Source organism: Nomascus leucogenys, chromosome 1a, assembly GCF_006542625.1.
Source record: "Nomascus leucogenys isolate Asia chromosome 1a, Asia_NLE_v1, whole genome shotgun sequence".
NCBI lineage: Eukaryota > Metazoa > Chordata > Mammalia > Primates > Hylobatidae > Nomascus > Nomascus leucogenys.
In genome coordinates, this window is record NC_044381.1 from 37,879,201 (window position 1) to 38,023,379 (window position 144,179).

The 144,179-nt window shown below is 43.3% G+C and overlaps 3 protein-coding genes and 1 pseudogene across 4 annotated transcripts in view; 3 read left to right on the forward strand and 1 right to left on the reverse strand.

Moving 5' to 3' along the window:
• The first annotated feature begins 363 nt into the window (after positions 1-363).
• On the forward strand, positions 364-32,228 carry ZNF367 (zinc finger protein 367). Its single transcript, XM_030799252.1, has 5 exons — positions 364-2,626; positions 19,931-20,081; positions 23,169-23,288; positions 25,570-25,708; positions 29,701-32,228. Exons 1-5 carry the CDS (start codon positions 2,216-2,218, stop codon positions 29,921-29,923), a joined length of 1,044 nt encoding a protein of 347 aa, XP_030655112.1. The 5' UTR covers positions 364-2,215; the 3' UTR covers positions 29,924-32,228.
• On the reverse strand, positions 10,340-10,993 carry LOC100599437 (annotated as a pseudogene).
• Positions 32,229-34,427: 2,199 nt separating the features above from the next.
• On the forward strand, positions 34,428-96,932 carry SLC35D2 (solute carrier family 35 member D2). Its single transcript, XM_003260527.3, has 12 exons — positions 34,428-34,655; positions 49,482-49,515; positions 53,270-53,356; positions 57,602-57,669; positions 65,853-65,924; positions 66,795-66,863; positions 72,551-72,653; positions 73,921-74,013; positions 81,381-81,448; positions 93,986-94,064; positions 96,057-96,139; positions 96,798-96,932. Exons 1-12 carry the CDS (start codon positions 34,498-34,500, stop codon positions 96,895-96,897), a joined length of 1,014 nt encoding a protein of 337 aa, XP_003260575.1. The 5' UTR covers positions 34,428-34,497; the 3' UTR covers positions 96,898-96,932.
• Positions 96,933-113,637: 16,705 nt separating this feature from the next.
• Positions 113,638-144,179, forward strand: part of HSD17B3 (hydroxysteroid 17-beta dehydrogenase 3) — a 57,939-nt gene continuing 27,397 nt past the window's right edge. Inside the window, exons 1-2 of one of the 2 annotated variants that reach the window (XM_003260525.4) lie at positions 113,638-113,862; positions 117,288-117,334. In XM_003260525.4, the coding sequence (XP_003260573.1) occupies positions 113,709-113,862; positions 117,288-117,334 (201 nt within the window). In that variant the 5' untranslated portion in view covers positions 113,638-113,708. The remainder of the gene's footprint in view (positions 113,863-117,287; positions 117,335-144,179) is intronic. The other variant, XM_003260526.4, reaches the window with a different exon arrangement.

Genomic DNA, 144,179 nt, shown 5'->3' on the forward strand with positions numbered 1-144,179 from the left:
AACGGAACCGAGAAATGTGTGAGTCCCATTTTTCAGCCTTTTCCTCCTTTTGCTCAGCAGACACTGAGATATAATCCACAGGCAGTACAGACTTATTCTTCCAAAGGATTTATTATGTAATCTTGTACAAGCCTCAACTTTTCTCATTTATAAAATGGGAAAAATATCTTCTTTACCCAATTGTTGAGTGAACTGTGAAACATCCATATGTATTATTGTGTATCAGTACATATATGCTATTTTTGTAGTAGGTCTCCAGAAAATGGAGGCTATACACTGTTTCATTTCTTAAAAGGATACTCTCACTTGGTTCAAAGTTCAAAAGATACAAAGAGTTATATGTTGTATTTCTTGAAATCTTTTCACTTCTGTTCCCAGCCACATAATTTCCCTCCATGATCCATGTTTCTTTTCCATCTTGACAGATATTTTACGTACTTCTAAAAGTAAAAACGTACATTTTTCCCACTTTAACAATTTTACATAAAATCACACTATTGCTTGTTTTGCCTTTTAAAATAAAAATACATTTTTGAAATTGTTCATATCAGTACACAGAGTTTCCTTTGTTTTTAAACAATTGTGGCTTAATTTAGGCATAGCTGTGCATTTGTGTGTCTTTCACAGAGAGAAAAGCTATTCAGCTTAGTTATCTGTTATTATGCAGTCGTGTTCTAACTTAGCTACCAATTCTAACCCTTAACCAACGGATATTCATTCATCCATTCAACATTTATTGAGCCCCTACCGCGAGTCAGGCGGTGCCTGGGAATCTGTATTCCCAAGAACAAAAGGCAGCTCCCCAGGCCACATCTAGCGGGTAAGAAGCTGGGCACCCCCTCCGCCCGGTCCTTCCTCTGCGGCCTGCGAGCCCCACCCGGGCCGCGGTCGGCGCCCGCCAGGCGGGGCTGGGGAGAGGCGGGCAGAGGACGTTGGGCTCCGCGCGTCCCGGCGCGAGTACGAGGACGCGGCAGGTGGGGGCCGAGCAGAGTGGGGCGCTGCCCCGACCCCCGGAGCAGCCGCTCGGTAGAGCGGGGTCGTCGGGGTGCGGGGATCCCCGAGGCAATTTCGGGGCATCAGTCCACGGTGATAGTGGACACTCGCCCGGCGCTTGTAGCCTCCGCGCCGCGAGCGGCCCGCAGGGACTTCGGAGGCTACTTTCTGAACTCTCTCCCCTTTCCACAGATGGGGAACCGGAGACCCACAATCGGCCCAGGGGAGTCAGGGCGGTGCTGACAGGGCTGGTTCACAGCGCGTGCAACAGCTGAGCAGACGGAACTCGATTAAGTAACCAGGCACGCCAGGTGCCCACCAGGACCTCGGGCAGCAGAGACTTCAGCCGCCGGGCGGGTGGTGGTACCGAGGGCGGGGCGGGTGGCGGGGCCCCAGCCCTTTAAACTCCCTGCGCGCGGGAACCGCGGCCCAACAACCAACGGCGGGCGGGGCCGAGCGGGGCGCGCGCCTCCACCGCCCAACGATCACCCCCCCGACCCCGCCCCGCCGCTGTCCAATCAGCCGCCCTCTTGCCGCCCTCCCCGCCCTCCCCGTTTCCCTGGCCCGGACGAACCACGCGGAGGGACAGCGGGGCGGGGCGGCAGGCGGGTGTGTCCGGGCGAGTGCAGACGCCGCGCGCTCCACTGGAGTTTCGAACGCTGTTGGCCCTCCAGATAGAAAAAAATATAAGAGCGGCGGCCAATGGCGAGGTGGGAAGGACCCGCGCGCAGACCCGGCCCCGCCCCGGCCGGCTGGAAAGAAGGCCAGGCCTGGCCATTGGCTCGCGCCGCCTGTCACTCGCCGGTGCGGCCAGCGGGCAGCGGCCTCGCGGTGACTGGTTCCGCCCAGGCGCGAAATGTAACGCGGGAAAAGCCGGGGCAGGCACCGCGGCGGCAGGTTGTTATTTTTGGGGGCTCAGCGCCGCGCGTCCTGCTTTCCTGTCACCGCAAGGGCCGGGCCGCCCGCTGCTTCCCACCGCTGCAGCCTGCGCTGCGGAGTACAAAGAGCGGAGGGCGCGCTTGACCTGGGGCTGGGGTCCAGCCCTGCCGGCCGGTGCCGTCCGCTCAACTCGTTAGGTGGCTGCTGCGCAGGATTCCGGGAAACGTCCGTCTGCCATGAGCCGGCAGGACTGAGCCGGCGACTCGGAGCAGAGCGAGCGAGGGGCAGAGCGGTGCTCAAGAGTGCGGCCCGGGGCCGCCGGAGCTGCGGGTCGGGCCGGGCGATGATCCGGGGCGTCGAGGCACCCATGGCGGAGAACCCGCCGCCGCCCGTCATCTTCTGCCACGACTCCCCGAAGCGGGTGCTGGTGTCGGTCATCAGGACGACCCCGATCAAGCCAACGTGCGGCGGTGGAGGGGAGCCGGAGCCGCCGCCGCCGCTCATCCCCACCAGCCCCGGCTTCAGCGACTTCATGGTGTACCCGTGGCGCTGGGGCGAGAACGCACACAACGTGACGCTCAGCCCCGGGGCCGCGGGGGCCGCCGCCTCGGCCGCCCTGCCTGCCGCCGCAGCCGCCGAGCACTCGGGGCTTCGTGGCCGGGGCGCGCCCCCGCCCGCCGCCTCGGCCTCCGCCGCTGCCTCGGGAGGTGAGGACGAGGAGGAAGCGAGCAGCCCAGACAGCGGCCACCTCAAGGTGAGCGGCGCGGGCGGGCGGGACGCGGGGCAGCCGGGGCCCGTTAACGGCGCGGCGGGCGGGGCGGGGTTGAAAACGCGAGGTCGATCCGGCCAAGGCAGGGGCTGCGGCTGACAGGATGCTGACGTCACTGCCGCGCGCCAAAAACCGGCCCCAGTCGGGGGGGGGGGCTGTCACGTGACAGGCGGGAGCGGCGCGGGAGACAGTCCTTGCGGCAGGTGCAGTGGGCGGGAGCGCGGCCCGGGGTCGCCGGGGAGGCCGGGTCAACGGCCACTGCCATCCTCCCGGCGGGCTGCTGAGTCCTCAGTTCCGAGAGGAAAGGAGGGGGATGAGGGCCTTGAGTTGTTCCACCGAGTGCGAGAGGGAAGGGAGTGCACAGTGTCTGCTCCATTACTGCAGATCGCCCTGGCCCTGTTAAATGATGCCCTGCAGAGACAGCCGAAGAGCAAGAAAGGACTTCTGGGCCTGTTCTGCGGCTGAAGTTGTGCCTTCGCTGCCTTTCATTTATCCAGCATACTACTTTCTAGGTGTTGAGAGCACATAGTGGAATGGGACGCTAAAATTGCTTGCAGTCTCCGACTGCTTAAAGCTGGGAAGGTTGTTACCACTGGTTCAAACCTATTTTACAGATCAGGCAGCTGGGGCTTACAGTGATTAGTGAGGCGACCTCCCCACGATCGCACAGCTCAGTAGTGGAAGAGCGGGGACTAGGTCGAGGTTTTGTCCTGCATGTGTTTGGGGTGACTTTCTGCTGACTTATACTGAACTCTGTAGACTGTAAGCTCCAGGTGAGCCAGGAGTATTTCTATCTGGAAGACTATATGACTTTACTACCTTACATTCTGTAAATGCTCAATAAAGGTGCTCAAAAAATATTTGTGTAATGAATGAATGGTGCTAACAGAAGGGTAATATCCAGGTTCCATTTGTTAAGTGGCTATATAAGATAAGCAATTTGCAAGAGGTAACAAGTAAATCACATAGTGGATAACTGCATCTGTGCCAGCACATAATGTATAAGTTGAAACGAGTTTGATCGTTTTACATGCAGTCACAAGGATGTTGAAACTACACTGTTTGGGTTTTGAGGAAATTGATACATTTTATGTGGCGTTATTATTAAATAACGATAAAGTTATAAAACTATAGGTTTTTATACACTTCAGCTCTTGAAACTGTACCTCAGTAAACATTTAAAAGAATAGAACCTGGGCCGGGTGCGGTGGCTCACACCTGTAATCCCAGAACTTTGCGAGGCAGAGGCGGGCGGATCACGAGGTCAGGAGATCAAGACCATCCTGGCTAACACGGTGAAACCCTGTTTCTACTAAAAATACAAAAAATTAGCCGGTCTTGGTGGCGGGCGCCTGTAGTCCCAGCCACTCGGGAGGCTGAGGCAGGAGAATGGCGTGAACCCGGGAGGCGGAGCTTGCAGGGAGCTGAGATCAGGCCACTGCACTCCAGCCTGTGCAAAAGAGCGAGAATCCGTCTCAAAAAAAAAACCAAAAAACAAAAACATAACAGAGCCTGGTGAGGTGGCTCATGCCTATAATCCCTTCAGGAGGCTGAGGCTGGAGAATCACTTGAGACCAGGAGTTCAAGACCAGCCTGGGCAACATAGTGAGACCCCATCTGGCGGCCTGCACCTATATTCCCAGCTACATGGGAGGCTGAGGCAGGAGGATCACTTGAGACCAGGAGTTTGAGGCTACAGTGAGACATGATAGTACCACGGCACTTCAGCCTGGGTGACAAAGCAAGACCTCAACTCTAACAAAAATTGAAGAAACTTGCCGGATGCAGTGGCTCATGCCTGTAATCGTAGCACTTTGGGAGGCTGAGGCGGGTGTATCACCTGAGGTCCAGGAGTTCGAGACCAGCCTGACCAACATGGTGAAACCCTGTCTCTCCTAAAAATATAAAAATTAGCCGGACGTGGTGGCGGGCGCCCGTAATCCCAGGTACTCGGCAGGCTGAGGCAAGAGAATTGCTAGAACTCGGGAGGCGGCGGTTGCAGTGAGCCGAGATTGCACCATTGCACTCCAGCCTGGGGGACAGAGTGAGACTCCGTCTCGAAAAAAAAAAAAAAAAAATGAAGAAACTAACGATAGAAGCGTTGATAGTATTGCTGAGTATTACTAAAGGCTACAGTTGCTGTTGGGCTGCCTCTAGGTAGCCCCTAGTGAGATGTAAGATGGATGGGTATCCACCGGGCGCAGTGGCTCACGCCTGTAATCCAAGCACTTTGGGAGACCGAGGCAGGTGGATCACAAGGTCGGGAGACAGAGACCATCCTGGCTAACATAGTGAAACTCTGTTTCTACTAAAAATACAAAAAAAAAAAATTGACCAGGGGTGGTGGCTGGCGCCTGTAGTCCCAGCTACTCGGGAGGCTGAGGCAGGAGAATGGCGTGAACCTGGGAGGCGGAGCTTGCAGCGAGCTGAGTTCGTACCACTGCACTCCAGCCTGGGCAACAGAGCAAGACTCTGTCTCAGGGAAAAAAAAAAAAAAAATTTGGATGGGTATCCTAGATATTTTTGTGTTAACCATTTATAAGTTTTAGTCTTTTTAAAAAAACACTAAATTAGATTATGTAGTTGAACAATATAAAGGCATACATTCATAAGTTCTCGTGTAAGATTTTGCCTTTATGGTTTTATTCTTATAGATTAATCTATTTCTGGATCACCCAAGAAGATTGTTATATAGATGAAATCTATAGGTATGTTGTTTTTGGCCTAAAACAGACTTATCTTTACCCAGACATTTTATAAAAATTGCTAACTGTGGCCAGGCGCGGAGGCTCACGCCTGTAATCCCAGCACTTTGGGAGGCTGAGGCCAGGGCCGGCTGGTCACGAGGTCAAGAGATCGAGACCATCCTGGCCAACATGGTGAAACCCTGTCTCTACTAAAAATACAAAAATTAGCTGGGTGTGGTGGCACACGCCTGTAGTCCCAGCTACTCGGGAGGCTAAGGCAGGAGAATCACTTGAACCCTGGAGGTGGAGGTTGCAGTGAGCCGAGATCCCACCACTGCACTCGAGCCTGGCCACAGTGAGACTCCGTCTTAAAAAAAAAAAAAAAAAAAAAAAAAAATTGCTAACAAGATGCATGGGTTTGAATTGTATTTCCATGCTGTATACCTCTTTTCAGAGGTAAAGTATACCAGCAGTTGTAAAAAACATGTAAAAATGAAATGGCTGTTTTATATTTCTGCTTTTTTCCTTTCTCATGTAAGTTTTTCCTCTTGTAACTTTCATAAATTATTTAGTAAATTGATTTGAATATGTCTTTCTGTTGATGAAGCAATCCACATGCAGCTCCAAAAATTCATTTATTTAGCTTTCCCACCGTAAGACAGAAGGGTCTGGAATATACCTTTATTTAAGAAAGTTGCTAGACTAAGCTTTGTGGGGGCAAGAAAGAAAAAGAAAAAAATAAGGAAGTTGCTTAGTTTGATTTGTGGTCAATACACTGAACTACAAAGATAGAGAGTCCCAGCCCGTTTTACTGTTTTGCTTCTTTAAAGTACTTGTAGTTCTTTATCTCCATGTGCATCATCGGGGAATTGTGCTGAGTCTGCTCATTTTTGGGGAAGACAGGAGACAAGTTTGTAATATAGCCAGTGCCAATAACATGCTCCCAATATGCCACATAGAGGCACTAACAGCTGTGGGTTTGAGAACAACATTTGCGTTCATTTACTGTCTATTCTTTGTCACTGCTCCCAGGGGAGGTGTCAGCGTCTGAGTCCTGCACACCCTGTGTCAGCTTGCTGTTTTGTTTGTTCCTGCCCAACACTGCCTCCCTCGCCTGTGGGAACACCTACCAGCTTATTTTGGCTGCTCATCACACGATTGCTTAGCACTGTTGGCATATAATTATATATTATCTTCTTCTGGATTGTAGAATTCTGAGAGGGAAGAAAGCAGGTCTAACTGCCTTCTGCCACAGGTTGTTCCAAGGCTCCCCACCTTGTCCCTGTGCTCTCTACTCAGACTGCATTTGAAGTTACTTCTTCACTGGGGCTGGTGGGGTCTGACTTCTCAGATACTATTCACCCTGCAGGATGTACCGGCTGCCTATCCTGCTTCCCTTTTCTGTGTCACCTGAACACTTCAAAACCTAGACTGTACATACTGTTACGAATACCTGATTTTTAAATACTTTATACATAATACATAAATTCATACTATTTATGAATAGTAATGTTTGAGCACCATGTTAAACCTAACATCATGTTAACATAGTAGGCACTAATTATTGCCTGACACAGAGTAAGCATTTCATAATGTTAGCAGCAAACTGCTGGGCTCTGTGTTGAGCATTTTGAATTCTTTAATTCATTTTATCCTGTTTACCTGATGAGGAATGAGAAATTAGAGTCCCCAAGACAAAGTCTAGTTAAGATTGTATGGTAAGTGGCAGAACTGATTGGAACCTTCTAGAGTCCCTGTTCTTAGTCCCTATACTACACTGCTCCTGGGACTATCACATGTAAATGGACTTCAGGGGTTTATTTTTGTTTTTTAAATATTAAGCTGATATAAGTAGACATAAGAAATACATATTATTGGCCGGGCATGCTGGCTCATGCCTGTAATCCCAGCACTTTGAGAGGCCAGGGTGGATGGATCACTTGAGGCCAGGAGTTTGAGACCAGCCTGGCCAACATGGTGAAACCCTGTCTCTACTAAAAATACAAAAAAATTAGCCGGGCGTGGTGGTGCACACCTATAGTCTCGGCTACTTGGGAGGCTGAGGCATGAGAATCCCATGAACCCGGGAGGCGGAGGTTGCAATGAGCTGAGATTGCGCCACTGCACTCCAGCCTGGGCAACTAGGCGAGATTCTGTCTCAAAGAAAAAAACAGAAAAAAGAAATACATACTATGTATTGCTTATCTATGTCTCAATTGAGATGCTTTATAAGAGTGCACGCAATTCAGTAAACTGGAATTAAAACTTGAGAAGTTGTGAAGATAGGTCAGGATAGGAAGTAGGAAGTTACAAGTTAGGAAGCATGTATGCAAGTCATGGGAAGTTTGTATCTAAATCTGAATGTGAAAAGGTTCACACGCCTCCCTCTGAGACCTATTTTTGTTTTCCTTCTAGGTTGTGCTTGTGCCCTTTATTTGAATTCTACTTATAAAAATGTGTCAAGGACTTTTAGGTTTTTTAGTTATCACATGACTAAACACTTTCAAAATCACTAATCCAGCTTCTAGGGGTATGCAGATTGTTTTTAAAATTATAATTATTAAGGTATGCAAAAGTTTTTGGCAATTTAATACTTTTGTGTTGTGAATCGTCAACAGTGTTGACAAGATTTGTCCTTAGCCTCCAGGTGCACTTGGCTGCTGAGTGTAACACTCTATAATTGTCTGAAGATGCCTAGAAACATGGTTTTCTCATTGTTTCTCATTGGAATTACAGACACGCCACTACAGCCAGCTAATTTTTTGTATTTTTAGTAGAGACAGGGTTTCACCATGTTGGCCAGGATGGTCTCGATCTCCTGACCTCGTGATCTATTTGCCTCGACCTCCCAAAGTGCTGGGATTACAGGCATGAACCACCGTGCCTGGCCTGTGGTTTTTAATTGACCTGATTTCATGTTCTATTTCTTTCTTAACAGAATCAGCTGCTATTTTTATTGATCACAGATGCTATATTCTTTTATATTTATTTTGTACTTATTAAAACAATTATTCATGATATGACCATAACCAGCAATAATCCATGAAATTATTGTGGCTTAATAAATGATGGCAATAAAGATTTCATTCCTGTGTAGCTCCTTCTGACTCTGGGTTAATAATTTTAGCAAGCAAGACTTGAGCTATGTGTGGCTACTGAGGATCACAGCCAAGGAGTAAAGAAGATGAAAGAATTTGATGACCACCAATCATGGCCACAAGTTGATTTGTTAATTTGTACTTTAATAAGTCATGGTCCATTTAGGATCTTGCTAATTCCTGCTTCGTTATGCATGGGAATTTCTTGAGTAATTAAGTAAGGTTGATGAGCTTTTTGTTTCATCAACAGATATTTGTTACTAACCCACTGAGTCAGTTAGCTCAGGCTAAAAAGCAGGCTGCAGAATGCAACTTCAAGATGGCAATCTCAGCCTCAACATGGCTCATGTTATGTGTCCTGGGAGGGTTGACCACTGGTGTGCACCACATTCTGTTCATTCTAGGATCCTGAAGGAATCTCTCCAAGCTGGGACAGATGGGTCTCAAAGCAGAGAGAAAACAGAGATGGTAGAACCATACGTTGTATTAGTCCATTTTGCATTGCTATAAAAGAATACCTGAAGGTGGGTCATTTATGAGGAAAACAGGTTTATTTGGCTTGTAGTTCTGCAGGCTGTACCAGAAGCATGGCACTAGAATCTGCTTCTGGTGAGGGACCTCAGGGAGCTTCAAATCATGGCAGAAGGCAAAGGGGAGCAGGTTTCACATGGTGAGAGAGGGAACAAGAGGGAGGGGAGGAAGTGACAGGCTTTTTTTTACAGTCAGATCTCATGGTAACAATATGAGCGAGGACAGCATCTAGATGTTCATGAGGGATCTGTCTTTATGACCCAGACACGTTCCACTGGGCTCCGCCTCCAATACTGGGGATCAAATTTCAACATGAGATTTGGAGGGGACAAACATCCAAACTACACATGCTATTTTCACTCACATTTTATTGGCCAAAGCAAGTCATGTGGCTAAGTTGCACTCTGGACCCACAGCGAAAGGGGCAGTGAATGTTTTTGCAATAATATCTGCCACAGTGCCTTCTCACATTTTAAAAATTGTGGCAAAAACTCCATAATATTTACTACCCTAACCATTTTTAAGTATATAGTACAGTAGTGTTGACTATGTGTAAACGGTTGTGCAACAAGTTCCTAGAATTTATTCATCTTGTAAAACAAACTCTATACTCACTGAACTTGCCTTCCGCCCGCCGCCCCTCCAGTCCCTGGCAACCACCACTCTTCTAAGAGTTTGATGACCTCAGATACCTCGTATAGGTAAAATTATGCAGTATTTGCCTTTTTGTCACTGGTTTGTTTTACTTAGCATAATTTCCTAAAGGTTCATCCATGTTATGGCATATGGCAGGATTTCCATCTTTCTGAAGGCTGAGTAGTACTCTATTGTTACTAACACACTGAGTTTGCTTAGGCTAGACTGTATATAGCACTATTTATTCATTCATCAGTGAGTGGACATTTGAGTTGCTATCCATTGTGAATAATGCTGCAGTGAACACAGATGTGCAAATATCTCTTTGAGATTCTGTTTTCATTTCTTTTGGGTATATAGCCTTCCCACATTCTATTTTTTAAAAAATATTTATTATTTATTTATTTATTATACTTTAAGTTCTAGGGTACATGCGCACAACGTGCAGGTTTGTTACATATTTATACATGTGCCATGTTGGTGTGCTGCACCCATTAACTCATCATTTACATTAGGTATATCTCCTAATGCTATCCGTCCCCCTCCCCCTACCCCGCGACAGGCCCGGTGTGTGATGTTCCCCTTCCTGTGTCCAACATTTATTTATTTATTTATTTATTTATTTAATGTTCCATTAAAACTTTATTTACAGAAACAGGCCATTTGCCAATATTTTAATCTATTAAAAATTACTCACGTTGGCCGGGCGCGGTGGCTCATGCCTGTAATTCCAGCACTTTGGGAGGCTAAGGCGGGCGGATCACAGAGATCGAGACTATCCTGGCTAACACGGTGAAACCCCGTCTCATTGGCCCGATGAATCTTTCATATTTAGGTGGTTTTCTTGTAAAGCCATCTCCAACAAAGCACACTTTAGTAACCATCCTCTTCCATGCCTTCTTTCTCTTTCCTGTTCGAATAACTTTTAATACTTCTCTTTCTCCCTGGGCACCTACTTTAGGCAGAGGGACTTCCCATTTTCTCACCTTCTCTTTTCATTTCTGTTTAATCATATTGGAAAGTACTTTAGCTCGAGATTGTCCCTCTCTGTCCAGCAGATAGGCAGGTACTGCTCCCTGTGGAGTCTTTTCATTATTCTTTTGTTTGGTGTTTCTCTTTTCATGCATCTTTGATAGTCTTTTTCATTTGTATTTTCTCAGCACGTCGCTGTTTATGGTAAAGCTTAGCCTTCAGACCAATCATTTTCTTTGCCTTCTTTGAACGTTCATGAGCCTCTCGACTTTTCCTTCTCTTTTTCTCATGATAATCCAAATGGTATCCATAGCGTTTACGGTGTAATTCAATATATTCGTTCTGTGGCATGGTGACAGCCGCAGAGTTGCCAGGAGCAGCCCCTGGGGTGCGAAAACGCTCTCAATTTTTGGGTCTCAAAGACCCACAAGCCCACGCCATGCAGGCCGGACAGGAAAGCTATTTATTTATTTAATAATAGAGATGGGGTCTTGCTATGTTGCCCAGGTTGGTCTCTAACTTCCGGCCTCAAGCAACCCTATCACCTCAGACTCCCAAAGTGCTGGGATTACAGATGTGAGCCACTGTGCCTGACCCCCACGTTCTTTTTTTTTTTTTTTGAGATGGAGTCTAGCTCTGTCACCCAGGCTGGAGTGCAGTGGTGCGATCTCGGCTCACTGCAAGCTTCACCTCCCGGGTTCATGCCATTCTCCTGCCTCAGCCTCCCAAGTAGCTGGGACTACAGGTGCCCGCCACCACACCCGGCTAATTTTTTGTATTTTTTTAGTAGAGACGGGGTTTCACCATGTTAGCCAGGATGGTCTCGATCTCTTGACCTTGTGATCCGCCTGCCTCAGTCTCCCAAAGTGCTGGGATTACAGACATGAGCCACCGCGCCCGGCCCCGACTGTCTTAATCATTAAAAAAGTTAACTGTAATGGCTAATGAGAATTTACCAACAAAATATTTCTTCAGTTATTAATAATTTTTAGGTGTTCCTGTTTAGTACGCTGCCTGTATCTAAAGACTAAAGGAAAAATAGGTAAAGACTTCATTAAATCTTTTGAAAACTTTCTGTAGACTTTTAGAATAAAAGTAGTAAGTGTACAACTAATTTGAATATTCATGGTATAAGACTGAAATTAGGTCATTAAGTTGTGCTAAATATAGATTTTAATATCTAAGGATTTTCTTAAAACATGATTTATCCTAGAAGATAACTCATCCATGTAGGGATTGAACTTTCCTTTCAATGTGAAAATTTGATTGAAGGGAATTTTGCTGTAGCTTATTACTATCCTTCAAGGTTTCAGGCTGATGTTTAAGTTTTTGGAAGGCTTTGAGTTTTGATACTGAAAGCCCTAAAAGCATCTTCATTTTAGATGTAGTTGTATGTGATCCTTTTATGATTCTTTTTCATGTAACTTGTATGTGTGAAAGTTCACTTAACTGGGAAACAAAGTTTCTTTCAAGTAAATGTTTATTTTATATTAGTTTTAGCCGTATAGAAAAGCTGTGAAGGTAGTACAGAGAGTTCCCATAAACTGCACACCCAGCTTCCCTGTTAACATCTTACACTAGTGTGGTACATTTGTTAGAAACTGATGAACCAATATTGATGCACTAGTATTAACTGAAGACCATAGCATATTCAGATTTCCTTAGGTTTTTCATTAATGTAAAATTACATAACATTAAATTAATCATTTTAAAGTGTAATCTAGTGACATTTAGTACATTCATAATGTTGTACAAGTTCCAAAACATTTTTATCACCTCTAAAGAAAACTTGATCTATTAGGCCATGATTCCCTGTTCCCTACTACATGCAAACCTTGGAAACCAACAACCTACTTTCTGTCTCTATGGATTTACCTATTCTGGATATTTCATTAAATGAAATCACATAATATGTTGCCTTTTGTGTTTGGCTTCTTTTTTTAGCATACTGTTTTTTAGGTTCATCCACTTTGTAGCACATATTATTTTCATGGTTGAATAATTTCATTATATATGTATACATATTCCATTGTGTATGTATATGTATATATATGATATCGATACAAAACTATCAAACTTTTCCACAGTGGCTGAGCCATTTTACATTCTCATCAGTAGTATATGATGGTTCCAATTTCTCTACATTTTTTATAAAAAACTATTTCCTACTTATTTTCCTTTTTTTTTCCTCCCAGTGTAGTATAACCTGGTTGGTGCAAAGTAGTATCTTATTGTGGTTTCAATTAGCATTTTCCTAAATGATGAATAATTTTGAGTTTTTTTTTTTTTTTTTTTTTTTTGGAGACAATTTCACTCAGTTGGGCAGGTTGGAGTGCAGTGGTACGATCTCGGCTCACTGCAACCTCTGGGTTCAAGCGATTCTCCCGCCTCAGCTTCCTGAGTAGCTGGGATTACGGGCACTCGCCATCATGCCCGACTAATTTTTGTATTTTTAGTAGAAACGGGGTTTCACCATGTTGGCCAGGCTGGTCTTGAACTCCTGGCCTCAGGTGATCCACCCACCTTGGCCTCCCAAAGTGCTGGGATTACAGCCGTGAGCCACTGCGCGTGGCTGATTTTGAGCATCTTTTTATGTATTTGCTGGCCATATAACTGCATTTGTTGGCCATATAACTGCTTTGGAGAAATGTCTGTTCAAGTCATTTGCCTATTTTTTAATTGAGTTTTTTGTGTTTTTTGTTGTTGAGTTCTAAGAGGTCTTTTTATATCCTTGATACTAGGCCCTTATCAGATGTATGGTTTGCAAATAAATATCTCCCATTCTGTAGGTTGGCCTTTCGTTTTCTTCATAATGTCCTTTAATGTACAAAAGTTTTACATTTTGATTCAGTCCAATTTATTCTTTTGTTGCTTAGCTCTTGGTGCCATATCTAAGAATCCATTAAAAAAATACAAAGTCATGAAGATTCATCCCTATGTTTTCTTTTTAAGAGCATTACATTGCAGTGAGCCGAGACTGCGCCACTGCACTCCAGCCTGGGCGACAGAGCGAGACTCCGTCTCAAAAAAAAAAAAAAAAAAAAAAGAGCATTACAATCTTTTTTTTTTTTTTTTTTGAGACGGAGTCTCGCTCTGTCGCCCAGGCCTGGAGTACAGTGGCATGATCTCGGCTCACTGCAAGCTCCGCCTCCCGGGTTCACGCCATTCTCCTGCCTCAGCCTCCCGAGTAGCTGGGACTGCAGGCGCCCGCCACGACGCCCGGCTAATTTTTTGTATTTTTAGTAGAGACGGGGTTTCACCATGTTAGCCAGGATGGTCTCCATCTCCTGACCTCGTGATCCACCCGCTTCGGCCTCCCAAAGTGCTGGGATTACAGGCGTGAGCCACCGTGCCCGGCCAAGTTTTTGTATTTTTAGTAGAGACGGGGTTTCATCGTGTTAGCCGGGATGGTCTCGATCTCCTGACCTCGTTACCCGCCCGCCTCGGCCTCCCAAAGTGCTGGGATTACAGGCGTGAGCCACTGCGCCCGCCCTTGTTTTATTTTTTTGAGACAGGGTCTCACTCTGTTGCCCAGGCTGGAATGCAGTGACGTGATCTTGGCTCACTGCAACCTCTGCCTCCTGAGTAGCTGGGACTCCAGGCGCGTGCCACCCTGCTTGGCTAACTTTTTGTATTTTTGGTAGAGATGAGATTTCACCATGTTGCCCAGGCTGATCTCGAATTTTTGGGCTGAAACAATCCACCCACCTTGGTCTCCCAAAGTGCTGGGATTACAGGCATGGGCTACCGTGTCCAGCTAAGAGCTCTATAGTTTTAGTTCTTATATTTAGCTCTGTGGTACATTTTGAGTTAGCTTTTGTATATAGTGTAAGGTAGGGGTCTAACTTTATCCTTTTTGTATATGGAAATCCAGTTATTCCAGAACCATTTGTTAAAGAGACTATTCTTTCTCTGTTGAAGTTCTTGGGTCCCTTGTTGAAAATCAATTGGCCTTTCATGTATAGGTTGGTTTCTGTGCTCTAAATTTTATTTTATTGGTCTATATGTCTTTCCTTATGCCATTACCATACTGTCTTAATTGCCAGTGCTTAGTAGTAAGTTTTGAAATTGGGAAGTATGAGTCTTCCTGTTTTGTTCTCTTTTTCAAGATTGTTTTGGCTATTTGGAGCCTCCTATAATTCCATGTGAACTTAAGGATAGCCTTTTCCATTTCTGCCAAAAAAAAAAAAAAAAAAAAAAACCTTGGAATTTTAATAGAGATTGCATTGCGGCTGTAAGATTGCTTTGGATAGCATTGCTATGTTATCAATTTTAAGTCATTGAATTCCTGAATTATATCCTATAAGTTTGGTATGTTGTGTTTTTGGTATTATTTGTGTCAAGGTATTTTCTTTTTTCCCTTGTGATTTCTTCTTTGACCTTTTGGCTATTTAAGAGTGTGTTGGGCCAGGCAGGGAGGCTCACGCCTGTAATCCCAGGACTTTGGGAGGCCAAGGTGGGTGGATCACGAGGTCAGGAGTTCAAGACCAGCCTGGCCAATATGGTGAAACCCTGTCTCTACTAAAAATACAAAAATTATCTGAGTGTGGTGGCATGCACCTGTAGTCCCAGCTGCTCAGGAGGCTGAGGCAGGAGAATTGCTGGAACCCGGGAGTGGAGGTTGCAATGAGCTGAGATCATGCCACTGCACTCGGGCCTGGGCAACAGAACAAGACTCCGTTTCAAAAAAAAAAAAAGTGTGTTGTTTAATTTCTGTATATTTGTTCCTGTTTTCCTTCTGTAAAGTTTCATTCCATGTGGTCAGAGAAGATACTTGGAATGCTTTCAGTCTTTTAAAATTTATTGAGACTTTTTTGTGGTCTAACATATGGTCTATGTTGGAGAATATCTTTGTGGATCTTCTGCCTAGTTGTCTTATTCATTATTGAAAGTAGGGTATTAACTGGGCACAGGGGCTCACGCCTGTAATCCCAACACTCTGGGAGGCCGAGGTGGGCGGATCACTTGAGGCCAAGAGTTCAAGACCAGCCTGGCCAACAAGATGAAACCGTCTCTAACAAAAATACAAAAAAAAAAAAAAAAATTAGCCAGGCGTGGTGGTGGGCACTTGTAATCCCAGCTACTTAGGAGGCTGAGGCAGGAGAATCGCTTGAACCTGGGAGGTGGAGGTTGCAGTGAGCTGAGACTGTACCACTGCACTCCAGCCTGGGCAACAAGAGTGAGACCCTGTCTCAAAAAAAAAAAAAAAAAAAAAAAAGAAAGAAATAAAGGAAGTAGGATATCGAAGACTCCAGCTGCTTTTGAACTATTTCTCCTTTTAATTCTGTCACCTTTTGCAGGGGGCTCTGTTCTTAGGTGTATATGTATTTCTAAATGTTATTAAGTTTTTCTGTCCTTTCACTGTTCTTTCTTTCTTCTTTTCTTTCTTTCTTTTTTTTTGGAGATGGAGTCTAGCTCTGTCGCCAGGCTGGGGTGCAGTGGTGCGAACTCGGCTCACTGCAACCTCTGCCTTCTGGGTTCAAGCGATTCTCCTGCCTCAGCCTCCTGAGTAGCTGGGACTATAGGTGCGTGCCACCATGCCCAGCTAATTTTTGTATTTTTAGTAGAGTCGGGGTTTCACCATGTTGGCCAGGATGGTCTTGATCTCTTGACCTCGTGACCTGCCCACCTCAGCCTCCCAAAGTGCTGGAATTACAGCATGAGCCACTGTACCCGTCCTATTTTTTTTTTTTTTTTTTAAGAGATAGGGTCTTGCTCTGTTGCCCAGGCTGGAGTGCAGTGGTGTGATCATAGCTCACTATAGCCTTGAACTCCTGGGCTCAAGTGATCCTTCTGCCTCAGCCTCCTGAGTAGCTGGGACTATAGGCACACACCAATGCACCTTGCTGATTTTAAATTTTTTTTTTTTTTTTTTTTGAGATGGCATCTCACACTGTCTCCCAGGCTGCAGTGCAGAGGCGCAATCTCAGCTCACTGCAGCCTCCACCTCCCAGGTTCAAGCGATTCTCCTGCCTCAGCCTCCTGAGTAGCTGGGATTACAGGCGTGCGCCACCACACCTCGCTAATTTTTTTTTTTTTTTTGAGACAGATCTTTGCTCTTGTTGCACAGGCTGGAGTGCAATGGTGCGAATCTCGGCTCACCGCAACCTCCGCCTCCCAGGTTCAAGCAGTTCTCCTGCCTCAGCCTCCCGAGTAGCTGGGATTACAGGCATGCACCACCACGCCCAGCTAATTTTGTATTTTTAGTAGAGACAGGGTTTCTCCATGTTGAGGCTGGTCTCGAACGCTTGACCTCAGGTGATCCACCCACCTCCGCCTCCCAAAGCGCTGGGATTACAGGCTTGAGCCACTGTGCCCGGACTAATTTTTGTAGTTTTAGTAGAGGCGAGGTTTCGCCATGTTTGTCAGGCTGGTCTCGAGCTCCTGACATTGTGATCTGCCCACCTCGGCCTCCCAATCAGCTGTTAATCTTATCGAGGACCTCTTTTACATGATGAACCACTTTCTTTTCCTTTTGAGGCCTGGTCTTGTTTTGTCCCCAGGCTGAAGTCCAGTGGTGCGATCATGGCTCACTGCAGCCTTGACCTCCCAGACTCAGCTGATCCTCCTTCCTCAGCCTCCTGAGTAGCTGGGACCACAGGCGTGTACCACTACACTTGGATAATTTTTAAATTATTTGTAGAGATGGGGTCTCCTTATGTTTCCCAGGCTGGTCTCAAACTCCTGGATTCAAGTGATCCTCCTGCCTTGGCCTCCCAAAGTGTTGGGATTACAGTCTTGAGCCATGGTGCTTATCCAAGTCACTACTTTCTTGTTGCTTTCAAGATTCTTTTTGTCATTTGACAGTTTGATTACAACATGTCTTGGTGTGGATCTCTATTTTTCTTGAAGTGTATTGAGCTTCTTGGATGTTTAGATTTGTGTCTTATCAAATTTGGGAAGTTTTCCGTCATTATTTCTTCAAATATTCTTCCCTTTTCTCTCTTGCCTCTACGACTCCAGTTATATGTATGTTGGTATGCTTGATGGTGTTCCATAGGCGTCTTAGACTCTGTTGATTTCCCTTCCTTCTTTTTTCTTTCTGTTCTTCAGACTGGATAAATTCAACTGACATATCTTCAAGTTGGCTGATTGTTCTGTCAGTTCAAATCTACCATTGAAATCCTCTAGTGAAGTTTTTTTTGTTTGTTTGTTTTAGTTATTGTACTTTTCAACTCCAGAATATCTATTTGATTCTTTATAATTTCTGTCTCTTTGTTGGTTTTCTGTTTGTTGAGACATTGTTCTCCTGGTTTCTTGTCATTCTTTTTCCTTTTTCTTTTCCTTTTTTTTTTTTTTTGAGACAGGGTCTTGGCTCTATTGCCCAGGCTGGAGAGCAGTGGTGTAATCATGGCTCACTGCAGCCTTGACCTTGCAGGGTCAAGTAATTCGCACACCTCAGCCTCCCAAGTAGCTTGGGAGAAGTGCCACCATGCCTGGCTAATTTATTGAGGTTATTTCTTTTAGAGAGGGGGTCTTGCTATGTTACCCAGGCTTCTTGTTATTCTTTGTCCATCATTTCCATTAGCTCATTGAACATATTTAAGACAGTTCATTTAAAATCTTTGTCTAGTAAGTCCAATGTCTGTTCTTCTTCTCAGTCTCTTTGTGTTAATTTCTCCTGTATGTACCAAACTGTTTTTATTTCTTCACATGCTTTGTAACATTTTGTTGAAAACTGGATGTTTTGAATATTATAATGTGGTGACTCCGGAAATCAGACCCTTCCTTCTGAGTTTTTGTTGTTTGCTATGAGTTGTAGTTGTTTAGTGACTGTTCTAAACTCTTTCTAAATTCTGTGTTCTTTGTTGTGTTTGTTCTCTAAAGTCTCTTTCTTAGCCTGTGTTCAGCTGATGCTTTTTTTGTTTCTTTGTTTTTTGTTTTTTTGAGATAGATCTCGCTCTGTCACCCAGGCCGGGGTGCAGTGGCGTGATCTCAGCTCACTGCAACCTCCACCTCTTGGGTTCAAGCAATTCTCCTGCCTCGGCCTCCTGAGTAGCTGGGACTACAGGTGTGTGCCACTATGTCTGGCTAATTTTTATATTTTTAGTAGAGACGGGGTTTTGCCATGTTAGCCAGGCTGGTCTTGAACTCCTGACCTCAGGTGATCCACCAGCCTCAGCCTCTCAAAGTGCTTGGATTACAGGTGTAAGCCACCACGCCCGGCACTTTGTTTTTTGTTTTTTAGAGATGGGGTCTCACTCTGTCGCTCAGGCTACAGTGCAGGGGCATAATAACTCACTGTAGCCTTGAACTCCTTTGCTTAAGTGATCCTCCCACCTGAGTCACTGGGATTATAGGCTGAGACACCACTAGTGTTTTGCCAGACTTTTTTGAATACCTAGAGCCTCCCTCCACCATCCCCTAAAAAAGAGTAGAAAGAAAGGAGGACAACCACCTTCTCCCAGTCTTTGCAGAATGGGACACTGTCATTGCTTAGCCCTGCTGTTTACAACTCTACTCTAGCCTCATTTCCTGCTTGTGCTGAGCCTAAAGTTCAGCTAAAGGGTCTTTTCAGATCTTTTCTGAGCATGCTTCCTGCCCTGGGCATATATCCATGACTTTCTAAATTCCTAACTGTAGTGTAAGTAGACATTGTTGAATGCCCTAATTTCCAAAAGAAACTTTCTCCCAGCTTTTCCTCTCAGGCTGTTGGTGTGTCTGTTTGCCTCAACTGAAATCTTTTGCCCCAGGTGGCTGCAGATTATTTGCCTTACAAGGTTTTTGAGCAATACCCTCTGAAGAGACACCTCTCTGCCCTGTTCCAAGTTAGGGAAAGCAAAGACCAACGCCTTGTGTCAGTCCTTCAGGTAACCCGCAGGCTCAAAACAGGCAAACGCAATTCTTTCAGAATTTCTCCCTCTGGAAGCAGGGACTAAAGGAGTAGTTTCCCAGACTGAGAATGCAGGCTGCTGTCTTCAACACTGCCACTGGGGAAGGGAAAGAGAGAGGGCAAGTCAACATGCTGCAAAGCTTTTCTACTGTTTCAAGTTGCTTTTTTATTGATTCAGTTTGCTGAGTTGCTATAAATGTATTTTCTGGAGTTATGACAAAGCTGATCTGACAGTTTTTGCTTGATTTTTCAGTCATTTGTGGAGGGATAGGCCATTGGAGTTACCTGCCTCACCATTTTTACTGATGTCCCTTAAGAAAGACTTTTGCTTTGTTTTTAGAGACAAAACAAAAATGTTGCTTCGAACTCCTGGCCTCAAGCAATCCTCCTACCTCAGCCTCCTAAATAGCTGGGACTATAAGTGTGTGCCGCTGCGCCCAGCTCCCAAGAAAGATTTTTAAAAGTTATATTATGTTGCTTTAATGAGTAGAGTTAAATAAATTATATTAATGTTTATAAAAATTATCAGCAGGATGGAATCCGACGTGGTAGGCCCAGAGCAGATACTGTCCGCGATTTAATAAATGAAGGAGAGCATTCATCCAGCAGAATCCGTTGTAACATCTGTAATAGGGTGTTTCCACGGGAGAAATCGCTCCAGGCTCACAAAAGGACTCATACAGGTAAGTTGAACAAATTTTATAGAGACTGCCAGAAGTAACACTTTTTTTTTTTTTTTTTTTTTTTGAGACAGAGTCTTGCTCTGTTGCCCAGGCTGGAGTGCAGTGGCGCAATCTTGGCTTACTGCAAGCTCCGCCTCCTGGGTTCAAGCAATTCTCCTGCCTCAGCCTCCTGAGTAGCTGGGATTACAGGTATGTGCCACCATGCCCAGCTAATTTTTGTATTTTCAGTAGAGACAGGGTTTCACCATGTTGGTCAGGCTGGTCTCGAACTCCTGACCTTGTGATCCGCCTGCCTCGGCCTCCCAAAGTGCTGGGATTACAGGCATGAGCCACTGTGCCTGGCCAGAAGTCACACTTAACTGAAAGCTGATTTGATATTGAGTAATAAATTAACTTTTTAATTGCCTTATATTTTGTTATTACCACTATTAGTTGTGAAGTTTTTAAAAAAGGCAGTATAGTCAGTTTTTTGGTGGAGAGTGGTGGTTTTATGAATACTGGTTACATGTGATTTCTAAAGTTATCATGGTAATTAACCTAGATGTCATAGTCATGTTATTGGCAAATTTAGTTTTACCCCCTACCTGCCTGAATTGTACTTGATATACTTTTATCTATGTAATTGTTAAAGTTCATCTGTAGGCCAAAAACATTAATTGTCAAGTTTTTAATAGAATGTTTAGAGTCCTCACTGTGCTATCAGGACATTTGACCTAAGCATTAAATCTGTGGTGAACTATGGTAGGCAGCCATCCCAAGATTATGGTACATCTTTATTTGCATATGGAAATTATATTTGCATTTTAAATATCATTTAGAGAGCCAAAAAAAAAAAAAAAGTATAGAGGGCCCTTGTTCTTGCTATAAAGTTGGCCCCAAAGGAAGGAACCTTATAGTTCATCTAATAGTTTACAGGTGAGAAAACTGAGGTGCCAAAAATCCAACTACTGCTGGCTTACAATTAGTCTCTCATACCTTTAAAGCTAGAGCTACACCGCCCCATACAGTAGCCACTGTGACTCCTGAGCACTTGAAATGTGGGTAGTCTAAATTGAGATGGGCAGTAATATGAAACATACTTAATATGAAAAAAAGTAAGCAATTTTTACTGTTGATTATATATTGAAATGACACTTTTAGATAAATTGGATTAAATAAAATACATTATTAAAATTAATTTCACGGCTGGGTGCATTGGCTCACGCTTGTAATCCCCACACTTTGAGAGGCCGAGGTGGGTGGATCACCTGAGGTCAGGAGTTCAAGACCAGCCTGGCCAACATGGAGAAACCCCATCTCTACTGAAAATACAAATTAGCTAGGCGTGGTGGCACATGCCTGTAATCCCAGTTACTCGGGAACCTGAGGCAAGAGAATCGCTCGAACCCGGGAGGTGGAGGTTGCAGTGAGCCGAGACGTGACATTGCACTCCAGCCTGGCAACAAGCGCGAAACTCAATCTCAAAAAAATAAAAAATAAAAATTTATTTTACCTCTTTCTCTTTACTTTTTCTGATGTGCCTTCTAGAAGTGGTTCATATTATCTTTCATTGAGCAGTACTGGTTTAGAGCTTGAGCTTGTAACCCTCAGTCCCCTATTTTTTTCCACCATGTTTATGGTGCTCACCTGTTTCTCACTTTTTTTTAACTTGTGGTTTTTGAAAATATATATTTAAATGATATGATAGAATAGAGGTTTTTTTTAAGTTAAATCCCTGGAAAGGGGTAATGTTTGAATTTTAAATCATTATAAACTAAGGTGTCTAGAGGCCACAGAGTTGCCAGTGTGGGTAAGATTCAAGACTGTGGCAGAATGAAGAAAGGGCTGAGTGCCGTCCTGATCACCACTGCCTCACTGTGTCACCTGATACCCCAGGCATCAGCCTAGAGGTCTGTACATCAAGGAACTGAAAGGAGGATCCTTAAGGGATAGTTGAGCCCTATTGGCATATTTTGTAAAAAGCTTTTCCCTTACCATTTTAAACGATCCCCCTATATCTGTGTTTTATTTTAACTTGTATTCAACTATCACAACCATTTATTATGTCTCTAAATAATGGGAAATTTAGGGAGGACTTGTTACTGTTCTTTGAGTTATACTGGAAAATGCAAACTAATGTACAATTGTTGATTAAATGATTTTTTTCAATAAATAATGTTTAATTATCATTGAACAAATTTTTCAGCACTTGAGCCTGGCACTGTGTTTTCTATAGGAATTTAAGTGAAGTGTAAGGTACTAGGAATCTTTGCAGGAGACTACCATGACACATAAACAACACAGGACCCCAAGTTAATGAAGGTATACAAAGTTCAATTATTTGGAGGTAGATAGGAAGAATTCAGTTATCTGGGGAGATAGGAAGAACCTCACTGAGAGCCTACAGGATTGGGAAGATTTGAATGGGCAGAGAAAATAGTATTTTCAAGGATTAGAACAAGATGAAGAACTGCTTCCTGGCTGGAATGATTCTCCAGGAGGGAAGTAAGGATAAACTCTGCCCCTTAACCCCAGTAGCTAATGAGGTTGGTGAGATTGCCTAGAGTGCTGATCTTAGAGGACCATTTAAGTCAGCAGATAATTTTTAGTTGTCCAAGGTGTGTAATAGGATTTGGGGGTGGTTCAGGGGCTAGTTGGTATGACAAAAGCAGACTTCTGTGCCAGCTACTCTGGGAGTGCTGTGCAGGGTGAGAAACGAGAAGCCGGCCAGGAGGCTGTCGGAGGGTTCATCCTAGTGGGAGGGCTGCCTGTCTGACCAGGGGAAGCTGAGTGAGAAGGCAGGAGTGGGTGGAAGACATAGTGAAGAGCCAGCAAGATCTGGTGATTTGGAGTATGAGGGAGAAAAAGTATGGGATAAGCTCAAGATGATAACCTCAAGGCCTAAGAATAGATTGTGTTCCCCAGCAGATAGTCATTGATGCCACCCAAGTGCTGCCATTAGCATTTCCACCTGCAGCTCAGTAGGGGCCCTGACATGTTTTATTGTTATTGGGAGTCATGACCTATATAAAGCCTGATTCTCTCCCCATCCCCCTCCTCTTCTGGCCTTATTATCTCAGATATAATATCTAACATCTGTCTACTTAGGTGAGAGGCCCTATCTGTGTGACTATCCAGACTGTGGAAAAGCCTTTGTTCAAAGTGGACAGCTCAAAACACATCAGCGTCTTCACACCGGGGAGAAACCTTTTGTTTGTTCAGAAAATGGTATGGTGTTAGAAGTTAACGTTTATGGAATAACTAGTTGTGACTTAACAGTTAAAATATCTTTTCCTTGAATTTTTTTGAGGGGAAAGATTTTTTAATATAAATTTTATAAAACTTTATAAGCTTTCTTCTTTGATAACTGATACATGCTGAATTTCTCAGAAATGATTGATTTAAAAAATTTGTTGGTTTTGATTTTTGTGGGTACATAGTAGGTATACATATTTACGGGGTACATGAGATACTTGATACAGACATGCAATGCATAATAATCACATGGTAAATGGGCTATCCATCCCCTCAAGCATGGGTCCTTTGTGTTACAAATAATCCTGTTACACTCTTAAGTTATTTTAGAATGTACAGTTGAATTATTACTGACTATAGTCACCTTGTGCTATAAAATACTACGTCTTATTCATTCTTTCTATTTTTGGTACCTATTAACCATCCTTACCTGCCCCTCATCCCCCAGCTCCCCTTCCCAGCCTCTGGTAACCATTGTTCTACTCTCTATCTCCATGAGTTCAATTGTTTTGATATTTAGATCCCACAAATAAGTGAGAACAAGTGATGATTGTCTTTCTGTGCCTGGCTTAAGAAATGATTGATTTTTAAATAAAGTAATCCTTTTTGATGAAACCTTGAAGGACAATTAAACATACTATATCCAGTTGTAGGCAGTAGAAAAATCTGTAAAAGTAAATACAGCCTTTGGAGCAACATTTTAAACTTTTTAATTATTAAAGTGAAGTAAGCATATTATCCTAAGTGATTTTCTTAATCTTTTATCAGTTTCTAAAGATGCATATTTTTATGCAGTTACAGTATATTTGAAGTTCAGTGCAGTCTGTCCTGTTGCTCTGTAATTTTCTTGATTATTACAAATGTTGCAAAGGTCTGCAAACTTTTCATCTAGCAAGTTTGCTTAAGCCTATACACAATGGTTTCCTCTATGTTGAATAATGAATATTTGTTTATTTATTTTTTGAGACGGAGTTTTGCTCTTGTTGCCCAGGCTGGAGTGCAATGGCGCCATCTCAGCTCACCACAACCTCTGCCTCCCGGGTTCAAGCAATTCTCCTCCCTCAGCCTCCCGAGTAGCTGGGATTACAGGCATATGCCACCATACCTAGTTAATTTTGTATTTTCAGTAGAGACGGGGTTTCTCTACATTGGTCAGGCTGGTCTTAAACTCCCAACCTCAGGTGATCCGCCCACCTTGGCCTCCCAAAGCGCTGGGATTACAGGCGTGAGCCACTGCGCCCAACATTTATTTATTTATTTTTTATTGTTTTGAAACAGAGTCTCACTTTTCGCCCAGGCCAGAGTACAGTGGCACGATCTCGGCTCACTGCAACCTCCGCCTCCTGAGTTCAAGCAATTCTCCTGCCTCAGCATCCGGAGTAGCTGGAATTACAGGCTTGTGCCACCATGTCCGGCTAATTTTTGTGTTTTTAGTAGAGATGGGGGACCATGTTGGCCAGGCTGGTTTTGAACTGCTGACCTCAGGTGATCCACCCGCCTCGGCCTCCCAAAGTGTTGGGATTACAGGCATGAGCCACTGCGCCTGGTCTGAATATTTAATTTGTTTTTTAAATGTTCTTGTTACCAACAAAGCTGAGGGGAATGTTTTCACACTTGTAGCTTTGTTCTTCTTCTGGGATGCTTCCTTATGTTAGATTCCACAAATGGAATTCCCGGGTCTGAGGTTTTGAACTCCACCCCACCCCTGCGATGGAGTCTGGCTCTGTCGCTAGGCTGGAGTGCAATGGCGTGATCTTGGCTCACTGCAACCTCTGCCTCCCGGGTTCAAGCTATTCTCCTGTCTCAGCCTCCTGAGTAGCTGGGATTACAGGTAGGGGCCACCATGCCCAGCTAATTTTTGTATTTTTAGTAGAGATGGCATTTTGCCATGTTGGCCAGGTTGGTCTCTAACTCCTGATCTCAAGTGATTGGCCCGCCTCGGCCTTCCAAAGTGCTGGGATTACAGGCGTGAGCCACCACGCCCTGCCATTTTGAACATTTTGAACTCACGCAAATAAATCACTTTCCAATGGTGTTGGACACACATGGCCACGAACAAAATGTGACTGTCTTCCTGTCCCCACTCTAGCACTGATGAGACTGTGCTGGTTTGATTGTTTTCTCCTCCAAATTATAGATGCCAAATTTCACCGTATTAATTTACTTTACTGGATACCAGTGAAACTGAATGTTTTCCTCATTTCTGTGTGCTGGATGTCCAGATCCTGACAGGTGTTAACCTTGTGTTTTGAAGGCTGCCTGAGCAGATTCACCCATGCAAACCGCCACTGTCCGAAGCACCCCTATGCCAGGCTGAAGAGAGAGGAGCCCACGGACACACTCAGCAAACATCAGGCTGCCGACAACAAGGCCGCGGCCGAGTGGCTGGCGAGGTCAGGAATGCTGCTGTTAGTCCACCGTGAAGATGCACAGCGCGGGCTTGGGTTGTGTTAGGGACTTGGATACGCCTCTCATTTTAAATAAGCTGCATTTATACACATTTTATAACATAATTAGAAACGACCCCTGATTTTCTATAAAATTATTATGAGTGGTATTAGGATCTTAGGATCTGTGTATGATAGAAAATTACAATATAATTAGAGTGCCCAGACCACAGTTTATTTTCAAAGGAAGAGTTTTCCCATTTTGAAAAAATGTTTTATATGTATTGTATTTCATTTGCCATGAATGCAACCTTCTTCATTTTCTTTATGTTAGCCTTAGCTATGTGCCAATTAAAACAGGGATAGACAGCCAAGGCAGGTGGATCACCTGAGGTCAGGAGTTTGAGAACAGTCTGGTCAACTTAGTGAAACCCCATCTTTAATAAAAATACAAAAATTACCTGGGCAGTAGTGGCACATGCCTATAATCCCATACTCGGGAGACTGAGGCAGGAGAATCACTTGAGCCTGGGAGGCGGAGGTTGCAGTGAGCTGAGATGGCCCCACTGCACTCTTGTATTCCAGCCTGGGTGACAGAGTGAGACCCTGTCTCAAAACAAAACAAAACAAAACAAAAAAACAAACAAACAAAAAAACACCAGGGATAGATGTTAGTGGTTCTTCTTAGGTGAGGTTCCAAAAACACCAATTTAATTTTTTCCAATGGCAACAAGAGGGCCAGTATAAAAGAATTTCTCTAAGGATATTTCGGTTGAAGGACCTGTCTGCTATACACAAGCCAGCAGCAGCTGCTCGGGCCTCACCCAGGCTTCACTGGCTGCTTAGGGTAAAGTCCAGGATTCCTAGCTGTGCTGCCATAGCCCTGCCTCCCTCTGATAGGGCAACTGTCCCCTGCCATGCTGGGCTGTGGGTTTCTCAACACAGGTGCCTTTGTGTGAGGGCCTGTGTGCACCCTGCTTCCTCTGCCTGGAGCACTCACTCCCCACTTGGCTTAGCCTCTTGCTGACCTTCATCTCTTACTCAGGAAGGCGTCCCTGACCTGCTCAGCAACAAACGGGCTGGGACCCACTTAACAGATGCTTTCATTTTCCTTTTCAAAACATCCATCACACATTTATTTGTTTATTTTATACCTTCCCTGCCAGACTGAAAGCTTCCCCAGGAAGGGATATTTGTCTTGTTGATTACGGTAAGCCTAGGACCTAGCATAGCTTCTGGGCCTTGATAAATATTTGAAGGAATAAACTCTGTTTTGTTTGGATAAAAATACATAAGAATTAGATAATGGAATCTGGAAATACTATTTGATTATTCACGTCCAGGGAAATTTGTTAGCACTGTCACAGAAATTGTTTAGATGGGCTATTCTAGGGGTACCCTAAACTAAATATCTCCATCACCTCCTCCCCTCCTCTTTCTCCTGGTTGGCTCCTACTGCCCCATTATTTCTAATTTTGTCCCAGCCAGAAGCTTACTGGTCATCCTTGTCTTTTTTTTTTTTTTTTCTGAGACAGGGTCTTACTCCGTTGTCAAGACTGGACTGTAATAGCAGGATTATTAGCTCATTGAGCCTTGACCTCCTGGGCTCAAGTGATCCTCCCACTTCAGCCCCCTGAGTAGTTGGGACCACAGATGTGTGCCACCAAGCCCAGCTAATTTTTAATTTTTTTGTAGAGATGGGGTCTTGCCACATTGCCCACGCTGGTCTCAAACTCCTGGCCTCAAGTGATTCTCGCACCTTGGCCTCCCAAAGTGTTGGGATTACAGGCGTGAGCCACCACACCTCACCTCCCTGTCTTTCTCCTGTCTACTCAGTGACCAAGTTATGACATCTACCTCCTTACTAACTCAAATTCAGCCACTTGAATGCTCTCAATCCATTTTCCATGCTACTGCCAAAGGGATCTTTCTAAAATGTCAGTATGATCCTCAGTCTAAAGCCTAAACCCTTTATTATGGAATTCAAAGTCCTTCATTACCTGGTTCCTGCTGACTTGCTGAACTTATCTTTTGCCATTCTCCTTTTCTAGTCATTCTTCAAGTCATACTGAACAATTTGCACTTCTTTTTTTAGACCTCTGTGGGCATTGCCAAAACTTTTCCACTTTGAGTAGTCTGGATTTCCTGAAATTTGGTAGTTGTATTTTTTTTTTTTTGTATGTAATTTTAAAAACAGCTTTGTTGGGGCCAGGTGCAGTGGCTCACGCCTGTAATCCCAGCACTTTGGCCGAGGTGGGTGGATCACCTGAGGTCAGGAGTTCAAGATCAGCCTGGCTAAATGGCAGGACCCCATCTCTACTAAAAATACAGGCCTGGCATGGTGGCTCACTTCTGTAATCCCAGCACTTTGGGAGGCCTAGGCAGGCGAATCACCTGAGGTCAGGAGATCGAGACCAGCCTGGCCAACATGGTAAAACCCCATCATTGCACTCTAGCCTGGGCAAGAAGAATGAAACTCTGTCTCCAAAAAAAAAAAAAAGAAAAAAAAAATTAGCCAGGCATGGTGGTGGGCGCCTATAATTCCAGGAGGCTGAGGCATGAGAATAGTTTGAACCCAGGAGATGGAGGTTGCAGTGAGCCAAGATTGTGCCACTGCCCTCCAGCCTGGGTGACAAAGTGAGACTCTGTCTCAAAAAATAAAATAAAAAAAATAAATAAAAACAGCTTTGTTGGTATATAAGTAACATATAAGAAATTATGATACATTTAAAGTGTACAATTTGATACATTTTAAAGTATACAATTTGATACATTTTTGACATGTATATACTGTGACACCATCTCCACAGTCAAGATGGTGAACATATCCATCATTTCCAAGTTTCCTCGTGCCCCCTTTGTGAACCGAACCACACATTCCTCCCTGTCCGCCTTCCCCCCATACAACACTGATCTGCTGTCACTGTAAAATAGTAGTTTTATACAAATGTAGTTTGTTTATTCACTCTATGGGCATTTGGGTTATTTTTGGCTATTACATATAAAGCTACTATGAACATTAATATACAAGGCTTTGTATGGACAGTTTTGTATGATCTGTTACTGTCATTTAAAATGCATTTTTCTTTTTTTTTTTTTCTTGAGACGGAGTCTTGCTCTGTCACCCCGGATGGAGTGCAGCGGCCCAACTTTGGCTTGCTGCAACCTCCGCCTCCCAGGTTCAAGTCATCTTCTGCCTCAGCCTCTGGAGTAGCTGGGATTACAGGTGCCCGCCACCACACCCGGCTAATTTTTTTGTATTTTTAGTAGAGAGGGGTTTTCACCATGTTAGCCAGACCCGGCTAATTTTTTTGTATTTTTAGTAGAGAGGGGTTTTCACCATGTTAGCCAGGCTGGTTTTGAACTCTTGACCTCAAGTGATCTGCCTGCCTTGGCCTCCCAAAGTGCTAGGATTACAGGCGTGAGCCACTGCGCCCAGCCTAAATATGCATTTCTTTAGTTACTAAAGAGTTGAGCATTTGCATTTTCTCTTGTAAATTATCAATTGGCCATGTAATAGAATAAGGGTAGTGTTTTTAAGTTTTTGAATAAACTCTGTGTCACAGATGTTAATCACTTTGTCATAGTTTGTGGGTTTAATATTTACAGCGTTAACGCTGTCAGAAGTTACCATCCCTCTGTAGATAGGATAAATAAGTTTCTAAAGACTGTTTTTTCTACTATTTCTGTATTTTACTCAAGTCCATTTCACACAGGCTCTTTAAGGCGGCGATAGTTTAATGGCAAAAACGTGATTTGAGAGTGAGTAGAAGATCTAGAACTGCCAGGTTTATTATGGAAACCTGAGCATGTCTCTTAACCTCGTTGAACTTCAGTTTCTTTCCTCTATAAATAGGAAATGTATGTTAAATCACTTTATAACTTTATAAACTGAATCACATAAAAGTAACATTGTGGTACGGAACTTTTTAAAAGAAAAGTAAACATCTGGAAATTTCATGTCTGCAATATAACTAATGTGGCTGCATTTCACATAGGTATTGGGAAATGAGAGAGCAGCGCACCCCTACCTTGAAAGGCAAGCTGGTTCAGAAGGCTGATCAGGAGCAGCAGGACCCTCTGGAATACCTTCAGTCTGATGAGGAGGACGACGAGAAGAGAGGGGCCCAGCGCCGGCTGCAGGAGCAGCGGGAGCGCCTGCACGGAGCCCTCGCGCTCATAGAGCTTGCCAACCTGACTGGGGCGCCACTCCGACAGTAGCTTGGACACTGACTCTTCCACTGTACAAAAGTACTGCCCAGCGTACTTAAAAAGTAGATCCTTGGGCATAAGCTAAGCACCTTATTTGCTTATCATAGGCTGCTATTCTGTAGAAATTTATGAAGAATGTTATTGCCCCAGAATATGGGGTGAGAGAGAACTGCACTTTTTTTATATGGAAATGAATTCGTTGTAAAGTTTAAAATATTTTGTAAATATGGACTGCACAGTACAGGGTAGAAAACTACATATTGTGGGAAGCTAGATTTTGCAAGTTTAATGCATTCATTGGAAGCAGTTCTCACAGGAAGCACTTTCTGAATAAGACACTTGTTTGAAAAACAGAATGGTACAAATAGCCAAAGAAGGTTAAAACAGATTATTTATAAGATCATTTTTAACAATATATATTAGTATGTTTAACAATACTGTAAACACTGAAGCAAGCAAGAAAGTATAAAATATGTAAGATAGATAATTTTAATTGCAAAATACTGTGCCCACTAAGGCTACAGAAATGGGAGGCTGACTATTTTGGAAGATGTTCTAAGTAATGGACTTAGAAGAAAATAGATATTTGAGGCTCTTGGTAAGATGCACAATAGTTCAGAATTTTTGAAATTGGAGCAAAATCAGTCTTATTCTATCTTTCTGGGGCTTTACAACTCAGTATAATGTTTAAGTTTGAAAAGCACTTGTCATCCCTAGCATGTTAACTTGGGAACTTTTGCACATTTCATATTTCTCATTTGCTGAAATTGAGTGATTAATCTTGCAAAGTCTAGGTAACATAGTAATTGGTAATTTTAAAAATACATATTAAGGGCCCTGTAATGAGATTTGGCACTTGGATTTTTTCTAAAGGGACACCTACAGGGTTGTTTTGTAGTGAAATGTTTTAGATCTTTTGTTAGCAAACACTACATTTTAATTGTACTGCTTGTTTAGAATTATTAGCAAATGGAAGCCTCCATATTTATATTTTCAGTGCATAAAGCCACCTTCTTGCTTTACTTCAGAGTAACATGCCAAGCTATTTTGTGTTCACTAAATTTAGCTATCAGTTAAACACTGCAGAAAATATTAGCTACTCAAATAAGTAGGCTTCTGAAATAGTTTTAACTGCAAGTGTGTTAACTTGTGTGGTGGTTTTAAGCCATTTTTCCAAATAAAGTTATTAAACACCACTTTATGTACTGAAGCATGAACAGAAAAATCAAGAGCTGAGCAGACCACCTCCTTTATGTAGGCAAAACTTCCATCATTTTGGCTTTTGTTCTAAACAGAACTAAATGACATGCATAGCATGGTAATTTACAGATTGCTTAATTGGAGTAAAACTTAGAGTAATAGAGGGAAATATGGGCTCTTCAGTGCCTTTTTAGCTTTTTTGAGTTGAAGAGGTTCCTACAGATGTAGTTTAAACATTACAAAGTAGGCTTCTTTATCCAAAAATCCCAATATGTCATAGTACACAGATAGTTTAAAATATGTAGCCACGGGGAAGGGGAGGCATGTAAATGTCTTGAAGAGGAGAAAAAGTATGAAAGAAGATACGATAGTTACAAATAATGTGTATGACGAGGACATACTTTAAAAATGTAATTCCTCTGTACAGTAAATTACAAATCTTTAGGGATTTTTTTGTAATAAGAGAATTTATATTTGTAATGGTTTAAGAATTTTGTTTGTAATGTGGTATATAGAATTTTAATTTGGAGCACTTATAAGCTGGTAAGAGAGACTATAGCATCTGAATTATCTTGGTTTATGTTTCAGCATTTCCTCTAGAATTTTGGCTCTCAAATGTGTGATTTAATGAACTAAAAACAACACTCATCAGTTTTGGGAAATTTGAACTTCGATCAACTTAACTAAAGAAGGAAGGGTAGTAAGAATTTTTCAAATACAAATATTTGCCAATTCACAGATGATAACATTTAAGGCCTTCAAAAGTAAGGGTTTTTCCTTGTTTCTCCAGTCAGCTTTTGTCAACTCTAATATAGTTTTTTCATAAACATTTTTTATTTGTATAATTGCAACAGTTTAAGAAATTATCACAACTATTTAGAAACATTTAAAATGTTCTTTTTGATATAAGCTATATACTTGGAAAAATACATTGGTATCTAAAATTTGAGGTGTGTTAAGACTGCTTTTTGTTTTAAAAAATGTGGTTTACATTCAAATTTTTGAAGTGTTTTATGCTTCATATGGCTAAGTTGTAGTTTGGCAGAGTTAACAGCATAAGAATAAACATGCTGTAATTTTAAAAGATGCTTTGAATAAAAATTTATTTTAATTTAAAATTTAAAGTACACGGTCATTCTTAAAGCCTTTATCATTTGTTTTCCTATCAAAAATATAATAACCATGATATAAAAAATTTTAAAAGATAGAAACATCACTTATAGCCTTATGTTCAGCCATTAGTATTATTTCAGTACATGTTTGCATAGTTGTAAGTACAGTGTGGATTCCTTTTTCTTACTTTAATTATGGCCTTTAAGGTTATAGATATTTAACTTCCTCATCTGGTTCATTACTACAGTGTTAAAAATATAGTGCTGTGGATAAGTATTGAACTATTGCCACCCCATTCCCAGGCCTTAAATTAGGGTAATAAGGAAAAGGGATTTCATTTCACTTACATTTAAGATGGGTTGACTCTGGGGTCACCTCCTCAAGAATCCATTTAAAGCCTGTGTACTTTTCTAAGAGTCTAGCAAATTGGTTTTCTTTTTTCATCAGTTATTTTCGGTAGATCTTTAGTTGTGTATTTGCAATGGCAAGGGTCAGTCTGTCTTACCCTTGTGCAGAAGAATATCACAAGCAACTCCTTAGTATGAGTTGCTGTTTAAACAGGGTAAGGATGGAATTTTGGCAGTGAGGTAAGGTCCTGGAAGTATGTATATACAAGCAAACTAAATGCAATTATGATGAAAGTCATCATTAAAAGTGCCTTTAAAATATTCTTTCTGCAGTCAAAACATTTGGAGACTCACAAGAAAATTCAATGTTCTGAGGAAATTAACCAAAATGACCGGTTTCCTGTTTAACTTGAATATGGATTCATTTTCTCTTTTAAAACGGACTTAACATGTCTTTTCTTTCTTGTTTTGGGTAACTTGGGCACTTCTGGTCTTTTTAATGCTAGCTAATTTTCACGAGTTCTGCTTTAGTTCTTATCAGGGCTGAAAATGTTTCCCAGTTTTCATTCTCCTGGTTGTTTAGTGCCTAAGAGTAGAAAAACAATTATCTGGGCATCTATATAGTTAGGCCCCAACTTTTAACTTGAAATCTTCAGCTTTTCTAAGAAGCTAAAAGTTCATATATATATATATATATATATATAATACATTATATATTAAATATATAATATATAATATATATTTTTTGAGACGGAGTCTTGCTCTGTCCCCCAGGCTGGAGTGCAGTGGCGCGAATGGGTTCAGCCATTCTCCTGCCTCAGCCTCCCGAGTAGCTGGGACTACAGGCTCCCGCCACCACGCCCGGCTACTTTTTTTGTATTTTTAGTAGAGACGGGGTTTCACCGTGTTAGCCAGGATGGTCTCGATCTGACCTCGTGATCCGCCCGCCTCGGTCTCCCAAAGTGCTGGGATTACATGCGTGAGCCACCGCGCCTGGCCAAAAGTTCCTATTTTTTAAAGACTGACAAGACTAGGCGGTTCTGGGAAGCTGTCCTTCAACTGACCTGACCCGAAGGCAAAGGGCCCTCCGCGAGGAGTGGACCTGCCACAAAGCACCCAGAGGACACCCAAGTCCCAAGGCTTCACCAGCCTTACTCCTAGCCACTCCGCTCCTAGATATTTATTTAAGAGAAATGAAAACACAGGTCCCACAATGCTTCATGGAAGCATTTTTCGTAATGGTTCTAAACGGGAAACAACCAATGGATACACAATTTGTGATACTACTCAACGATTGAACAAATCACATGGTCGAGTCCAAAGCATGGAGTGAAAACCCCTGAGACCACATGCTCATTCATAAATTCTAGAAAGCACCCTGTTTATTTGAAATTCCGGAAAAGGCAAACTTAACCTACAGCAATAGTCATCGATGAGATGCGGGCGTTAACTTCAAAGGGGCAGCAAGGGGAATTTTTGGGGTGATGGAAATGTTCTGTTTTGAGTAGTTACTCGGGTGGATGCCTTTGTCGAAGCTCATCTCAAACTATGGACTGGCAAGATGTATACACTTCATTGTATGTAAATTATACACTAAACAAGAAAGTTGTAGGGAAAAAAAAAAAAGAACAAGCCCTGAGACTGAAGCGTTTCTCTCCAGGAAAGCCTGGAGGAAGGCAGCGCTTTTCAACTCCCCAACGCATTGCCGGCCCTGGAGACCGAAGGAGGTGCCTGGAACCAGGGTGAAGTCCAGCGCGCAGGGTCCTCCTGCGCCTGTCTCGGGGCGCTCGTAGGGGGCGGGCCGGGACCTGGGATTGCGCCGGGCTCTTCCTGTTCCTGCCGCGCCCTCTTCCCCGGCCCGGCCGGGCGGGACCAGTGCGCAGCCGGAGCTGGCGGGCGGCGGGGTCCGCGGGGCCGAGGGAGATGACGGCCGGTGGCCAGGCAGAGGCCGAGGGCGCTGGCGGGGAGCCCGGCGCGGCGCGGCTGCCCACGCGGGTGGCCCGGCTGCTGTCGGCGCTCTTCTACGGTACCTGCTCCTTCCTCATCGTGCTGGTTAACAAGGCGCTGCTGACCACCTACGGGTGAGGCTGGGTCCGGGGCCGGGGGGTCTGCGGGAGTGCGGGGCTGTCCCTGTCCTCCGTGCGCTTCAGCGGCGCCCGGGACAGGGCGGGTGGGGACAGGGACCCTCGAGTCTCAGCTGGGCACATTGGCCGAGTTGCCCAGGCGCCCTCCAGAACTCCCTCAGCTTTCTACACTCAGGCCACAACCTGAGAAAGTCGTTCTCCTCTTCCTGAGCGCGCCTGCCCTGCTGCGAGGCGCCCTGTCTTAGGTGGGCTGATGGACCTCAGACAGATGCTTTCACACACCCAGCGACCTGAAAACAGGGATTCAAATGCCTGCTTCAAAGGACGCAATTCCTTACACAGATCTCCATGTTCAACGGTGAGGTACTCCTGAGCCAATAAGTCTGTATTGATTGACTATTCATTCTCAGATGACCAGCGTGTTCATGGAAAATTCGGGAAAAAATTGGAAGTTCACATGAAGTACTTTTTGGATTAGTGTGAAGTAAACCAGCAAATTTGTGCTGCCTCGAACCTATTTGTAAGGACTAGAAAATCCTGCTTAATTCTGCTACCACTGTAGCGGCACTGACAAAATTGTGGATTTAGACCCAGCTCCACCGGTTAACAGCTGTCTCTTTGGACCAGTCTCATAGTCAGCAATTTTTTGCAGATGCAAAAAAACTGAATGATTACAATTGTGTTAATTACCTTCCAGGGCTCTGCACGAGCTGTTATGCGTGAAGGCTTTTTGTAAACTCTACTGTGTTACAAGAATGTGCCATCAACATTTTAGAGCCCAAAGAGACCTAGAGAGTGTCTTAGCTAGAGAGTATCTTAGAGTATCAGCTTTCTTATTATATATATATATATATATATATATATATATATATATACCGATTCAGCTTATGTGGGTCTCAGTTTTCTCGAATATAAAATACGAAAGCTGAGGCTGGATGAGGTGGTTTGCACCTGTAATCACAGCATTTGGGAGGCCAAGGCAGGCATATATATATTATATATAAAATATATATATATATAGTGTGTGTGTGTGTGTGTGTGTCTGTGTGTGTATAATTTTTTTTTGAGACAAGGTTTCACTCTGTTGCCCAGGCTGGAGTGTAGTGACACAATCATGGCTCACTGCAGCCTTGACCATCTGGGTTCAAGCAATCCTGCTGCAGCCTCCAGAGAAGCTGGGACCATAGGTGTGCACCACTGCACCGGCAATTTTTTTGATTTTTTGTAGAGGTGGGGTTTCAGTGTGTTTCCAAGGCTGGTCTAGGCCTGCTTTGGCCTCCCAAAGTGCTGTGATTACAGGTGCAAACTATCTCATCCAGCCTCACCTTTCTTATTTTATATTCGAGAAAACTGAGACCCACATAAGCTCGATTGGGTGTACCTCCAACAGATATTTATTAAGCACCTACTAAATACTGAGCCCATTGCAAGCACCAGGGAAGCCTCTGTGAACAGCACAAAGTCCCTGCTCTGGAGATTCTGCTTCGGTGGTGGAGACAGAAAATAAACAAGTAGGTTCATGAATAAACGAGACACTTTCAGATCTGATGTGAGAGTGCCTGGGCTGGAGTAGCTGTCACAGAGCATTCCAGGTAGAAGTGAGCAGCAAGTGTGCAATGTGCTGAAGTGGGCATGAGCTTGGCTGCTGGAGGAACAGAGAGAAGGTCACTGTGCCTGGGCGGGGAGGTAGGCAGGGAAGGCAGGAGTCAGCTCTTTCTCTCATTTTCGACAGCTTTCACTAAGCACTTGTGATGTACTAGCACTGTTCGAGGAGAACAGTGTTTTCCCACTGTTGGGAAAGAGAAGTGAAGAGAGCAGATCAGAATCCTTAACTTCACGGAGCTGCATCCTTGTGGACCAATAAATGAGCCAGTAACATTTACATTATGTCAGATGTGACCAAGGTGCTGGGGGGAAAATAAACCAGGAAAGGGAGTGAGGGAGAGAGGGAGGGGAGAGTATGCAGTGTGAGCGTGATCAGTGGAGCCTCAGGAGGAGGTGGCATTGGAGCCAAGATGGGAGTGAGGTGGGGACACAAGCCACACTGGGGGGTGGGGGAAGAGCATTCCAGGCCTGGAGGAGTGAAGAGTTTGAATGGGAATGGTACCAGATGGGGTCTGAGAGTAATGGATTGCTGGCCTGTGTGGGGCCTTGGGAGGCCACTGCCAGGGCCCTGGCATCAGCTCTGAATGAGATGGGAGCCACGCAAGGTGTCAGGCAGGGGAATTACATGATCTAAATCACTCTGGCTGCTGTGTTGAGAGCCGATATCTGGGGACCAGGGTAGAAGGATGAGACTGGATAAATAGCTGTAGTTTCATGCTAAGTGCAATTGGAAGTCCCTCGGAAGGTTTTGACATGGGAGTGACCTGACACAATTTGTGTGATTAAAAAGATCTCTCTGGCTGGCAGACGGGTGGAGAACTGACAGTACTGGCAGCAGGGAGAGGGGCTAGAAGCCACTGCAGGGCTGCAGGTAAAGACGGCATGGACTGGGCAGGGCATAGCAGCGGAGGTAAAAGGAAGGGATGGATTTGGGATATTTTTTGGTGATCCTGTGGCCATCAGTATCCTTGGCAAGGTCTCTCCAGTGTGTTGCAGCCTGCTGCTTGGTGTCCATGGGAAACATAGCCCTGCCTCAAGGAAATGAACATGGACATACTGTACCTAAACCTGGAGCATTTGACACGGAAGCTAATGAAGGAAAAAGAAAACTTAAACACTTACGATAAAAAAAAAGAAAAAAGGCTGGGCACGGTGGCTCACACCTGTAATCCCAGCACTTCGGGAGCCTGAGGCGGGCAGATCATGAGGTCAGGAGTTCGAGACCAACCTGGCCAGCATGGTGAAACCCTGTCTCTACTAAAAATACAAAAAAAAATTAGCTGGGCATGATGGTGCACGCCTATAATCCCAGCTACTTAGGAGGCTGAGTCAGGAGAATCACTTGAACCCAGGACGCAGCGGTTGCAGTGAGCTGAGATCACACCACTGCACTCCAGCCTGGGTGATAGAGCGAGACTCAGTCTTAAAAAAAAAAAAGAAAAAATACCAGAAAATGAGAATGCTATTGATGGGCTTGTTTGGGAGTGGCCAGTCATTATGTCAATGGTGGTTGAAGGTAAGTCTTCATTTTGTGCACTTGAGTGAGCAGGGTGCTGACTGGCCATGGCAGTCAACGCCTCCAAAACCCAAGTCCTCTTACTGGAAGCAGGCACCAGCAAACCATGGTCAATGCTTTGAAGATGAAGGGCAGTGTTCAACCAGGAAGAATTATGATATAAGACACCTCCTAAGAAAGGCTCTAAGGACCGGGCACGGTGGCTCACGCTTATAATCCCAGCACTTTGGGAGGCTGAGGTGGGTGGATCACCTGAGGTCAGAAGTTTGAGACCAGCCTGGCCAACATGGTGAAACACCATCTCTACTAAAAATACAAATATTAGCTGGGTGTGGTGGCGGGCGCCTGCAATACCAGCTACTCGGGAGGCTGAGGCAGAGAATCACTTGAAGCTGGGAGGCGGAGGTTGTGGTGAGCTGAGATCATGCCATTGCACTCCAGCCTGGGTGACAGAGTGAGACTGAAAAAAAAAAAAAAGGCTCTAGCCTTTCTATCTTTAAATTATTGAGTTTCATGATTGAAGGAGAAAATGGAGTTCTTGCCTTAGGAAGGCCAAAACCCTCATAATCCTTTTAAATAAACATTCCACATTTCTGTAATGTAATATACAGTTGGAGAACCCTGTTCACATAACATTGTTCATTCTTTCCTCTCAAAATGCTTTAAGCACACATTATTGAGGGGAGGAGGACTGGGGTGATGTGGTTACAACAATAAACCATAGAAATCGGATCCAAGCATGAGCTGTCTGAGGATAGAATGTTGTGTTGTAGGATAGAAGAAAGGACCTTTTGGTAGTTACCTGATTCGCAGGGTCATGGGAATGTAGCTCAGGGGATGCTTTTTCCTTTTTCATTTTGGGCAGATTGTTTCTGTCAGGGTACAAAATGAGTGGGTGATCTTAGTGATTTGTTAGTTTTATAATTCATTGTAATGCCAGATTTACCTGGTTGGACAGAGGGGCCTTTGAAGGCTGTGAACTGTGAGAACCTATTGGGGCAAGAGGGGGAAATAAGGGCATTTCAGAGTTTGTGGCCTGTTGGTTATGTCTTTTTTTTTTTTTTTTTTTTGAGACGGGGTCTCACTCTGTCACCCAGGCTGAAGTGCAGTGGCACCATCACAGCTCACTTCAGCCTCTACCTCCTGGGCTCAAGTGATCTTGCCACCTCAGCCTCCTGAGTAGCTGAGACTACAGGAGTGTACCACCACACCCTGCTAATTTTTGCAATTTTTTTTTTTTTTTTTTTTTTTGTAGAGAGGGGTTCATGTTGCCTGGGCTGGTCTCGACCTCCCGGGCTCAAGCAATCCATCCGCCTTGGCCCCTTGAAGGGCTGGGATTACAGGTGTGAGCCCCCGCGACTGGCTTGGTTATACTCTTGGTCCTTTGGGATCAAGTTCATAAGGGTCGTACAGTTTTTCTGGAGTTGTGCAGTTTTTTCTCTTCTTTCTTTTGAGACTGGGTCTTGTTCTGTTGCCCAGGCTGGAGTGCGGTGGCATGATCAAGGCTCACAGCAACCTCTACCTCCTGGGCTCAGGTGATCCTCTCGCCTCAGCCTCCTGAGTAGCTGAGACTACAGGTGTGCACCACCACTCCTGGATCATTTTTGAATTAAAATTTTTTTTTGAATTTTTAATTTTTGTAGAGACGAGGTTTTGTTCTATTGCCCAGGTTGATCTCAAATGACTGAATCAAGTGATCCTCCTGCCTCAGCCTCCCAAAGTGCTGAGATTACTAGTGTGAGCCACCACACCAAGCTGGTCTTTTCTGCTTTAACATTATATAATATTGTACTACTAGTCTATGACATGGAAGAATTTGCTAATGATGCTTAATAAAAATATCTAACTTTACTGTATTCATTTCAACAAATATTTGCTCAGTATTTGCTATATATGTTTAGTATGCATCCAAAGGCTTTGAGGTTTTGTTTGTTTGTTTGTTTTGTTTTGTTTTTTTGAGACAAGGTCTTACTCTGTCACCGAGGCTGGAGTGCAGTGGTGCAATCTCGGCTCACTGGAACCTCTGCTGGCTCAGACAATCCTCCAAAGTCAGCCTCCTGTGTAGCTGGGACTGCAGTGCACGCCACCATGCCCAGCTTTTTTTTTTTTTTTTTTTTAGAGATAGAGTCTCAGTATGTTGCTCAGGCTGGTCTCGAACTCCTGGGCTCAAGTGGTCCACCTGGCTTGGCCTCCTAAAGTGCTGGGATTACAGGCATGAGCCATTGCGCCTGGTCTAGACACAGTAATTTCCAAACCTGCCCAGTAGTCTCAATCACTTGGAGAGGTTTTTTCAATAAAAGGTACTGAATTGGAATCCTCAGTGGTGGGAACTGGAATTCTGTATCCCAAACCACAAGCAACTCCTAATGTGCTCTTACTTTAATGAAAACCTGACTCTCCTGAAGATGTTGCTTCCTTCACTCCCTTTGATGGAGCTGCATCTTTGCCTCACCCACCAGGCCTGGGCCAGGAGATGGGATTGGGTCCTCCTAGCTCCCAGCTGCTCATGCTCTGTTGAGACTCTGGATGTGCCATCCTTTCTGTCCCCTGTGGAATGCTGCCTGAGCTTCTGGTGACTGATTATCTAAGTCTTAGCCTTCCTGTCCACCTAGCTCAGGTCACTCTTCCTGTGGCTTCAGGGCCCACACGCTGAAGTGTCACAGTCTACTCTGGTCTCCAGCAAACTCTCCTGAACCTTGCTTCCCATGACTGCTGCCAGGACCCTCTCCTTACAAGTGTCAAAGTCAAAATAACAGTGTGGAGACAAGGCTGTAAATTTAATGTTTTATTTGGGAAGAATTGCCATGTGAGTCACACATACAATCTGGGTGGTCTTTGGTATGTCTGAAGAACAAAGAGAAGGTTCGAGGTTTTGCTGAAAAAGAAGAAATGTTACATACTGTGCTGGGAGAAAGTTTATTGGCACTGTCAGGGTTTGGGGAGCTGGCAAGCAATGACTGGTGAGCAAAGGTGGTGGGCAAAATTAGTCCTGGAGTTGCAGCAAGTGGTCTCAGAAGCTAGAGATAAAACTGGTTTCAGGTTACAACAAGCAGTTCCAGCAGTTGGGCCTGCAGAGAATTACATTCTCGGAGCCACATTTTGTACCCTAATGCTTTTCCTCCCTGGCTACTGTTTTAGTTTGCTATGACAAGAGTGGCCCATTTCGGATGATCAACAGCGAGTAACCGCACCTCTCTGAGATCTCCCCTGCAGGCTGTCCACACTTGGCCTTCCCAGGCCTCCTCCTCAGTCCCTTCTCACTGCTGTGGCTGTGCCTCCTGGCATTGTTTCCCTGCTTGGTCTGCTGAAAACCACTCTAGGAGGGACACGTGAGACTCCTTTCTTCTCACCTTGGCATGTACTTGTCTTCTGCTTGCTTCTTTCAGCACTTGAGCAGCTCTGAGTGTTGTGAGCCAAAAACCACATCTGGCTGGCTAGTTTACTTTTAAATTATTGACCCCATGGCCGGACGCAGTGGTTCACACCTATAATCCTAGCACTTTGGGAGGCCGAGGCAGGTGGATCACTTGAGGTCAGGATTTCGAGACCATCCTGGTCAGCCAACATGGTGAAACCCCGTTGCTACTAAAAATACAAAAATTAGCTGGGCCTGGTAATTCCAGCTACTCAGGAGTGCAGTGGCGTGATCTCGGCTCACTGCAACCTCTGCCTCCTGGGTCCAAGCGATTCTCCTGCCCCAGCCTCCTGAGTAGCTGGGATCATGGGCACCCACCAACACTCCTAGCTTGCTTGCTTGCTTGCTTGCTTGTTTATTTATTTATTTATTTATTTATTTTGAGTCAGAGTCTCTCTCTGCTGCCCAGGCTGGAGTGCAATGGCGCAATCTCGGCTCACTGCAATCTCCACCTCCTGTGTTCAAGAAATTCTCCTTCCTTAGCTTCCCGAGTAGCTGGGATTACATGCACCTGCCACCATGCCTGGCTAATTTTTATTTTTATATATTTTTTTAGTAGAGACGGGGTTTCACCATATTGGCCAGGCTGGTCTCTTGGCCAGGGTGGTCTCGAACTCCTGACCTCATGATCGACCCGCCTTGGCCTCCCAAAGTGCTGAGATTACCAGCGTGAGCCACTGTGCCCAGCCAATTTTTGTATTTATTTATTTATTTTTTTTTTTGAGACAGAGTCTCACTCTGTCACCTGGGCTGGAATGCAGTGGCTCGATCTCGGCTCGCTGCAACCTCCACCTCCTGGGTTCAAGCAGTTCTCCTGCCTTAGCCTCCCAAGTAGCTGGGATTACAGGCACCTGCCACTACGCCCAGCTAATTTTTTGTATTTTTAGTAGAGATGGGGTTTCACCATGTTGGTCAGGCTGATCTCGAACTCCTGACCTTGTGATTCGCCTGCCTCAGCCTCCCAAAGTGCTGGGATTACAGGCATGGGCCACTGTGCCTGGCCAATTTTTGCATTTTTAGTAGAGATGGGGTCTCACCATGTTGGCCAGGCTGGTTTTGAACTCCTGACCTCAAGTGATCCACCTGCCTCGGCCTCCCAAAGTGCTGGGATTTCAGGAGTGAGCCACCGCACCTGACTCCCCAGCTAATTTTTGTATTTTTAGTAGAGACGGGGTTTTGCCATGTTGGCCAGGCTGGTCACGAACTCCTGACCTCAAGTGATCCACCTGCCTCGGCCTCTCAAAGTGCTGCGATTACAGGCGTGAACCACCACACCCAGCCAGAATCAGAAGACTCTTGAAGGAGTTCTGTCCACATGATCTTCACTTCCTCATGTTCACATCTGCAAGAACTCAGTTAAAAGATTGGGGATACAGAAATGAGCAAAGAAGACAATAATAATTCCCACTACCTAGAATCAATACCTTTTTTTTTTTTTCTTTTTTTTCAGATGGAGCTTTGCTTTTGTTTCCCAGGCTGGAGTGCAATGGCATGATCTTGGCTCACAGCAACCTCCACCTCCTGTGTTCAAGTGATTCTCTTGCCTCAGCCTCCTGAGTAGCTGGGATTACAGGCATGAGCCACCATGCCCAGCTAATTTTTGTATTTTTAGTAGAGATGGGGTTTCATCATGTTGGCCAGTCTGGTTTCGAACTCCTGACATCAGGTGATCCACCCGCCTTGGCCTCCCAAAGTGCTAGGATTACAGGCGTGAGCCACTGCGCCCAGCTGTCAGTACCTTTTTTAAGAAAAGTTATTCTGTTGTGATTACTATAAAGAATTCAGGTGGGCAGATCACCTGAAGTCAAGAGTTCGAGACTAGCCTGGCCACCATGGCGAAACCCCATTGCTACTAAAAATACAAAAATAAGCTGGGCATGGTGGTGGGCCCCTGTAATCCCAGCTACTTGGGAGGCTGAGGCAGGAGAATTCCTTGAACCCGGGAGGCAGAGGTTGCAGTGAGCTGAGATTGAGCCACTGCACTCCAGCCTGGGCAACAGAGTGAGATTCCATCTCAAAAAAAAAAAAAAAGAGAAAAAGAATTCAAACAAAATAGAAATATTAGGGTGAAATTTAAAAAAAAATTACTATAATGAACATGAGGCAACAATTTCAGACATCTTTTTGGGGTGGATGGATATAAATAAATAGGTGGAGACATAGAAACATAAATGAATTACTTTTTTTTTTTTTTGAGACAGAGTGTTGCTCTGTCGCCCAGGCTGGAGTGCAGTGGCGCGATCTCGGCTCACTGCAAGCTCTGCCTCCTGGGTTCACACCATTCTCCTGCCTCAACCTCCCAAGTAGCTGGGACTACAGGCACCTGCCACCACGCCCGGCTAATTTTTTTGTATTTTTTTAGTAGAGACGAGGTTTCACCATGTTAGCCAGGATGGTCTCGATCTCCTGACCTCGTGATCCACCCGCCGCGGCCTTCCAAAGTGCTGGGATTACAGATGTGTGCCACCGCGCCCGGCCTACTTTTTTTTTGAGACGGAGTCTCGCTTTATGCCAGGCTGGAGTGCAGTGGCACGATTTTGACCCACTGCAACCTCTGCCTCCCAGGTTCAAGCGATTCTCCTGCCTCAGCCTCCCAAGTAGCTGGGACTACAGGCGCACGCCACTACGCCCAGCTAATTTTTGTGTTTTTAGTAGAGACGGGGTTTCACCATGTTGGCCAGGATGGTCTCTATCTCTTGACTTCGTGATCCGCCCGCCTCGGCCTCCCAAAGTACTGGGATTACAGGCGTGCGTGAGCCACCACGCCCGGCTAATGAATTATTTTTTATAAAAATGGATTCATATTACAGAAGCTATTCATTTATAAATTATTTTCTTTAATCCAAAAAGGAGATGGAAATGGGGCCTTTGATTTAATTATTTAATTTTATGAGGATTACTTAGATTCCTCCTCTCCCAAACTTTTTATTTTGAAAAGTTTCAAGCATACTGAAAACGGGAAAGCAAAGGAGGAGTGAACAGGGCAGGCACAGTGCTGGGATTCCCCTCCAGCCTTTGAAAGTAAGTTGCAAGCATCACAGCACTGCACTCCGAAATACTTCAGCTTGCCTCTCCTGAGATCTTAGGATATTCTCCTACATTGTATCATTTGACTTTTAACAAACTTAACAATAACTTCCTAAAATAATCTACTACCAAATCTATACTCATCCGGTCCCCCTAAAGCGAAGAAGCTGAGGGAAAATTAATACAGAGAGCTTATTTGGGCTGAGGTTGAAGATTGCAGCCTGGGACGCTTGAAACACTTCCGCATTTCCTTGGGGAGTGCTCAGGAGAACAAAACAGAGGCTCAAGTTTTTTTTTTTTTTTGAGAGTCTTGCTCTTGTCTGCCAGGCTAGAGTGCAATGGCATGATCTCGGCTCACTGCAACCTCCGCCTCCTGGGTTCAAGCAATTCTGCTGCCTCAGCCTCCCGAATAGCTGGGATTACAGGCACCTGCCACCACACCCAGCTAATTTTTGTATTTTCAGTAGAGATGGGGTTTTGCGATGTTGGCCAGGCTGGTCTCAAACTCCTGACCTTGTGATCTGCCCGACTTGGCCTCCCAAAGTGCTGGAATTACAGGTGTGAGCTACCACTCCCGGCTGAGAGGCTCAAGTTTTTAAAGAAAAAAAGGACATATCAGGGGAAGGGTGATTACAAAAGTGGTTTGTCAGGAATTCTCATTGGGTTAGTGATTGGTTACACATTGTTGAACCATAGGGTGTATGGCATTTTATGGCTACTTGGTATCGTTCTAGCTCCCACATAGCAAGTGGCTTTAAGAGGTAATTATTGGGCCGGGGGTGGTGGCTAATGCCTGTAATTTCAGCACTTGGGAGGTCGAGGCGGGTGGATCACCTGAGGTCAGAAGTTCAAGACCAGCTTGGTCAACATGGTGAAACCCCATCTCTACTAAATATACAAAAATTAGCCAGGCTTGGTGGTGGGTGCCTGTAATCCCAGCTATTTGGAAGACTGAGGCAGGAGAATCGCTTGAACCCAGGAGGCAGAGGTTGCAGTGAGCCGAGATCGTGCTATTGCATTCCAGCCTGGGCAAGAGCGAAACTCTGTCTCAAAAAAAAAAAAAAAAAAGCCCGGGCATGGTGGCTCACGCCTGTAATCCCAGCACTTTGGGAGGCGGAGGCGGGCGGATCACATGAGGTCAGGAGTTTGAGACCAGCCTGGCTAACATGGTGAAACCTCGTTTCTACTAAAAATACAAAAAAATAGCCAGGCGTGGTGGCGCGTGCCTGTAATCCCAGCTACTCTGGAGGCTGAGGCAGGAGAATTGCTTGAACCTGGGAGGCGAAGGTTGCAGTGAGTGGAGATCATGCCACTGCACTCTAGCCTGGGCAAAAGAGTGAGATTCCTTCTCAGAAAAAATAAAAATGATAATAATTATTTAGCTCAAAGAGGAGCGATATGACTGCTGTTACATTCCAGGGCCTCTCTGGGCCTGATAATTCCTTAGATAAAAAGTTTCTTTTCTTCTTTTCCCCCCCACAATCCCAATTGTCCCAAAGAGTTTTTTATGGTTTTATGATCCAATCAAGGCTCATGCAATACATACAGATTTGTCTTTTTAGTTTCTTTAATGTAGAAAAGTTCCTTATCCCACTTCCTCCCTGTGATATTGACTTGTTGTTTTGTAAAATGTCCCACATTTTGGATTGTCCAGTTCATCTTTTGAAGTCTGAATTAACTTATCTTCTTCTATTTTCTAACTGAAAGTTAGATCTAAAGACTTTATTTCATTTGGTTTAAACATTTTTGGCAAGAATACTTGATAGCTACCCTGGGAACGTCATCTTGCACCGTATCAGGAGTGGCCGCTGCACGGGTCATGCTGGCTGCACTTGAAGAGTTATTTAGGTGGGGATTGCCATAGCATGCGTGTATGAAATTTAGTTTTAACTGAACTGAATGGAGAAAAGAGAAGTAGAAGTTCAACTGAAAGAATTATTGACTTTCAAATATATATATTTCTTCGCTACAAGGATTAATATGTCTTAAAAGTCTTAAAAGATCCCTCTAAATATAAGAGGTCTAAGATCAATAAAAAATATTAAAAAGCTAAAGTTATTGAGTTTCTTTTAGACCCAGTGTTTCAATTTTTTTTTTTTTTTTTTTTTGAGACAGAGTCTTGCTCTGTCACCCAGGCTAGAGTACAGTGGCGTGATCTCAGCTCACTGCAACCTCTGCCTCCCAGGTTCAAGTGATTCTCCTGCCTCAGCCTCCCAAGTAGCTGGGATTACCTGTGTGTTCCACCATGCCTGGCTAATTTTTGTATTTTTTAGTAGAGATGGGGTTTCACTATGTTGGCCAGGCTGGTTTCGAACTCCTGACCTCAGGTGATCCACCCGCCTCGGCCTCCCAAAGTGCTGGGATTATAGGCGTTAGCCACTGCATCTGGCCTATTGAGTAGTTTAATAACTCAGTAAGGTGGTTTAACTTAAATTAGAATGGAATTCAATATAAAGTTATGGAATATAGTCTTCTAAATTCCAGGCCTAGTAACTAGCCCTGTATGATGGTGGTTTTCTGTCTTCCAGATCAATTTATCTTTTAGAGTTGTTTTCCTCTGCATGCACTCTATGATCACCTCAGGTGTTGGTCATTCCATTTTCAGCAGTCGCCATGTAGCTCCTGGGTGTTTCTAAAGATATTTCCTTATGTGGCAGTTAGGTTGTTTGGTCTTAGCTGGTTTCCTTAGGTCTGCATGCTTTCTTTTAATCTCCTCCGACTGTCATATCAACTCAATTTTGAGCTTTTGTTTTATTGGTTTTATTCCTTCTGAGGTGTTCTATGGCTTGAAGCAATTAGCAAGACTTCCTTCTCTTCCATGCATTAAATTTTCTTCTAGGCTGGGCTCTTTGACTTATCTTCTGTGAGCCTTTTTGTTATTTTACTGTTTGTTTATTTTTTAAAATTTATTTACTTTTTATTTTTTGGAGACAGAGTCTTGCTCTGTCGCCCAGGCTGGAGTGCAGTGGCATGATCTCGGCTCACTGCAACCTCTGCCTCCTGGGTTCAAGTGATTCTCATGCCTCAGCCTCCCAAGTAGCTGGGACTACAGGCGCCCACCACCACGCCTGGCTAATTTTTGTATTTTTAGTAGAGACGGGGTTTCACCATGTTGGACAGGCTGGTCTCGAACTCCTGACATCAGGTGATCTGCTCACCTTGGCCTCCCAAAGTGCTGAGATTATAGGCATGAGCCACCACTCCCAGCTGGGTGACCCTTTTTGTTGTTGTTTTACTGTTTGTTTATATTGTTGCCTTGTGATTTTGCTTCATGTTACAGGTTGTATTCTCAGAGGTGTAGGAAATATGTTGGGAAGTGATGCCAGGAAGCAGAATTAGGCAGAGGGAGAAGTTGGGCTCTGAGGCAGTCACAGCAAAGGCTTCATCCCAGGGGCTCTTGAGTTGTACCAGCTCTGCAGAGCTGTCCTGAATTGGGGCAGGGGTGTAGCCGTTATACCCCTGCAGAGACCAACAGTTAAAATGCAGGCCATGCTCAGGGAGTGGACATGCTATTATCAGGCAGCTTTCTGCACCAGAGGACCCAGCTGGGGAATGGTTGCTTCTGTGTGGAAGAGGGTATGGGTGGCATGACCCAGCACTCAGTAGAGTTAATTTTATTTGCATGGCGGTACTGTCCAGCCGTTCATTCTGTTTTCTCTGATAAGGTAGGGTTTTTCTTTATTCTCTTCTTAGCCTGTCTGAGACAGGTGCGTTTCCCTTCCGACATACAGATTGAGGGCTGAGTTTTGTGGGGTATTCCAGCTTTGTGAGTAGCCTGAGACATGACTGGGAGCCAGTGAAGGGTTGAGCCAGTGCAGGTACGGTCCTGCCTTGTAAAAATATGATGTGAGGTAGGGGTCAGGAGTCTGCATCCAAATCACCCAGTGCCGTTTGCTGAAAGATCATCTTTTCCCCACTGCTCTGCAGCATCATCTATGTCATATATCAGGTGTCCGTATATGTATGTCCCTGTCTTGACCTCTGTTCTTTTCCATTGTCCCATTGGATTATCTTTGTGCAAATACCACACAATCTCATTTATTATAATTTGAAAATGAATCCTGACATTCATTAGAGTCATTCCTCTGACTTTGTTTATCTTCAGGATTGTCTTGGGTGATATGTTTGTGCTCTTTGCCTTTCTTTTCATTCAGCTTTAGGATCAGATTGTCAGTTTCCACAAAATATCTGCTGATATTCTGCCGAGATTATACTGATTCTATAAATAAGTTCAGGGATAATGGACCTCACCACAGTATCGAGTTTCCAACCCATGACCTTTATTTAGATCTTTAATTTTGAGAATATTGATATATAATTTTTTATACAGATGCCTTTCTTGCAAATCTTTGATTAGATTTGTTCCTGGGTTATTATCTTTTAAAACTAGTATAATGAATCACTATGTAGCCATTACCCAGTGTGCACAACCTTGCTGCATTTGTGTCCATCTCCCACTCACTCCACCATCTCCCCCCAGAGTATTTTGAAGCAAATTAAAAATATATCATGTTTAGCTGGGCACAGTGGCTCCTGCCTATAATCCCAGCACTTTGGGAGGCCGAGGCAGGCAGATCATTTGAGGTCAAGAATTTGAGACCAGCCTGGCCAACATCATGAAACTCCGTTTCTACTAAAAATACAAAAATTAACCGGGCATGGTGGTGCGCACATATAGTCCCAGCTACTTGGGAGGCTGAGGCAGGAGAATCGCTTGAACCCGGGAGGCGGAGGTTGCAGTGAGCTGAGATCGTGCCACTGTACTCCAGCCTGGGTGATAGAGTGAGACTCCATCTCTCTCTCTCTCTCTCTATATATATATATATAGAGAGAGAGAGAGAAAGAGTATAATATATATAATATAAATATATATATGTATGTGTGTGTGTATATAATGTTTAGCTGGGTGTGGTGGCATGCCCCTGTGGTCCCAGCTACTAGGGAGTCGGAGGTGGAAAGATAGCTTGAGCCATCACACCACTGCACTCCAGCCTGAGTGGCAGGAAGCTGAGGTGGGAGCATCTTATGAGCCCAGAAGATTGAGACTCCAATGAGCCATGTTTACACCATTGCATTCCAGCCTGGGCAACACAGCAAGACACGGTCTTAAAAAGAAAAAAAAAAAGAATTAAATGAAAAGTGAACAATTTGATAAATTTTCATTTTCTCAGATTGTTTAATAACTTGTCATTATTTATTATGTACTATCTTCAGAGTTTTATATTTGCTCAACTGATTTGTTGTTCTGTGTTCTTTGTAGTTTCCCGTCACCAATTTTCCTTGGAATTGGACAGGTGAGTGAAAAAAAATAGAATTAACCTCTTATTTTGTCATCAGTGTTCATAATGACATTTTAAGTCCTTTTGTTTAAAGCTGTGGTCTGCAAATTTATTCAGCTGGCAGAGGATCAGAGGGTCATGGTACTCCTGGTGAGACAACAGGACATATTGACACTTATTTTATTTCAGTCTACAATTTAGGAACAATTATATTTATGGGAAAAACAGCTTCTTATTTTAAGTTCCTTAACTGAATTTAATTACTCTAAAGCAGGGGGCTACAAGACTCAAAGCCTCCAAGGCCTGGAGGGTAACACATGAGTTGACTGAGGACTGGGTGGGAGAGAGAATACTTGTCTCACTTAAAGTGTCAGCTTGATACTTAGTGTAAGCCATTGTGCCTGATGGGAAAAGGGTTGGGAGATGGGGTGGGACCCACCATGTTGCCCTTATTATTAGCATCAGAAGGTTTTCAAGAGAAAGAGAGTTTGAATTTTTTTTTTTTTTTTTTGAGATGGAGTTTTGTTCTTGTCGCCCAGGCTGGAGTGCAATGGCACGATGTCAACTCACTGCCATCTTTGCCTCCCAGGTTCAAGAAATTCTTCCATCTCAGCCTCCCAAGTAGCTAGGATTACAGGCACCTGCCACCATGGCCAGCTATTTTTGTATTTTTAGTAGAGAGGGTTTTGCCACGTTAGCTAGGCTGGTCTCGAATTCCTGACCTTGGGTGATCCGCCAGCCTTGGCCTCCCAAAGTGCTGGGATTACAAATACAAGGATGAGCTTGGGTAAGCTTTCAAACTATGCCCATTTGGCAGTTTCTGAAATTTCCCATTTATGTTAATTTGTGGCTTGTTTATTCTTGTGGTTGTATACTGGTGATTTCCAGATAAATAGTAACAGACACCAATGTCTTTTGTTTGTTTGTTTTGATTTTGATTTAATTCATAGAGGGAAAAGCTAAACATTATGAAAATAGTACCTGTTAACTAAATTTTTAATTGTGAATCTGGAAAAGCCTGTTGTTTATGTGAGTAAACATTATCCTTTTATTTTTTATTTTTTTATTTTGCGACTGAGTCTCAGCCTGTCGCCCAGGCTGGAGTGCAGTGGTATGATCTTGGCTCACTGCAACCTCTGCCTCCCCAGTTCAAGTGATTGTTCTGCCCCAGCCTCCCGAGTAGCTGGGATTATAAGTGCACGCCACCATGCCCAGCTAATTTTTTGTATCTTTAATAGAGACAGGGTTTCACCATGTTGGCCAGGTTGGTCTCCAGCTCCTGACCTCATGATCCACCCACCTCGGCCTCCCAAAGTGCTGGGATTACAGGCATGAGCCACCGTGCCTGGCCAAATAAACATTATTCTGATTAAATGTCTTGCTAATAAATACCTCTTTGCAACATCATTTTAGGGAGAAACAATTATAACAAGAATTTTCTTACAGTAAAAAAATTATCTTTATATTTCAATGTAAAAATATTAGAAAAAAGCATGTTAAAAAAAAAAAAGATCAGGCCGAGCACGGTGGCTCATGCCTATAATCCTAGCACTTTGGGAGGCCGAGGTGGGTGGATCACTTGAAGTCAGTAGTTTGAGACCAGCCTGGACAACATGGTGAAACTCAGTCTCTACTAAAAATACAAAAATTAGCCAGAAATTGTTTGAACATTCACTAGGAGGCAGAGGTTGCAGTGAGCCGAGATTGCACCACTGCACTCCAGCCTGGGTGACAAGCAAGACTCCCTCTCAAAAAAATCAGTGATAAGGTGCCCTTGGTAGTCTCTAAGTGAAATAAATTCATTACTCTTTAACCCAGTGGCTTATACTCAAAGGTAAAGCCTTTCTGATTTGCAATTTGTTGAGGGAAGAGGCCAGTTAGACCTAATTTTAAGTCTGAATTACATTTAAGTGTTACATTACATTAAGTAAGTGTTAGTATATTTATTTTATTTTATTTTATTTCCTTCCTTCCTCCCTCCCTCCCTCCCCCTCCCTCCCTCCCTCCCTTCCTTTTTTTTTTTTCAGTGTCTGGCTCTGTTGCCCAGGCTGGAGTGCAGTGGTGTGATCTTGGTTCACTGCATCCTTCACCTCCTGGGCTCAAGTGATCCTCCTGCCTCAGCCTTTCAAGTAGCTGGGACTACAGGCATGCACCACCACACTGGCTAATTTTTGTATTTTTTGTAGAGATAGGGTTTTGCCGTGATGCCCAGGCTGGTCTTAAACTTCTGGACTCAAGCGATCTGCCCACCTTGGCCTCCAAAGTGTTGGGATTATGGGCGTGAGCCACTGCGCCTGGCCAATGTTATTGTATTTCTTTAAGAATTATAAAGTGAGGCATAAGTACAAAGTACAGTTATAATTCAGGATGGGCTTAATTACATAAATATATTATAAGTTTTAAGTTTGTAAACTAGGAGCAAGGTATAGGATTATAATCATGTTGAAGGAGTCTTAAATTTTTGCATCGTAATATGGAGAGAATTGAGTAAGTTCTAAAACTTGCATTAAAGATGACGTTAAATTTTTATTTCATAATAATGATATGGAGTATTTCCAATATACCTAGGGTACTCCAGATTAAGAGGATTTGAATGAGACATTTTTGCTATACCAGCTAGATTGAAAAGCAAATCTTTAAAAGTAAAGTTTAAAGAACTTTTCTTCCTCTTTGTTGGTCTTCTGTTTTATGGAAATAATGGACTTTTTAAAAAATGTGCTTAGGTGTGGAGTTTCTTTTAAAAGAATGTTCCCGTGCCTTTATGGGGGAGGATGACCGTATGTTTAGTATATGGGAAATGTGGTCCAGGATCAATGTGTCACGTCACTGACAGTGATCACTTTTGCACATTTGTCACTCACTGTCAGGGAGACCATTCCCTTTCTCCCTCTGCCACAGTTCCATTCCTAGAGCCCTGTGAGATAATGTGTATGTGTGTCTATTGGATATTACACTTTTTTTTTTTTTTTTTGAGATAGAGTCTTGCTCTGTCTCCCAAGCTGGAGTGCTGTGGCATGATCATGGCTCACTGGGCTCCAGTCTCAGGTGATCCTCCTACCTCAGTATCCTGAATAGCTGGGACCACAGATCACCAAGACTGGCTAATTTTTTGTATTTTTTTGTAGAGATGGGTTAGGGTTAGGGTTGCTTAGGCTGGTCTTGAGTTCCTAGGCTCAAGTGATCTTCCCGCCTCAGCTTCCCAAAGTGCTGGGATTACAGGCATGAGCCATGGCACCCAGCCAGTATTACTTCTTTTTTTTTTTTTTTTTTTTTTTTTTGAGACAATGGTGTCTCACTCTGGAGGGCAGTGGCGTGATCTTGGCTCACTGCAACCTCGGCCTCTCAGGTTCAAGTGATTCTCCTGTCTCAGCCTCCTGAGTAGCTAGGATTCTGCGTCTGCCACCATGCCCAGCTAATTTTTGTTTTTTAGTAAAGACAGGATTTCACCATGTTGGCCTGGCTAGTCTTGAGCTCCTGACCTTAAGTAACCCACCCATCTTGGCTTCCCAAAGCGCTGTGATTATAGCTGTGAGCCACCGCGCCCTGCCCGACATTACGTTTTTTGCCTAGAGTTCTGATGGAATCTGTACTGTGGCAAGAAAGACAATTTTAATATTCTAAGAAATAGTTATTTTTTTCTGGAACCTAGAAAATGAATTTTTTGCTATATTTCTTTTTGATGAAATGTGTTTTCTTCTGATGATGTCATTGTACCTCAAGCAATCTTTGCAGATATTTTGCTGAAGTTTCTCTCTCCCCTTTTCTTCAGATGGCAGCCACCATAATGATACTATATGTGTCCAAGCTAAACAAAATAATTCACTTCCCTGATTTTGATAAGAAAATTCCTGTAAAGGTAAGTAATGAAAAGTATATATGACTGTGATAGAAGATGTGAAAATACACATTGATTTTAGAGTACAGGTCCATTTCTATACACACTGGACTTCCTGCCTGCACTGGATAGAAACTTTTTTTTTTTGTTTGAGATAGACTCTTGCTCTGTCACCCAGGCAGGAGTGCAATGGTGCGATCTTGGCTCACTGCAATGTCTGCCTCTTGGGTTCAAGTGATTCTCGTGCCTCAGCCTCCTGAGTAGCTGGGATTACAGGCGCCTGCCACCATGCCTGGCTAATTTTTTTTTTTTTTTTGTATTTTTAGTAGAGATGGGGTTTCACCATGTTGGTCAGGCTGGTCTCGAACTCCTGACCTCAAGTGATCCACCCACCTTGGCCTCCCAAAATGCTTGGATTACAGGTGTGAGCCACCATGCCTGGCCAAGAAACCTTTTAATAAAGACTGTATATCATTTAGTTGTCCATTTATGTAATGCAATAGTAGTAAAAGTATGTGCTTAACAACTGACATCAAATAAATGAATACTGTGTGTCTTGGGAAGTGAGAGAACTCTAAATTAGGCATTAGCAAACTTTTTTGGTAAAGGGTCAGACCATCTCTTGTAATTATTCACCTCTGCCACTGTACCATGAAAGTAGCCCTTGATGACATTTAAATGGGTTGATGTCCATGTGTTCCAATAAAACTTTATTTACATAAACAAGGGCTGGGCTGGATTTGGGCCCTAGTTTACTGATTTCTGTTTTCAGTTTTCATTTTTATCCTGGACTGACAAAAGCTGTGAGTGGAATGAAGAATGCAATTTGATATACATAGAAATACGCAGTTTTTTCCATCCTGGAACTAGAAACATAAAATCTGCCATTCCTTCCTGGACTGTGGAATGGAACTAACATTTGTTGAACAGTTGCTGGGTTCCAGACATTAGGGCAGGCATTTAATTCTTAGAACAGTCGCATACAACAGGTGGTATTTATGGATTATGACAGCATTTAGGTTTAAATTAGACTGTCAGTTCCCTGAGGGTGAGGGCCTCATGTGGCTGGTTTGCTGCCGTTTCTCTAGTGCTTGGAAAAATGCCAGTATCTAGCACTGGACTATTTATCAGACAGACCAAAGAAGCACATGCTTACAGCATCAGTAATCAGGGGAGCCCAGTGTGGTGGCTCACGCCTATAATCCCAGCGACTCGGGGAGATCAAGGCAGGAGGATCGCCTGAGGCCAGGAGTTGGAGGTCAGTGTGGGGAACATAGTAAGATGTTGTCTCAAAAAAAAAAAAAAAAAAAATCCAGGTGCGGTGGCTCACGCCTGTAATCCCAGCACTTTGGGAGGCCAAGGCAGGCAGATCATGAGGTCAAGAGATCGAGACCAGCCTGGCCAACATGGTGAAACCCCGTCTCTACTGAATATACAAAAAAATTAGCTGGGCGTGGTGGCACACACCTGTAGTCCCAGCTACTTGGGAGGCTGAGGCAGGAGAATTGCTTGAATCTGGGAGGCAGAGGTTGCAGTGAGCCGAGATCGTGCCACTGCACTCCAGCCTGGGCGACAGAGTGAGACCCCATCTCAAAAACAAACAAACAAACAAAAAACAGGGACATCCAGAAAAAGAGAAAAATAAAAGGTTGAAGTATATGAAAGCTGTCAATCTAATCATCATGAGAAAAACCAGAATATTACTGGGCTTACTTACTCTTACTTTATGGTATAGTATAATTTTAAAACATTTTAAAATGGTAAAATCTAATCTATACGTAGAGAAAAAGGCATCCTATTTGAATTGTAGTTGAATGAATAATTACCCTTGTAAACCATTACTTAGGTCATGAAATGGGATCACAAAGTCTTCCTTACCCACTATCCTAACTTTTCTAACAATAATTTTCTTGCTTTCTTTGTAATTATTCTAAATCTGGATGCATCCCTAAACTCTTTTTTTTTTTTTTTTGAGACAGAGTTTTGCTCTTGTTGCCCAGGCTGGAGTGCAATAGTGCCATCTCAGCTCACTGCAACCTCCATCTCCTGGGTTCAAGTGATTCTCCTGCCTCAGCCTCCTGAGTAGCTGGGATTACAGGCATGCGCCGCCATGCCTGGCTAATTTTTTATTTTTAGTAGAGACGGGGTTTCTCCATGTTGGTCAGGCTGGTCCCGAACTCCTGACCTCAGGTGATCCACCCGCCTTGGCCTCCCAAAGTGCTGGGATTGCAGGCTTGAGTCACCACACCCAGCCACATCCCTAAATTCTGTAGTCTCGTTTTACCTGCTCTTAAACTTGAGATAAAGGGAATCTAACTCTATCTTCTTATGTATCTTGCTTCTTTCACTTAATATTATGATGGTGAAATTCATCTGCGTTGTGTGTGGCTGTATTCTTTTATTTTCATTGTATGACTATACCACAATTTACTTACCTGTTCTATTGTTCATGGTAATTTGGGTGTTTCCGGTTTGGGGGCTAGAAAAATAAAAAGTACCACTCTGAACATGCTTATAGTTGGACCCTGGCGTACATGTGTTAGCTGGGGCTGCCGTAACAAAATACCCCTGGCCAGGTGGCTTCAACAACAGAAATGGATCTCCTCACAGTTCTGGAGGCGAGAAGTCCAGGACCAAGGTGCTGGCAGGGTTGACTTCTGGTGAGGCTTTGCGTCCTGGCTTACAGACAGCCACCTTCTCACTGTGTCCTCAATGGCCTTTCCTCTGTGTGTGCACTCCTGGTATCTCTTCCACTTCTTTTTTTTTTTTTTTTTCTGTTTTTGTTTTCATTTTTATTATTATTTTGAGACAGGTTCTAGCTCTGTCACCCAGGCTGGAGTGCAGTGGTACATCCACAGCTCACTGCAGCCTCGAACTCATGGGTCCAAGTGATCTGATCCTCCTGCCTCAGCCTCCCAAGTAGCTGGGACTACAAGCATTTGCTACCATGCCTTGCTAATTTAAAAAATTTTTGTAGGGACAGGGTCTCACTATGTTGCCAGGGCTGGTCTTGAACTCCTGGGCTTAAGCTATCTTCCTGTGTTGGCCTCCCAAAGTGTTACAATTTCAGGTGTGAGCCACCGTGCCTGGCCTCTTCTCTTCATGTAGGGACACCAGTCTTGTTGGGCTAGGGCTGTACCACTATGCCCTCATGTAACCTGAACTACCTTGGTTAAGACCTCATCTCCAAATACAGTCGTCACATTGGGGATTAGGGCTTCAACATATGAATGTGGGGAAAAACAAGATTCAGTTCATAACAGTGCATATCAGTGAGGAATGTGTCTATCAGAGAGTGGAACTGCTGGCCCCTGGGGCGTGCATATCTTCAGCTTCAATATGTATCATTGAACTGTTCTTCATGGTGGCTATACCAATTCACCTTCTGACAAACGTGCATGAAAGTCCCTGTTGCTTCATATTCTTGGTATGTGAGTCATTTTAAATTTGGCTAATCTGGGCCGGGCATGGTGGCTCACACCTGTAATCCCAGCACTTTGGGAGGCTGAGGCAGGCAGATCACCTGAGACCAGGAGTTCGAGACCAGCCTGGCCACCATGGCAAAACCCCATCTCTACTAAAAATACGAAAAAGTAGCTGAGCGTGGTGGCGGGTGCCTGTAATCCCAGCTACTCGGGAGACTGAGGCAGGAGAACTGCTTGAACCTGGGAGGTGGAGGTTGCAGTGAGCCAAGATCACACCATTGCACTCCAGCCTGAGCAATAAGAGCAAAACTCTGTCTCAAAAAATAAATAAATTTTGCTAATCTGGTGGGTGTGTCGTGACATCTTATGGGCTTTAGTTTGCATTTCCCTGATAACTAGTGAAGAGGAGCACCTTTTCTTTTTCTTTTTTTTTTTTGAGATGAAGTCTTGCTCTGTTGCCCAAGCTGGAGTGCAGTGGTGCAGTTTTGGCTCACTGCAACCTCTGCCCGCTGGGTTCAAGCGATTCTCCTGCCTCAGCCTCCCGAGTAGCTGGGACTATAGACGTGTGCCACCATGCCCAGTTAATTTTTGTATTTTTAGTAGAGATGGGGTTTCGCTGTGTTGGTCAGTCTGGTCTCGAACTCCTGACCTCATGATCCACCTACCTTGGCTTCCCAGAGTGCTGGGATTACAGGCGTGAGCCATCACGCCCCGTCAAAATCATTTTTTTAATGCCTGTTTGAAGATCCTCTCTGGTGAAGTGTCTGTCACCATTTTTATATGTGAAGGAAAATGCTTATTGGAGTTCTAACCAAATATTTCTTTTTTTTTTTAATTGAAGCTGTTTCCTCTGCCTCTCCTCTACGTTGGAAACCACATAAGTGGATTATCAAGCACAAGTAAATTAAGGTAGAGTACAGGGTAATGGCTGGTGGAAAGTTCCTCACCTCTGTGCTGCCAGTGGTACAAAGACCAAGATTGATTTTTGCCATTGATAGTGCTTGTGCTATATATAGAATACAATAATATTTAGTAATTTAAGAAAGTAAGGTGGAGTTTTGAGTTTAATTGGCCAATGATTTTAGGAATGTTAAAAAGCTTATATTTTTTATTATATTCAAGCCTGAACATAGAATATGAGGGCTGTAGACATTAAGGTAGAGAAGGTCTGATTTATCCAGGTAGGATTCTTGGTATGAATATGATTTTGTGTGACTTTTGGTTTCATCTCAGTTTTATAAGAGCAGGAACATCCCCTCAGCCTTGGCGTAGACCAGGTTTGGAGCAGGGAAAAATAATGACAGACATTTTCAAGTGCGTGCTATATACTTCTGAAATTTGCGTATGCATTTATTTCAGGGTCTTTTGTTTTTGAGATGGAGTCTCACTCTGTCTCCCAGGTTGGAGTGCAGTGGTATTATCTTGACTCACTGCAACCTCCACCTTCCGAGTTCAAGCGATTCTCCTGCCTCAGCCTCCCAAGTAGCTGGGATTATAGGCGCCTGCCACCACACCTGGCTAAGTTTTGTATTTTTAGTAGAGACGGGGTTTTACCATGTTGGCCAGTCTGGTCTTGAACTCCTGATCTCAGGTGATCCATCTGCCTCGGCTTCCCAAAGTGCTGGGATTACAGGTGTGAGCCACTGCACCCGGCCTATTTCAGGGTCTTTTGATTATGGGGCACGTAATACCTTATCCTTCTTGGAATGCTATTAAATGGATCAGTTTCACTGTTAATGATTTTTTTTTTTTTTTTTTTTTGAGACGGAGTCTCGCTCTGTCGCCCAGGCTAGAGTGCAGTGGCACAATCTTGGCTCACTGCAAGCTCCACCTCCTGGGTTCAAGCCATTCTCCAGCCTCAGCCTCCCCAGTAGCTGGGACTACAGGCGCCCGCCACTACGCCTGGCTAATTTTTTGTATTTTAACAGAGACGGGGTTTCACCGCATTAGCCAGGATGGTCTTGATCTCCTGACCTCGTGATCCGCCCGCCTCGGCCTCCCAAAGTGCTGGGATTACAGGCGTGAGCCACCGCGCCCGGCCACTGTTAATGATTTTAAGGGGTTGATATCTTATCTTTTTTTTGAGATGGAGTCTTGCTCAGTCACCCAGGCTGGAGTGTAGTGGTGCGATCTTGGCTCACTGCAACCTCCACCTCTTGGGTTCAAGCGATTCTCCTGCCTCAGCCTCCCAAGTAGCTGGGATTCTACACCTGCCACCATGCCCAGCTAATTTTTGTATTTTTAGTAAAGATGAGGTTTCACCATGTTGGCCAGGCTAGTCTTGAACTCCTGACCTCAAGTAATCCTCCTGTCTTGGCCTCCCAAAGTACTTGGATTACAGGCATGAGCCACCGCACCCAACCTAAACTTTTTTGATAAGGACAAATTTTCACCACTTCATATAGGAAAAGCAGGGTAAAAGCTTCCTTTATCAATGTTTGGACTAATAAATTAGTGTCCTGACACCTTCAGTAGTGACCAGGGAGGGTTGCTTTTTGTTTGTTTGTTGTTGTTTTTTCCTATCATGGATTCATGGTTTTTCATTTGCTTGATACAAGTCCTTTATCAAATATGTGTTTTGCAACTATTTTTTTCCTAGTTTGTGGCTTATCTTTTTATTTTCTTAACATGTCTTTCACTGAGCAGAAGTTTTTAATTTTAATGAAGTTCACAATCATTTTTTTTCTTTCATGGATTATACTTCTGGTTTTGAATTTGAAACTCATCATCAAACCAAGATTACTCAAATTTTCTATGCTATCTTCCAGAATTTTTATAGTTTACATTTTACATTTAGTTCTCTACAAATTTGCCTACTCTAGACATCTCATACAAGTAGAATCATACAATATGTTTGCCTTTTTTGTCTGGCTTATTCACTTACATAATATTTTCAAGGTTTATCCGTGTTATATTAGGTATCAGAATTTAATTCCTTTTTCAGGCTGATTAATATTCCATTGCAGGTATATATATATATATATATTACATTTTGTTTATCCATTTATACAAATATTATTTATTTATTTATTTTTGAGACAGGGTCTTGTTTTATTACCCAGGCTGCAGTGCAGTGGTGCGATCACAGCTCACTGCAGCCTCACCCTGCTGGGCTCAAGTGATTCTCCTGTCTCGGTCTCCTGAGTAGCTGTGGCTACAGGTGTGCACCACCACGCCTGGCTTATTTTTATATTTTTTATAGAGACTAGGTCTCACAATGTTGCCCAGGCTGATCTTGAACTCCTGAGCTCAAGCAATCTGCCTGCTCCGGCCTCCCAAAGTGTTGAGATTACAGGAATGAGCCACTGTGCCCAGCCTATAAAAGTTTTTAATTTTGATGAATTCCAGTTTTTCTATGTATTTCTTTTGTTGCTTGTGCTTTTGATGTTTTATCTAAGGCTTTGCCTAACCGAAGGGTCATAAAGATTTACTTCTATACTTTCTTCTAAGAATGTTATAGTTTTAGATCCTATGTCCAGGTCTTTAATACATTTCAGTTAATTAAAAATTTTTTTCTTTTAAGTGATGGGGTCTTTCTATGTTGCTGTGTTACCCAGACTCAAACGCAGTAGCTTTCACTGGTGCAATCATGGCTCACTGTGGCCTCAAACTCCTGGACTCAAATGATTCTCCACCTCAGCCTCTCGGGTACCTGGGACTGCAGGCACATGCGACAGTACCCAGCTCTTGGGTTAATTTTTTATATATGGTGTGAGATAGAAGTTCAAATTCATTTTTTTTTTTTTTTGCATGTGGATGTTCAGTTGTTCCAGCACCATTTGTTGAAAAGGCTGTTCTTTTTCCATTGTATTGTCTGGCACCCTGGTAGAAAATCAATTGATCATAATTTTAAGAATGTATTCTATTGATTGTATATCTATCTTTATTTTTTTTGAGACGGGGTTTCGCTCTTGTTGCCCAGGCTGGAGTGCAGTGGACGATCTTGGCTTACCACAACCTCCACCTCCCAGGTTCAAGCAATTCTCCTGCCTCAGCCTCCCGAGTAGCTGGGATTACAGGCATGCACCACCACGCCGAGCTAATTTTGTATTTTTAGTAGAGACGAGGTTTCACCATGTTGAGGCTGGTCTCGAACTCCTAACCTCAGGTGACCTACCCGCCTCGGCCTCCCAGAGTGCTGGGATTACAGGCATGAGCCACTGCGCCCAGCCTATCTATCTTTATTATTATTTTTCTGAGACAGGGTCTTGCTGTGTCACCCAGGCTGGAGTGTGGTGGCACAGTCACCACTCACTGCAGCCTTGGCCTCCCAGGCTCAAGCGATCCTCCCACCTCAGCCTCCCAAGTAGCTGGGACCACAGGTGTGCACCAGCACACCTGGCTAATAATTGTTTTAATTTTTTGTAGAGATAGCATTTCACCCTGTTGCCCAGGCTGGTCTCGAACTCCTGGGCCCAAGGGATCCGCCTGCCTCAGCCTCCTAAATTGTTGGGATTATTGGAGTGAGCCACCATGCCCAGCCAGCCAGCTAGCTTTCTTTCCTTTCCTTCCCTTCCTTCCTTCCCTTCCTTCCTTTCCTTCCCTTCCTTCCTTTCCCTTCCTTCCCTTCCCTTCCCTTCCCCTTCCCTTCCCCTTCCCTTCCCCTTCCCTTCCCCTTCCCTTCCCCTTCCCTTCCCCTTCCCTTCCCCTTCCCTTCCCCTTTCCTTCTTCCCCTTTCCTTTCCTTTCCTTTTCTTTCTTACCAGTACTAGGTAGTCTTGATTATTGTAACTTTGTATTAAGTTTTGAAATTGGAAAGTGTAAGTACACCAACTTTGTTCTTCTTTTTCAAGATAGTTTTGATTTTTTAATTCTCTTGCATTTCTGTATTAATTTTAAAATTAGCTTGTCAATTTCTGCAAAAAAAAAAAAAAAAAAAAAAAGAATAAATAAAGCCAGCTAAGATTTCATAGGGATTGTGTTGAATCTGTGATTTAGTTTGTTAGTGTTGCTGTAAAGGACTACCTGAGGCTGGGTAATTTATGAAGAAAAAAGGTTCGTGTGCTTCACAGTTCTGCAGGCTGTGCAAGAAGCATGGCGCCAGCATCTGCATCTGGTGAGGGCCTCAGGCCCTCCTGGCAGAAGGGGAAGGGGAGCCAGTGTGTGCAGAGATCCCGTGGCAAGAGAAGGGGTGCTATCAGGCTCCTTTAACAATCAACCTTCATGGGAATTAACAGAGTGAGAACTCACTCCCCCTACCCCTGTTGATTAATCTATCCATGAGGAATCAGCCCCCACCGCTGAAACACTGCCCACCAGGCTCTACCTCCAACATGGGGATCCAATTTTAACATGAGGCATAAAGGGTCAAATATCCAAACTGTAGCAATCTGTGTATCTATTTGAAGAGTATTTTTAATAACATAAGGTTTTAATAACATAAGGTCTTTTGATCTATGAACATGGAGTGTCTTTCCATTTATTTAGGTCTTCATTACTTTCTTTTTTTAATTTAAAAATTTTCTTAGAAGGCCAGGCACAGTGGCTCACACCTGTAATCCCAGCACTTTGGAAGCCGAGGCAGGTGGATCACCTGAGGTCAGGGGTTCGAGACCAGCCTGGCCAACATGGTGAAACACTGTCTCTACTAAAAATACAAACATTAGCTGGGTGTGGTGGTGGATACCTGTAATCCCAGCTACTTGGGAGGCTGAGGCAGGAGAATTGCTTGAACCCAGGAGGTGGAAGTTGCTGTGAGCCAAGATGATGCCATTGCACTCCAGCCTGGGCAATGAGCGAAACTCTGTTTCAAAAAAAAAAAAATTTTTTTTTTTTTCTTAGAGACAGTATCTCACTCTGTTGCCCAGGCTGGAGTACAAGTGGCATGATCATAGCTCACTGCAGTAGCCTCGACCTCCTGTGCTCAAGCCATCCTCTTGTCTCAGCCCCCTCTCCGAGTGGCTGAGACTACAGGCATTCACTACTGTGCCCGGTTAATTTAAAAAACATGTTTTTTTTTGGCTTGGTGTGGTGGCTTATGTCTGTAGTCCCAGCACTTTGGGAGGCCAAGGCAGGTGGATCACTTGAGGTCAGGAGTTCGAGACCCAGCCTGGTCAACATGGTGAAACCCCATCTATACTAAAAATACAAAAATTAGCCAGGCTTGGTAGTGCACGCCTATAATCCCAGCTACTCGGGTGGCTGAGGCACAAGAATTGCCTGAGCCAGGAGGCGGAGGTTGCAGTGCGCCAAGATCACGCCACTGCACTCCAGCCTCCTGGCCTCAAGCAATTCTTCCACTTCAGCCTCCCAAAGTGCTGGGATTGTAGGCCTGAACCACCGCACCTGGTTTCTTTAATTTTTTTTAACAATGTTTTGTAGTTTTCTGCACACAAGTCTTACACTTCTTTTGCTAAAATTGTGTCTAAGAATTTTATTCTTTTTGATGCTATTTTAGATGAAATTGCTTTGCTAACTTAATTTTTTTTTTTTGAGACGGAGTCTTGCTCTGTTGCCCAGGCTGGAGTGCAGTGGTGCGATCTTGGCTTACTGCAACCTCTGCTTCCTAGGTTCAAGCAATTCTCCTGCCTTAGCCTCCCAAGTAACTGGGATTATAGTCACGCACCACTACGTCCAGCTAATTTTTTTTATTTTTAGTATAGGTGGGGTTTCACCATGTTGGCCAGGCTGGTCTTGAACTCCTGACCTCTCAATTCATCCACCCACCTTGGCCTCCCAAAATGTTGGGATTACAGGCGTGAGCCACTGTGCCCAGCCTAATTACATTTTTGGATTGCTCATTGCTAGCATATATTCAGAGTTGACTTTTGTATATTCGTTTTGTTTCCTGCACATTTGCTTGATTCACTTACTGTAGTTCTAATAATTTTTAAGTGGATCCCTTAGGATTTTCTGTATAGAAGATGTTCTCTGCAAACAGAGATAGCTTTAGTTCTTCCTTTCCAAATGAGATGTTTGTTTTTTCTAACTGCACTGTCTAGAACCTCAAATACAGTGTTGAATAGATAAAGTAGTGAGAGTGAACATCCTGGTCTTGTTCCTAATCATAGGGGGAAAACATTCACCTTTTAACCATTAAGTATACCTTATTTGCTTTTAAAAGGCATAATCTAGAATACTTTTTGAATGTAATTATAAATATAAATGTTTTGTTGTTGTTGTTGCAGCTTTGAAAAATGTAGGTCCAGCCAGTCTCATAAGACATCTTTAGGTGTGAATATAAAGTTCCTGAACATTCTTTCTGCAGTTGCTCTCTGGATGCAGCGTGGTTGATGATGTGAAGCCTGTGCTGGGGTCTGGTTGGCTGAGCTGCCACTTTCCTCCTGTACTGCTGTTCCGGCTCTGACTTTCTTTCCCTAGTTCATCGGCCGCTCAGGGTCGCATCTAGAAGCAGGTGGAGATGGGCTGGCATTTGGCAGCCCTGGCAGTCTGTTGACTATGCATTGAGCTGCATCCTGGAATCTCTGGGTGTTAGGAGTGGGTAGAAGGTTATTAACTATATATTTTAAGGCAGTATAGCCTTATTACATAAAATTTGGGCAAGAAAATCACCCATAATTCTACGTTTTAACATACAATTTTAAATACTCATTTTCAGCCCAGCGCAGTGGCTCACACCTATAATCCCATCATTTTGGGAGGCTGAGGCAGATGGATCGCCTGAGATTAGGAGTTCAGGACCAGCCTGGCCAACATGGCGAAACCTCATTTCAACTAAATATACAAAAATTAGCCGGGCGTGGTGGTGTAATCCCAGCTACCCGAGAGGCTGAGGCAGGAGAATCGCTTGAACCCGGGAGCTGGGGATTGCAGTGAGCTGAGATCACGCCACTGCACTCCAGCCTGGGTGACAGAGTGATACTCTATCTCAAAATAAATAAATAAATAAATAATCCTTTGCAGCCCTTTTCTGTATGCAGAATGTATCTTGTTACAGTTGTAGATCCGACATGGTTTTGTATCCATTTGTTTTATTTAATATTCATTTTCTAATAGTATTTGTATTACAAAGTTATAGTATCATGTTCCCTCAACTGAATATATCATAATTTAACCATTATGATGTCTGACATTTAGGTTGTTTGTGATGTTTTTCCCACAGACACTGCAGGGAACACATTTATGCATGTGGTTTTTTTTCTGTCTTTCGATTATTACCTTAGAATAAGTTTCCCAAGAAGAAGTAATTAGGTCCAAGGTCAGAACCTTTTTTTATTTTTTTGAGACAGAGGTTGCAGTGGTGCGATCTTGGCTCACTGCAACCTCCGCCTCCCGGGTTCAAGCAATTCTCCTGCCTCAGCCTCCCGAGTAGCTGGGACTGCAGGTGCACACCACCATGGCTGGCTAATTTTTGTATTTTTAGTAGAGACGGGGTTTCACCATGTTGGCCAGTGTGGTGTCAAACTCCTGACCTCAAGTGATCCGCCCGCCTTGGCTTCCCAAAGTGCTGGGATTACAGGCGAAAGCCACCATGCCCAGTCAGTCAGGACTATTTAATGATGACGCATAGGCCTGACTTGATTTGTCAAAGGATGTATTGGTTCACATTGTGAAGTAGTTTCAGCACAACCTTTAGAATGGTTGGACAGAACAGTGTCTTAAATTGCCAAGTGAAGGCCGGGTGTGGTGGTTCCTGCCTGTAATCCCAGCACTTTGAGAGGCTGTGGCGGGCAGATTACCTTATGTCAGGAGTTTGAGACCAGCCTGGCCAACATGGCGAAACTCTGTCTCTTCTAAAAATACAAAAATTAGCTGGGTGTTGCGGCGCATGCCTGTAATCCCAGCTACTTGGGAGGCTGAGGAAGGAGAATCGCTTGAACCCGGGAGGCGGAGGTTACAGTGAGCTGAGATTGCACCACTGCACTACAGCCTGGGCAACACAGTGAGACTCTGTCTCCAAAAAAAAAATAAATAAATAAATAAATAAAAAATAAGTAAATAAATTGCTAAGTGAAAGTGGTATGAAATTATTTAATCTCCATTTATTTTTATTATTTAATGTGATTTGTTAATGGTAAATGTGAAAATTAATTTGGAAAATTAGTAAGCTTAATTAAAAATGTAAAACATGTAAAAGATAAAACCAATCAACCAACCCTTGGTGTCTGACATGCTTCACTCTTTTCCTGGCAGCCTACCCATGTTCACCGTGCTCAGGAAATTCACCATTCCACTTACCTTACTTCTGGAAACCATCATACTTGGGTGATTTTGTTTTTCCTCCATTCTTCCAGTGTGTCTCCCACCCACTGCATTTCTTTTACCCAGCAAATTCTAGTAGCCATTGCTAGTTGCAATAATTTAAGGACAAATGGTTTATTCATTTAAAAGTAGTTTTGTGCTTCTGTGATTCCCCAAGAACTTAATGAGGGATTTTTTAAAAGTCGTAATTTTACCATAGACAAATAATGCATGTTTGTGGTAGAAAATCATAAGAAAGAAAGAAAAAGAAACGCTCCAAAAAGGATGTAAACCTGTTTCCTGAGCCAGATGGAATATATACCAATTTTGGAATGCAGAAGAGAAACTGTCCGTGTATACATACAGGATAGTTGTGCAGGGTATGAGGGATATCAATTCTGATGCAGTGATTATAATATAATATCGGAAGAAATTAATTTTTATATTGTTGGTATAAAATTTTTCATAAAGATATTTAGTCTGATATCCAAAAAGTTGATTCTTGATTTTGCCGGGAGGATTATTTAGAAATGAATTTTGGTTGGTGGTTCAGTGTTTTAAGCCCTTGTATTGAATTTTATCGTAATCTTTGAATACTCACTATCAGTCCATACAAACTTGATCCACCAGCAGGAGCACTTCTGTATTTTGTCCTAGTATCTCTCTAGTGAGAACAGAGAAATCAGTTTGTAATTAGATTAAGAAAACTGCTTAAGAAATAATGTGAATTTAGTCTGACTTAGAAATACTCTTAGTGCTTTCTCTACATCAAGCATTATCTGCTAGATTTTAGCTATAAAACTGCTGATGTCTATTTTCAATTTGTTTAAAAAATATAATCATACTTCAATGTTTTCCTCTCTGCTCCCTTTCCTATTTGTGTATTTATTACAGGAAGCAGTATTCACTCAACATCATCCTCAGTGTGTTTGCCATTATTCTTGGGGCTTTCATAGCAGCTGGGTAAGACTTTGGACTGTTTCTGCTCAATAACTTCTTTGTGTCTTTGACAATAGGCCCAGCCCCATCCTCAGTTTTTCATTTTCCATCTGGCTGCCATTGAATTGAGCAGTCAAGAGACAAATCTGTTGAAGTTAGTGGAATCCCCATGGGTTCCTGTGAAAGTCAAAGTAGGTCCCACATTGGCCAGAAAATTTCTGAGAATATATGAAAAGAGCATTGCAAGATATTAATATAGCTTTTCTTCACAAAAAGCAGTGAACTGTTTACATTTCTTACTGAATGTTTGTCTTCAATATAACAACTTTACTTGAGACGTTCTTAGACATTTGATTAACAATAACAGACTTACAAAGCCTTTGTGTGCTGATTTATTTTATTATTCCATGATACCTTAGCAGTTGCTTTTTCCGATGGTAGAATGCTAAATATGTTTGGGATATGAGCCAACACTAGTGCACGACTACTACTTCAATAATTATTTTGCAAAAGGAATAACGAGGACTCCAAGTCTTCATGGGCAGGCAGGTGCTCAGATTTCTGCTATAGTATGGTGGATAGTGCATGTGAATAGTTAGATTCGCTGGGTTCAGAACTTAGCTCCAGGCTGGGTGTGGTGGCTCACCCCTATAATCCCAGCACTGTAGGAGGCCTAGGTGGGAAGATCACTTGAGCCCATGAGTTTGAGATCAGCCTGGGAAACATAGTGAGACCCTATTTCTACAAAAAAAAAAAAAAAAAAAGAAAGAAAATTAGCCTGGCGTGGTGGTGTGTGCCTGGAGTCTCAGCTACTCAGGAGGCTGGGGAAAGAGGATCTCTTGGGCCCAGGAGTTTGAGGTTGCAGTGAGCAATGATTGTACCACTGCACTCCAGCCCGGGCAACAGAGTAAGATCCTGTCTCTAAGAAAAACAAATCATGCTTATTGTTATTATAAATGTATTTAGTCCATTGTGTAGACTAAGGTTTATTACTTACGTTTCATCTGTACCTTTCTCTTCCCCTAGTCCTAGCCACAGGCTGAGTTTCACTCCTTGAAAGCTGGCTCTGTGGTCTCAGTGCTCCAATTCACACTGCGGGTATAGTACCAGCACCCATTAGACAGCAGTGCTCAGAGCCTGGTCTAGTCATGACAGGCTTTTTTTGGAATGAAATTTTATGAGTAAAGTAGTTTAAAAAGGGAGGAGTTCTGTGGAAGATGCTCCAGGGACTAAGGGAGATAGCTTCCCCTTCTACTCTCTGAAGGTTCATTAAAAAAGGAACTGACAGGCCAGGCGTGGTGGCTCATGCCTGTAATCCCAGCACTCTGGGAGGCCCAGGCGGGTGCATCACCTGAGGTCAGGAGTTAGAGACCAGCCTGGGCAACATGGCAAAACCCCATCTCTACTAAAAATACAAAAATTAGCCAGGTGTGGTGGCAGGTGCCTGTAATCCCAGCTACTCGGGAGGCTGAGGTAGGAGAATCACTTGAACCTGGGAAGTGGAGGTTGCAGTGAGCTGACATTGTGCCATTGCACTCCAGCCTGGATGACAGAGTGAGACTCCATCTCAAAAAAAAAAAAAGGAACTGACAAAAGAGCAGATTGGGAGGAGAGAAAGACACACAGATTTACCTTCCCATGCCTGGGGTAGAGATCACGGGAGAGTGGCCACCCAGTGACCCAGTGAGGTGCAGATGCTTCTATATCCTTCTTCACAGGAGGGCAGGGAATGGAGACGATGCTTTTGGGAGGTCAGAAATGATGACTGGAGAGAATGAATGGGCCTGGGAGACAGAAATTGTAAAGGATTGATTCTCTTTGGAATTTGCACCTGAGAGGCAGACATTATATTTTTAAAGTCTGCCCAGATATGGCTGCATTCCTCATCTTCTTCTCTGCAGTAGATTTCAGAGAGGGGGATGGAAAGCAAGTGTGTTCTCACGGGTGGGCACAGTCGTTTAAGGTCAAAAAGGGAGTATCCAAGAAAAGCTTCTTCAGCATCTTCTGCCCTTCACGGGCTTTCCATGTAAAATAATCTGCATGCCAGGGTACCATATTTTTGGGGTGAAATTCCCTAGGCTTCTCCCATGGCACTCTGAGGTCTCCCCAGCACAGCCCCTCTCTTCTAGCTTCATTAGGGCTCATTTTGAAAACCACTGACTTACAGCCAGTTAAAGACTTTTGCAAAAAATGGTTTATAAAGCTGTGGTAAGTCTTTGGTGAGGAATGGCCCTTCAGTTACCGTATGTATGCAGGCACATTTCCAGAACCAGTGAGCAGAAATCCAGTCTGTGCTTCGCATATGTAAGGACAGTCTACAAACGATCTGAAAGGGTAAATCAGGGTTCCAAAAACATCTAACTTTCAACCAAGAGCCAGTCTGGAGTAGCCATGCTCAGCCTGGCCCTTCCTCTGGCACTCACAGAATGGATCCCTACCTGGCGGCTGGCATTCATAGTGCTTAGCCACAGTGCTTAGCTACAGATCAGCAGTGAGTGCTTAGCTACAGATCAGCAGTGACCCTATCCTGCTCTCTTCTTACATTAGTGCATCCAGATGCAAGCAGTGGCAGATCAGACTATTGGATGAGCAGGTGATGCTGCTGTAACAAACAACCTCCACACGGCAGTAGCTTCACTCACCAGATACACCCCATCCATGCCATACACGCCGCCCAACACTAGGCAGTGCTAGTGTGAGGGCTGTGCTCCATGTGGTTACTCAGGGATCCAGGCTGATGGAATCCCTGCCTCAGAGGGCACTTCCTTTGCCAAACAAGCAGAAAAAGGGAATGTGGGGAATTGTGCACTGGCTCTTAAAGGTTTCACCCAGAAGTAACATGTGTCACCTTCTCTTACATTTTATTCAAAAGCAAGTCACATGGCCAGAAAAAGTTAAAATACAACATCCGGGCTGGGTGTGGTAGCTCATGCCTATAATCCTGTTACAGGAAAGGGGTCCTGATCCAGACCCCAAGAGAGGGTTCTTGGATCTTGTGCAAGAAAGAATTTAGGGCGAGTCCGCAGTGCAGTGTGAAAGCAAGTTTATTAAGAAAGTAAAGGAATAAAAGAATGGCCACCCCATAGAAAGAGCAGCCCGAGAGCTGCTGGTTGCCCATTTTTAATGGTTATTTCTTGATGATTTGCTAAACAAGGGGTGGATTATTCATGCCTCCCCTTTTAGACCATATAGGGTAACTTCCTGACATTGCCCTGGCATTTGTAAACTGTCACGGCGCTGGCAGGAGTGTAGCAGTGAGGACGACCACAGGTCACTTTTGTGGCCATTTTAGTTTCAGTGGGTTTTGGCCTATCAGCAAGGTCTTTATGACTTATATTTTGTGCCGGCCTCCTATGTCATCCTGTGACTTAGGATGCCTTAACTGCCTGGGAATGCAGCCCAGTAGGTTTCAGCTTCATTTTACCCAGCTCCTATTTAAAATGGAGTTGCTCTGGTTCACACACCTCTGACAATCCCAGCACTTTGGGAGGCCCAGGTGACAGGATTGCTTGAGCCCAGGAGTTCGAGACCACCCCTGGCAACATAATGAAACCCTATCTCTACAAAAATAAAAGTAAAAAAATTATCCGGGCATGGTGGCACATGCTTGTAGTCCCAGCTACTCAGGAGACTGAGATGGGAGGATCGCTTGAACAACTGCAAGGGTTACATGAATCTGTTCTAATTGATTAAACAAGTAAATTCTTCAGAAACGTCTGTGCTGTCACCACTGGCCTAAACAAACGGTGGGTAAGCCACTTGACAGTGGCCCAGGCTTCCAGGAGTGGGAACAGCGCTGCTGGGAACTCTTGGTCCTCTGAGTAGGAGTTCCCCTGTGGCTCTCCCAGGAGGTGGGCAGCATCTCCCCATCCCCTTTCCACTCACTCAGCTCTGCCATCTCAGGGGGCGGCAGACTCTGCTCTTCTTCACGTTGAGTCACATGTGGGTAGGTAAGAAATTTGGAAGACCCTTATTTTGAAGAAAATCCTTTTGAGATGGAGTTTCGCTCTTGTTGCTCAGGCTGGAGGCACGATCTTGGCTCACCGCAACCTCCGCCTCCCTGGTTCAAGCGATTCTCCTGCCTCAATCTCCTGAGTAGCTGGGATTACAGGCATGCGCCACCATGCCCAGCTAATTTTGTATTTTTAGTAGAGATGGGATTTCTCCATGTTGGTTAGGCTGGTCTCTAACTCTTGACCTCAGGTGATCCACCCATCTTGGCCTCCCAAAGTGCTGGGATTACAGACATGAGCCACCACACCTGGCCAAAAATCCTTTTTTTTTTTTTTTTTTTTTAGTTGTGATTGAGAGAGAATTCTGATTTACAATGACTAAAATTAATTTCCCTTCTCACAAATATATTTGTAGATAATAATGTGTGGAGGCCTCAAGAAAAAATCTAATTTAATTTGCATTCAGATTTTGGTAGAATTTTTGCTCTGTTTCATTCTCTTTGGTTAGAGATAATCTTATTTTGACATTGAAGAAGATTCAGGGTATGCCACTCCAAACTATGCCACTGTGAGATCAAGATTATTTTGAGCCGAGGACAACTGAGAATCAACAGATCAGGCAGAAGTTTGCTGCCTTCTCCTTTCTGCCTAAAAAACAGGGAATCAATTTCCCATTGTGAAGGGGACCCCTTCTCCCATCCCAGGAAGAGGAGAGCAATTCCTATCACTGGACGGAGGGTCGGCCCTGAGATGTGTCTGCATAAACAAACCCTAAAATAACCCTCTCGTTCATCATTTCCACCATAGATTTCCTAGTTACTTTCTAACAGTTACACAATTTATTTGTTCTTTGAAGCCCAAATCCTCTTTCCTTTTTAAAGCGTAAGTCCCCAAGTCTAACTGAGTTTCACTTCTTTTCTGTGAACTTTAGGGAACATTAATAAGATTTGTATTCTCTTTCTCCTGTTAATCTGTCTTATCAGTTAAATTAGCAGGCCCCCAGACACTGAACCTAAGAGGGTACAGGAAAAGGTTTTTCTCCCTGGCAATGTGTATTTCTGAATTATGACATGGTCTAGCACTGTCTGCAACGATGAAGTGCAGGTGGGTGGGCCACATCATGGCTCAGCTATTACTCTTCCTCTTGTTCCGTCATAGCTCCCCAAACGTTTTTATGCTGGTGCTATTTATAATGGAAATGGAAGAGAAGATGTTTCAAAAGAATGGGAAGAAAGGAGCCATAGAGGGGTCACATAGAAGGATGGATACCTGCCTTGCCATTTTGATGGACAGGGTGCGGTTTGGGCACCAGATGGAGGTGTGGCTGCCTCATGCGACCCCTCTTACCCAGTCTCTGCCCAGCTGCCCGTCACTGGCTGCACCCTGGAGGTGGCCCTGTTCACTACAATAAGCAGAGCCCCTGGGTGGATCGGGGCCAATCACTCCCTTTAAGAAAGTTAGGGCTCACCATTTATTATGCGGATTCATCAGCTAGCGAAAGAAAGGGGTTGCAGTTGAAGGAAGATGCTTAATGTCACTCTGGTTTTAAGCCATTCACGATTGAGTTGAAGCCACCTGATGGGCTGGTTTGGTTTTTGTCTGGAGGCAAAGCAGAGGAATTAACCATTCACAACCAGAAAGCGGGGAAAGTGTGCCACAGAAAAGTGGGTTTGATTAGGGAAAGGTAGATCCGGTGGGCTTAGAGGCCAAGTTGTGAGTTTTTGTGTAATCATTCTCCCTTTGTGGTCTCCCTCCCAGGTCTGACCTTGCTTTTAACTTAGAAGGCTATATTTTTGTGTTCCTGAATGATATCTTCACAGCAGCAAATGGAGTTTATACCAAACAGAAAATGGACCCAAAGGTACCAGACCTTGCCTATGGCTTTTTGGCTTTGTCATCTGGCCCCTAGAATTATATGAAAAATGAAAATGAATGTGTACAGTTGGCATGTAATTTAATTTATATAATATGACCTGTAAATTACTTATTTTCAATTATCTTGTCTGTGTAAGTTATTATTTGCAAAATTTTGGGTGAAAATGAGATATGACGGGAAAAGTCACTAGTTTAGATGCACACTCAGAACATATAAAAAGGGATTATTTTGAAAGGCAAATTAATTTTTTTACCAGCATCATCAATGACCAAGGCAAGGTCAGGGGTCATGATATTTGTTCAGAGAGCGCTAGTTTGGAGTCTGGAGATGTGGGTTACAGACACAAGTTTTGCTACTTACTTACTGTTGTGACTTTGAACCTTAACTTCTCCAAACTTCAGTTTCCTTATCTGTGGAATGAAATGACTGCAATGGATAATTTGTAAGGTCTTCTCCAGCAATAGCTGCTGCTTCTGATGATGAAGGGCTGGGGCAGAGGAGCTTTGCTTTTGTGTGGCTGCCTGTCACGTGGAGGCCCCATCCCTCCCCCGCCCCCGGCTGTTACAGGAAGCCCGGGAGGATGAGTCAGGCATATGTTTCTTTGTTCCAAGCTCTTTGTGCTGGATGAGAGAGTTCACTCGGACCAACAGGCTATTTCCATGAGCTGTTTTTTTTTTTTTTTTTTTTTATTTGCACTGTTTTTTTTTTTTCCCCTGCATGGCCATTTTTTTTTTTTTTTAACGGTAGCAGTTTTACAAAAACAGGTTTGTTGTCTTTTGAGAATCACAATATGTCATCCTTTTTTGAAAATGGTGAAGTGGTGTGGTCACTTTCATGAAAGTAAATATATAATGCTGCTGTCCTTTAATGGAAAGAGCAGATGTTTTTAAAGAGTTTTGTTTATATTAACATTTTTAATGTTCTTTATTTTGTTCCAGATTTCCCATTTTGAATAACAGGCTTTAAAAAAAACCTCACATAATTAGAATGCTGGAGATGAGTGGAACCCTAGAGGCTTCCCACTGCCATGCGTTTTCTCTGTAGTTTTGGTGTAAAACAAATGTTTATTCCAAAATCTCAGTACCCTCAAACCGAAGCATTTTATGTCAGAAATTTGCTGAAAATATTCCAAAAGAGTTGCTCAGAATGCACATTCTAACTTTGCATGAATATGCAGTTGTATAAATGGCTCCAGGAAATCTGTGCCTCACGTTTCTGAAACTGAGTGGTTTTTACATTTTTGTTTTTGCAGGAGCTAGGGAAATACGGAGTGCTTTTCTACAATGCCTGCTTCATGATTATCCCAACTCTTATTATTAGTGTCTCCACTGGAGACCTGCAACAGGTGAGCTGATGACGATCATTACAGTTTTCCTTAGCTGGCTTTAAAAAAATTAATATTTAACATTTGGTATGCACTGAAACAAAAAGTGTAAAGTTAGCTAGGACTACCAGGAGGGTACATGATAACAAGATGTTTGATATCCCTAGTAACACCTTTTGGCACTACCCTTGCATTGGCATTTATCCTTAGCCACATATCAAGGAGAGCCAAGAACTCTGGACTTGGTGCTTTTTGGAGAACAACAATGCAAATCTGAGTTTGAGTTCCATATCCCCCTTTGCTAATATGGGGACCCTGGGAGAGCTACTTACCCTAGAAGGGGATTTTGATCATTTTTAAAAATAGGTTTATTTATTTATTTGTTACTTTCTATTATGGACGTTTTGAAACATGCACAAAGTAGAATAATTCAATGAGTTGTCACAGACCCACCACCTAGCTTCAACACTTTGGTATTTTGCCATCTTACTTTATCTGCCCTCATCCACCCCCACTTCTTTGTTCCTCTGGAGTATTTTAAAACCTATGCCAGCCATCATGCCATTTTACCTCTAAATATTCCAGGATCCACGTTTGAATTTTGGGAAGGTGGTGTTCTTTCAGCATTTGCCCTGAAACCCTATCTGCTGCTGGTGAGAGACAAATAAAATGGTGAATTAGTGGTAAGATCTGAGGCCCAGAGGAGTGGTGGAGGCCAAGTCTCTTAGGAAGTGTGGACATTCTCCATAGTGACAGCTCCAGTGGCCACCCCGAGGGGTGCAAGCTCGGACTTCTTCAGAAGTTGCGGGCCACACAGCCTCTGAGAACTTCGCTGATGTGTAAGTGAATGTGAGAAACGAGATGCGATGGGCAAAACCTTCCTCAGCAGGACCTCCACCCACAGACTCGGCTCCGGACACAGCCCTGACCAGCCAGGCGATAACCCCGTCATTGCTGGCCTGGGGCTGGGGCAGCACCCATTTACCCACGGACAGGACAGTGTTTCCATATTTAGCAATCAGCATGAGTGTGTGTTGCCCACCAGTTGAAAGTCAATTCCATTTGCAGCTCTTTTAGGGTCTGAGTGACTCTGAAAGGCTGCAGGCTGCTGTGGACTCCCAGGCGGCTCATTGTTCTTTCTCCAGCTGGACTTTCTCACTTGTCCAGTTCTCTTCCCAGAAGAAGGGATCAGCAGAAGGGCTTAGCAACCTCGTCCCTGGGCACAAACAGCCATTTCCACGGGTTTATATGGAAAACCACCAAGTGGCACCAATCTCGATAAAGAGCTCTCTGTTTCGGGTTAATTAGAACGTTGTGAACCTGAGCCTCCCTGATAATTCCGTGTTGGAAGATAAAGCGGGCACCTGCACCTCTCTAGTAAGAATGAGCAGGGCATGATATCTGAAAACACAGTATTTGTTTTTCAGCTGCTATCAATCAATTTTAAACTGAGTCAGTGCCCTAACATTACACAAAAGAAAATTATGAACTCTTGGCCAGGCGTGTGGTGGCTCACACCAGTAATCCTAGCACTTTGGGAGGCCGAGGCAGGCAGATCACCTGAGGTCAGGAGTTTGAGACCAGCCTGGCCAACATAGTGAAACCCCGTTTGTAGAGAGTATATTTAGTAGTAAAAATACAAAAATTAGCCAGGCATGGTGGCAGGCGCCTGTAATCCCAGCTTCTCAGGAGGCTGAGGCAGGAGAATCACTTGAACCCGGGAGGCAGAGGTTGCAGTGAGCCGAGATCACACTATTGCACTCCAGCCTGGGTGACAGAGCGAGACTCCATCTCAAAAAAAAAAAAAGAAAAAAAGAAAAATTATGAACTCTTAATGAAGTGGTCCTAGAGGCTTGTCTCCTTTCATTATTATAGAAATGAGGGTTTTTTGTTTTTTTTTTTAAATCAGCGGAGTTTATCTGTTCTGAAATTCTGGTATTTTATACATATATATATATTTTCCAGAAATATAAACCTAGAAACTCCTAAAAATTGTTAAAACATCTCATTGGGGCTAAAAGCATATTTCCCCATGGCAACAACACTATGAAAGGCATAGTGACCAGAAACTGAATTTTAGGTACTTTATGAGTAAAATGGATTAGACGTATTATGTTAATAATTTATAACATTGTTTCAGAAGAAATATGTGTTCTTATATCAAAGTCATGGACTTATAAACTTGTAGCATGGTGTTTTCAGAAGTTGCCATCTGCCTGTAATGATTATCATGCAGAATTCTTCTACTTTCTCATGTAATAATAATAGCTAATACTTGTTGAGGGCTTATTATGTCAGACATTTTTCAAAGCACTGTTCATGAACTATCTCACTGCATTTCCACAACAGAAGAGAAGGTCCTGTACGATAGGAATAGTAATTCCTATTGTATAGGCAAAGTATCTAGGGCATTGTGCTTAAATACCTTCCCAAGGATAGCAGGTGGTCAGTCCAGGCACTCTGGCTCTAGAAACACATCCTCCACTGTCATCTCATTTACTTTATTTGTATATGAAAAGTGTTTGCTTTCTCCTTCATGTGTGAAAAACATATCCCTCCCTTATAGAAAGTACAAGAGACCTAACATATACTTTATTTTTATTTATTTTATATTTTTGAGACAGAGTCTCAGTCACCCAGGCCGGAGTGCAGTGGCATGATCTTGGCTCACTGAAACTTCTGTCTCCCACATTCAAGCAATTCTCCTGCCTCAGCCTCCTGAGTAGCTGGGATTACAGGAGCGCACCACCATACCCAGCTAATTTTTGTATTTTTAGTAGAGACAGGGTTTCACCATGTTGGCCATGCTGGTCTCAAACTACTGACCTCAAGTGATCCATCTGCCTCAGCCTCCCAAAGTGCTGGGATTACAGGGGTGAGCCACTGCACTCAGCTAACATATACTTTATTAAATCCTAATGCTCTGGGAGAATATCCTCCTCCTATTCTGCTTATGGTACTAGAATATCCCAATATTTACCCTGTTTAGCCTCTTCTATTTGACCAGACTCCAAAGATTTCAAACAGAAGTTCCTTTAGAAAGTCTGTAAGTACCTTCGAGCCCCCAGAGTGACTGCTAATCACTGAAATTCCAGATGGACCAAAGTGCTAACTATATAGATTTGTTTTTCAAAACCTATAAGAAAAATTATAATGAGAAGATATAGCGTATAGTTATAACCATAATAAAAGGCCTTCTATAAAATGACAAAGTACAAGTCAAGTCATGGAGTTAAAAATTTGACTAGTTTTTTGTTTGTTTGTTTTGAGATGGAATCTCCCTCTGTTGCCCAGGCTAGAGTGCAGTGGCACGATCTCGGCTCACTGCAGCCTCCACCTCCCAGGTACAACAAGTGATTCTGTCTCAGCATCCCGAGTAGCTGGGATTACAGGTACACGCCATCATGCCCAGTTAATTTTTGTATTTTTAGTAGAAGTGGGGTTTCACCATGTTGGCCAGGCCAGTCTTGAACTCCTGACCTCAGGTAATCTGCCCGCCTTGGCCTCCCAAAGTGTGAGGATTACAGGTCACTGTGCCCGGCCCCAAAAGTTTGACTAGTTGTTTTTTTTTTTTTTTTTTTTTTTTTTGAGATGGCGTCTTGCTCTGTTGCCTAGGCTAGAGTGCAATGTCGCGATCTCGGCTCACTGCAACCTCCGCCTCCTGGGTTCAAGTGATTCTCCTGCCTCAGCCTCCTGAGTAGCTGGGATTACAGGCGCCTGCCACCATGCCTGGCTGATTTTTGTATTTTTAGTAGAGACAGCATTTCACCATCTTGGCCAGGCTGGTCTCGAACTCCTGACCTCGTGATCTGCCCGTGTTGGCCTTCCAGAATGCTAGAATTACAGACGTGAGCCACTGCACCTGGCCAAGTTTGACTAGTTTTTAAAAGTATTGAATGGCAAGAGATGCCAAGATATATGAGACACTCACTGTAATCTGCAAGAAAAAAGCCATCAACCCCATAGGAAAAAAAAAAAAACAACAACAGTGAGATTTCCACTACTAACATTGCTCTGTATTCACTGAATCAAGGCAGATTTCTTCCCATTGGTCCCTTTTGACCATGGCGGAATTCATTTTAGATTGTAAACCAAATAGGAGAAAGAAATGAATTTATGTAATTAGGTGTGTTAGCCTGTAATATAAAATTGCTTTTTGTTTACCAAGTTTGGTTTGACTGTTTCGAAAGCTGATTAATGAATTAGAGCAAAATGTTAACTTCTCTTGTTAACAGAAAGAAACTTGATGAGTCATTTTCCCTGGTTAACTGGGACTAGGAGTGATGGAGAGGATCAGAGACTGTGGTAAACCTGTGTGTGTGACTCACTCCTCTGGGAATTCAAGCCCAGACTTTGGACTTACACAGTCAATAGATCTATTAACAGTGCCTCGATTCTATTTCTGATGAACAAAGTCAGAGATGACAGCTTCTCTTGTTAACAAATTAGGCCCTTGGAAAATACTCAGCGGGTGAACTTTCTTTAGTATTTGAATCACCGCAATAGGTTCAAAGTACATCTAGTATATTACAGTTGATGAATAGGGATAAATAATAGGACTTTTTTTTCCCTGATTAAAAAACCCTGAGTGCAAAGTGAAAAAGACTCACATTCCAACAGTAAGTCTAAAGGAAGAAGGGCTTTATTGTTATTTACCTTTAATTATTTATTTTTAAAAATAAATGTCATGCTACATTATTTTTAAAATGCCACTAATACAGTCTCATCATTATTAAGGAAATAAAACTAAAATCTATAAAAATTTAGGTTGGGGCTGGTCACGGTGGCTCACACTAGTAATCCCAACACTTTGGGAGGTTGAGGCGGGCGGATCACAAGGTCAGGAGATCGAGACCATCCTGGCCAACATGGTGAAAACCTGTCTCTACTAAAAATACAGAAATTAGCTGGGTGTGGTGGCGAGCGCCTGTAGTCCCAGCTACTCGGGAGGCTGAGGCAGGAGAAACGCTTGAGCCTGGGAGGTGGAGGTTGCAGTGAGCCAAGATCGCACCACTACACTCTAGCCTGGTGACAGAGCGAGACTCCGTCTCAAAAAAAAAAAAATTTAGGTTGGTGAAGAATCTAAATATTTTGTGAGAGTCACAAAATATCCCTCAATGGATTTTGTAGTATCAGGAACACATATATAGTTTTTATTTATTTCTTATTAATTGATTGATTGATATTTTACTGTTTGCATAAATACTTTTAGGTCTTTGAGAGAACAGATGTTTTTCTACCCTTGGTTTGAAATTTAAAACTTACGTATTTCTCTTATTCCCAATTTTATTTTAATTTCAGACACTAAGTGTTTCCCATGATTTTTGTGGTTTGGTTTGTTTTGTTTTGGTCTTTGACTGCCTTAAGCATAAACTTTTTGGCTTTAATTCTATTGGAAGTTTTCTGCTCCTTTGATTAGCTTGGGGCTTGCTGGTAAGACAGATTTATATTTATTATATTTTTCTTTCACAAGTAAGCATTTAACAAAAAGTGTTGATGCAAGGAAACTGTCAAACATATACAGAAGGAGATGGAGTAGCATGACAAACTCCACATGTATGCCCATCAGCCAGTTTCAGCAATTAGGAACATTTAACGTGAATTTTTTTTTTTTTTTTGAGACAGGGTCTCATTCTGTTGCCCAGGCTGGAGTGCAGTGGTACCATCACGGCTCACTGCAGCCTCCATCTCCTGGGCTCAGGTGATCCTCCCACCTCAGCCTTCCCAGTAGCTGGGACTACAAGTGTGCACACCACCATGCCCAGCTAATTTTTGTCATGTGTATCCTTTTGATAAGTGAAGTGGGCAAAGCATTGCTAACGAAACAATGACAGTGAAATCTGACAAGATGGTACTGATTGGAGAAGAGAATTCTACCTTAATTGTTTAAAAATTTGAATTATAAACTTAAAAGATTTCATTTTAAATACATTGATTTTCTAAAACATGGCTAACAAAGTATTGCTTAATAGAAAGTGAGTAGAACTTACATTTGATTATATTTGATCCTGTTATTGAGCACATACTTATGGGCAGTTTTTAGACACCTTCAAATCATTTTTGGATACAGGCAAGGGAACAACCATGAATAAAATACTCCTTATGTCACCTGTCATTTCAAGAGGTTAAATTTTATTTTCTCAGCTAGGGATTAAATTCCTGGAGAGCAGAAATTGAGTCTTTTTTTTTTTTTTTTGAGGTGGAGTTTCACTTTTGTTGCCCAGGCTGGAGTGTAATGGCGCGACCTCGGCTCACTGCAACCTCCACCCCCCGGGTTCAAGCGATTCTCCTGCCTCAGCCTCTGTAGTAGCTGGGATTATAGGCACCCACCACTGCTCCTGGGTAATTTTTGTATTTTTCGTAGAGATGGGGTTTCTCTACGATTGGCCAGGCTGGTCTCAAACTCCTGACCTCAGGTGATCTACCTGCCTCGGCCTCCCAAAGTGCTGGGATTACAGGCATGAGCCACTGCGCCCGGCCAGAAATGACGTCTTAAACTTCTTTGTCTACCATCTCCTCCACCCCAATTACGTGATTGCTTCATAAGTAGCAAATAATAGTTCACAATACCTCCTAAGCATGTGCAAGTTCCTGAAAACAGTTTATGACCTTAAACTTTTCTTGCCTACATTATTAATTAAGAATAAACCTTTTCGCTGGGTATGGTGGCTCATGCCTGTAATCCCAGTACTTTGGGAGGCCAAGTCAGGCAGATGACTAGAGCCCAGGAGTTTGAGACCAGCCTGGGCAACATGGTGAGACCCTGTCTCTACTTAAAAAAAAAAAAAAAAATTAGCCAGGCATGGTGGCCTGTGCCTGTAGTCCCAGCTACTCAGGAGACTGAGATGGGAGGAATTGATTGATCCCAGGAGGCAGAGGCTGCAGTGAGCCATGATCACACCACTGCACTCTAGCCTGGGTGACAGAGCAAGACCTGGTCTCAAAAAAGAAAGAAAAAAAAGAGATAATCAACTTTCTTCTAAAATTATTTATAAAATGTAAACCCAACCTTGAATTTGGGACCACAAATTAAATTAGTAAAGGTGTGTAAACTCAGTGAATCAATGATAGCCTCAGCGATAATAGCGATTGTGATTTTGTGCTGGCCGTCAGCACAGTCCTAAACAATTTCTTTCAGTCCTTATATCAACCTTTTGAGGAAGGCTTTCCTTTTCTTAAATAATCTACATTTTGTAAAATGAATCTGAGGTTCAGGGAAGAAAAGAAATTTGCCCAATGTCACATAACTAGTATCACCTAGGATTTTTAGCATCATATTTTCTGTTTGGGAAGATGGTTCCTGTATCAAAATGCAGTTTGGTAAAACCAGTAAATTTAAACTGCAATATTATTAACCTAATCATTAGTTTTTTTCTTTTTAATAATAGGCTACTGAATTCAACCAATGGAAGAATGTTCTGTTTATCCTACAGTTTCTTCTTTCCTGTTTTTTGGGGTAAGAAACCATAGATAAGTAGAAGCATTGGTCGACAGTATCTCTTGACAAGTCAAATCAAGATATGCCTTCTGTCTATTCTGTCAGAATTCCTTTGTGTTTCTCTGACTTTCTCTGGAAAGTACCCCTGCAGCAAAGGAGGTGGCAGGGACCCAGGATACCTGGAAACCCAGCCTAAAAGACCAGGAGCAAGCATACAACTCTTGTTTTTGAAAGTCATGCTAATGTCCTGTTCTTCTCCAAAATACGATGTTGCCTATTGATTTCTGAAAGTTTGTCTGAAATGAAGTCAGCTGACATTTCAAGTTCGATGCCGAGGCCTTTTTGTTTTTTGTGTTTTAAGAGATGGGGTCTCACTCTGTTGCCCAGGCTGGACTCAAACTCCTGGGCTCAAGCAATCTTCCTGCCTTAGCCTCCTGATTAGCTGGGACTACAGGCTCCTGCCTCCAGGCCTGGCAGTAATATGTTTTCATCTTTGTCACCATGTCCTTAGTTTTTCAAGATCCCTTCCTCACATAATTATGTGACTATGACAGCCTTTTCCTATAGTGCTATACCTGCTATATTCAGGAAAATTTCTAAAGAGAGATGTCCAGGCTGTTGTATTGTCCAGCAGTTAGGCTTTTTTGTTCTTGAAATTTTCTTTCTTTCTTTTTTTTTTTTTTGGAGATGGAGTCTTGCTTTGTTGCCCAGGCTAGAGTGCAGTGGCACGATCTTGGCTGACTGCAACCTCTGCCTCCCAGGTTCAAGCAATTCTTCTGCCTCAGCCTCCCGAGTAGCTGGGATTACAGGCATGCACCACCAACTCGGCTAATTTTTTGTATTTTTAGTAGAGATGGGGTTTCACTGTGTTAGCCAGGATGGTCTCAATCTCCTGACCTTGTGATCTGCCTGCCTCGGCCTCCCAAAGTGCTGGGATTACAGGCGTGAGCCACCGCACCCAGCCCTGTTCTTGAAATTTTCTTTAGGTATATCTTCTGGTTGAGAGACCATGTAGTTTGTGTCTATTTCAATCTTCTAGAGACTTGAAAATCCCTTTGCATGAATAGGTGATACATGCAATCAGGAAATCATTAAAAAGAATAAATAGGGAGGCTGAGGCAGGTGGATCACCTGAGGTCAGGAGTTTGAGACCAGCCTGGCCAACATGGCATAACCCCATCTCTACTAAAAATACAAAAATTAGCTGGGTGTGGTGATGCATACCTGTTGTCCCAGGTACTCAGGAGTCTGAGGCAGAAGAATCACTTGAACCCAGGAGGTGGAGGTTGCAGTGAGCCAAGATCGCACCACTGCACTCCAGCCTGGGTGACAGAGGAGACTCCATCTCAAACAAACAAACAAACAAACAAAAAAGAATAAATAGGGAACACCAGCTCCCCTCCATTCTTCCTCGCCTCCAGCACTGTAGTTTTCTTCTCCAGAGGCAACACTGTTGGAAATCTTGGGAGTATCCTCCCTGAGCGGGGGATCATTCTGCTACAGGCCCTGGTACCTTCTCCCATACTGAAGGGGCCCTTGAATTCCTATAGCAGGGAATTATTCATCAAATGATTTTTCCTGTGAAGGAAGATGGATTCCCTCTCACCTGCCACACTTTTCATTCTGTGTAAATGAACAAAGACAACTCATGACCTCTTTGATCAACACTCTTCAATTCTCAAACTCGATTTCAATTGCAATGATGTAGTCACATGCAGTAAAAACATTTCTATCTTCCATTCATTAGTTCTCTCTTTAGCTGTGTCTGATTTAATGATTTAATGTTGATGGAGTTTTTGATTTTAACAATTTTATATTTTATTTGTAAAAGTTCCACAGTTTTCCCCAAACGTATCTGTTCATTTAGAATACTCTCACTGGTGATCCTTGTGACTGTGCCTTTTATTTCTTTAGGTGTCACACACAGCTATTCCATATTCTGTGTCTGACAATCCCAGCACTTGCAGCTCTTGAGAATTTAAGCATGCAGTTTTTTTTATTTCAGGCGATGTTCATTGTGGTTTGCTTTCTTCTGTGTTTGGTGACCTGTGATTGTGAGCATTTTGCTTAAAAATTTTTTTTTTTTGAGATGGAGTTTCACTTTGTTGCCCAGGCTGGAGTCCAGTGGCACGATCTTGGCTCACTGCAACCTCTGCCTCTTGCATTCAAGTGATTCTCCTGCCTCAGCCTCCTGAGTAGCTGGGATTACGGGCACCCACCACCACACCTGGCTAATTTTTGTATTTTTAGTAGAGACGGAGTTTCATCATATTGGTCAGGGTGGTCTCAAACTCCTGACCTCAGGTGATCCACCTGCCTCGGCCTCCCAAAGTGCTGGGATTACAGGCATGAGCCGCCACACCTGGCCCATTTTACTTAACCTTGATTGGTCCCGTGAGCTGAAATTGGGAATTTGAGACACTTTTCTATAGGGACAAGTTGTATTTGCTTCTGCTGGTAGCCAGGGGTTGCTCCAGACCTTGATCCCTTTAGGCCTTTTGGGAGTCTGGGCTCAGTACCCCCTCCTCCCCCTAGAGTTTGGCCCCAAGCCAAACTTCCCCCCAATCATGGAAAAATTGTCTTCCACAAAACCGGTCCGTGGTGCCAAAAAGGTTGGGGACCGCTGCCTTAGAGCACTTAGCCATTGTTGGAAGCATAAGTTTAGTAAAATACCTGTAGTTTTCCCAGTTGTTGACTGAGAACATTTAACCTTGAAAAAAAAAAATCTAAGCCATGCTTGTGAGTCACACTTTGTCAAACCATCTCTTATTTTTCTCTCTAATCGAAAAATAAGAAGTTAACCCTTAGTACACAAACTTAGACTAGCACCTTTCCCTGGCTAAGCCCATATTCCTCTGTGAACAGGAGAGCAAAGGTTCGAAGTCTTCTCATGTCATTGTAAACTTGATGAGATATTGGCTTTTTTGGTTTGTTTTTTGTTTTTAACATGCAATTCACCGTTTAACCATTCCATGAAGGAAACCAACAAGTGGACCCTCTGAGGTCAGCTGTCGTCAGTGGGTGAGGGCAGGCAGCCTCGCTGTGAGCTGTCACCCTCCAGGGCTTGCCCATGAGAGGCTTGACCCCCATCTGTCTACAATTGCATACTTTTTTTTTTTTTTTTTTTGAGATGGAGTCTCCCTCTGTCGCCTAGGCTGGAGTGCAGTGGCATGATCTCGGCTCACTGCAAGCTCCGCTTCCTGGGTTCATGCCATTCTCCTGCCTCAGCTTCCCGAGTAGCTGGGACTACAGGTGCCTGCCACCACGGCTAATTTTTTTGTATTTTTTTTTAGTAGAGATGGGGTTTCACTGTGTTAGCCACGATGGTCTCCATCTCCTGACTTCGTGGTCCACCCGCCTTGGCCTCCCAAAGTGCTGGGATTACAGGCGTGAGCTACCGCGCCCGGCCTACAATTCCATACTTTTTTTTCCCCATTTAATAATGTGTTTCTTAAAAACAAATGCCCTTTTGATAAGAATTGTTAATATATTATTTTATCAGTAGTCATTTTAGAAATTGAAAATTCAGGCCGGGCACAGTGGTTCACGCTTGTAATCCCAGCACTTTGGAAGGCTGAGGTGGGCGGATCATGAGGTCAGGAGATTGAGACCAGCCTGGCCAACATGGTGAAACCCCATCTCTACTAAAAATACCAAAATTAGCTGGGCCTGGTGGCATGTGCCTATAATCCCAGCTACTCAGGAGGCTGAGGCAGGAGAATCACTTGAACCATGCAGTTGGAGGTTGCAGTGAACCGAGATCACGCCACTGTACTACAGCCTCGCGACAGAGTGAGACTCTGTCTCAAAAAAAAAAAAAAAAAAAAAATTCATAAAGGGTAGTTATTATAAGTAAAACAGTAAAAATGATGAAATCATTAACATTTCAGGTTTACTCAAGTTTGATGAAACAAGGTGGATGTTAGTTTCCAAAGTGGGTCTTTTTTTTTTTTTTTTTTTTTTTTAAGATGGAGTCTCGCCCTGTCACCCAGGCTGGAGTGCAGAGGCGCGAGCTCGGCTCACTGCAACCTCTGCCTCCTGAGTTCTAGCGATTCTCCTGCCTCAGCCTCTCAAGTAGCTGGGATTATAGGCACCCACCACTGCGCCTGGCTAATTTTTGTATTGTTAGCAGAGACAGGGTTTCACCTTGTTGGCCAGGCTGGTCTTGAACTCCTGATCTCAGGTGATCTGCCTGCCTTGGCCTCCCAAAGTGCTGGGATTACAGGCGTGAGCCACCGAGCCCGGCCAACATGAACTTTACCTTTAATGGTGAAGTTTTAAGTCTGAAACTGCACTGCAAGGAGACTTCCATTTTGGCATGGCGGCTTTTTCAGAATCCTGCTTTCTTGCAGTTTCTCAGTCAAAGTACTCTAGGATCTGATCATCTGCATCTCCATAGTAAGCTTCCCATGGCTCTGGGGACTGGTGCTGGACTCGGGCTGTCTCTTCTCTCCTGACCGGTGCTAAGGGATGTTTTAGGGTTAACACACACACCGCAACTCCAGACCCCAGGCAAGCCCACTCAGCCTCTTACTTGCTTTCATCTCTTTCAGGTTTGCATTTCGGACTTGCTCTTTTCAGCCACCAGACCTCTATTCCGAGTTGAAAATATAATTTAAAAATTATTATACTTTGAAATGTTTTGTTAAGAAGCCGATAGAGTGGTGAAAGGGCCAGTGCCAACTACAGTCCTGAAAGACACTGTAAACCAGCAGTCCCCAACCTTTTTGGCACCAGGGACCGGTTTCTTGGAAGACAATTTTTCCATGGATGCAGGATGGGTAAGGATGGTTTTGGGATGAAACTCTTCCACCTTAGATCATCAGGCATCGGATTCTCATAAGGAGCACGAAACCTACATTGCTCAAATGCGCAGTTCACAATAGGGTTTGCGCTCCTATGAGAACGTAATGCCACCACTGATCTGACAAGAGGCGGAGCTCAGGCGGTCGTGCTGCTCACCTTTTGCTGTGCACCTGGGTTCCTAACAGGCTGTGGACTGATACCAGTCTGTGGCCTGGGGCTTGCGGACCCCTGCTGTAAACCGAAAAGTGTCTGAGACAGGTCTCAATCCATTTAGAGGTTCATTTTTCCAAGGTTGAGGATGCACTTGGGGAAAAAGAAACACAAGTCACAGTAGGATCTGTGGCCTGTGCTTTTTCCAAGGAGAATTTTGAGGACTTCAATATTTAAAGGGGAAAGGGTGGCAGGAGGGGCAGAGGGAAAGAAAAAAGGGAGGGAGGGTAAGTCAGGAAGTGAGTGGTTACATTATTGTAAGGTGAGTGAGTCCTACATTCTTGCAAGACTTTGATTAGTGCTCACTGAATCCACATGTTACATGTGAAAGGAGGGGTCAAGGAACAATTATTCATTTGTCTGGCTTTCAGCAAATCTGCATTTTACATAAGATAAAAGCAAGCATACAGGAGAAGAAGGAGGCAATCACGCATTTGTCTTGGAGTGGGCAGAGGGATGATTTCTAGTTCTGTCTTTGTCCAGTACCTGTCTAAGATAAACTATTAATTTACATCATCATGCAGGCATGGTGGCTCAAGCCTGTAATCCCAGCACTTTGGGAGGCCGAGGTGGGCAGATCACTTGAGGTCAGGCGTTCGAGACCAGCCTGGCCAACATGGTGAAACCCTGTCTCTACTAAATATACAAAAATCAGCCGGGCGTGGTGGTGTGCCCCTGTAATCCAAGGTACTTGGGAGGCTGAGGCACGAGAATCTCTTGAACCTGGGAGGTGGAGGTTGCAGTGAGCCAAGACTGTGCCATTGCACTCTAGCCTGGGTCACCAAAAAAAAAAAAAAAAAAAAAAAATCAGGGTGAAATTCAGCAGAACTCTGTTTTAGGGTGAAGATTTTGGGACCTGCAAGGAACTTGCTTGTGAGCAATTTGTGAGGGAGGCCACCTGGGGAGATAATGTGGCCCTCTCTCTTTGCAGCTATCTATTGAGGAACAGAATGGAAGGCAGTTTTTGTGTGACTCAGTTTCCAGACTTCTCCCTTTGGCATCATGAGTTTGGGGTTCTGAGATTTAATTTTCCTTTCACAACACTATCCTGAATGCCATAACCCCCAAAAGATCTAACTTCCAAAAATTATAATCCTGAAAGAGTAGAATCTCAAATGTCGAAATCCTGAAAGCTGAATTCTGGGGAAGAGATTGTGTATTTCCGTTGTATGCAGGATACATGTTGCGTCAAGTCAGATGGATGCAACTAAATAACAAAATTTCTTTCTTACTGTCTTCATTCGGAAACTTAAGTATGGTTTAAGGCGATGCCTGTGGGTGCCAAGCTGACAAGCAGGGGGAATTGTGGAGTTAAATTCAGGTATCAACTCAACTGGATTAAGGAATACCTGGGAACCCAGTGAAGCTTTATTTTAGGTGTGTGTCTGTGTGTGTGTATGTGTGTGGGGGTTTCCACAGGAGATTGGCATGCGAATCTGAGTGGACCAGGTGGGGAGGATTTGCCCTCATGGTTGGCAGGCACCAGCCAATTGGCCATGGGCGCGGAGAGATCAAATACAGAAGGCGAATCCATCCCTCTTTGAAGTCTGGGACAGACTTTCTTCTGCCGCCTTGGACATCAGAACTCCCGGCTCACTGGCCTTGGGAATCTAGGGCTTCCACCAGCAGTCTGTGGTCAGGAGGCCTTTGGCCTTGGACTGAGAGTTACACCAAACACTTCCCTCGTTCTCAGGCCTTTGGACTTGGTCTAAGCCATGCTACTGGCATCTCAGGGTCTCCAGCTTGCAGATGGCCTGTCTTGGGACTTCTTAGCCTCCATAATTGCCGGAGCCAATTCCCCTGATGAATCCCCTCTCATGTATCTCTACCTGTGTATTCTATTGGTTCCGTTCCTCTGGGGAACCCTGACTAATATAGATTCCTTTACTGAGGAAGCCAAATATCATTCCTTCTTACTGTATTCCTAACAACACAACAGAAAAGATCTGTGAAAATGTTCTCTCACAACAGGGCTGTGAAAGATAAAAGTTTGAAAGCTAGTTATTATTGGTGCCGCAAAAGCAGAACATTGCTTAATTGCAGTAGCTGAGCAATTATCAAACTTGCAAATGGACAGCGTATGCTTACAAAATCCGTGGACCACAGCCACTCTCCAAGTACCAGTGGAAGAGTGTTTTGAAGATCATAGATGTGAAAATGCAGGTGAGAAATGTAAGAAATCTAGGCCAGACACAGTGGCTCATGCCTATAGCCCCAATGCTTTGTTTGGGAGGCTGAGGTGGGAGGATCACTTGAGGCCAGGAGTTTGAGACCAGCCTGGGTAACATATGAGAACTCATTTCTACAGAAAAAAGTTAGGCAAATATGGTGGCATGTTCTTGTAGTTCCAGCTACTCAGGAGGGTGAGGCAGGAGGATTGCTTGAGCCCAGGAGTTTGAGGCCGCAGTGAGCTATGATGGCACCACCGCACTCCAGCCTGGGCAACAGAGGGAGATTCTGTCTCTAAAAAAAGTATATATATATATATATGAAAGTGTGTATTTATATATATAAAAGTATATATGTATATGTGTGTGTATATATATGTAAATCTCTCCTGCCAAATTATTCAATCCTGTAGAATTTCTGTCCTTTAAATAATGTCTTTTTTTGTTGTTGTTGAGATGGAGTCTCACTCTGTTTGCCCAGGCTGGAATGCAGTGATGCGATTTCATCTCACTGCAACCTCTGCCTCCCGGGTTCAAGCGATTCTCCTGCCTCAGCCTCATGAGTAGCTGAGATTACAGGTTCCAGCCACCCTGCCCAGCTAATTGTTGTATTTTTAGTAGAGACGGGGTTTCACCATGTTGCCCAGGCTGGCACTCTGTGAGTTCTTAGGAGTGAGTTCTTCCTAGAGATGGTGAGGATGAGGTTCCTTGGAATTCTTTGAAATCTGGAATTATAAGAGAATGATGTGCTTGAGTACCATTGTGGATGGTGGAAGGAATGCAAAAGTGGCCTGTGAATATTTGAATGTTTGTTGAGTTTCTATATTTGTTGGGGCAGGGAACGGTAATCAGTGACAAGGTGTAAACTAGGTCATTTGAGTTCTGTTTGTGACTACCGCAGTGTGGGTAAGGCAGTTACTTTTTGTGCTATTTTTCGAACAGGAAGAAGAAGGCTTTGAGCAGAGGCTCTGGTCCAGGAGTTTCTACTTGGGCATCTCCACCCTGGGGGCCCTAGAAGCAGAACACTCAGCTGGCCTGTGTTGTCTGAATAAATGTGCATCAGATGTATGTGCTCTTATGTTTCAAATGTACACAGATAATAACATGACTTCAAAATACAGAGCGGGCTAGGCTTGGTGGACACCTGTAATCCCAGCACTTTGGGAGGCTGAGGTGGGAGGACCACGTGAGTCCAGAAGATGGAGGCTGGGCTCATGTGAGCCCAGTGAGTCGTGATTGTGCCACTGCACTCCAGCCTGAGTGACAGAGTGAGACCCTATCTAAAAACAATATAGAATGGAAAAAAAGGTTACTAAGAATTCAGCAATACTTTTAAATATCTTTGTATTTTATTAATCTACAGATAGTAAAATCAAAGCTAGTCATGTGGAGGTTGATATTTTCAGTAATAAAAGTGGTGTGGTTTCCCTTGCACTGAGTACTGAGTTAACGAAGGTTCTTTTAGTTCAGAGTCTTGGTTTTGGCCAAAGAACTATACAAGTAATTTTTTTTGCATATAGAAATAGATTCTTTTAAAAAATGTAATATACTACTACTTTGAGCCCAGTGGTTCTATATTTGCCCTCTCTGGGGACATCTAGTGGGTATATTAAGAAGTGCAAGCTGGGAGTGGCAGCTAATTCCTATAGTCCCAGCACTTTGGGAGGCCGGGAAGGGAGGATTGCTTGAGCCCCAGCGTTCCAGACCAGCCTGGGTAAGATAGCAAGACGCTGTATCTAGAAAAAATTTAAAAATTAGCCAGGTTTAGTGATGTGTACCTGTAGTCCCAGCTTCTTGAGAGGCTGAGGTGGGGGGATTGCTTGAGCCTGGGAGGTGGAGGCTACAGTGAACCATGATCACACCCCTGCACTCCAGCCTGGGCGAAAGAGTGAGACCCCGTCTTTAAAAACCGAAAAAAAAAAAAAGAAAAAGAAAAAAGAAGTGCAGCCCTTCTGTCTAGCCGCCGTCTGCTGCTAAGGAGGATGGCTGCTCATTGAGGCTCACTCCAGAATGTTAGCGAGGGATTCTCCTCCCCTGGCTCAGCCCAGCTGGTGAGTGATGTCCTGGTCACCCACACTCATGATAGATGGGTGCTGGGATCTTAGATCCGTGATGTCTTCTGATTCTGAATGCAGGCTGAGGTGGTTTCACTAAGATGGAGCTGGGTGTGATGACACACATCTGTAGTCCCAGCTACTTGGAAGACAGGCAGGATGATCACTTGAACCCAGGCATTCATGTCCGGCCTGGGTAATATAGCCAGACCTTGTCAAGAGATGAGGTTCCCCCCCACCCTTTTTTAAGAAAAAAAATGTAGGATGGAGAAAATGTTGCATGATTGGAACCCTGGAGTTGGAATTTTAAAGCAAAAGTGGAAATAAAGAACATCCATGCTGTCCTTGGTTTAAGGCTGCGCTGGTGCATAGGCGGCCTGCAGGAAGTGCCTCTCTGCCCCGCTTTGGGCTGGGCCCTGTGCTGTGCTCCCGCTGCTGTGCAGCTCTCTCCTCTGATCTGGGTCTGAGCGGCTCTGGGGCAGGTGCTGTTGATGGGATGGTCCCCTCCGACGGCCAGGGCCTGGCAGAGCAGGCACTCAGTGGCATCAGTTTTGAGTTTTAAAAATTTTTTCATTGTATGCATAAATAGGATTATTTATAGCTCCTGGGAATCTAAATTAATGTTAGATTTATTAAAATTATAACAATATGAGAAACTTGGATTTTTTTTTTTTTTTTTTTTGAGACAGAATCTCACTCTGTCGCCCAGGCTAAAGTGCAGTGGTGTGATCCTGGCTCACTGCAACCTCTGCCTCTCAGGCTCAAGCGATTCTCCTGCCTCAGCCCCCCGAGTAGCTGGGATTACAGGCGCATGCCACCACGCCCGACTAATTTTTTTGTATTTTTATTAGAGACAGGGTTTCACCATGTTGGCCAGGATGGTCTCAATCTCCTGACCTTGTGATCTGCCTGCCTTGGCCTCCCAAACTGCTGGGATTACAGGCATGAGCCACCACACCTGGCCGAAACTTAGATTTTTTCTTAAGCCTTAAAGTTCAACTTACAAATATTATTGCCTTATTTAGAAGGCTAACAATTTTTCTATAAAAGAACATTTACTTTCATTATTTGATAAATGGCTTATTAACTCAAGTTTAGCTGATTAAAATCCCGTAAACAATGTACTGTAAATCAGTTCTATTTACAACTTAGTGAATTAAAAGAATTTAAGCAGTTTCAACTGTTCTTACAAATGGGAGCTGCCTACTTTTTCTTCAGCAATTCCAACCCCTGAGGCCAATTAACAAAGCTAGTAGATTGCTTTCTGTACTTAAGCAACTCTTTGAAATCTAATAAACCAAATTTAGAAATGGGGTAAATCAGCTTCTTAAAAAACATTCAAATCCTGATGCAGACTTCGACGCTCTTCTTTCAAATTAAAATTGCAAGTCTAATATCAATTATATATTTCAAATTAGAACCACAGAGTTTCTTTAACTTTTCAAATTGTTTTAATTACAATATACGCAGTATTCCAAAGATTACAAAATTTAAGTTTGAAATTGTTTATTCTTCAACTTGTAAAGGTTGATATTCTGATTTTTTTCCCTCTACCACCTCTAGTAATAAACACACTCAGGCCAACAGAGGTTATCGTGTTGAAGGTTTGTGACCGTGAGCTCCACCAGAGATCTGAGCCTAGGACAAAGACCGAGTGTTAAATTCTAGCAGGATTCTAGAATTAAATAAATTCTGTGCTTACCCAAGCGCGGGTGCACCGAACCCTTTGCTAGAGTTGAGTTCACTTCTCTCTGTCAATGGTGAATCCAAGCTCCTGCCTTTAACCTGGGACTAATTAACTAATTAATTAATTGAAATGGAGTTTCGCCCTGTCACCCAGGCTGGAGTGCAGTGGTACGATCTCAGCTCCGCCTCCTGGGTTCAAGCAATTCTCCTGCCTCATCCTCCCGAGTAGCTGGGATTACAGGCATGCGCCACCACGCCTGGCTAATTTTTGTATTTTTAGTAGAGACAGGGTTTCGCCATGTTGGCCAGGCTGGTCTCGAACTCCTGACCTCAGGTGATTCACCCACCTCTGCCTCCTAAAGTGCTGGGATTATGGGCGTGAGCCACCATGCCGAGCCTGACCTGGGATTTAGCTTTTCAAATATCACACATCTTGTGCTCTCCTTTACCTTCTATGTTTCTTTCTCAGCCAGTTTATAATCCCTTTCAACATTACATCATCCGATCTGAGTTGCAGCTTAGGTGAGGTCGCAGCTAATTTCCATCAGTGCTTGACTGGAATTAGCTCACTTCTTTACCTGACTGGATTTGGCATTCTTTACCTGTGTATGTGTTTTCTTGTCTGGCGCTCGTTCACAAGGCTGTAGTCATTTTATTGGCAAGTAAGTATCAATACCTATGGTCATGTTAAGTCCCTGAGTTAACTTTGGTAACAGGTACAGGAGCATTATCCACACGTGGAGTCTATTTCAATCTCCTCTGTCCGAAGGCAGCAATCGCTCAGCTGATTTTCTCTTCCGACTCCAGAGGTCCTCTGCTCTGGCTGCAGGTCAGAATCACCTGAGGATCTTTCATATCATGCACGGTCAGGGCCTCACCTCAAACCGTGTGAAGTAGAACCTCTGCCAGGCATCGTTCATTGTGTGTTGGAAGTGCAGCAGGCGGGCCAGGCACGGTGGCTCACGCCTGTAATCCTAGCACTTTGGGAGGCCAAGGCGGGCGGATTGCCTTAGCTCGAGTTCAAGACCAGCCTGGGCAACATGGTGAAACCCCATCTCTACTAAAATACAAAAAAAAAAAGTAGCTGGGCATGGCGGCATGAGCCTGTAGTCCCAGCTACTTGCAAGGCTGAGGCAGAAGAATTGCTGGAACCTAGGAGGTGGAGGTTGCAGTGAGCCGAGATTGCGCCACTGCACTCTAGCCTGGGCGACAGAGCGAGACTCCGTCCCTACCAAAAAAAAAAAAAAAACCGTGCAGCAGGCAATTCTGAGGCACAGAGGATTAAAAACTCCAATTCTTAACTTCATTTAACATGCTGACAAATGAGAGATTTCAGGTCATTAAACCTTGTTCTCCTTACCCCCATGTTGTGGAAACATTCATGGGAAATGTACAGAGAAAATGAGAAGGATACCTTAAGTAGAAGGTTTAGCTAATTCACAGCTGGACCATTTTCCTGTCATAAGACCAATAGCAAGATATCTTAAGGTGTGGGTAACAAAACCTTTATGATATGTGTTTCTTTTTTCTTTGCTTAAAGTGCTTGTGTGGGGGTCACCGCTGGCCTTAACCTATTCGTTATTACCCAGCGTAGTGAGGCGCACACTCCAGTGTCTGCTTCCTTGTCACAGGTTTCTGCTGATGTACTCCACGGTTCTGTGCAGCTATTACAATTCAGCCCTGACGACAGCAGTGGTTGGAGCCATCAAGGTGAGTGGATGGAAACGTGGAAGGGAACAACTGAGTCAAGGAATGGAAATCCAGATTTTCTGTTGGAGGCCGGGTTTGATTTTGTTGGTGGTGGTGGTGTAAGAACGAGGGCTATGACCTTTTCAGCTGGGCTTGTGTGATCTCATCTTACTTCTTCTTTTTTTTTGAGGCAGAGTCTGGTTCTGTCGTCCAGGCTGAAGTTCAGTGGCACGATCTTGGCTCACTGCAACCTCCACCTCCCTAGTTCAAGCGGTTCTCCTGCCTCAGCCTCCCGAGTAGCTGGGATTACAGGCGCCTGCCACCACACCCGGCTAATTTTTTATATTTTTGGTAGAGACTAGGTTTCACCATGTTGGCCAGGCTGGTCTTGAACTCCTGGCCTTGTGATCCACCCACCTCGGCCTCCCAAAGTGCTGGGATTACAGGTGTGAGCCACCGAGCCCGGCCCCGTCTTACTTATTCTAATCTATTGCATAGAATAGAGGGACAGATTGCTAATTTATAAAGGAGAGACAAATTATAACTTTTAAGTTGGGGGTGGCTCGGAGGAGGTGGGTCTGGGAAAATGAAGTAAAAAGCTAAAAAAAAAAAAAAATCCAGGTATCAATGATTAGTAAGATACCTTGTGATCCATAATTTGGTTTTCTGGGAGAACCTGCCCACTGAGAAGTGGATGTATGTGCTGTGTGATGAGGTCATGAGCTGGTGGGTTGGTGTGTGGGTGTTTGCGTGTGTGGATGCATCTGAATACACACACGTGCACGTGAATGAATGGGGGAGAGGTGTTCTGGATTCTATTCCATAATTGCTTCATTTTTCTATTCACATGAAGCCCTAGAGTGTGTGAAAACACTGCCTGCTTCAAGAGTTCACCTGTCCCCTGGGTGCCCAGAGGTCTCCTAGAATGCACTGGGCAGAGCACGGCCTGGAATTTATTGACTGTCTCCACTCTGCTCAAGTTTATGATCAAGATAATTAACTCACTACTTGGCCCTGGTGTGTCCACAGATTGCAGTGCAGTGTGGGAGCCCAGGGTTGAAAAAAAAAAAAAGAAAAGAAAAACAGGCTAGGCACAGTGGCTTATGCCTGTAATCCTAGCACTTCGAGAGGCTGAGGCAGGCGGATCACCTGAGGTCAGGAATTAGAGACCAGCCTGGCCAATATGGCGAAACCCCATCTCTACTAAAAATACAAAAATGGGCCAGGCGTGGTGGTGGGCGCCCTGTAGTCCCAGCTTCTTGGGAGGCTGGACCGGAGAATCTCTTGAACCTGGGAGGCAAAGTTTGCAGTGAGCCAAGACTGTGCCATTGCACTCCAGCCTGGGCAACAGAGCGAGACTCTGTCCCCCCAAAAAAAAACCAGAAAACCTCCCTACCCAATGATAGTAAAGAGATAGGATCTGGCAAGCTGATGACAGCCCCATTCTTCCTCTTTTGCCTGCATGCCAACTGGAACAGGGGAGAGAATAATGCAATTTTCTGTTGTTATCATACCATAATTTACTGCATTTATTTAGTAAGCCCCATATGTAATGGCTTATTTATTTATTTTTCCGAGGCAGGGTCTTGCTCTGTTGCCCAGGCTGGAGTACAGTGGCATGTAGCTCACTGCAGCCTTGACCTCCTGGGCTCAAGCAATCCTCCCACTTCAGTTCCTGTGGAGTAGCTGGGATTACAGGCATGTGCCACCATGCCCGGCTACTTTTAAAAAAATTTTTGTAGAGATGGGATCTCACTATGTTGCCCAGGCTGGTCTTAAACTCCTGGGCTCAAGTGATCCTTTGACTTTGGCCTCCCAAAGTATTGGGATTACAGGCGTGAGCCATCATTCCTGGCCTGTAATGGTTTTTATCTTGTTCAACCGCCTGTGAATATCCCTATGTACAAGTCTCTATGCAAAGTAACTAAAATGTCTAGTTTCAGGTTTTACTATTTATATTTTCCCCTAAACATTTTACCTTGAAAATGACGAATCCTCTCTCTTTTTCTGCAGAATGTATCCGTTGCCTACATTGGGATGTTAATCGGTGGAGACTACATTTTCTCTTTGTTAAACTTTGTAGGGTTAAATATTTGGTGAGTGGGAATTTTTAATGGACTCGCTTTGGGAAGACAAGAACCTTAAATAGTTTGATTAATATGTAATAAGCAAAAGAGCGTAGAGAAGTCTTTCATGTTAAGCCAGGAGGCATTTTGACATTCTAATTTCTAAGATAATTTTACTTCATCACTGGGTTCAGCCTCATGCAGATCCACGGGGACACGTGTGATGACAGTTCGCAGGGCTGGGATCGGAATTTAACTTACCTGTCTTCCTTACAGCAGGCCCCTGCGTTCTCTGCCCTCCTCCTATAAAGTGGAGGGTGTAAACCTTGTGCCTACTAGGCTCGGCATGCAGGGGGTGTGGACTAAGCCAGCTTTGAAAGGCATTTGGGGTCTTAGCAGTGCGATACTATTTAAGGCTAAGGGTATGTAGTTTATTCAGTAGAAACCAAGTGCTTATTTTCTCTCTGAGGTTCTGCATTAGATTTGATGACTCTTTTTCTGCCTCCAAAGACTTGTAAATAAGAGGGGAAATTCTCATCAAGCAATCCACAAACTTGAGGAGAAACACAGATATTGGAATAATTCCCTCCGCATGAAGCAGGTGTATTGATAAAAACGCCAGCAACTGCTGCTGGAGCCCCTGTGAAATTCCCAGTCATTTATTTTCACTGTTTTTTCCTCCTTTCAGCATGGCAGGGGGCTTGAGATATTCCTTTTTAACACTGAGCAGCCAGTTAAAACCTAAACCTGTGGATGAAGAAAACATCCGTTTGGATTTGAAGAGCTAGTCTGCGGCAGGATTGGAGACTGACTTGTGACTGAGATTGGTGACATCCACCCCCTGGGCAAGTGAGAGCATCTGCAAAATGCAAAGAGAACTACCTCATATGCATGCACGATGAGCCAATGGCAGTCTCAAGAAATGTACTTGGGCCACACCTTACCGGTGGAAAGCAAATCTTTTCGAAATAAGCCACTGGGACTCGGTAGGTGGAGCCCCAGCTGCTCTTCTAGGGACTTGTGGGGCCTTTGTGGCATCTCTGTGCCGTGTGCTGGGGAGGAGGTTGATGTAATGGTGACTCTTTTCTGATCAGCACCTTGGCAGTGATTCCCAAGGTCCCATTCAAATCAAAGGGCCGGTTGTTTCAGTTTAAACAGACATGCCTTTATTCTAATAAAATTAGTTAACTGCCAGTAAAGTTATTTGTTAGCTTTGATGAAAGCTATGTTGGTATATTTTCCTAATCATCAAAGTAAATAAAAAATCATTTCTATGTATGCCTCATCATGTGATATTATTGGAGGCAGAAAACAGTGTCCGTCATTCACAATCTAACAGAATGTGTCACCTTGAAGGGACAATTCCAAACTCCTTTATGAATTGTGGTTGGGGAAAGCTACAAAATAACTCAACGGGAAAAAAAATACTCAGACTTTATCCTGTTAGCTTTTTTTTTTTTTTTTTTTTGAGACAGAGTCTCACTATCCCCCAGGCTGGAGTGCAGTGGTGCAATCTCGGCTCACTGCAGCCTCTGCCACCCGGGTTCAAGTGATTCTCTTGCTTCAGCCTCCCGAGTAGCTGGGATTACAGGCATCTGCCACCACGCCCTGCTAATCTTCGTATTTTTAGTAGAGACGAGGTTTGGCTGTCATGTTGGCCAGGCTAGTCTTGAACTCCTGACCTCAGGTGATCTGCCCACCTTGGCCTCCTAAAGTGCTGGGATCACAGGCGTGAGCCACTGCGCCCGGCCAATCCTGTTAGCATTTAAGCGCTCACCTGTTTGCTTCTTCTCATCTCCCTCCAGGTTTGTTCAGGAGCTTTTACCACAGGTGCATTTCCTCACATGCTTGCCTACCTCCAACTCCTGGTGTATGGGAAGGAGGCCTGAATGGATAGGGTGACCTTTCCCTCCCTGTGTGGAAATGGGTGTCCCCACTGGAATTGGAGTGTGGGATAGAGCCACAGTCTGGGAGTCAGGAGCCAGACTAACTAATCTTGTCTCTACTATTAAACTAGGGAGACCTTTCCCAAGTCACTTTGCCCATCGTGGCCTGTAGTATTTTAATCTGTAAAATTCAACTAGATCTCTAAATCCTTGCGAGCTGCAACTTTCTGAGTTTCGAGAAGCTGAGCCAGATCTGGAGCAGGCCAGCACAGGAAGGAATCATTGTGTGGATTTTTATGTGGCTGGGCGCGGTGGCTCACACCTGTAATCCCAACACTGGGAGGCTGAGGTAGGAGAATTGCTTGAACCCAGGAGTTTGAGGCCAGCCTGGGCAACATGGTGAAACATCATCTCTACAAAAAAAATTAGCCAGGCGTGATGGCACGCACCTCTGATCCCAGCTACTGGGGAGGCTGAGGTAGGAGGGTTGCTTGAGCCTGGGAGGTTGAGGCTGCAGTGAGCTGTGGTCACACCACTGCACTCCAGCCTCAGTGACAGGGTGAGAACTTGTCTCAAAAAAAATTTTTTTTTAATTGTGGTAAAATAACAGAATTTACCATCCTAACCATTTTTAAGTGTATACAGTCCAGTAGGAGTAAGCGTACTGATTGTGCAACCTACCTCCAGAACTTTTTCATCTTGCAGAACCGAAACTCTGTACCCATGAAACAAGAACTCCCCATTTCCCCATCCCTCTGGCCCCTGGCAACCCCCATTCTGCTCTCTTTTTGAGTTTGACTTTTCAAGATACCTTATATAAGTAGAATCATATAGTATTTGTGTTTTTGTGACAGGTTTATTCACTTAGCATCATATCACCAATGTTCGTCCGTGTTGTAGCATGCAGAGTGTCCTTCCTTACATCTGAATGTGTGGTGTGGATTTGCCACATTCTGTTTATCTAGTCATCTGCTGATGGACACTCGGCTTGCTTCCACCATTTGGCTATTATGAATAATGCTGCTATTAATATGGGTCTTCAAGACTCTGCTTTCAATTTTTTTAGATATAAGCCTAGAAGTGGAATAGCTGGATCCTGTGGTCATTCTATTTTTAATTTTTTGAGGACCTGCCATGCTGTTTCCTATAGTGGCTGCACCATTTTACATTCCCGCCATCAAGGTTTCCAATTTCTCCACAACCTCAATAACATTTGTGATTTTATGTTTCATTTTTACTAGTAGCCATCATAATGGATGTTTTAAAAAATAATTTATTTTTATTTTATTTTGTTTTTAGAGATGGGGGTCTCACTATGTTGCCCAGGATGGTCTGCAGCCCTGGGCACAAGTGATCCTGCTGCCTCAGCCTCTGGAGTAGCTGGGACTACAGGCTCACTTGCCTGGCTGTGTTTTGGTTTTGATTTGTATTTCTCTAATTAATTGATAGTGGTGTTGAGCATTTTTTCATGTACTTGTTGGCCATTTGTTTATCTTCTTAAATAAATGTCTATTCAAGTCCATTGCCCATTTCTTAATCAAGTTGTTTGTTTTATTGTTATTGAGTTGTAGGAGTTCTTTACTGTTTCAATACGCTTTCATATTTAATTTATTTTATTATTATTATTTTTGAGACAGAGTCTCACTCTGTCTCCCAGGCTGTAGTGCAGTTGCATGATCTCGGCTCACTGCAGTCTCCACCTTCCAGGCTCAAGCGATCCTCCCACCTCAGCCTCCCAAGGAGCTGGGACCACTACTAAAAAATTAGCCTGCCTAATTTTAAATAGTTTTTGTAGAGACGGACTCTTGCCCTGTTGCCCAGGCTGATCTCGAACTTGCAAGCTCAAGTGATCCTCCCACCTTGGCCTCCTAAAGTGTAGGGATTACAGGTGTGAGCCACTGTGCCAAGCCTTCAATGTGCTTTAAAGAGGCTTCTGGAGGGCTGGGCATGGCAACATGGCAAGATTCTGTGTCTACAAACACAAATAGTAAGATAAAATAATTAAAAGGCTTCTGGATTGTAAACTTGGAGCTCCCAGACTTTTTTTTTTGAGATAAGGTCTTGCTCTGTCTCCCAGGCTGGAATGCAGTGGCATGATCTCGGCTCACTACAATCTCGAACTCCCAGGTTCAAGTGATTCTCGTGTCTCAGCCTCCCAAGTAGCTGGGATCATAGGCTTACGCCACCACGCCGGGCTAATTTTTTTTTTTTTTTTGTATTTTTCGTAGCGACTGGGTTTCACCAGTTGGCCAGGTTGGTCTCGAACTCCTGGCCTCAGGTGATACACCTGCCTCGGCCTCCCAAAGTGCTAGGATTACAGGCTTGAGCCACTGTACCCGGCCATCCAAACTTTTGTTAACTACCTCCTGTTGCATCAACATACTTTTTGAATCCCAGAGACCAAAGATGCTAAGCAAAACAAACAAAAACTAATTCTTTCTTCCAATTTTTTTTTTAAATCTTTAATTTTTATTCTTGGAATTCTTAAAGATGTGTTGTAAGACTTTTACACCTGCTTCCATATGTGGCCAGCAGAGGGCACCCTAAGAGCAGCCCAGCAGCCCTAGGAGCTGGGTTGAAAGTTGAAATGTTTGCTGTACAGCTAAAGAACTTGGGTTTAAGGGAGGAGGGAGGTCGAAGGAAGCTCCAGTCAGGCTTTTGAACTAAGGCTAGCTGGGGGTGCTGGAGGTGGAGAAGTGGTATGGAAAGGCTCTGCAAACCCCATCGAGGCTGAAGAAAAAATGTAGGTCCAGTGACCCAGGTCTCCAGATATAATTTTTCCTGGTAAAAACATTGTAAAAACCACTAGTGGATGGGACACAAATATTAGTTTACTTACCTTGATATTTTGCACACTTCTTGCCATGGTACTACAAATAGCAGTTACACCATTTGTTAACTTGGACTGTTTCCTGCTGTTTTAATACTTTTTTTTTTTTTTTTTTTATGAGGGAGTCTTGCTCTGTCTTCCAGGCTGGAGTGCAGTGGCGTGATCTCAGCTCACTGCAAGCTCCGCCTCCCGGGTTCACACCATTCTCCTGCCTCAGCCTCCTGAGTAGCTGGGACTACAGGTGCCCGCCACTACGCCCGGCTAATTTTTTGTATTTTTAGTAGAGACGGGGTTTCACTGTGTTAGCCAGGATGGTCTCGATCTCCTGACCTCATGATCCACCCGCCTCAGCCTCCCAAAGTGCTGGGATTACAGGTGTGAGCCACCACGCCTGGCCTGTTTTAATACTTTATATATATATTAAGTATATCTCAAGCATTGGAGTTTTTTCACAGCTGAGGTTGATTAAATAATAGGACCTAGTTTAGAGAAGGGTTAAATATATATATTTTTTGTGCCCTCAGGCACACACACAAAAAAGGCACCTCCAGGTTAAAGTCGTCCCCAGGATAAGCCCTAAGGCTTTTGTCTGCAATTTATGGTCCCTTCACCAGAAGTGGCATTGCTAACTTGGGGCCTCTTAGAAATGCAGACTGTCAGGGTACATTCACTGAATTAGAACATGCATTTATCCCAGAGGATTTGAAAAGCACCAGCCACCCCAGGCTGTTGGTCCAGACCATATTCCCCCTCCGCCCCCTTTTTTTTTTTTGAGATGGAGTCTTGCTCTGTCGCCCAGGCTGGAGTATAGTGGCATGATCTCTGCCTCCCGGGTTCAAGGGATTCTCCTGCCTCAGCCTCCTGAGTAGCTGGGATTACAGGCGTGTGCCACCACGCCTGGCTAATTTTTGTATTTTTAGTAGAGATGGGGTTTCACCATGTTGGCCAGGCTGGTCTTGAACTCCTGACCTCAAATGATCCACCTGCCTCAGTCTCCCAAAGTGCTGAGATTACAGTTGTGAGCCACCGTGCCCGGCCTGGACCATCCTTTAAGTAGCAGGGATTGTTAACGTGGAGTTCATGGACAAGATTTAGTGAGCTGGTGCACATAGCTGGGGAAAGAATACATTTGGATTTTCCCTAACTTCTAACCAATATTTAGCATTTCTTTCCATTTGAATGTAGGAGAAACCACAGTAGTATTAGCTGTACCTGTAACTTTGTTACCAATAGAATTAAAGATATTTTCATATTGCATTATGGGTTTCACAGAAAAACCATTTATGCCCTACTTGTCATTTACTAGTTGTTAGACTCTCCATTAGTTCTTGTTATTTAATATATTCATAAAGAGGCATATTTTTAGTACATCACATTAAAAAATAGTGTATATCTGGTTTTTGGTAATTGATTTCCTTTATAATTCTATGTATTTAATTTTGTGCATTTAAAAATATTATTCAAAGAAGGAGGCTGTGACTAGACTGCCATTGCAGACCATGGCATAAAAGAAAAATAAGGATCTAGCCAGGTGCAGTGGCTCACACCTGTAATCCCAGCACTTTGGGAGGCCGAGGCGGGCGGATCACGAGGTCAGGAGACGGAGACCATCCTGGCTAACATGGTGAAACCCCGTCTCTACTAAAAATACAAAAAATTAGCTGGGCGTGGTGGCGGGCACCTGTAGTCCCAGCTACTCGGGAGGCTGAGGCAGGAGAATGGCGTGAACCCGCAACGCAGAGCTTGCAGTGAGCTGAGATCGCGCCACTGCACTCCAGCCTGGGCAACAGAGCGAGATTCCATCTCAAAAAAAAAAAAAAAAAAAGTCTGTGAAGGCTGGGCACAGTAGCTCATATCTGTAATCCTAGCATTTTGCAAGGCCAAGGCAGGCGGATTGCTTGAACCCAGGAGTTTGAGACCAGCCTGGGCAACATAGTGAGACCCCCATCTCTACCATAAAGTACAAACATTAGCCAGGCATGGTGGTGCATGCCTGTAGTCCCACCTACTTAGGAAGCTGAGGTGGGAGGATAGCTTGATCTTGGGAGGTTGAGGCTGCAGTAAGCCATGATTGCACCACTGCACTTCAGGCTGGGTGACAGAGTAAGACCTTCTCTTTAAAAAAAAAAGTCTATGAAAAGGTCAGATGGCAGCGTGAGGAGTCCTGTGGACTCATTCTTCTGTGAAACAAGGAAAGCTGGCAAAAACTATAAAAAGACAAGTAATTACAGTCTCCAGACATTATAAGGGCAAATGAGGACACATTGATTCAGGTAAACCTACTAACACTTGGTAAGAACAATAGGCGGCTGTGGCATTTGAGAATTGACCCCACCCCTCTCTTTTCCTTCTCCCAGCTCGGCTGGTGGCAGCTCTGCCTCAGATGGGCATAGCCAAAAAGGGGTCATTCTCTTCTCAGTTCCTGGGGAACTAGATCCAACTGGGAGGAGCAGACCACCAGAATTTCTCATCCTATCTAAGTTGAAGATGCTATTTTTTAAAAATTTAATTGAATTTAATTTTAAGTTCTGGGATAAATGTGCAGGATGTGCAGGTTGGTTACATAGATAATTGTGTGCCATGGTGGTTTGCTGCACCTATCAACCTATCACCTAGGTATTAAGCCCCACATGCATTAGCTATTTATCCTGATGCTCCCCCTCCCCCCACCCCCCTAACAGGCCCCAGTGTGTGTTGTTCCCGTCCCTGTGTCCATGTATTCTCATTGTTCAACTCCCACTTATAAGTGAAAACATGCAGTGTTTGGTTTTCTGTTCCTGTGTCAGTTTGCTGAGGATACTGGCTTCTAGCTCCATCCATGTCCCTGCAATGGACATGATCTCGTTCCTTTTGATGGCTGCATAGTATTCTGTGGTGTGTATGTACCATGTTTTCTTTATCCAGTCTATCATAGATGGGCGTTTGGGTTGATTCCATGTTTTTGCTATTGTGAATAGTGCTGCAGTGAACATACACATGCTTGTATCTTTATTTTTTAAAATCCTTTTTTTAAAAGACAGGGTCTGGCTCTGTTGCCCAGGCAGGAGTACAGTGGCATTATCTCAGCTCACTGCAACCACTGCCTCCCAGGCTCAAGTGATCTGCCCTCCTCAGCCTCCTAAGTAGCTAAGACCACAGGGACACACCGTTACACCTGGCTAATTTTTGTATTTTTAGTAGAGATGGGATCTTTTATGTTGCCTAGGCTGGCCTCAAGTGATCCTCCTGCCTTGGCCTCCCAAAGTGCTGTGATTACAGGTGTGAACCACCGTGCCCAGCCAGAGATGCTCAATTCCTGGTGAGTGCAGCTAAGGGGCTAGGGCTCTCTCTACCAAGCCCCTATCCATTAGATGCAGGCTCTACCTCAAATACAGCAGGCCACAAATACTGGGTTCCCCATTACCCTTGCCCCAGCTCACTTGGAAGGCTGTTCCACACTGGGGAGAGATGATCTGACAAGGCCAGAGGCCACCACCCTGTCCAGCACCCAGAGGAGTGGCTCAGAGAGGCTGCCCAGGGAAGATGCAGCCTGTGCAGTAAATAATTTAATCTTGTGCAAAAAGATGTCTGGTCTTTACCCTAAGCTTCTTGGAATATGATGCTAAAGTGGAGTGTCTCTGTTTGCCTGGGGACCTTGGGTTACATTAGATAGTCTAACAATGTGATTTCAGATGGGGCTAGCTACACCAGAAAGACCAACAGTGTGGTTAAGGGTGAAGGCTTTGGGTGATACCTGGGGGGTCTGGAGATAGAGATCAGCCATGTGGGCAATCAGTGAAGTTTATGTAATGAAGCCCTAATAAAAACTCTGAACACTGAGGCTTGATTGAGTTTCCCGGGTTGGCAATGCTCCATGCATATTGTCACACATTGTTGCTGGACAGGTAATGATGTGTCTTGATTCTGTGAGAGAAGACAATGGAAGCTCTACATTTGGCACTTCCCCACACACTGTCCAATCCAGTGCTTTTCTTGGCTCATTTTAATCTGTATTCTTTCCTAATAATAAACTACCCACAAGTATAACAGCTTTCTGTGAGGTCTATGAGTCCTACCAAATGATCAAAACTGAGGCTGTTTTTGAGAACTCCTCAAACTTGCAGCTATTATCAGAAGTGAGGGTGGTCCCATGGGGGCTGTGTGCCCTTAAACATGGCAGTTGTCCAAATTAACACAAAGTCCATGAGAAAAAAGAGCTCCAGGGCACTCCTTAAAGGAACTGACTTTATTTGAAGCAGAATGTGGGGAAAATGCATGTCTAAGAGACTCTTGAAGATGATGCCTCTCTTAATTAAGAACAACAAGCTAAATCATAGTCCAACTGGCTCACCATGGAGAAAAAGGGAAAGAGACAGTAAAGAAGAGCTTTCATGGAGTCATAACAGACCTCAAAGACTGGCCTCAATAACTACCCCTGCCAGAATTTAATTGGATCAGACTGCTGGGCAATTTATGCCCCAGGGAACTATCAAAAACAATACAGTAATCAACTGGTAATTGGGGCCTGATGGACCTGGGTAATACCAAGTCAGGCAGACAGCTTAAAATATAAATCAGGGAAAGAGGCAAAGAGAACCCCCTTAAACCTAGTGTCACTGCAGGGAGACACTGTGCAATCAAGCCTCAGCCTCCAAGGAGTGACACCAAAGGGGAAAATGGACTTTACTAAAATATTCTAGTGTGTAGCCAAGTCACAAAATAAACAAAACAACAAAACCAAGCTCCAGGGAGAAGGGAGGGGAATCAGTATCCAGAGTTCCTGCAATATATTACCTAAAATGTCCAGGTTCAACAAAAAAGTATAAGACATTCAGAGAAACATGAAAGTGTGACCCATAAAAGCAAGCAACAGAGACAGCTTATAAGAGGGACCAGGTGTATTTAACAAAGACTTCATTATAAATAAGTTCAAAGAACCAAAGTACACATGATTAAATAAGTGAAGGAAGGTATGAAGACGTTGTTTCATCAAATAGGGAAATCAAAAAGTGAAAGTATTAAAAAAGAACCAAATAGATATTCTGGAGTTGAAAAGTACAAAACCAAAATCAAGCATTTATTTGGGGGCTTAACAGTAAATTTGAACCTACAGAAGAAAGAATCTGTAAATTTGAAGAGAGATCAATAGAGATTATTCAATTTAAAGATCAGAGATAATAGAATGAAGAAAAATGAAAAGAAAGCACATCAACATTTGCATAATTGGAGGGGCAGAAGGAGAAGAAAATGAGAAAAGAGTTAAAAAAATTGAATAATGGGTAAAAACTTCCTAAATCTGTTGAGAAACATGAGTTCACACATCCAAGAAACTCAACAAGCTCCACAGACAAATGCAAAGAGATCCACATCCAGAGATTGATGTAAAAATACTAAAAGCCAAATACACAGTGAAAATCTTGGGAACAGGAAGAGAGAAACTACTCATCCCTTACAAAGGAACCCCAATAAGATTAACAGAGGACTTTTTTTGAGACAGAGTCTCGCTCTGTCGCCCAGGCTGGAGTGCAGTGGCACAATCTCGGCTCACTGCAAGCTCCACCTCCCAGGTTCATGCCATTCTCCTGCCTCAGCCTCCCGAGTAGCTGGGACTACAGGCGCCCACCACCACGCCTGGCTAATTTTTTGTATTTTTAGTAGAGACGAGGTTTCACTGTATTAGCCAGGATGGTCTCAATCTCCTGACCTCATGATCTGCCTGCCTCGGCCTCCCAAAGTGCTAGTATTACAGGCGTAAGCCACAGTGCCTGGCCTAACAGCTGACTTCTCATCAGAAGCAGTGGAGTCTAGAAGGCAGTGGAATAACATTCAAAGTACTGAAAAGAAAGTCCATGAAAAAGAATAGAGTGTTTTATAGGCATGACATTAAGTCTAACAGACTTCATTATGCATATTTAATGATATGGTTTGGCTGTGTCCCCACCCAAATCTCATCTTGAATTGTAGCTCCCATAATTCCCATGTGTCACGGGAGGGACCTGGTGGGAAGTTAATTGAATCATGGGGGTGGGTCTTTCTCATGCTGTTCTCATGATAGTGAATAAGTCTCACAAGATGTGATGGTTTTATAAAGCAGAGATCCCCCTGCACATGCTCTCTTGCCTGCCGCCATGTAAGATGTGACTTTGCTCCTCCTTCGCCTTCTGCCATGATTGTGAGGCCTCCCCAGCCATGTGGAACTGTGAGTCAATTAAACTTCTTTCCTTTATAAATTATCCAGTCTTGGGTATGTCTTTATTAGCAGCATGAGAACAGACTAATACACTTAGGAATAATGCTGTATCTGTCATGCCCTCATATAGAAGAGTAGACAAAGAGTTACATAAGGAACACTGTCATATTAATCTCCTCCGTCCACCCCAAGATCTGAGAAAACCCTGTTCATTAACCCAGTGATATCAATAAAGTTCTAGAAACCATGTTCTAAATATAAATATTCCTCTTATATATTTTAGTTTTAGTAATGAGGTTTATAAGTTCTGGTAACTGTATGCATTTGGAAGCAAAATGGCTCACAAAGTTCTGATCGGCACTGTTCAGTAAAACTTTCTGCACTGAGGGATGTGTTTAAATCTGTGCTGTTCAATACATGTGGTTATTGACCACCTGGAATGGCTAGTGCAACTGAAGAGCTGAAGTTTAAATTAAATGAAATCAAATTAAAATTTAAATAACCACATATGGCCAGTGGTTAGTGATTTGGATAACACAGCTCTAGCAGCTCCAAAACCTCTTACTTTTCCCCTGGTTATCTTTCTCGAGTAAACTATGTAGCTTATTTTGTGTGGTGAGCCTTAGTTTAATAAACATTTTCAATATAGATAAGAATAAGTTACCCTGAAAAAGAATAGAAACATTAGTAAGCACTTGCTACAAAAAAGCTTGTTGCTATTTGGCTTTTCACTGATTCTGGGACAGAAAGACACTGTGATTCCTGAAGTGGAGTTTATGCCCATAAAGCTGGCTCTAAAAACTCTAAATTGAGTAGAACAAGTTAATTCACCTCCTTAATCTGAAGGCTCAGACCTTTCATTCACGGGCCCTTGGAGGGCTGCAGATGTGTTTTATTTTGTCTATGCGGTGTTAACATGGTTTTGGAGTTTGTTGCTTTATATTCCAGTTGTTATTTTCATAACATTTTTTATAAAAATGGAGAAATGTTATATTAGAAACTGGATTTTTTATCACTTAAAAAAAATCACAATTTGCCAACTAGGCCACAGTTCCACAGGACAGCTGGAGCTGGGTGGAGTGGACAGTTTCTGTTTCATGTTCTCCACGTTCCCTGTTCTCTACGTCCCATGAGCAGAGGCTCAGGGTCAGTCTCTATCCTTCAGGGTGTTTGTAGTGTCATTTCCTAAAGTAGAGTTGAGAGGAAAACAAGAAAATAAAAGCTAAATCAAGAGAGACAAGATTTCAGAGACAATGAAAGAGAGTGCATTTGTCTGTGGAAGTGAACATTATACCTGCTCTGTGTCTGTAGGGAAAAGTGTAGCACAAGGCCAGGCACGGTGGCTCACGCCTGTAATCCAGTACTTTGGGAGGCCGAGGTGGCGGATCATGAGGTCAGGAGTTTGAGACCAGCCTGGCCAACATGGTGAAACCCTGTCTCTACTAAAAATACAAAAATTAGCCAGGCGCGATGACGGGCACCTGTAATTGCAGCTACTCAGGAGGCTGAGGCAGGAGAATTGCTTGAACCTGGGAGGCAGAAGTTGCAGTGAGCCGAGATCGCACCACTGCACTCCAGCCTGGGCAACAGAGCAAGACTCTGTCTTGAAAAGAAAAAAAAAAAAAGTACAGCACAAAGTCACTGCCCTGTTTCATGGACTTATATCACCTGCCTTCCACCACTGTGAGCATCTGAGTTTATGATCCCTGTTTTGGAGACCCAGTTCTCAAACTGTTTTTCTCTGCCTAGCAACTATGCAGAGTTGCTAGATGTATGGTAAGAATTTTTTTTTCTGGTTACTATTTACTGAGTTTTGAAAATCATGTATTTAGAAGTTTTACATTGGCATTAATGTTGTTGCTATAATAATATCAGTCATTTAGTCGCATTTCTCAAGTGGAGCAGAAAACAACAGCAAACATATGCTGGGGAAATAACATGTCTCCACATTGAAGAATTTAATTTTTAAATGCTCCCATGTACTCTGTGTCAGGTCGGGCTGCTATAGCAAAATACCACAGACTGAGTGGTTTAAATGGCAGAATTTTTTTTCTCACAGTTGTGGAGGCTGAGAAGTCCAAGATCAAGGTGGTGGCCCACTTGGTTCCTGGTGAGGGCTCCTTGCCGGCTTACAGACAGTAGTCTGCTTGTCTGCTTGCTGTGCCCTCATGTGGTGGAGAGAGAGAGGGAGATCTCTTGTGTCGATTCTTCTTCTTTTTTTTTTGAGATGGAGTCTCGTTCTGTCGCCCATGCTGGGAGTGCAGTGGTGCAATCTCGGCTCACTGCAACCTCTGCCTCCTGGGTTCAAGCAATTCTCATGCCTCAGCCTCCTGAGTAGCTGGGATTACAAGCAGGCGCCACCATGCCTGGCTTATTTTTGTATTTTTAGTAGAGACGGGGTTTCACCATGTTGGCCAGGCTCCTCTAGAACTCCTGACCTCAGGTGATCCACCCACCCTGGCCTCCCAAAGTGCTGGGATTACAGGTGTGAGCCACCGCACCCAGCCTTGTCTCTTCATTTAAAGGCATTAATCTTACCATGAAGGCCCCACCCTCATGATCTCATCACCCCCAAAAGGCTCTATCTCCAAATGTCATCACACTGGGGGTTAGGCCTTCAATACATGAATTTTGGCTGGGGCCAGGGGGTAGGGGATACAAGTCATAGCATCTTGCAAATAGAAAAATACACATTTATTTAAAAGCTTTGCTGAATTCACAGTCAGATATTGGTATGTAATTTCTCAATCTATTACATGGGGTTGGATATAGTTTTTGATGCTGAAAAGCTATAAAAGTGGGGAAATCTTGGTCTGTGACCAAGCACACAAATGAATTGCTGCTTATGATTCTGGTAACGGAAGTCTAAATTATCTGCCATTCAAAGAATAACTGCAGGACAAAATTTGTTTGAAGTTTCCAGATAATTTACATGCAATAAATTGCACAGAGCTTAAAAGTGTACAGTCCAGTGAGTTTTGATTAAGGCATGCCCTTCCAAACACATTGCTTATCAAAATATAGAACATCTTAATCAACCAGAAAAGTTCCCTATGACCCTTCCAGCCAATCCCTTCACCTCTACCAGGCAACCAGTGTTCTGATTTTATTTTACCAAAGATTATGTTTGCCTGTTCTTTAACTTCCTATAAATAATATCCTATAGTATGTACATGTAGAAGGCAGTTTCTATAATGGATCTCAATGATCCCTGCCCACTATGTTCACTCCCTTGTGTGATCTTTTCCCTTTGAATATGGAGTGGATCTAGGAACTTGCTTCTAATGCACAGAATGCAGCTAAAGTGGTGGAATGGCCCTTCCGAGATCAGATTACAAGAGTGTGGCTTCTGCCTTCTCTCTCTGTCTCTCTGATTCTTCTCATTGGCTAGATCTGATGAAGCAAGCTGCTCTTGGGAGCTGCCCTGTGAGGAGGCCCACACAACAAGGAACAAAGGAGAAGCAACCGGATCCTGCAACAAACAAGTGACTGGGCTGCTGTTTCCCCAGGTGAGCCTGGAGATGACGGCCCCCTGGCTGGACTTTATTGCCACCTGTGAAAGACCTTGAGCCAGAGGATCCAGCTGATCCATGCCTGGATTCCTGATCCACAGAAATCATGAGATAATAAATGGCATTGTTTAGGCGACTGAGTTTTGGGTTAATTTGTTATACAGAATAGATAACTAATGCAGTACTTTTTTGTGACTTCTTTTGCTTGACAAAATGTGATTTATCCATGTTTTTGTGGGTAGAAGAAGAGATATTCTCAAAGAGCTTATTAAAAACATAAAACCTATTGAGATAGTCAAAAAATTCAGTATAAGAGAAAGCAGCAATACAGAGAGATAAATTGAGCACTGAAGCCACATAAGCCCTGCATTTGCTGGATGGGGTGATGGGGAGCTTCAGTGGTGATGGTATGGGACAGCAATGAAGGTCAGGAAGAGTCTAATAGATGAACATTCCATAAGGCCGGGGTCCCAAAAGGTTTCTACATCCTCAGGGTAACTGTGGTCCAGAAGAAACATGCTCCCGGACTACAAGGAAATGCACCTTGGTGCTGAGCAGAGGAGGTGGTGGTGCGTGGAGATGGCCAGAGAACCGTCCTATGGGTTTATCAACACAGGCCAGGGTGGGGTGTCATGGCAGACCAAATTCACTTCACCTGCATGGTTTAAAAAACTATGAATTTAGCCACGAATTTAATTTTCCAAATTGGAAGTTCCTCTAGGTATCTGGTAGAAGCAAAATCACCTCCTCTACGGAGGAATACAGCTTCATCAGAAAACCTCACAGAGAAATTTCCAGGCAAAATGGGATGTGCACAGGTGAAAATTATCAAGCACACAAGGAAACAGGGCACCATGAGTGAGACCTACCAGAGAGAGGAGACAGCAACAGAAAGGCTGATGCAGGTACTGGAATTGTTAAAGCCAGATCATAAGACAATTATGCTGAGGTAAAGAAAGTCAAAATTAAAAATATCTGCATGGAACAGAAAACCATAAGAAGAAAAGCCTCAGTTTTGCAAAAAAGGAACTTTTGAAATGAAGTTAAGGTCATTAAAATAAAAACCACAATGGGCTGATTTAACAATGATCAGACACACCTGAAGAGATAATCAATGACCATGAAGGACAGAGTGAGCAGGTCGAATTTCTGACTAATCAGAGTTCCGAAACCATCTCTAAATACAGAGAAGGGAAAGACCAAAAACCACATAGAAAAACGGGCAGGAGAGAGAAAATTCACAAAGAAAACAGTGAAAATAGCCCTTAGGCTGATGAAAATATCTCCAACCTGGCTGATAATTTAAACTTAAAACAACATTGGATGCTACTTCTTACCTACTGGGTGGCAAAAATTCCAAAGCTTGACAACATGCTTTACTGCTAAGGCAGTGGGAAAATGAACACGCTGACGCGTTGTTGGCGTGAATGCAAAATGAAGGCAAATCTGACAATATCTAGCATAAAGATGTATGAATCTATGTTCTGGCCAGCAATTCTGCTTCTAGGGTGAGCGCAAGGCTGTTGATTGCAGCACAGAGTGAGCTGAGAGTGAGCACAGGCAGAAATGAGAGAAGGCCAAGGACTGATCCTGAGGCCTCTGCATGGATGACTTCAGCATCCTGGCTGCCCTTGCTTCAGTTGTCACACCCACCCTCCATCCCGCCCCCAGAAGGACATCTTCCCTCAGCATCCAGTGGCCTTTTAAAAGCATAATTCAGAGTATAGAACTCTATTTCCTAAATCTGTGCAATGGCTTCTGGTTGCTCTGAAAGTCCACACTCACCCGTAGGGCATGGCTCCTCCCTCCTGCTCTGGCCTTTTCCTCCCTTGCTCTCTGTGGCCAGTCCCTCTGCTGTGTTGTCCTAGTTTTGTTTTGTTGTTGTTTTTTTGTTTTTTTGAATTGGAGTCTTGCTCTGTCGCCCAGACTGGAGTGCAGTGGCACAATCTCAGCTCACTGCAACTTCCGCCTCCCAGGTTCAAGCGATTCTCCTGCCTCCTCAGCCTCTCAAGTAGCTAAGATTACAGGCATGCTCCACCAGACCCAGCTAATTATTGTATTTTTAGTAGAGATAGGGTTTCACTGTGTTGGCCAGGATGGTCTCAATTTCCTGACCTCGTGATCCGCCTGCCTCGGCCTCCCAAAGTGCTGGGATTACAGGCGTGAGCCACCACGCCCGGCCTGTCCTAGTTCTTATTCCTCAAATACATGGATTTTTCTCACTTTGGGCATTGTACTAGCTGTTCCATTAGCCTGGAGGGAACTCATCTTTGCGGAGCTGGCTCCTTTTCTTTCAAATTTCAACTAAAAATGCCACCTCTTCACGGAATTCCTTCCTGAACACCCTCTCTGAAGCATTCCCTGAGTAGCTACTCAAACACATCATTCAATAGTGCTTTTTCATAGCACTGATGTTATCTTTTTTTTTTTTTTTTTGAGACAGAATCTCGCTCTGTCACCCAGGCTGGAGTGCAATGGCGTGATCTTGGCTCACTGCAACCTCCGCCTCCCAAGTTCAAGTGATTCTCTTGCCTCAGCCTCCCAAGTAGCTGGGATTACAGGTGCACACCACCAGGCCTGGCTAATTTTTGTATTTTAAGTAGAGATGAGGTTTTACCATGTTGGCCAGGCTGGTCTTGAACTCTTGACTTCATGTGACCCGCCTGCCTCAGCTTCCCAAAATGTTGGGATTATAGGCGTGAGCCACTGCCCAGTCTGATGTTATCTTGTTTATCTGCTTATCATCTGTCCCCGCTACCAGAATCTAAGCTCCAAACCAGAGAGACCCTGTGGTCACTATTATCTTCCTAATGACTTCAAGAGGGGACTCCACCTGGTAGGCAGTCAATACATAGTGCTAAATACATGAATAATTGTCTTGGATTCTGCATCCTTTTTAAGTTTCCAAATTCAGGGAGAGAACCGTGGGCTGCCATTTTATTTGTCCAGGCTTTGTTTTTTTCCCTTCATGTCCACCTTTTACTTTTTCACCAGCTCCTCCACAGTAACAAAAGCCTTATTCAAAGGCCTGTGAATCAGAGGATTATGTAAAGAAGTTACTTTAATCTAGGTGCCCCTGACTTGATGGAACATATCCAGTGACTCCTGGAAGAAGATCTGGAGGTCTCCAGGAGCAGTGTGGTCCCAGGAGGCACACACAGAGCGCCACGGCCAGGGCTGAAACAGTCTGTTCAGTGCAGCCATGGGGGACGTCCTGGAACAGTTCTTCATCCTCACAGGGCTGCTGGTGTGCCTGGCCTGCCTGGCGAAGTGCGTGAGATTCTCCAGATGTATTTTACTGAACTACTGGAAAGTTTTGCCAAAGCCTTTCTTGCGGTCAATGGGACAGTGGGCAGGTAAGGGAGGTTCCATCTCATGTGTTTTTGCTGCTGTTGTTCCTGCTTATTGCTATTATTATTATTTTTGAGACAGACACTTGCTCTGTCGCCCAGGCTGGAGTGCAATGGTGTGATCTTGGCTCACTGCAACCTCTGCTTCCCAGGTTTAAGCAATTCTCCTGCCTCAGCCTCCCAAGTAGCTGAGATTATAGGCACCTGTCACCACACCCGGCTAATGTGTTTTTTTTTGAGACGGAGTCTCACTCTGTTGCCCGGGCTGGAGTGCAGTGGTGCGATCTCTGCTTACTGCAACCTCTGCCTCCTGGGTTCAAGCAATTCTCCTGCCTCAGCCTCCCGAGTAGCTGGGATTACAGGCGCACACTACTACAGCTGGCTAATTTTTTGTATTTTAGTAGAGACTGGGTTCCGCCATGTTGGCCAGGCTGGTCTCGAACTCCTGACCTCATGATTTGCCCATTTTGGCCTCTCAAAGTGCTGAGATTACAGGCGTGAGCCACCGTACCCGGCCAACATTTTGTATTTTTAGTAGAGACAGGGTTTCACCCTGTTGGCCAGGCTGGTCTCAAACTCTTGACCTCGTGATTCACCCGTCTCAGCCTCCCCAACTGCTGGGATGACAGGCATGAGCCTCAAAGAGAGAGCAAAGGAGTAATTCCTTTGGGTAATTTTAATTGGGGGGATTAGAAAGTGTGAGTGAAATTAGAGTGGTCTGCAACACAACCTGTAGGGCATTAGGGGAACACTAGGGCAGAAGGCTACCCAGCCCTTGCTAAGCACTTGTCCTCTCAACCCCATTAGATGAGTTTTCTTCTTTTGGGAATTTCCTGCTGATACAAATAATAAATATTGCAGAAATTTCTGCATCCTCATCTCCAGATTTACAAAAAGCCCAGGGTGCTTTCATTTTACTAAATGGTGTTTCCAAATTTTGAAATCTAAATAATTTTAACTCACTGTATTAAAAAAAGGATCCAAGTGTTTTTAAGAAATGAAGGTGTTACAAAATCAAGGCAACACATATCTCTACGGAGCCATGTTTTCAGGATGGTATGGAATGGAATCTGGGTCTGGCTGGTGTCAATTAAACGCTGCCTCCCCATGGAATTTATCTACTGGAACGCCCATGCAGAACTTCAGCCCTATGACTGAGGTTAAGGTGACGAGCATGAGGCCATGGTTTCAGCATTTCCTTGAATATTTGAAATGCTAAGGTCTTTGCAGGGCCTTGTATTTCAAATATGGACATGAAAAAAAAGAATCCAATGACAAAAATGATTAAGTGACTTTAGAGATATTATCTAGGCAAAATAGGAAAGATTCTAATATCCTTATAGGGCTGCCAGATAAAATACAGGATACCCAGTTAAATTTAAATTTCAGAAAAAAAGGAATACGTTTTTAGTATGTTATAACTCACATATGGCATGAGACATATATTAAACAATTCATAATTTACCTTAATTTCAAATTTAAGTGGGCATTCTGTATCCTTATTTGCTAAACCTGGCAACCTTAAAAACGTAGCAATGGAAATTTAAAAAAGTACCATGTGAGAAATTGGGATGACAAATGGATTTTTGACTGCTGCTTCTTACATTTGCTGTGTGAGTGCGCGTGTGTGCGTGTGTGTGTGTGTGTGTGTGTGTGTGTGTGTCCTCTTGGGGCATTATGCTGTCAGGAGTGAACTTGCTTGAACTTGCTCAGCAGCTTGACCTGCGTGTTCTGGATTTAAATACCCCACTCCACGCAGATTCAGATGCCCATGTGTGGGTGGATGTAGCACTCTGCACAGCTGCTGTCGTTTGTGTAGGGAAAGCCCTTCTAAGAACCTACATTCTAAAAGAAGTTCAAATGGGGCCAGAGACTAAGAGCATTTGGTGACTCAAAGGAAAAACATGATCTTAACCTGTTTTTATGAGTCAAGATGGATAGAGTTACCTCTAGCAGGAGTAAAATATGTTTGGGCAGAGGCAGATATCAGGGAGATAATATATTTCAAGTAGGGGACAAAAAAGAAACCCAAGAACTAGAGGCTAAATTTTTAATTCCTCAGATACAGTACCCTGAGCTCTGTGCTGATTTCCTAATTCTTTTCTTAGTGTATATTCATAGACTCAGGGCCCCAAAGTCAGACAGCCTGGGTTCAAATCCTGTGTCATCATTTTTAGCAGTGTGACTTTAATCAAGTTACGAACACTTTCCCCGTGGCTTCCTCATTTATAAACTAAGGATAATGATGGTCCCTGCATTTTAGGTTTGTTTTGAACATTAAATGAGATGATGCATCTAAAACACTAGAAGCAGGACATGGCAAGAAGTAAGTGTGTGACCATTATCTGTTGTTATTATTGATGGTATCATCTTGCCTGTAGTGCAGGTCCCGTATCGGGTGAATTGAAGACTCCCCACAGGGAGGGGAAGGTAAGGCCCAAGATGCCCTGAGCTTAGTTCCTCCACCCAGAGCTGCAGACGGTGTGCATGGTGCCTCTTAGAAGTTCCTAAATGAACAGACACATCATCAGTAATTATTAAAGCCAGAGTGCTTCTGTCAGTGTGGTCTGTGAGGCTTGTACAGCTTGGCCTGCACTCACTCTCAAGTGAGCTAAATGTACCTTTTGCTCACACTTTTTGAAAGCATGCCCTTTAATTGTTGTTGCACAGGTAAACTGTAAGTTTTACGATATACCGAATGGTAGTGAATTTTGAAATTGTGACGTTCTCACGAATGAGGCGTATCCTAGAGCTCAATCATTAAATATGTCTGTAATGTTGATATGAAAGGACTAGCAGACCTATTTGATTGTTGTATATTAACAGATAGTTCTATTGAGTACAAATTCTTCAGGTTTCTTCATTTCACTGCATTTTCTTTTTGCATTTTGGTATTTTCCTCTTTGCTAAATTCCCTACCTTCCATAGGCCTTTAATTGCTGCTGTGGGGTGGGGGTGAGAAGGGGGCAGAGCTCCACTTTTAGGAGGAACCTTGAAATGTCCTTACAATGACAGATGGGTGCCTGGGCAGAGAGATAATGGGGAACACTGCCTGCCCTTGTCGGGTGAAGGCTCACAATATCTGCATCCTCATAGGGCCTGCAGGAAATGTTCCCTGGCTGCGGATCTGTGTTTCACTTTGGAACATGTTTTCCATAGTCTCGCCAATCCCTCCAAAAACCAAACCAACCAACCAACCAACCAACCAACCAATCAAACCAACCAACCAACCAATCAACCAACCAACCAACCAGCCAACCAATACCTGAACGTTTAGTGAGGGGCTTCAAGGGCGTGGGCTGGAGAGCAAAGGGATGAGCCTTAGGAGTACTGACTGTCCTGGAGACTAGGCTTGCGAGAAAACGTGGCCAGGGAGAAAGAGAAGTTTAAAGATGAATTCTGTCCTTTAAAAGCATTCCTGCTTTTCACAGTGATCACTGGAGCAGGCGATGGAATTGGGAAAGCGTACTCGTTTGAGGTAAGCTGTCTTCCTGGGGACTTTCTCCTCCCTTGTATTGAACAATCACAGTCCTGAGACATCCACCCCAACACTAGATTTTTGAATATAAAAGCAGTATGCATTCATTTAAAGGAGAAAATATACTCTATGGAAAAGCAAACAAAAATAATCTCACTGCCTGGTCCTGTTTTTTAAAACACAATGATACTCAAAGGTGACAGTACCTTGCCTTAGGGATTGTTTTGGGAATTTGTGGGGCGTTGGTATTTTCTAGTGTAATTGTGCCATATGAGCTCATATACTTAAATCTAATTTTTTCAAAACATTATAAACTACTTTCCTTTTATTTATTATTTACATTAAGCTAGGGCATATATTGATTTTTTTAAAATTCACTTGCTTACGCAAAACATATTATCAGTGACTTTCATTTCAAGGAGATTAATGGCATTATAACATATTCCATAAAAAGAAAGTCTAATAGAACTGAGAGTCACTAGAATACAATTAGTATTTTTGGGTATTTGCTTCCAGGCTTATTTCTATGTAGATAGATAAATAGATTGATAATTATACTTTAAAAATGCATTTATAACATATGTGGTTTTATATGCTATTATTATAAATTTCACATTTTTATTAATGAAACATTGTTTCCTGGAATTCCTATGTATTTTATTTCTTCCTTATGCCTATTACACTGATGTCTAGAACCATGTCAAATACAATAGAAGAATAGAAAAAAATTCTAGAAACTGTAAGAGGAAGGCTGTTTAAAAATCAATAACACCAGATGGGCACGGTGGCTCACTCTTGTAATCCCAGCACTTTAGGAGGCCGAGGCAGGTGGATTACCTGAGGTCTGGAGTTCAAGACCAGCCTGGCCAACATGGTGAAACCTCATCTCTACTTAAAATACAAAAATTAGCAGGGCATGTTGGCAGATGCCTGTAATCCCAGCTACTTGGGAGGCTGAGGCAAGAGAATCTCTTGAACATGGGAGGCAGAGGTTGCAGTGAGCCGAGATTGCACCATTGCACGCCAGCCTGGGCAATACAGCAAGACTTCGTCCCCCCAGAAAAAAAAAAAAAATCAATAACACCTTAAAAATATAATGAAAAGCTTTTCCATTTGCAATAGAAAAATAAGTAATCCTAGAAATACAGTTAATATAAAATTTGTAAGTCTTTTTTAAGAAAACTGTAAAATTCCATTGAGAAATATAGGAGATATTCCAAATAAGAGAAAAAAGTGCCACATTCTTGAAGAGAAAGATATTTGAAACTTAACAGTTTCTCCTAAATTTATCTCAAATCCCAGATTATACAAACCATTATTTTTTAAATGTTACATTAGTTGTGAGCATTTTCTTACGTCAAAACTGTAGGGTTTTTTTTTTTTTGAGACAGGGTCTTGCTCTGTTGCCCAGGCTGGAATGCAGTGGTACAAACACTGTGTACTGCAGCCTTGACCTCCTGGGGCCAAGCAATCCTCCCACCTCAGCCTCCCGAAGCAATGTGTCCTCCTGGAACTACAGGCTCATGTATTTTTTGTAGAGACAGGGTTTCACTATTGCTCTATTGTCCAGGCTGGTCTTGAACTCCTGAGCTCAAGTAATCTGCCTGCTTTGGCCTCCCATAGTGCTGGGATTACAGGCATGAGCCACCACAGCCTGCCCAAAACTGTGATTTTTAAATGGCAACATAATATTCCATCAAATGGATGGTCCATAATTTAACCAATTTCTTGGTAAAAATTTTAGGTTTTTTTCTGAATTTTTCTTCATTTTATATAAAATTGGGAATAAACACAGAAACTTTTCTGCTTATCTCCAATTATTTTGGGAGCTATTTTCCTTGAGGTGGCCTTGCTGGATTAGAGGTTGTGAATATACGTAAGGTTCCGGTGCTTTCCATTGTGTTATAGTAATTTACACCCATTTCTGAGACAGATGTGGTCTTCATCAGCTTGAGCTGCAGAATGAATTCCATAAGCTGGGTGGCCTAAGCAAGCATGTATTTCTTACAGTTCTGGAGGCTGGGAAGTCCAAGAGTGAGGTGCCAGCAGATCTGATGTCTGGTGAGGGCTCTCTTCTTGGTTTGCAGACAATTGTCTTCTTGATGTAGCTTCACATGGCAGAGAGCAGAGAGAGGGGAAGCAAGCTCTCTGATGTTTCTTCTTCTTTTACTTTTTGGAGACAGGGTCTTCCTCTGTTGCTCAGGCTGGAGTGCAGTGGTGCAAACAGCTCACTGCAGCCTCAACCTCCTGGGCTCAAGTGATACTCCCACTCAGCCTCCTGAATATCAGGGACTATGGGTGTGTGCCATCATGCCTGGCTAATTTTTAAATTTTTTGTACTGACAGGGTTTCACCATGTTGCCCAGGCTGGTCTTGAACTCCTGGGCTCAAGTGATCTGCCTGCCTCGGCCTCCCAAAGTACTGGGATTACAGACATGAGCCACCATGCCTGGCCTGGTGTTTCTTCCCATAAGGACATTAATCTCATCGTGAAGGCCCCACTCTCATGACCTGATTACCTCTTGAAAGCCTTACCTCCAAGTGTCATCTCATTGGGGGTTAGGATTTCAACATATGAATTTTGGGGGGCCACAAACATTTGGTTCATATGAAAAATGCATTCTGTACAGTACCCATACCTTTTCTTGTCCCAGAAGGCTTGCATCATAATAAAGCCATCTTATGTGAAACAGCAGTGCAAGGCATCTGGGACGCACTTGCTAGAAACTTTGCGGATGTTAACAAACCTCAAGCATGCCAGTTAAAAAAGCTCCTCATGGGCCGGGCGCAGTGGCTCACGCCTGTAATCCCAGCACTTTGGGAGGCCGAGGAGGGTGGATCACCTGAGGTCAGGAGTTTGAGACCAGCCTGGCCAACATGGTGAATCTCCGTCTCTACTTAAAATACAAAAATTAGCTGAGTGTGGTGGCAGGTGCCTGTAATCCCAGCTGCTTGGGAGGTTGAGGCAGGAGAATTGCTTGAACCCGGGAGGTGGAGGTTGCAGTGAGCCGAGATTGTGCCATTGCACTCCAGCCTGGGGGACAAGAGTGAGACTTCGTCTGAAAAAACAGAAACAAAAACAAAAACAAACAAAAAAACTCCTTGTGGCCCGGTGTGGTGGCTCACGCCTGTAATCCCAACACTTTGGGAGGCCGAGGTGGGCAGATCACGAGGTCAGGTGTTCCAGACCAGCCTGACCAACATAGTGAAACCCCGTCTCTACTAAAAATACAAAAATTAGCCGGGCGTGGTGGTGCTCACCTGTAATCCCAGCTACTCAGGAGGCTGAGGCAGGAGAATCGCTTGAACTCAGGAGGTGAAGGTTGCAGTGGGCCGAGATTGAGCCACTGCATACCAGCCTGGTGACAGAGCGAGACGCCATCTCAAAAAAAAAAAAAAAGCTCCTCGTGTCTGACCCCCATCCTTCATCTGCTGATGATGATTTTTTGACACTGACCCTTCTATCTCAACTCTGTTTATTTTTAAGATAAAGAGTTCTTTGCTCTTATCCTAATTCATGTATAGCAACTTACTGGTGATGAGGAGTGGCTGACACTCGGTAGATGAGTGGTCATATTTGAGTGTTGAAGTTGGAGAGACCACCCAGCAGTCACTTTTCAAAACAATGTGTCTTCCATTCCCCCAAATCAGAAGGAAAACGTTTCTAGCTATTTGCATTAAAACTATATAACCTTTTATATAACAATTTCTCACCCTGGACCAGGTTTTGGAAAGACCTAATATGTCAACCAAAAGGTTCTTCACCTTACCTCTAAGTTCCCTGGATTGCCAAGCAATTCTTCACGATTCTCCAGAATCTTTTCTCAAGTTCATGCTGACCTGACCTTTCTGTGGTCCCTTGTTATCACAAGACTCAGGCACTCTTCTTTCTGCTTAGGGGAGACCCCATGTGGAAGCTGTCCTTAGCCATTCATTTCTTTACTGTTTCACAAAGCAATGGCCCTGGGGGTCAGGAGCTGTGGGTTCCAGTCTTCACCATGATGCTATCTGGAGATTCTGGACAAGTTACATATCCATTCTGCACTTCTGGGTCTTTGCCAACTTTGTGTTCTGTCCTTGATGAATTCTTGCTTTGCACTTCTCCTTGTGGACTTTTTTTCTTCTTTGCCTTTTTATTTTATTTTTTTGTAGAGATGAGGTCTCACTTTGTTGCCAGGCTGTTCTCAAATTCCTAAGCTTAAGCAATCCTCTTGCCTTGGCCTCCCAAAGTGCTGGGATTATAGGCATGAGCCACTGTGCTCAGCCTCTTTATGTTCTTTACCAAGGCTATGTTAAACAATTTTCTGGGCTCCCAACCTCTCCTTCATGTAGGCTTTTCTCCCTTCCAGAGATCCTGTTCTCTCGCTGCTAACTGCTGCTCCAAGGAGTGCAGCTGAGCCCGAGATGCTGTGGACTGTAATGGGTAAAAGCCTGAGGTTGGGAATTGATCAGATGTGTGTCAAAGCCTCCCTCCAAAGCTCACTGGCTGAATTTCCACATCAGCGAGCTGGAGGTGATGACAGTCTCACCTAGGATTTTGTAAGGGTTAAATAGGATGAGACAGGCAAAATGGTTTGCTTAGAGTAAGCTTTCCAAGGTTAGGTTTTGTTCTCATTGCATATTTAAACTGTGATTCCTTTCAAATATACTGCTTTTTTTATTTTTTGAGAATGTATTAGTCATGGTTCTCGAGAGAAAGAGAATCAATAGGGTGTGTCACACACACACACACACACAGACACATAGAGACAGCTGGGAGTGGGGGCGGGGGAGGAAGGGAGAGACAGAGCGGGAGAGAGAGTGGGGAGGAAGGGAGAGGGAAGGAGACAGAGAGAGTAGAGTGGGAGAGGAAGGGAGGGAGAGGGAGAGGAGAGAAAGGTTGATTTATTTGAAGGAATTGACACACATGGTTATGGAGGCTGGTGTGTCCCAAATCTGCAGTGTAGGCTGACAGGTTGGAGACCCAAGAAGAGGCAAAGCTGCAGTTCAAGTCCACAGGCCATCTATCAGGTGACAGAATTCCCCGTTCCCCCAGGAAGGTCAATCTTGTTTTCTTAAGGCCCTCAGCTGACGAGACAAGGCCCACCCTCCTTATGGAGTGTAATATGCTTTACTCAAAGTCTACTAATTTAGATGTTAATCTCATATAAAGATAGCTTTACAGAAACATAATAATGTTTGACTAAGTAGCTGGGTATCATGACCTAGCCAAGTTGACACACAATGTTCACCACCACAGAGAAGAAGAATGTCTTGTATTTACCAGTATTTTCTCTTCCTGTTGCTCTTTCTTCCTTCCCAATGTCCCAAGATTCCTTTTTAAGTCACTTTATTTCTGTTTATAGAATTTCCTTTAGCTATTATTTTAGGGTTGGTCTGAAGGCAACAAATTATCTTAGTTTTTCTTCATTCCAGAATGGCTTCATTTCCCCTCCATTCCTAAAATGAGGCCTCCTCTGTTATCATCCCTGGCAAAGGAAGAGGACAAAGAGTCCCAGGATCCTTGCTACAGAGCCTCATCGGCATAGAAGACCCAGCTCCGCACCCAGCCTTTACTGGCAGGGTGTGGGTGGGGTCATAGTTTTTCCCAAGGTGTTTGCTTGGAGTACACAGTTGCTGTCTAAATGTTTTCTCTCACTAGACATCCCCTTTTCTGGTCCTCTAGTTAGAGAGGGCAGGCTTTTGTTGAGACTTTTTTTTTTTGAGACGGAGTTTTGCTCTTTTGCCCAGTCTCACTCTGTCACACAAGCTGGAGTGCAGTGGCGCAATCTCGGCTTACTGCAACCTTTGCCTTCTGGTTTCGAGTGATTCTCCTGCCTCAGCTTCCCGAGTAGCTGGGATTACAGGCACCCGCCACCATGCCTGGCTAATTTTTGTATTTTCAGTAGAGATGGGGTTTCACCATGTTGGCCAGGCTGGTCTCAAACTCCTGACCTCAGGTGATCCGCCTGCCTTGGCATCCAAAAGTGCTGGGATTATAGGCGTGAGCCACTGCGCCCAGCGAGACTTTTTTATAACTGCACCTGTTGGCATTTCTGAACCGCCAGTTTCTCCAGCAATGTCTGGGATGTGTGGAAAAAAAAAAAAGCCCAGGAAATACCACAGTGCCCTTCCTCGGGTTTCAAGGCCCCTAAATGAACCTCTCCTCACATTCTGGAGTCTTCTGTTTGTTTTATGTATTGTGTCCAGGTTTTTTTGATGCACTTAATGGTGGGAATAGGGAAAGCACTTTTCCTCCGCCCTGCCAGAAGCTTATTCTTCACTGCATTTAACCGAATCTGCATTTACATTTAGCGGGGCAGGAGAGGCTCTGCTTCATGTTAAAAGAATTTCAAGCATTACTTGAGGCAGGTGGGAAAAAATTGTGGAGAGGGATGGGCCTGGGATGAAAGGAGGAAGAGAGTGGGCCCACTCTTCCATACCTCTGAAGCCATTGCTCACCCTATTTTTCACACCATTTCCACTCCTGTAGCACCTGAATTCAAGCTCTTTCTTTTATTCTTGGCCACACAGAGGAAGCCCTGTTTTTCCTGGTGTTCCCACTACCCGCTGTAGATTAGCAGCTACAAGCACCTTCCTTGACCCAGGCCCCAACATACAGGAGAAGGAAAACAAGGCCCATTCATCCCACGGCAGCCGTTCTGCGTCAGGATGGGGCCCCGGCAGTAAATTCTGGGAAAGGGAGGCTTTTGCAGCTTAACTTTCTGAAAGGGGGGTGGCAAAACCTGTGTATGGAGCCTGTCAGCCTGGACATTCTGGAAATAAGATTGAGTCCTGTTCAAGCAGACAAAGGGAACAATGCCAGCCCAGACAACCAAGTGTTCTCGGGCGCCCCCCTCCTGGCCCAGACCACTTCACATGGAACCTCTAAAAGGCCTGTGGCTCTTGAGAGAAACAAGCCCACCAGGCAGAGAGCATCCTTTGTGCTGAAAATGCAAATGGCCTTTCATTTATTGGACAATCTCCTGTTCAGGAGGCTGATGAAGTGAATTGGGAGACAAAGGTGCTTAATTCTTTAGCCATCCTGTTGATGCATTCCAAGACTCAAAAATGGAGGCTAGAGGTGGGGGTAGGGAATTTTCCATGGAGAGAACAAGAGAGAAGACTTGGGGATGTCATTGGCAGGGGTCAGTCTTGAAATAGGACTGTCCTTGGTTTAGTGTTTTTTTTTCTAAATGAAACAACATTTTTTAATGGACTTTATTTTTTAGAGCAGTTATAGGTTCACAGGAAAATTTAGCAGATGGTATAGAGGTTTTTCATAAGCCTTCTGCCCCCACACACGCAGCCTCCCCCATTACCCACTTCCATATACACACACACACACACACACCAGGAAATCAACTGTTTAAAGAAACAATTGATGCAGCAACTAGTGACTGCTTATCTTTTTTTCTTTCTGTTTTTTTTTTTTTTTTTTTTTTTTTTAGAGATAGGGTCTCACTCTGTCATCCAGGCTGGAGTGCAGTGGTGGGATCACGGCTCATTGCATTCTTGACCTCCTGGGCTCAAGCAATCCTCTCACCTCAGCCTCCTGAGCAGCTGGGACTACAGGCTGTGCCACCATGCTCGGCTAATTTTTAAATTTTTTTTTTTTTTTGAGATGGAGTCTTGCTCAGTCATCCAGGCTGGAGTGCAGTGGCGTGATTTTGGCTCACTGCAAGCTCCGCCTCCTGGTTTCACGCCATTCTCCTGCCTCAGCCTCCCGAGTAGCTGGGACTACAGGCGCCCACCACCACGCCTGGCTAATTTTTTTTGTATTTTTAGTAGAGACGGAGTTTCAACATGTTAGCCAGGATGGTCTCGATCTCCTGACCTTGTGATCCTGCTGCCTCAGCCTCCCAAAGTGCTGGGATTACACGCATGAGCCACTGAGCCTGGCCTAATTTTTTAATCTTAATTTTTGTAGAGGTGGTGGTGGTGGTGGGGGTGTCTTGCTGTGTTGCCTGGGTTGGTCTTGAACTCCTGGCCTCAAGTGATCCTCCTGCCTTGGCCTCCCAAAGCTCTAGGATTACAGAAATGAGCCACCTCACTTGGCCTAATTGCTTGTCTTTTTAATGGAGTGAAACCTCACTGTGCAGATTGCAGGTTGGGGGGAACTTGTGACAATACCTGTGTGGTGTTAACACTTTCAGCTGTCCAGAGTCATGGCTGAAAATCACCTGTGAGAGTGAATATAATTGACTTTTTAAAACTTCAGCATCGATGGTGTCATATACATGTGGGTCAGTTTTTTAATCTTGAACAGCTTTTTGAGATATAATTTATATACCATAAAATTCACCCAAGTGTACACTTCATTAATTTTTAGGAAATTAACCGAGTTGTTTATCATCACCACCATTCGGTTTTGGAACATTTCCATCACTCAAGTAAGATCACGTACACCTGGTTGCTATTAATCCTGCATTCCTATCCCTAGCCCTAGGCTGCCACTGATCTTTTCTAGACATTTCATATGAAGGTCACCATACAACGTGCAGTTCTCCGTGACTGTTTTCTTCCACTTAGCTTATTGTTTTGGAGGTTCATCCATATTGTAGCATGTGTCAGTAGCTCTTTAATTTTTACTGCAGAATAATATTCCATTGTATGGATATACTCCATTTTGTTTATTCATTTTCCAGTTGACAACAGTTGGAGTTGTTTCCATTTTTTTTTTGGCTATTATGAATAATGCTTCTGTGAATATTGACACTTGAGTTTTTGTGTGGACACTTTTCTCTTTCCTTTGGGTAGATTACCTAGCAGTGGAGTCTCTGGGTTGCAAGGTAAAGTTGTCTTTTTAAAAAATTTTATTTATTTATTTATTTATTTTGAGACGGAGTGTCGCTCTGTTGCCCAGGCTGGAGTGCAGTGGTGTGATCTCAGCTCACTGCAACCTCTGCCTCCTGGGTTCAAGTGATTCTCCTGCCTCAGCCTCCCTGGTAGCTGGGACTACAGGCGTGTGCCTGTAGAGAGGGTTCTTGGGTCTTGAGCAAGAAAGAATTCAGGGTGAGTCCATAAAGTGAAAGCAAGATTATTAGGAAAGTAAAGGAATAAAAAATGGCTACTCCATAGACAGAGCAGCCCCGAGGGCTGCTGGTTGCCCATTTTTATGTTATTTCTTGATGAAATGCTAAACAAGGGGTGGATTATTCATGCCTCCCCTTTTAGACCATATAGGGTAACTTCCTGACATTGCCCTGGCATTTGTAAACCGTCACGGTGCTGGTGGGGGTGTAGCAGTGAGGACAACCAGAGGTCACTCTCTTCGCCATATTGGTTTTGGTGGGTTTTAGCTGGCTTTTTTACTGCAAGCTGTTTTATCAGCAAGGTCTTCATGATCTGTATTTTGTGTTGACCTCTTACCTCACCCTGTGACATAGAATGCCTCAGCCATCGGGGAATGCAGGCCAGTAGGTCTCAGCCTCATTTCACCCAGCTCCTACTTAAGATGGAGTTGCTCTGACTCCAATACCTCTGACATGATGACAGCAGCTCAGTGTTGCCAGCCCCACCCTATTGCACTGTCCCTTGTGGTTTCTTCATATTAAACTCTCTCCAAATTACTCAGTTTGAGTGTGCTATCTATTTCTGCCAGAACCCTGGATAAATTGAGTTTTTAGTTCATTTTTAAAAATGACAAATCAGAGTTCATCAACATCTATGCCTCAGCTAACTTGACCTTCATTAGAGGGCTTGCTGGCCTAACAGATGTTATAAGTAATTTTCCTGAGGAAATTATTTATACTGTGGAATAGTCGTTCAAAATAAGCAGATTGGTTAAAAAATGTTGTACAGGCACTTCTACCCTTGAATGAACATAGGTATGTGAACCAAAAATACAATTCTAAGTCCCCCAGCCAATTGAATGGACCCCTTCTCTTGGCCAAGGGCATTCCTAAGTTAACCTGAAAAACCAGTTCAGGCCATGATGGAGATGGGTGGTCGAACATGCCTCATTACGCCCTCCTCCCTTTGGAATTCAGGCACAGCTGAGCAGCACTGATACCAACACAGAGACCTTGAGTGACAAAGCAGGCCGGGTGAGGCGGCTCATGCCTGTAATCCCAGCACTTTGGGAGGCCCAGGCGGGCGGATCACAAGGTTAGGAGATCGAGACCATCCTGGCTAACACAGTGAAACCCCGCCTCTACTAAAAATACAAAAATTTAGCCAGGGGTGGTGGTGGGCGCTTGTAGTCCCAGCTACTTGGGAGGCTGAGACAGGAGAATGGCGTGAACCTGGGAGGCGGAGCTTGCCGTGAGCCGAGATCGCGCCACTGCACTCCAGCCTGGGTGACAAAGTGAGACTCTGTCTAAAAAAAAAAGAGTGACAAAGCAGACTCTTTGTAGCAATAAGATACCAACATCACAGACAGCAGGCCCTAAAAGAAATCAAAGTATTTTACCCCCAAATGTATTTCTTTGACGCATTTTGAAATGGCCCTGCAAAGCTCTCTGTTGTGGGGAAAATCTATGGTCTATAGAGAATCCCCTTCCCTTTCCAAGTCATTTTCCTGATTCAGGAGAGAATTAACTGAGAGTCTGATAAGAAACATTTACAATCTATTCTCTCTGAAGTCTGCTACCTGGAGGCTTCATCTGCATAATAAACACCCTGGTCTCCACAATCTCTTATCTTACCCAGGCACTCTCTGTTCTTGATTCCAGGTGTTTAGATAAACTTTTTCAACCAATTACCAATCAGGAAATCTTTGAATCCACCTATGACCTGTAAGTCCCCCCACACCCACCCCTTTGAGTTGTTTTGCCTTTCCGGACGGAAGCAACGTACATCTTAACACGTATTGATGGATGTCTCATGTCTCTCTAAAACATGTAAGACCAAGTTGTAGCCCAACCACCTTGGGTATAGGTTCTCAGGACCTCCTGAGGCTGTGCCACTGGAATGTCCTTAACTTTGGGAAAATAAACTTCTGCATGGATTGAGACCTGTCTCAGACACTTTTTGGTTTACAGGTGTAATATCTGTGGGTATAGCAGAGTAGCATTCATGGCCTTGAACTGTGATTTGGTCCCACATCCTGCCACATAGTGGAGGATTCTGCCACCTGATTTAGCTAGAAGATTGACTGTATCCATCCCTTAGAATATTTTATCTACTGAGGATGAGCCCTCATGCAAGACATTTAGTAGACTGCCTAAGGGTCAGAGGGCTGGGGCTCCACTGAGCTTTCAACAACAGGTTCCTGACTCTTTGATCCAGCTTGATATTTTATGTGTGGTAGAGTTCAGTCTGAAGTTTGCTTGCATTGTAAGGCACCATCTGCTGGCTGGGTTTTGTGGGAGGGGACCTACAGTCCTCATTTACTTCTAATTACTGGAGGTTATAGGAAAAACCCAGTACTTAAGAGCAGCCAAATAGGCTTAAATCAAATAAAGACATCAAATTCATGGCCTACTATCAAATTCATGGTTCCCATCATTTCTGCCTGGTTGTAGACAGAGTTCCCTTCGGGAGTGTGTGTAATTGCTCTGGCCTTAGCCAGTCACTCAGCCTAGCTGGACACAAGCAGGGTGGCCCCACTCAAGCCCCGTGCAGCACCCACCCTCTCCACACACATCCCCACACCCATTTCAAGAGCACCACCATCTAATTTTTGTGTATTTATTTTGTTCTCCTTTAACTTAAAAAATATTGAATATTTCCTTGCACCTTTACTGATGAATAATTGACAAATAAAAATTGTATATATTTAAGTGTATGACTTCTTAATATATTGAAATATGTATACGTTGTGAAATAATCACCATAATCAAGTTAACAAACATATCTATTATTTCATGTCATTACCATGATCTTTTCTTGTTCTTTTTTGGGAGGGGTGAGAAAACGAGATTTACAGTTCTTAGCAAATTTCAAGCATATAATACAGCCTTGTTAACTATGTTCTATGTTAACTATGTTCTATGTTAACTATGTTCTACGTTAACTATGACTATGTCTATTAGTTCTCTAGATCTCATTCATCCTGCATAACTGAAACTTTGTGTCCCTTGATCAACATCTCACCATTTACCCCTCCCCCAGCCCCTAGCAGCACCATTCTACTCTGTAGTTCCATGAGCTTGACTGTTTTAGATTCCACATGTAAGTGAGATCATGCAGTATTTGTCTTTCTGTGTCTTATTTCATTTAGCATAATCTCCTCATTTATCCATGTCCAACATTTATCCATGTTGTCATAAATGTCAGGATTTCCTTCTCTTTTTAAAGGCTAAATGATAATCCATTGTGTGTGTGTGTGTGTGTACCACATTTTCCTTATTAATCATCTGTTAATGGATATTGGGGTTATTTCCATATCTTGGCTATTGTGAATAGTACTGTAATGAACAGGGGAGTGCAAATACCTTGAAGGCATACTGATTTCATTTCCTTTGGATATATAGCCAGAAGCTGGCATAAAGTAGTTATATTTTTTATTATTTGAAGGAACTTCCATACAGTTTTCCATAATGGCTGTACCAATTTACATTCCCACCAGCAGTGTACAAGAGTTCCCTTTTCTCTGCATCCTCGCCAATACTTATCTTTTGTCTTTTTCATAGTAGCTATTCTAACAGGTGTGAAGTGATAGCTCATTGTGGTTTTCATCTGCATTTCCTTGATAATTAGTGATATTGAACATCTTTTCATATGCCTATTGACCATTTGTATGTTTTCTTTTGAAAAATGTCTATTTACATCTTTCTTTCTTTTTTAAAATCACGTTGTTTTGTTTTGCTATTAAGTTTTATTAGCTCTTTATATAGTTTGGATACCAATCCTTTATCAGATATGTAGTTGGCAAATACTTTATTCCATTTTGTAGGTTACCTTTTCACTCTGTTGATTGTTTCCTTTGCTGCACAGATGCTTTTTAGTTTGATGCATTTTCTTTTTTTTTTTTTTTGAGATGGAGTCTCACTCTGTTGCCCAGGCTGGAGTGCAGTGGTGCGATCTCGGCTCACTGCAAGCTCTGCCTCCCAGGTTCACGCCATTCTCCTGCCTCAGCCTCCTGCGTAGCTGGGACTACAGGCGCCTGCCACCACACCCGGCTAATTTTTTGTCTTTTTAGTAGAGACGGGGTTTCACCATGTTAGCCAGGATGGTCTTGATCTCCTGATGCCGTGATTTGCCCGCCTCAGCCTCCCAAAGTGCTGGGATTACAGGCATGAGCCACCGTGCCTGGCCAGTTTGATGCAATTTCAATTATCTATTTTTATTTTGTTGCTTGTGCTTTCAGTGTCATATCTAAAAAATAATTGCCCTGACCAACATCAAGAAGATTCTCCCCTATGTCTTCTTCTAATAGTCTTATGGCTTTAGGGGTTGCATTTAAGTCTTTAATCCCTTTGGGGTAGATTTGTGTATGTGGTGTAAGTTCCACTTTCATTTTTCTGCATGCGGATATCTAGTTTTCCCAACACCATTTATTGAAGAGACTATCTTTTCCTCATTGTGTGTTCTTGCCACCTTTGTTAAAAATCAGTTGACTGTAGATATGTAGAATTTATATCCAGGCTCTCTATTCTGTTCCATTGGTTTATATGTCTTTTTCAATGTTAGTAAAGCATTCTATTTTGATTGCTGTAGCTTTATAATATATTTTGAAGTCAAGAAGTGTGATGCTTCCCGCTTTGTTCTTCTTGCTCAAGATTGTTTTGGCTATTTGTGATCTTTTGTGGTTCCACATGAATTTTTGGATTTTCTTTATTTCTGTAAAAAATGCCATTGAGATTTTTGATAGGGATTGCATTGAATCTGTAGGTTATTTTCAATAGTATGCACATTTAAGCAATATTAATTCTTCCATCTTCTAATCCATGAACACAGACATCTTTCCATTTTTCTGTGTCTTCTTTCATTTCCTTCATTAATGTTTTATAACTTTCAGCGTACAAGTCTTTTACTAGTTCATTCCTAAGTATTTTCTTCTTTTTGTTGCTATTGTGAATCAAATTGTTTTCTTTCTTCTGTTTTTTTTTTGTTTGTTTTGTTTTTGTTTTTTTTTCTGAGACAGGATCTCACTCTGTTACCCAGGTTGGAGTGCAGTGGTGTGATCATGATTCACTGCAGCCTTGACTTCCCCATGCTCCATGCCCAGCTTATGTGAATCTCTTGCAGACACCATATCACTGGATCTTGTTTTTTAAGTCCATTCAACCACTCTATGCCTTTTGACTGGGGAGTTTAATTCATTTACATTTAATATAATTATTGATAGGTGAGGACTTACTATTGTCATTTTGTAAATGGTTTCCTGTCTGTTTTGTGGTTGTTTTATCCCTCTTCCTCTTTTGCTGTTTTCCTTTATTTCATGATTTTTTGCATTGATTTGCTTTCATTATTTTCTCTTTATCTTTTTTGCATTGATTATTGCTTTTTTTCATTGTGATTAGCTTGAGGCTTACATAAAATACCTTACAATTGTCTACTTTAAGTTGATAATAATTTAATTACATACAAAAACTCCACACTTTTATTCTCCCCTCTTTGTGTTTTTGTAGAAAGAGTTTGCTTTTTTTTCTTTTTTTTTGAGATAGGGGTTCACTCTGTCACCCAGGCTGCAGTGCAGTGGCATGATCTTGGCTCACTGCAACCTCCACTTCCCAGGCTAAAGTGATCCCCCCATCTCAACCTCCCAAGTAGCTGAGACCACAGGTGTGTGCCATCATGCCTGTAAAGTTTGCTTTTTATACTGGGTATCTGTTAACAAATTTTTATCTCTTAACTTTTATATTAGGGCAAAAAGTAATTTGTGCACCATCATTACAGCTATTATATTATTTTATATTTATCCAAATATTTTCCCTTACCTGTGAGATTAATGCTTTCATATGATTTGTGTTGTTGTTTAGTGTGTTTTCATTTCAATTTGAGGAACTCCCTTAAGCATTTCTTGTAAGGCAAATCTAGTGGTGATGAACTTCCTCAGTTTTTGTCTGGGAAACACTTTATCTTTCCTCCATTTAAAAAGGATAATTTTGCTGGGTATAGTATTCTTGGTCGCCAGCATTTTTTTTTTCCTTTCAGTATTTTGAATATATTATCCCACTCTCTTTTTGTCTGCAAGGTTTCTGCTGAGAAATCTGCTAGTAGGGGGTTCCAGCTTTTCTCTTGCTGCTTTCAAAATGCTCTCTTTGTCCTTAAATTTTGACAATTTGATTGTCAGGTGTCTCAGAGTATTTTTAATTTGTGTGATCCTATTTGAGGTCCTTTGGGAGTCATGAATCTGGATGTCCATTTTCCTCTCAAGATTTGGGAACTTTTCAGACCTTATTTTTCACATAAGCCTGTTGCCCTTTTCTTTCTCTGTTCTCTTTGGAATACCGTAATATATATATTGGGTTGCTTGTTTATGTCCCATAAATCTTATAGGCTTTCTTAATCTTTTTAATTCTTTTTTCTTGTCTCTGACTGGATAATTTCAAATGTCCTGTCTTCAAGTTCACAGATTCTTTTTTCTGCTAGATTGAGTCTGCTGTTAAGGCTTTCTATTGCATTTTTCATTTTATTCATCATATTCTTCAGCTGCATAATTTCTGTTTGGTTTTTATAATTTCTACCTCTTTATTGTTCTCATTTTATTCCTGTATTTCCCCCCTCATTTTGTTGAGTTGTCTATCTGTATGTATGTATTTATTTATTTATTTATTTATTTATTTATTTTGAGATGGAGTCTCACTCAGTTGCCCAGGTTGTAGTGCAGTGGTGCAATCTCGGCTCACTGCAGCCTCTGCCTCCCGGGTTCAAGTGATTCTCCTGCCTTGGCCTCCTAAGCCAGCTGGAATTACCTCCTTAGTAGCTGGGATTACAGGTGTGCACCACCATGCCCAGCTAATTTTTGTATTTTTAGTAGAGATGGGGTTTCACCATGTTGGCCAAGTTGGTCTCAAACTCCTGACCTCAGGTGATCCACCCGCCTTGGCCTCCCAAAGTGCTGGGATTACAGGCATTAGCCACCATGCCTGGCCTATCTGTCTTGTTTTGTAGTGTGCTGATCTTTAAAACAACTATTTTGACTTCTTTGTTAGACAGTTTTAGATCTCTATTTCCTTGGGGCCACTTACTGGAAATTTATTATGTTCCTTTAGTGGTGTCATGTTTCCTTGACTTTTCATGTTCCTTGGAGTCTTGCATTAATGTATGTGCATTTGAAGAAGAAATCACCTCTTCCAGTCTTTATTAACTGGCTTTGGTGGGGAAACATCCTCACCTATGGTTGAGTCTGAGGGAGGTGGCTGGATTCTGTGTGGTGGCTTTGGCTCCAGGGGAATGCACCGATGGCTCTGGCCCTGGGAGTGGGGTGTGTGTGCAATACTGTGGACTCCAAGCAGCCCTGTCAGCTTAGGTTCATGTTGGCAAAGATTGTGGGGTCTTGGTAGTGAAGACGGATGCAGATCTTCCTGTTCTCCTTTTTCCCTCATGGGGGAAGTTATGACCAAGGGGATCCCTCCTGGTGTCAGGGTTCAGGGTACAGTGCAGGCATGGTGGTGCCAAGGCTGGAGTGGTGGCTTCTTCTTCAGAGTAGGTGCAGTGGTGTGGACTCCATGCAGGTCCATTGGCTTGGATCAGCATCTGTGAAAACTGTCGAAGTCCTCAAGGGTAAAAGAGGCAGGTGTCTGTGGTGGCTGAGGCTGCTGGAGTCATCCTGTTCTCCTTTTCTCCCAGGAGGGACAGTCACAGCCAAGGGGATCCTTTTGGAGCCAAGGTGTGCCAGACTGGGAGATGGGGTGACACAGATTAAAATTGCTTTCCATGCATTTCTATGTGTCCATCCTGTTTTTGTGCTCCACTGAATTGCTGAGACTTCTTTGTAATCAGGACTTCTCCCAGAGCTATTTTATTGGTGGATAAATCTTAAATTATGGGGGGTGTGGACTAAGATCTCATAGTACTATAGAGAGATAATATGTATTCTTTACCCGATTTCTCCTAATGGTAACATCTTGCAAAGCTATAGTACAATATTACAATCAGGTTCTGGGCATTGATATAGTCAAGATACAGAGCAGTTCCATCACTACAAGGATCCCTGGGCTGCCATTTTATAGCCACACCCACTTTCCTCCCAGTCCCTTCTGGGAACCACTAATGTGTTCTCTATTGCTATAATTTTGTCACTTCAAGAATGTTATATAAGTGGGATCATATACTATGTAAAACTTTTTGGATTGCCTTTTTCCCCCACCTAGCATAATTTTCTGGAGATTCACCAACGTTATTGTATCAGTAGTTTTTTCCTTCTTAGTGCCGAGTAGAATTCCATGGTATGGATGAACCACAGTTTAACCATTAATCTACTGAAGGACATCCCGGCTGTTTCCAGTTTTTGGCTATACAAATAAAGCTGATGTTAACTTTCATATATAGCTTTTTATGTAAACATAAGTCTTTATTTTTCTGGGACAAATGCTCAGAATTGCAATTGTTGGGCTGTATGGAAGTTGCATGTTTAGTTTCTTAGGAAACTGCAAACTCTTTTCCACAGTTGCTGTATTCCCTTAGCAGTGTATGAGTGATCCATTTTCTCCACATCCTCATCAGAATCTGGTGTTGTCATTAGTTTTTACTTTAGCCATTATGATGGTTGTGTAGTGATATCTCATTGTAGTTTTAATTTGTATTTCCCTGATGGCTAATAATGTGTGTGTATATATATTATATTCATATATATTAATATTATATATATATATATAGAGAGAGAGAGAGAGAGATGCAGTCTCACTCATTGCCCAGGCTGGAGTGCAGTGGCACGATCTCGGCTTACCGCAACCTACGTCTCCCAGGTTCAAGCAATTCTCCTGCCTCAGGCTCCCGAGTAGCTGGGACTACAGGTCTGTACCACCACACCTGGCTCATTTTTGTGTTTTTAGTAGAGATGGGGTTTCACCATGTTGGCCAGGCTGGTCTCAAACTCCTGACCTCAGGTGATCCACCTATCTTAGACTCCCAAAGTGCTGGGAATACAGGTGTGAGCCACTGTGCCTGACCTATATATGTATTTTTAATTCAAAGAGGGGTATAGAAGAAAATGACAAAGGCCACCATCTCTTTGCCTAAGTAACTCCTGTTAAAAATAAAAGTAATGGGGGTATAAAATTAGAAAATTCAAGCAGTACAGGAAGGTACAAAAAGAGAAATAAAGGCCTCTTCCCAACCCTGCTTTTACCTTACCCCTCTCTGTAAAGGTAACCAGTGCTAAAATATCTTGAGATTCCTTTCAGAAAGGTAAGGAAAAACCATTCCTTTCAGAAAAAGTAAGAAAAAAATTCTATAGTTACATGTTGCTATAGATGTTGATAGAATAATGAAGATTCGCAGTTGTAACAACAACAACAAAAACCCAATAATGTCTAGAGACTTCATAAAAAATGAGAGCTTTCCCTATTGGCAAGTAGATCTGAGCAAATTCCGTCTATCATGTGGGCTCTTGCTCTCTTCTTCATGGTTGAAGCTGGATCATAACATATATCTGTTCTGACTTGTGAGAAGGAAAGAAGGGGAAGAAATCATGGTACACCCAGAGCTTTCCAGTATGGGTCCACTGACCTTCCCTTGGACAGAACTCGGTTCTGTGGCCAACCCAAGTGCAAGGAAGGCTGGGAAATGTCACTTAGTCATGTACCCAGGAAGAAGGAGAGAACAAGTTTTAGTCCCACCAGCAGTTCTCTATCAGAATTTATTATTAGAATTAAATTATCAGAATTAAAAATTGTTTAATTTTTGCCCACTGAGCACAAATGGGATCCTACCTCACACAGCCATAAACCCTGTTCTAAACTTTGCTTTGTTTATTTAATAATATAGCATGGAGATCTGACCACAGCAAAGGCACACAGATGGGCCTGATTCTGTTTAATGGTTTCAGGATATCCCATCCCATGGATGTGCCATGTCTCTTTTATCAGCCTTTAGGGATGAACACTAAGGTGAATTTTCATTTTTCATTTTGCAAATAATTTTCTAAGTCGCCTCTTTGAGCATACATTTGAGCCCACATCCAGGGCTACATCCTTATCGGTAAGACTGCTGGCTCAATAGTATGTGAATTTAAATATTGCATACCATTGCCAAATTGTTTCCTATTTGATTATATCAATCTTAACCCCCACCCCAAGAGGATTTGAGAGATCTTCTCACTACACTTGTTTATATGAAATATTATTAATTTTACTTTTTGTCACTCTGATATGTGTAAACATGTATTCTTGGCTGTTATTGCTCAGAGAATGCTAGAACCAAAATACAAGATGAAAGGTTAGCTGAGTTTCATTCTCCACATCTGGGCCATTCTAGTGCCATCTCCCAATACCTGGGAAGGCAACATCTGGAAGGCCTGCCCACCTCCAGTGTGACAGACAGGGCAGTCAGAATTCTTCTGAAGACAGTGTTCCCGATAGCTTCAAGTAATGGCACACAGTTGGCCCTTGGATTAAAATCACTTGGCTAGCTCTGTCTCAGACCAACCCAAGAAAAATAACTGCCTTGCCCTATTTTTGAATAATAGCACATGCTTACTTTACAATATATGGCAGTGTCTTTGGCCAGTAAGGAAATTCTTCTTCCTAATGTCTAAATTCCTCCATCTGCACTCTCAGCATATTTTCTTTCATCTGGCCTTAAATGAAAACAGCAGCTTTTAATTATTTTTATGTTCCTCTAGATTTGTTCCTTTGTTCTTGTGCTACTTGACTTCAACCCTGCAATTTCTAATCCAGGCTTTGAATATCCTAAGTACATTATAGCATGCCATGGCACTCCTTCTCTCTCTGTCTCTGTCTCTCTGTGTGTGTGTGTGTGTGTGTCTGTGTGTGTGTGTATGTGTTTGGGGGGGATAGATCAAACAAGAGTGTATGTAATGCATAGATATGGTTACAAAAAATGATAAAATCAGTCCTGTGTCATTTATCACTCAGCTTAAGAAATAGAACATCAGCAATGTCCTTGAAGCTGCCTGTGTGCCATATTTTATGTTTACCCTCCCTCACCCCGACACATGTAAAACACTTATTTTAATAATTTCCTTGCTTTTTAACAAAGTGGTTCTATTGCATATGCAGGTATGCCTAAATAATATGTTGGTTTTATTGCTTGTTTTGCACTTAATGTAAATTGAGTCCTACGTATTCTATAATCTACTTTTTTTTCTTCTTTTTAAGATGGAGTCTCACTCTGTCGCCCAGGCCGGAGTGCAGTGGCGCGATCTTGGCTCACGGCAACTTTTGCCTCCCAGGTTCAGGTGATTCTCCTGCCTCAGCCTCCCGAATAGCTGGGATTACAGGTGCCCGCCATCATGCCTGGCTAATTTTTGTATTTTTACTAGAGATGGGGTTTCACTATGTTGGCCAGGTTGGTCTCGAACTCCTGACCTCAGGTGATCCGCCTGCCTCGGCCTCCCAAAGTGCTGGGATTACAGGCATGAGCCATTGCGCCCGGCCTAATCTGCTTCTTTTATGTAAATTGACATTATGCTTCTGAAATTCATCCATGCCGACATGGATGAATAAAATGAACCATGCAACATGGTTCATTAATCTTCAGTACATATAGTATTCTATTCTACTACAGCATTCCAATACATCCCAATTTAATTATCCTTTCCTCTGTCAACAAACATTTATGTTGTTACTACTTTTGCTGATAGAAACACTTCTGCCTCCTGCAGGACATGTCATGAGTAGAGAACACACCCAGGAACAGAATTACTGGGCCACAGCTTACCTAGTCAACACTACTAAATATATTCATGTGGCACAAAATGCTTTGGTCAGTGACAGACTGCATATACAATGGTGGTCCTGTAAGTTTCGAATACCATATTTTTACTATATCTTTGCTATGTTTAGATAACACAAATACTTACCACTGTGTTCCAGTTGCCTACTATATTCAGTAAAGTCACATGCCATACAGGTTTATAGCCTAGAAGCAATGGGCTCTACCACATAGTCTAGTTGTGTAGCAGGCTACACCCTCTAGGTGTGTGTAAGTGCACTCTATGATGTTGGCATGATGAAACTGCCTAATAATGCATTTCTTAGAACGTATCCCTGTTGTTAAGTGACATATGTAATGATGTAATGCCAACTTTTCCAAAGTTTTTTTTTTTCTTTTTGAGATGGAGTTTCACTCTGTTGCCTAGGCTGAAGTGCAGTGGCACAATCTCGGCTCACTGCAACCTCTGCCTCCTGGGTTCAAGCTATCCTCCTACCTCAGCCTCTCTAGTAGCTGGGATTACAGGGGTGCGCCACCACACGCAGCTAATTTTTGTATTTTAAGTAGAGACAGGGTTTTGCCATGTTGGCCAGGCTGGTCTGGAATTCCTGACCTCAGGTGATCTGCCCACCTCGGCCTCCCAAAGTGCTGGGATTACAGGCGTGAGCTACCGTGCCTGGCTTTCCAAAGTTTTTGTGTCATGTTTTCATACGTCTTATAAACTGAATAGAGGTGTTTTATTCTTTGAAAAAGATTGTGTAATTTTGGAATGATTGGTTTTTTAAATGTTTGGTAGAATCTATCTGTAAGACTATCTGTGGCTGCAGTGTTCTTTGTGGGACCACTTATTATCATTATCATCTTGTTATTATTGTTAATTTTTAATGGTGGTAGAACTACTTGGGTTTTTTTCTTGCACCAGTTTTGGTAATTTATATTTTTATTGAAATATATCCCTTTCACCTAAGTTTTCAAATTGATTGGCATAAAGTTTTTTTTGTAATATTATCTTACTATGTTTAAGAAAACCTAAGCAGGAAATGAGTTTATTGTAAAGCTATCACCTAGTTCACAAAATCACTGAGAAGGCTCAAGAACCATTTCAGAAAATGAGCGGAGAGGCCAGGCGCGTGACTCATGCCTGTAATCCCAGCACTTTGGGAGGCCGAGGCCGGTGGATCACTTGAGGCCAGGAGTTCGAGACCAGCCTGGCCAACATGGCAAAACCCCGTCACCACTAAAAATGCAAAAATTAGCTGGGCGTGGTGGTGTGCACCTGTAGTCCCAGCTACTCAGGAGGTTGAGGCAGGAGAATTGCTTGAACCCAGGAGACGGAGGTTGCAGTGAGCTGAGATCGCACCACTGCACTCAGCCTAGGTGATAGTGTGAGACTCTGTCTCAAAAAATAAAAAGAAAAAAGAAAATGAGCAGAGATATGGAGGGGGAAGGCAGTGGGGGCACAGCTAGGGTTGCCCCACAGAGCAGGGTGGGCCAGGGTGTTCTCATTCATCCTGTCTGCTTTGTCTCTTTTTTCTGGATCTCCTGTCACTCATATGTTGAAAAATGTTATTTCTGGAACTCCGATTATGCAGATCCTGAAATCATTCTTTATTTCTCTTCCTTTTGTTCTCATAATTTCTATTTCTTTGCCCCTCTGCTTTCCTTTCTGCAAAAGGATTTCATGAATTGTATCTTCCATCCTTTCAAATAAATTTTTTTCATTTTTGCTATTTTCTTTTTCAATTTCTTAAAATTAAAATTTTTAAAGAAATTAAAAATTTTTTACATTTCTGAATTTTCATTTGTGGAGCAGCGTGTTCTTTTCATAGATGTGGTAGCTTCTCTAATTCCTCTGAAGGTATTTTTTTCTTCTTTTAAAAATGGTTGGCCAGGCACGGTGGCTCACACCTGTAATCCCAACACTTTGGGGGGCCGAGCTGGGTGGATCGCTTGAGGTCAGGAGTTCGAGACCAGCCTGGCCAACATGGTGAAACCCTGTCTCTACTAAAAACACAAAAAAGTAGCTGGCTGTAGTGGCGTCTGTCTGTAATTCCAGCTACTCAGGAGGCTGAGGCAGGTGAATTGCTTGAACCCGGGAGGCAGAGGTTGCAGTGAGCCAAGATTGCGCCACTGCACTCCAGCCTGGGCGACAGAGCAAGACCCCATCTCAAAAAAAAAAAAAAAAAAAAGATTGTCTCCTGCCTGGCACTGTTCCACCAAGTTGCTCTTTCCCGCATTTGTTTGGCAGTCTGTCTTTCAAGTTAGCTGCTGCTCATACACACTTCTTGTTGTGTTTGATTAGGTGAGGTTAGGAACCTGCCTGGACATTCCTTGTGTTGAGTGGGTCTTGTAGCTGTGAGTATGATCAGGGTGTACTATAGGGTGAGAGGAGTCCTAAGCAAGTGCCTCAAGGTCTTTTCCTTGGGGTGGGTCAGATTCCACAGAGAAAAACCATCTTACCTCCTGCCTGTAGAGTGAAGGCCACCTGCTGTTCTGGAATCAGCACTCGATGCATACCACTGCTTTATCTCCTCAGTCTCAGAGAGGGCCCTGTCCTCAATGCCTGGAGTGGAGAAGGGCATCTGGGGCTGATGACTTCTCACTCTGACCCAAGCCTCCTGAGTCTAGCTTCTCTCTCCCAGGTTCAGTACTGGCAGTGCCTGAGACTTTGGAGGATTTTACTGGTATACATTTTGTCTGTTCTCAGCTTACTCTGTTGCTGGTTTAGGATTTGAGATCTTGCCCATCCATTTTCTAGGAACAAAAATTTTGTAGGCTGGGGCTAGGCACAGTGGCTCATGCCTGTAATCTCAGCACTTTGGGAGGCTGCGGCAGGCGGGTAACTTGAGGCCAGGAGTTTGAGACCAGCCTGGGCAACATAGCAAGACCCCAACTCTACCAAAAAAAGAAATTAGCCAGGAATGGTGGTGCATGCCTGTAGTTTCAGCTACTCAGGAGGCTGAGGTGGGAGGATCACTTAAGCCCAGGAGGTCAAGGCTGCAGTGAGCCTAGGTCACACCACTGCACTACAGCCTGGGTAACAGAGTGAGACTGTCTCCAAAAACAAACAATTTGGGATTGCTCTTGTCTCTTGTTGTCATCTTCTCCATGGGTTTATGTTTTCCTAGGAAAAAACTAAAAGCTAAAAGGAGAAATTTCCTACAGTTTAAAAGGATTTCAATAGGCAGCAAAATTAACTGTGTGTGCTCACTCTCTTAACCTTTTTCTATATTTTAAATCTTGCCTGTATCTCTACTTACGTTCATTTGAAATTCCTCATATTGTGTGCTGCTTATTCATGTGCTCTCTTCTTTTCCTTGATCAATTCTGCTGGAGATTTGTCAGTATTATCAGTGTTTTCAAAGAGCCTACTTTCAAAGGAACATCATCTGCCCCTGTTCTGTGTTTAGACACGGCCCTTAGATCAGATGCATTATTTATGTGGTGTACATAATTTGTATCTCTGCCAAATGTTTGTGTGTTTTACCCAACAATTACTGAAAAGGTAAAATGAAATCTCCCACTCTGATGGGTATTTTTCAATTCCCTTTGTAGTTTTATGTAAAGCTATTTTATTAAGCAATCCAGGATTACAATTGCTATAACTTCCTGATAAATTTAGCCTTTTAACTTGTTTTTATTTCTAGTAATACTTATTTGCCTTAATGCCTATTTTAGTTGATATGAATAAATATCATACATATATACGTCTCTCTTCTTTTCACTTTAACTTTCTCTTTTAGGCTATCTCTTGAAAATATCATAAAGCTAGATCTTAAAACTTCTTTTGATATTGTCTTTAGTAGAGCGTGGTAGTATGTTTATTACATTATTTCTGAAACCTTATAGACATTGGGATTATAGTATAACTGTTGTGGCCATTTAGCCAAATAACTCAAAGGATCAAACAACATTACACATTCAGTGTTGTAAGAGAACAACTTTCAAAGACATATGTTAGCGGCTGTTAAAGTTTTATATTGACTTAGTAACAAAGGATCTAAGCCAGAAGACAAAATATCTGAGTGAACAGCATTTAAGCAACAGGGATTTATATAGTTAGTCTAAAAAGGAATGCAAAATAATATTGCTGAGTTAGGTACCCAGTGGGCTGACTTTCTAAGGGCTATTGACCATGTCATCTGGAGGTCAGCTTCTCTGTCAAGCTGTAAGGTCCCAACAACTCCTCTGTTTCCAACCTCACTGGCCGTGAGCTGTCTGCACCTTCACTGGCTGAGAATTGTTAAACAAAGATACCTGCCCAAGGGTGTCAGATGAGGTCAAGCAGGCTTATTAGAAAATATTCTAGAGTGATATTAATTTTTAAAAACTCAAGCAATCATCAGCTTGCTTTTTTTGAAGTTTGGAATAAAGTTTTCTTTAACAATTTAACATAAAAATATAAAATTCTTTTGTCAGGATGTATGCGATTCTGGTCTTATTAATTGATAAAGCTAAAGGTAGCCTTAGCTAAAATATAAACTAGAATAGCTAAAATATAAACTAGAATAGCTAAAGGCCGCTGTAAAATAAATAAGCTTTTATAGACAAGAAACTTAAATTTTCTGTCATGGCTATTGTAAAAGTTAGAACTGGTATAATTTACTTAATAAGTAGCAAATGACATATATACTACTTCCATCAAAATATAGGTCTACCACGGAGGCCAGACGCAGTGTGGGGGCCGGACATGGTGGCTCACACCTGTAATCCCAGCACTCTGGGAGGCCAAGGCAGGTTGATCACTAGAGGCTAGGAGTTCGAGACCAGCCTGGCCAACATGGCGAAACCCCGTCTCTACTAAAAATACAACAAACAAACCAACCAACCAACCCAGCAACAATAAAACAGGTCTACCCTGGAGTCATACTCTAATTTTTTTCTATTTTCCTCCCTTTCTGATCCTTTATCCCGCTTTCTTTTTCTTTCTCTTCCTTCTCCTTCTTCTTTGTCAAAGACATAGAGGATTGAGTTATTATCATTGATCCATACAAAGTCCCTTTCTCATTTATTTTCTTTCATTCCCACCCCCCCATTTCTATTTCCCGTCTTCCCATGTGCAACCTTCCTAATATGTTTGATATGCATCTTTTTGTTTGTATGTATTTTTAGAAAATGTTTACTGTTTTGTGTGCATTTTTTATGTCAGTGTTTTACTAATCCATAGGTAGAAATAGTCTTTTTATATGCAGTTTGCAAAAAATGGCTATTCTTTTACTTATTTAAATTAATTAATTTTTAAATGGCAAATAAAAGTTGTATATATTATTGGGTACAAAATGACATTTAAAATATATATACATCGTAAAATGGCTCAATCGAGCTAATTAACATATAAATTACATACTTATTTTTTGTGCTGAGATCACTTAAAATCTGTTCTCATCAATTTTAAAGAATATGAAGCATTGTTATTAACTATAGATGTTGTATATCTATAGTTAATGCAACATGTACACATGGTGTACAATAGATCCCTTGAACTTTTTTTCCTATCCTACTTTCCATCAAAGGATACAAAAAAGAAATTTTGTTTCCTTTGAGCAGTACCTTCCCAATACCCCCACCTCAGAAAATGACTATTCTTGTTCTTGTAGCTTATTTTTATTTTTTATTTTTTATTTTTATTATTATTATTTTTTTTTGAGAAGGAGTCTCGCTCTGTCGCCCAGGCTGGAGTGCAGTGGCACAATCTCGGCTCACTGCAAGCTCCGCCTCCTGGGTTCACGCCATTCTCCTCCCTCAGCCTCCCAAGTAGCTGGGACTACAGGCGCCCACCACCACGCCCAGCTAATTTTTGATTTTTTTTTTTTTTTTTTTTTTTAGTAGAGACGGGGTTTCACGGTGTTAGCTAGGATGGTCTCAATCTCTTGACCTTGTGATCCACCCACTTTGGCCTCCCAAAGTGCTGGGAACACAGGCGTGAGCCACCGTGCCCCACTCTTGTAGCTTATTTTAAAATTGCAGACATGAGTTTGTCTTTGCTACACTGTAATCAAATTTGTTGCTCAATTACCCAATATGAGGCAAACCAGTGTAGGCTTTGTGTTGAAGAGTGCAGCCACTAGATGGAAAAAACAGGGCCAGGACTAAGGTGAGGCTTGTGAGGTGACCATGAACCTGAGAAAGAGCACCC

Excerpts from the sequence above, each read along its gene's own strand:
- ZNF367 (XM_030799252.1), top strand. The coding sequence starts at position 2,216 with ATGATCCGGGGCGTCGAGGCACCCATGGCGGAGAACCCGCCGCCGCCC. Across the intron at positions 2,627-19,930 it reads CAGACAGCGGCCACCTCAAG|GATGGAATCCGACGTGGTAG; the intron begins GTGAGCGGCGCG and ends AATTATCAGCAG. Across the intron at positions 20,082-23,168 it reads TCACAAAAGGACTCATACAG|GTGAGAGGCCCTATCTGTGT; the intron begins GTAAGTTGAACA and ends CTGTCTACTTAG.
- SLC35D2 (XM_003260527.3), top strand. The coding sequence starts at position 34,498 with ATGACGGCCGGTGGCCAGGCAGAGGCCGAGGGCGCTGGCGGGGAGCCC. Across the intron at positions 49,516-53,269 it reads TTTTCCTTGGAATTGGACAG|ATGGCAGCCACCATAATGAT; the intron begins GTGAGTGAAAAA and ends CCTTTTCTTCAG. Across the intron at positions 57,670-65,852 it reads TCAAGCACAAGTAAATTAAG|CCTACCCATGTTCACCGTGC; the intron begins GTAGAGTACAGG and ends TTTTCCTGGCAG.